Source organism: Agelaius phoeniceus, chromosome 17, assembly GCF_051311805.1.
Source record: "Agelaius phoeniceus isolate bAgePho1 chromosome 17, bAgePho1.hap1, whole genome shotgun sequence".
In the NCBI taxonomy this organism is placed as follows: domain Eukaryota; kingdom Metazoa; phylum Chordata; class Aves; order Passeriformes; family Icteridae; genus Agelaius; species Agelaius phoeniceus.
In genome coordinates, this window is record NC_135281.1 from 12,958,684 (window position 1) to 13,083,462 (window position 124,779).

The 124,779-nt window shown below is 44.4% G+C and overlaps 2 protein-coding genes and 1 long non-coding RNA gene across 3 annotated transcripts; 1 reads left to right on the forward strand and 2 right to left on the reverse strand.

Annotated features, from left to right (window-relative positions):
• Positions 1-60,070: 60,070 nt before the first annotated feature.
• On the reverse strand, positions 60,071-66,012 carry LOC143695395 (uncharacterized). Its single transcript, XR_013184534.1, has 3 exons — positions 65,887-66,012; positions 65,313-65,428; positions 60,071-60,474 (listed from the first exon to the last, which is right to left on the reverse strand). It is a non-coding gene; the product is annotated as an uncharacterized LOC143695395 (long non-coding RNA).
• A 108-nt stretch (positions 66,013-66,120) lies between these two features.
• On the forward strand, positions 66,121-82,780 carry APCDD1L (APC down-regulated 1 like). Its single transcript, XM_077187282.1, has 4 exons — positions 66,121-66,473; positions 76,931-77,042; positions 77,775-78,333; positions 80,653-82,780. Exons 1-4 carry the CDS (start codon positions 66,437-66,439, stop codon positions 81,415-81,417), a joined length of 1,473 nt encoding a protein of 490 aa, XP_077043397.1. The 5' UTR covers positions 66,121-66,436; the 3' UTR covers positions 81,418-82,780.
• Positions 82,781-88,079: 5,299 nt separating this feature from the next.
• VAPB (VAMP associated protein B and C) lies at positions 88,080-121,229 on the reverse strand. Its single transcript, XM_054644458.2, has 6 exons — positions 120,837-121,229; positions 105,149-105,301; positions 97,718-97,821; positions 95,425-95,505; positions 94,057-94,233; positions 88,080-91,938 (listed from the first exon to the last, which is right to left on the reverse strand). The coding sequence occupies exons 1-6, from the start codon at positions 120,892-120,894 to the stop codon at positions 91,780-91,782; spliced, it is 732 nt and encodes a 243-aa protein (XP_054500433.1). The 5' UTR covers positions 120,895-121,229; the 3' UTR covers positions 88,080-91,779.
• Between the last annotated feature and the right edge of the window lie 3,550 nt (positions 121,230-124,779).

The window sequence follows — 124,779 nt, forward strand, 5'->3', positions numbered from 1 at the left end:
ACACTCATCCAGAAGGGTTTCTGGCTTTTAATGTAATACAAGTGTCTTGAAACAGATCTGTTTGCTCAGAAGAGCAAAGGATTAATGAATAATGTGCAATTAAAGCCTGTGCAGGAGGTAGCAAGTAAGAACAGCTCCAGCTTTGCTCCCTTCCCGGGATTTGTGTCATGTGCACATTGAGGTGTTCTTGTTTAAACTATTACCTCTCTTTCTATTATTTGGAGATTTCTGGTGTTGACTGCAGAGAGGAGCTAACCCCAGGATGTTTGGAGCCTGTTTTGCCAGTTTGGGTCATTACCCAAATGGTGAGCACATGGATATGGACTTTATTTCTATTTTGCTGTTGGCAAACCTGCTAACAGGTTTTCCATGGCACAGAGCAATGGCGAAGCAAACCTTTGGCTGAGAGTGACACAAATGACACTTGAGTCTGAGCCCTCACCAGCAGATCAAGACCTCCATATCACTAGAAAAATGTGCTGAAGTATTCACCGCACATACTGTTCTCCCTCAAAGGAACAGAAGTGTGCACATCATTAAAAGGAAATATTTTATGCTGATCATTCCCACATGCCTGCTCTGTATCTATCTGGGTTCTTAAGCAGCACCCATTCTGCACATAATGTCATGCATTTACATCTCACAAAGAAGATCAGACCACCTCAGGCTAAGGAATTGTGTTCTGGGTCCTGATAAAACCATTTTATGGAGATGAATAACTTGTGTGGTTTCATGCTTCCTTTCCCTGAAATGCCATTAGATGAACATCAAGTGCCTTTGTATTTATTTGAGGGAATTTCCTTTTAGACTGCAGGCAGAGAAAAAAAATGGGCATTGGAAGGGAGCTGGGCCTGAGTTATGCCTCTGAGTGGCAGTGCCTCAGCGAGAGCCCAGGAGCTCGGCTTGCTGCCTCATTTATATCCATCAGAGGTGCCATGAGCTGCAGACTGGGATAAGTTGCCTCGTCTGAAGGACTGAAATACCACATCAAAGCTCCATGTGGATCAAAGGTGAAAGCAACAGGCATTCCCATCTGGCTCATCTTTCAGACCTTCCTCTCTCTTTGGTTTCCACTTTGGATCTGATAATGCGGCTGAGCGCAGCCTTTCATGCGCCTCCGTTCCTCAGGGCACGGCTGGGATGGAGCGTGGATTTCCTTGTCAGCAGGCTCTGTGGGGTTTGGGGTTTGCAGGGCTTAGCTCTCAGGCATCACTGATGGGAAAGATCTATCATTTTCAACAAGGCAGAGAAGACTGATGGAGTCAGAGCAGCAGAGCAGAGCTCTCCTGCCCCAGGTGCACAGTGGGGTGCAGATCCACAGAGAGCAGCTCAACAGTGAAGCACCAAAATTCATCTGCAGCACGTGCCCTCCCAGGGAATTAACCCTGTCATTCAAGACTTTATATGAAGAGACACTAAAGAATCCTTGAGCCTTGGAGGGGACACACTCAAACACATGGGGTAAAACTGAGAAGGCCACATCCACTGACACGCAGGTCCCAGTAGCACTTGGAAGCACCATGAAAATTTTTATGCTAAATGAAGTAAATGTAGAAGTAAATAGCTTCAGAATCTCTGAAAGCAGCCTTTTACCCCACTGCTGTGTGATTTCTGCCACAGGAGGCAGATGAAGCTGTGCTGCTCAGTCCCTATGAAAATCTGGATGTTAATTCTTCCATACTGTAGGTTTATCCTGCAGTGTTTCTTGTCAGTGGGAATCAGAGTCAGCACAGCATGAAGGAAAGGCCTCATGACCTGAAAAAAGTCTTGATTCTGACATTTTTCATCATTCAGACCCTTTCACTCATGTCACCAAGCTCTTACTGAGTCCCTAGTGGCTGTCTCTGGGTGGAAGTCTCTCTTTGATAGATGTTCTCAGCTGTGGATTCCTGCTGCACTTTGGTGTCAGAATCAATAGATGTGCTTAAGTGGGATTTGTGGAGATGCCTCCTGGATTCAGAGCTCAGTGCTACTGTGTAGGGCTTGAGCAAGTAGCTTTTGAATTCTAGACCCTCCTATATCTGTGGGTTCATGTGAAATGAAATATCACATTATGTTAAAGCTGAGCTGGATTCCTACATGTCAGGCTTGATCCCCAAGGTTTATAAAGCTGTTCAGACTGGCAGCAAGATGAACAAAGCAATTGTATGGTTCTTTCCCCTGCTCCAATCTGCAAAAGGAAAACATTGTGACTCACCAGCCAGAGAAGTTGTACTTTCTTCAGCAGGAAGCTTTGCAGATTCTCTGCTTCCAGATCTCGTTACACTCTTCCATCCCACCACTCTGGAAAAACTCCCACGGAAAGACAGGCAGATATTTTAATCAAGAAATGGCCTTTATTTCCATTAGCAACAGCTGTTTTCCTTTTAATTCAATTCTCCATTCTGCAGTCTGTTTATGAAAGCTGCCATTAATTACGTTTTTCATCAGTCAATGTTCAGAGATGGCTAATGGCCCAGCACACCTAATTAGTCCTTCATGTATGATAATGTTTCATCAAGTCTATAGTTAGTGTGCAGGGCAGATATCCGCTGTGCAGTGGGGCTGGGACTGGGGCTGCCCGGGCTCTCCGGGCTGGGACGGATCCAGTTACAGCCGTTCCTGCTGCTGCCAGCGTGGGGAGCTGGGGCTGTGATAGCAGCGACTGCCAGCAGTGGCTTCCAATGTCACTCCGAGCATGCCAGCATCAGGGTGAAGAATTCAAGCTGCCTTTGGAAGCTCTTTGAAAACAGGGAGTGCAGAGACTGGAATTACAGCTACCTTTGGGGTTTTTTTCCTAGTGATGCACTTGATAAGTGTTAGTGATGGCTAAATTCACTGTGTTAGAGTGCTTTCCTTTAGCTTTTTCTGTGCAGAAGCCTTCTGGTCACCCTTGCCTAGGTATTCCCAGTTAATCCATCTGTCTCAAGCCATAAAGCTGGCTCCTTGTGATGCCTTTTTTAATGTCACTGTGGCATGACTTACCACAGTGATGCATCTGGGTTTAGGCAGGTCTTTGGTTAAGTATAGCCAAAGGTTTGTCCAGAAACTATGGGCGTGAAAACAACTCATCTTTGTTCAACGAGATGCAGGAGTAGGTTGAATGAATTCTTCACATACCTTAACGCTGGAGCTGGAGTCTGAACATCACACTCAGCTGGAACTTTGCCTTTATTTTGAAGGTGTTTGCAGCTGCAAAGAATAGCAGTAGTTATTGGCAGGTAGCCTCAGGTAAGAAACATTTCAAATCCTCTGGTACAGAGACAGTTTTTGAAACCTATCCCCACCTGTCACAATCGTGTATTGCAATCCCATCAGCGCCTGTGCAGAGCTGTCTCTGTTCCCTCGCCCAGGCTGTCACCTGCAGAGTTCAGGGCACAAACTGAGTAGGGACACGTTTTGTTTATCTTGGTAGGAAAGTGGCAAACGACCAGAGCAGGATTTGCAGTCCTGTGTTGCATTAGGCAGTCACTCACCTTCAGCCCTTCCTGTGCCTGAGGCAGTCCGGACCCACGATCCCTCTTTGCTCCCTTCATTTGCCTTTGCTGTGAGCCCCACGGGAGGCTGCGGGAAAGTCAAACTGATGCAGCAGCATTTGCTGTTTGTAATAATAACAGTGCTCAGCAGTGAGACCACCTCACTGTGTCTGAGTAATGAGAGATGCTCTAGTATTCTACCTGATGCTGCAGGTACTTCTCTGTCCTGTAGAATCACATCAGGCTGAAGCAGAGGTTCTCTGGTGAGTGCTCAATTGGCCAATTTCTGGCTGTGTGACCTCACTAAATTAAAGCCTTTTGACTGTTGGAGGAATGAATCTGCCATGCTGCTAAACAGACAGAAGCTTTTTCACAAGACATCTGCTCCCAAAGCAAATGAAATCTGCTTTGATTTTCATGGCCTGTTGAGGGATGAGAGCAGCACTGCAAGGAAGCATACAGGATTGGCTCAGAAGCAGTTTAAAGGAGGGTACAAGAGCAGCCCAGGTGCTGGCATTTGAGATGAGAAAGAGAAGATGCAAATGACCTCTTAAAGAATATGTCCTACTCACAAAGCCTCCAGGTCTCATGCTGCAAAGGGGTATAATTGCAGACAGAATGGGTTTAGAAACACAATAACATTTAGCATTACTCTGACCTAACAGGTTTTTTTGGCAGGGGAAGGAAGGCAAGTGTCCTACTGCTGTTCATTGTTCGGTCACCTCTTTGCTGGCTGTTTGATCACCTCAACTTTGAGCTCTCCTCTGAAATGCCTCAGCTGGAAAGTGCTGGATTTATGGAGCTCTTGCAATGTGATATAAGAAATGTTCTTGCAGGGTGTTATGGTCCTGCTGTCAAGTCCTTCACTGGAATCCCAGAGTAACTCCAGTGCAGCTGATGGGTTACTGTCATGTAAGTGAAGGCAGCATTCATCTCCTGGACATCACCTTTTGGCCTCTTCTGTTGGCAAACGAACCTGATGTAATATTGCAAAAACACATCCTTTGAGTGAAAGTGATAAGAAAGACAAATGTTTGACTTTAGCCAGGGAATTTAAAACTCAGAGTCCTTTGAAGATTGCTGAGTTCTGCGCTGTGTTAGTCGTCCGTATCTATCTAAGAAAACACTCATTTCATCACAACTGGTGACATAAATTCAGACTTGTGAGCAAATGGCTAGGTTGAGTTAAATCACCTCTCTATCTGCTAATGGCATTTTTGCTTTTGCTTCATGATGAAGGTTATCTCCCTGTTTGGAAATTATAACCTACAACTGTTAGACAGCATTATCTGCAGACTTGGGTGAGATAATTTGTATGAAAAATCCAGGGAATCTGGAGCTTATTGGCTTCCATTCACATGAAACTGAAACTCTTCAGGTCTCTGGTCGCCCTCACATATTCCTGCTGCTATAGAGTGGGGAAGGAATAGCAGCTGGCAGATGATGGATAGCAAGGCTGCAGCCCAAACTAAGGTTAGCAGTGACATCACTGATAGAAAGGGAAGCAGCTTGAGCTGTTTATAAAACTCCAGTTGGGAAGTTTGCCCCAGACTGCATTAGCCTCTGTTCGCTGCCTACCCTGCTTTTCCCCACTCAAATTCCAAGCTCCTTCAAGGGAAACAAACATCTGCAGAGACACAATGTTAATTGTTCTGCTTAGGGCTGCTGTTTACATTTTTGGTGCAAGCAAGTCAAAGCATGTCAAGGCTATCCTGATGGCTAAAACAAGCCAGAAATCTTGTTCCGGCTGAAATAACACGGGGCTGGATTCTGATCTCTCCTACCAAACCTTTTGGGATTGGCCATGGAAGGTGGAAATCAGAACCTGTACAAATCAGAGGGTGCAAAAAAAAAGTAGCAGAGAGGTAAGAGGGGGAACGTGCTGGAGCCACCAGGGAAACATCACAAGGTTAATGCAGTTTTCCATTATCTGAAAAGAGGGGGATTACTCTACATTTGTAAGCTTAAAATTGCCAGCTTCCCCAGGTTCTGCTCCCATCACAGTCCAGCCTAATGGCTCCTTATCAGGGATGATGAATCGCTCTTGAGCCTACACTTCGGTCCCTAATTTCCACTTTCCTTGCATCTGCTTTAAGTCCTTTTTAATTTTAACACATACAGCAGCTGCTGAGCCAAGCGTGGCCCTGGTGCTCACAGTCATCCTGGTAATTACCGTGCTCACCAGGTCCCTTTAGGATGCAATTTCAATGGGGTGTGACTTTCACAATATTTTTTTTCTTGTTGTTACTCGAGCCACTCCAGGAAGGAACTGTTAAACACGAGTCTCAGCAGGATCCATCATGACTGAGGACAGAACAGAATGTAATGAAACAGGGTGAATACGTGTCTCACTAAGCAGGATATGTTCTCTTATTTATATGGTTGATAAAGCTTTGGCTGAGGTTCAAAAAGGTGTTCAGCTTTCATCTCTCTGTCTTTCTTCCTCCACTCCCCTAATATTAATGCTGTACTCATACCTCCTGTAGTAGTGGCTACTTTAATTGTTTACAGGTTTTTTTAATAAAGGCTCTGACCTTTAGCCTGTACAGTTGCACAAGCCCCTCTCTGTGCTCATGCCCGTGCTCCCTCCATCGCAGCTGTCCTTGCCTTCCCCACGGCCCGGCGGGCTCGCTCCGAGGCGCTGCAGGGAGCAGACCCCGAAATCACCGCAGCTCTGGGAGCAGGGTCCTTGCTGGGGACACGAAGGGACCGCGGTGGCACTGCAGGAGCTCTGGGAGCAGGGTCCTTGCTGGGCACAGGGAGGCACCGCGGTGGTGCTGCAGGAGCTCTGGGAGCAGGGTCCTTGCTGGGGACACGAAGGGACCGCGGTGGCACTGCAGGAGCTCTGGGAGCAGGGTCCTTGCTGGGGACAGGGAGGGACCGCGGTGGCACTGCAGGAGCTCTGGGAGCAGGGTCCTTGCTGGGGACAGGGAGGCACCGCGGTGGCACTGCAGGAGCTCTGGGAGCAGGGTCCTTGCTGGGCACAGGGAGGCACCGCGGTGGCACTGCAGGAGCTCTGGGAGCAGGGTCCTTGCTGGGGACAGGGAGGCACCGCGGTGGCACTGCAGGAGCTCTGGGAGCAGGGTCCTTGCTGGGCACAGGGAGGGACAGTGGTGTCACTGCAGGAGCTCTGGGAGCAGGGTCCTTGCTGGGGACAGGGAGGGACCGCGGTGGCACTGCAGGAGCTCTGGGAGCAGGGTCCTTGCTGGGGACAGGGAGGCACCGCGGTGGCACTGCAGGAGCTCTGGGAGCAGGGTCCTTGCTGGGCACAGGGAGCACCGCGGTGTCTCCGCTCAGGCTGTGACCCCGCTGCTGGCACTGGGCAGTGGCATGTTGGTGTCCCCTGTGCCAGGGGCTTTGGCACCCTGGCCTTGTTTGAAATCATGCTGTGATCCTCTCCTTTGGGCTTGGGGAATGTGACGAGGCTGTGTGAGAAGCCGAGGTTGGGCAGGAAGTGTGTGCCAGCGCTGGGAACTGAAGTCCCATCTCCTGAGTCCCACCTGGTCCATTAACCATAAACCATTTCCCTCAGTAACTGAGTACAAGAACAGCCTCTTTTACATTATTTACGTGCTGGCAGAGCAGGGGCAGCTCTGTGAGGATGTAATATGGCAAAGAATGGGCAGCAGGACTGTGAAGTGCCGCAGTGGGAGGAAGGTTCTGTGGGGTCGGGGTGTGCCTGTTGAACCCCGAGCTCCTCAGTAAGCACCGTTTGACAGCTGGGTTCCCAGGTCAGGAGGAGGTGACAGGGCATCCAGTGATTGTCTGTCCACAGGGATTTCTATGCCAGGAGCAATGGAAGGACACAGCTACTGCAGTGCTGACTGTTTCTTCCTGGCACCAATTTCTCCCTTCATGGGATCCCATGTCTTGAGACACATTTCACAAAAATTGCAGCAGCTGGGAGTAAATCAATCACACTGCTCTGCTTTGATCCTGTGCTCTGCTGTTTCTGTAGCAGCCAACATACAGATCGTGAAATTCTCCTTTATCACCTTTTTGGCTATGTTTGCAGTGTAAAATTATGGTACTTGAATTAGGGCCTGTGTTTATGAAAAGAGACAAGAATGATTGATATTTATGTGAGCATGAATTAAACCAGTATTTTTAATTCTATGGCAATTAATTAAATCAGGGCAGTGACAAATAAGAGCATAGACATCCAATTAGGGGCTGTTGCACAGGCCTATGGAGAAAATAAAGACATTTTTCTGATGTAATGTGATTTGGATCAGGCCCTGAAGAAGGAATAGACTTTCTGCTCCAAATAATTATTCATTCAATTGCTATCAGAACAGGAATTTACTACAGTGTCTGTGGCCAGCTTGTCCTCTCTATCTCAAGAGGCTTGGGTTCCTGTCCTCCCAGAAAAGACTGAGTATATACAACACACTAACAAAAAGCTGTGAATGAAAAACTGTTACAACATCACTAATAGTTGGTAGCTGGGAAGGAGTTTGTAAGTGATGCAATTTAATGTTTATTTTCCCTCAGAGTTAAGTACTTTTAGGGACATCCCCAATGTGCAGGGAGATGAGCTGGCTGGTGATCTGACCCTGCTCTGCAAGGGACCAGGCAGCACACAGAGCCTGTGAGCAGCCCCTGCTCCTGGTCCCACCGCTCAGCTCAGGAGGCACTGGGATTATTCTGCTTTCCCTTCACTCATCTCACACCACGCAGAGGATGATCGGTTCCAGCAGCCGCTGCAGGGCAGGAGGGCAGCGACGCTGCTGGGGCTGGGCAGAGGGGGCTGAGCGGGGCCGGGCTGGGCAGAGGGGGCTGAGCGGGGCCGGGCAGCAGCGGGACGGGGCTGGGCAGAGGGGGCTGAGCGGGGCCGGGCTGGGCAGAGGGGGCTGAGCGGGGCCGGGCAGGGCAGAGGGGGCTGAGCGGGGCCGGGCAGCAGCGGGACGGGGCTGGAGCTCGGCGGGGAACGGAGCGCAGGGGCCCCGCGGGGGGACGGAGCGCGGCTGCCAGCGAGCCCTGGCACAGCCCCGGCTGCGGGCAGAGCTCCGCATCCCCGCCTGCCCCGGGCAGCCCATCAGCGCTGACTGTACCCGCAAAGTATTCAGGAAAATAAAAGGAAACCATGCTTACGTTTGGGTTTTCATGGCTGGCTTTTTATGGATGGTTTTTTACATCTCTCTTTCTTTTTCTTGGTCATGAAAGCAGTCGGGCTGCCCAGCAATCCAGATCTGAATTCCTTAACCTGGGAGGCATTTTGTGCAGTCTAACGTCTACCAGCCTAAGACCAAGTCAAGCATCATGCAGCAGCGATCTTCATTTTCCAGGCTTGTAATTCTGGCTTTACTGGAATGAAGGACTGGAATGAAGACACTGAATAAGTAAAAGAAATAGGGGGGGGAAAAATCCATATGGAATGGACACATTGGTTGAAACATCCCATTTCCTGAAAAATTGATTTTGAGGTGTCTGTCAAAGCAATCCCTGTATTTCTTATGATTATTATATCACATGGCCTTGGCGTGGATTTTGGGTATTTTGGGAGGACCACCCAGAAGTGGGCCAGGTTTGGTTATTGGATTTACTAAACAGAACAAGAAGCACAGAGCTCCTGCCTGCTGTTCAAAAATAATATCGCAAGGGAAGCAAACCACAGGGAGACCACAGGGAGGTGAAGCCCATTTTCCACTTGCTGAGGGAACAGCCTTTGCTTGCTGCAGAATGCAGTCTCCATATGCTGGGAATGATTCCCAAAAGTACTCCATCCTTGCCGACTCCGCTTCCTTTCAGAAGCTGCATCCACTGGGATGTAGGGCGAGGAAGTGGCTCTGAACAGGATACTCTGGGGTGTTTTCTCTGTGCAGTGAGGTGGAGAGAACAGCCTGTATGAGAAAACACCAAATGGTGTTGGAGTAGAACAGAGAAAGCCTGTTTCTCCCTGTCAGTGGTTCTCAAGTTATGGATCCTGGACCACCCTATGACCAGAGAGAGCTTTCTGGGCACAGCACACAGCAGAAAGGGCTGCTGCCGTGCCAGACATGCCTCAGGGCTCACTTGGCTCTTGCTCCCTTCTTGCCTCAGCCAGTGGGAAGGGGAAGAGGAAGACAATGTGCTGATGGAGAGAAGGGTGAGAATTTTCCTCTCCCTAAGAAGCCATTGAAATGGAATAGTAGTGACTAAGCTGTGGCACACAGGTGGATGAACTGCGTTGGTGGAACAAACCCCAAGGGATCTGGAGGATCTGCTGACTGTGTCATGTGTGGGCAAGGTTTCACCATTACTCAAGGCATCAGCTGAATGAAATCACACATGGACTGATAGAGGTGCAATGCTGCCACAGCTCTGTGGCATAGTATGGCCCAGGGGCAGGAGCCAAAACTGTGACCAACAGGCCAGAATATGCCAGAATCTGTGGGCACAAGTGCAGTGATCCTTGCCTACACCAAGTCACAACACGTTTTGCAGGATCAGCATTGTTAGGTGCTGGTATGGATGGGAGGGAAAGAGGCAATGCAGATCTTTAGTTCTCTGTGCATTGACTAATGGACTGCTCTTTTCAGCTTCTCAGGAGTTAAAGGGTTAATGAGAAAAGCTCCCTCCCCTGACCTCTCTCCCCCAATGCTCTTGTTGATTTCTCCTCCTCCTAGGCATGATTTTTGTTTGGGAATGAAATGTGCTTACTCATTCATATGCATTTATTACATGTTCACAGTGTTTGGGTGCATCATCCATCAGTGCAAATGTCACACTGTGCAAAAGCCCTGGGTCCAGAGTGACAGCTGAGTTAGTGCCTGTGCTCTGGAGCAGCCCCCTTGCCAAGATTCTGCAGCTGGATGGTTTTAAACAGAACTCAGTTATGAAAAGATCCACCAGAAAAAGAATCGATGGTCACAAGTTGCTCTTGGGGAAGCTGCCAGATCCTGTGGGCCACTGGCCTCCTTGTGGGGACACTGAGGTGGCTGCAGAGGGGGCTGTGATCACAAGTGTTCCCAGATGATCGGTTTTTGACTTCTCTGCAAAATGACTCATCACTGTCCTTCTGCTGAATTGGTTTGAAAGGTGCTGGTGCTAACTCTGCTGCTGGGCTCAGGGCTCAGGATTAAATGGCACAGCAACCTCATCACTGTCACTTCTCCTGTTGGCTGGAGCCCAGTTTGGAGGAGCAGCCTTTGGTGCACGGCAGTGATGGCACACTTGCTTAGGCAGATTCATTTCTCAGTGTGCTGCTTCTGCCTTTATTCTGCTGCACAGGCATCTGTTTTTTGGGTTTTTTTACAACGATTTGGGGTTTTCATGGCAACAGCTGTGAAAGCCAATGGCACTCATACAAGTCAAACTTCAAGCAACACTCTGCAGAATACACAGAATACTCTATTTTTGTGCACCACATCATTAATTAGGAGAGACAGACTGGGCAGGTTTGGAAAATATGATCTCTAGTGTTCAATTTTTAAATAGGATTTTGAAGTGGCCATTGAGATTCTCTGCAGTTTCTGCACATAGAGGAAAATACAGCTAGAAAAAATTAGGTCATATATTGATTATTCTCAGAACTGAAATAAATTATTTGTATTAGTTACCAGCTGACTCTGTTTGTGATAGTTCTCCTGGCTATGGTCTTATTAACTTAATGTGGTAATGTGGTAATAACTGGAGGAAAGAGAGGGATTGATGGCGTAGGAACCCTGAAAATCTGAAGAGCTGCTAAATTTATCCCAGTAATTTTGTGCTTAGAGCAATCAGGATTTTCAATTTTCATCCATGTAATTTATAAAATGCAGGTATTGTGCATGACAGGAATAATTTCCTTAACTGGTGCTGTGAGACTTTCCCACTTGAGAACCCCAGTGTGTCACCAGACAGTGTCACCAGTGATGGAGCTACAGTGGCACAGGTGACAACATGATGGGCTCCCACATTTAAAGGCTGATGCCTATTTAAAACCTGTGCTTTATAAATAAAAGGTGATCCTATAATTATTGATTTAGAAGCTTATTTTTCTCCAATCATGCTCCTTTTTTCCTTTTTTTTTTTTTTTTTTAGGCTGTGTTCTTTTCCTTCTAAAATTTTTAACTGAACCTTTTCTGCTTACATTTTTTTCACTTGAAATGTTGGGTGGGTGATTTCTAAAGGTAACCAAATGTCAACATTATCTCTGCTTCAAGTGAAAATGCAATTAATACAAAAATCTGCAGATTTCTAATATCTTTTTTCAATATTAGAAACCCAGCATTTTCCCAAAATTGAATTGGATCCAACTCCCACTTTGGTTTTGGAAATGCTTTCAGTGAAAAGATTCTAACCAGCCTGATTTATTTTTAAAGCAGCAATGATGTTTGCAGTAGGCTGTAATTATCTTTAGTTCCAAGATCTTTGATCACAGTGTGTTCACATCTAAATCTGAGTTGGGATCTAGATCTCTCTTTTTTATGCCTCAGGCTATAATTTGTGGGGCTTCTTTGGCAAAAGAATTTCTTTTATGAGATACACACACACCACAGCAGCGGCACGTTTGCCCTGGCTGTGTGGGAGTGTACAAACTTATAAAAAATGGATTGTGATGCCCTTTAGTGGGAAGGGAGAATGGAGAGGGGAGAATTCCAGCCCTGGGATTTTGATAATGTTGGAAGCAGCATCAGGTGAGCAGCAGATATTTGGGGTTAATGACTGCCTTGTGGAAATCAGTGTGCTATGGAATTTGATTCTTGCATAAAAGAATAATATAGACATAGACCTGGGAATTTAGAGATAGGATGGTCTGAGAGCAGTGCTCAGGTGGGATGGATGCCTCATGTATTTGTTTAACCACACTGTAAAACCACTGAGGCTCTACAAGATCTGGCTGAAAAATACACAGAAATAATTGCAGAAATGGTCCAGTTGTTCAGCCGCTCTTTTGCAAGAGATTTCTGTGTCTGTAGGAGTATTCTCTCCTGTTTAGCTTTAATTTGGGTCCCTAAAATAGACAGCTCATCTTGCCAGACTCCCACGGAGGGAGGCTGGGGCTCCTGCACAGGCTGAGTCAGGAGGACAGAGCAGTGCCTGCCTGTTGGATCCACAGCACCCACAGCGTGTTCTGAACAACCCCCATCCCTTCTGTACAGCCCTCAAAAATGGAAATAAACCTTATCTCATTTCCACTGGCAAAGCCATAAGACTCCCAGTGGAAACTGTTTATTTGAGTGCAGCTGGGACTGGGATTGCTGGTCTCAATAAAAATCCCAGATTTCTCTGAACTGATGGGTCCATCTGTATTGCCACACATCAGCTACAGAGTGTAACATGAAAACCTTTATTTATGTCTTCCCAAATTTGATTATAGGACTTCCATATGAAAACATACTTTTCCAAATAAATGATTTAAGCATGGCTAATATGTCTTTTCCTGATCACCATTATTGTGATAATGGATCATGAGAACAACTGTGTTCCTGAATTGCTAAATCTTGGGAGAATAAGGAAACAAATGTGTATTTTCATGTTAAATCTGTATAATCAAGATTGCACAGCCTCAGAGCTTACCATCCTCTACCAGGCAAAATGATTTAATTTCTGCTGAAATCTTAAATCATTGTCTGTTTATAGAAAAATGCCAGATGACAGGAGCAGCGAGAGGTAAATGGGAGGATGCTGGGTGCTATCAGTTTTGACTGAGAAGGCACAATAAATCTATTTCTAGCAAGAAGAGAACTGTGCTGCTGGTGAAATGCCATTATCCTGCCTCTTCCAATATGTTTTCACCTGATGGATCAGAGGAGAAAATATCGGTATTAGCACACAACAGATTTCCCCTCTGAGTGAAAGTGACTTTATATCAGAAACACGTGCTAAAGATGTCTTTTGCATTCCTGCTAATTTCTCAGATCCAGCCTTGGGCATATGCTCCTTATCTAATCTTGACTGCTGCATTAAACCAATGTCTGCTATTCTACTTTATCCTTTGTGTCATTGCAGACATGGTTTCTATTTTCTTAGCACTTCACCAAGGTAACATGTAACTGCTTGGAAAATGTTAACATCTGCAAAGGAAAAAAAGAATCAAAGGAAAGGAATTAATCAAAGCCTTGAGATTTATGGGCTAAATCCTTGGACTTTGGGCCAGGTAGTAGGTTTGTTTCTCTGCTGAGGCAGCTTATATGCAGATGCCTGAGCTAAACCTGATTTGAAACCTTGAAGGCAGGGATTTCTATCAAGGGTACAGTGGATGGGTTACTTGGTGGGAAGGCAGCAAATGGTAACACAGAAAGAAGTGGGAAAACCTCTGGGACATTCAAGAGCTAAAATCAAAATTGCTTTTTGATGTCATCCATGGTTTAGTCATCAAATCTTTGGTAATTTTAGACAGGAGGAGTTGCTGTGCCACGCACAGAAATGTAGTTGGGCACTGCTGCATTACTGCAAGACACTGCACAGTTACTCTGCCACTGACCATTACTGTTACTATAATTATGATTGTTGTTATTATTGTGTACTTTGGAGGAATAACAAGAAATTAAGATTTGGAATGGAAAAGTCAAAGTTCCTGGAAATGTTTCACTATTCACAGATTACCTGCATAGCTGTGGTTTCACAAGTACCACTGGTGCTTTGACAGTCGTGCTGTTAAATCTGCTGGAGACATACATTCAGACTGGATTCCCATTACTGGGAATGATAGTGGGTGTCTGGAATGGAAATTGTATGTTCTTTTGAAAGTTTCAGTTGTCACTATACATTACTTGCAGCATTAATATTGCAAATTGCAATCCAATGTAGAAACATAAAGGGATTTACTACTACAGAGCTGGATGTGTTATGTGATGTAGTGCTGTGATATTAGACAATGTGACATTTCATGAATAAAACAAAAGATCTTACAGCACTCCTTATTAAGGGGAAAAAGTGCTTGAAGACAGTCACATTTACAGGGCAACTCTCTGAGGACTATTTCAAATGCTAGAAATTTTATGATGGCTCTTAAAAATCTAATTATATACTGATAGAAATTAATAAAATCCACAGGAGCAAAGATAAGAATTAATGAAATAAGATCAGTGAAGTTATAATGCTAATCAACAGGATTTATATTAACATCTAAAAATCATAATAAAACACCATCTAAAGGCACACAAAATCTGGTGAATGGAAGTTGAAAGAAAAATGTTGCCACAAACTAATAAAGATATTTCTCTTCCTAAGGTTAAGCATATTCTATCAGCCCAAACACTTGCTCAGCACAGTGCAGAGAGGGGAGGGAGCAGTAAATAGCTACTCTTGATTTTTCAGGATGACTGTTTGTGGGACTGAGCACTCTCAGGGATGGTGGCCAGAGGTGAAGCATGGCCAGCAGAGCCTCTCTTGGCCGCCCTTCTCCTTCCACGTGTCCCAGCCAAGCTGCCTGGGTGGTGCTTGGGAATGGTGATGTGCAAACCTTTGTGTTAACAGCCTGTTCCTTGTGCTGCTGGAGGGCAGGAGCTGGCCAGAGTGGCCACCATGAGCCATCCTACAGATCTAGTCAGGAGTGGTGCCTGTGGCCACCTCAGAATTTACCTGTGTGGTCTGGGATATCCCCTAAATCCCAGCATGGCCCCAAATTCAGTGCAGCTGTGGTTCAAAGTGTGCCCCTGGAGCTGCTGGGGGGCTCCTCCCAGAGATGGCTCACGGTGTCAGCCAGCAGTGCACCAGGGTAAAAAGGATAAGCTACCACCACACTGACATGTGGAATGCACGGAGAAAAAGCAAGATGTACTGATAAAAGTGCATCAGATGTGGGTGCACAGGGGGGAATGAATTAAAATTACAAAAAAAGAGATATTCTGGAATCTTCACATTTCAATTCTTCATGCTGCAATAAAATGTTTCTTAGAAAATGCTTGTGCTTGCTTGCAGATGCAGGTGAGCAGCAGAGCTGGCCTGGAGCCCAGCCTGGAGTTTGTTTTTCTGTAGATGCAACCACTGTCCTCATTTTCCACTCCCCATGCAGCCCTGGGCACTATCCTCCCTATTATTTCATTACCAGAGAACTGTGGCTCTCCATGGAGGGAATATTCTCATGGCTGAGCTCAGACTCAAGAAGATTTTGGCTTTTAAAATTTGCAGTAGTGTTGACATAGAATAATTTTCCCCTTATTAATCTCTGCACTTTGGGATACTGCATGTGGAAGACATTAAACAAGGCAGCACACCTGTGCTTTCTTTTATTTATTTTTTGTTTAGGAAAGTATTTACCAACATTCCTCTGAAGGCACCTGTTCAGCTGTGGCCACAGAAATTGCACATTAAAATTCGTATGGGCTGTCCTGAGGCACACAAGACTAGACACACATGGCTTTGCACAACTAGTAGCTCATGGTTGATATTTGATTGATATCATCATCATCATCATCATCATCATCATCATCATCATCATTATTATTATTCACTAGGAAATTAATTATTAATAAGTAACATCATAAATATGACCAGCTTTCAGCATTATCAGCATTGAAGCCCAATATCATGCCAATGCTATTCATCTTAAAGCTTTCACTCATTTCAGCATTTCTTTACTAATTACCTGAAGACTTTCTACACTCAGAATATTTGGCATTACCACAGAGATCATGTCCAATGCAGGCTCTAGCCCCAAATCACGAGCTGTGCTGAGGAGGATGCATTCAAGGACACGTGTACCAGACCAACTCCTATGCACACCAATTGCCTGTGCTCAATTAAAAGTTGACATAACTTCATTTTCAAAGACAAAACACTTTCTGTTTTCACTTCCCTGCTTTTATTATCAGCTCATAATCCAAGATACTTCAGTTCACTGCACTGTGGTGCTTTGAGAGCATTTGTTGGGACCTGCAAATGTTCCTCATGCGCACCTAAACCCCCATGGTAATGAGTGCTTTCCTTCCCAGTGTAAGTGCTGCGAGCACTGGCACTGAGAATATGATTAATGTGGCACATGTTTGCAAAACTGGGATTCCTCCAGCCCCCTCTGCTCTTAGTGAGCTGTGGAGATGGAATGTGTGGAGAGTGAGCAAAGCAGCAAGAGCAGAGCTGGAGAAGCCCTCAGGCTTTGGCATCAGAAAGGCTCCGTATGGCCCCGGGTTCCACTTTGGAAGCTTGCTGCACATTGAAATATAATTAATGGGACATCTACTCAGTCTTGAAGTTCATTTTAACCGTGTTCAGCATTTAAGAGTTGAGACAATGAACACTTGATGTTGCAGTACGGTGCCAAAAATGTAAGTCTGGAGCATTCCTACTCTTGATTTGTTTTGACAGACATTTCATTTTGTGAAGCTGCAGTTAGAGCAATAAAAACAAAATTCACCACAGAAAAACAAACACCAGCTCCCCTTCCAGCAAAACTGATACATTTTTCAAATCCTGGAAAATTGTGCAGCTAGAGCCCATTGAGTTTCCACAGGAGGTAAAGCTCATTAGCAAACACATGAAAGACAACAAGCAGATGATTGTAAAAAAGATATTTTTACAGTTATTTCAGCAAGAAATTTAAAGTTTCTGGTTGCTGGCACTTAGACTGTGTGTGACCTTGGCTAGGGAATGCTTCTTGCTGAAAAACAGACACTCCAAGCACCCTTAGAGACAGCAGGAGAGCTGGAGCAATGGAATTCACTGAAAGGGAGGTAAAGCTGACATTTCTCTTTTTATTCCACCAACAGATCATCTGTTCAAGGAGGTGTACGGAAGAGGAAAAGCATCCCTGGAGTGGGCAAAGGGGGATGGGATGGGGCATGGCCAGGATTGTGTGCTGCTGAGGGAGGATCTCTGCTTTGCCCCCAATCAAAGGGGATTTGTGCTAAGCCGAGGGACGCCGGGCGCCGTGAGCCTCTGGAGCACAGAGGAGCTTTCTGTTCGAGCTTCCTGTGCTTTGTTCCACCAAATACATTCACAGGAGGAAGAGAGCTCTCACTACAACCCTGATTACTATTTCCTTTAATTCCATCAAAATGACTTCTTCCCAGCACAGCCTCCCCAGCCAGATGCTCTCCTGGACTGCAGAGGGTTCGGGACCTTCATCTGCACTGCTGGAAATGTTTTGCAGATTTCAGCAGGACTCCTGGGCTGGGTGTATGAAAGCACAGCTTAAGCAGTGACAAATAGAAAGCACATGCTTAGTAAAGCTGCATTACTCAACTCCATCCCACTTCAATGTCATCCATCCCTAAAACAACAAACCTGTGGGGACTTGTGCCTCCGTGTGTGTCTTGGAAAAGGGAGCTAGGGCTGAGGTTATGGTGACTTGTGAGGACAAGCTGGTGGGGAGATTTGGGTCCACACAGGACCACCATTAATTAGCTCGAGGACCCTGGGGGCTTGATCACCACCTGATTAACACACACTGAGTAGTTCTTTCATGTGACAGGACAGCCCCTGGCTTGTCTAAACACACAACAACGCCCTCAGCATGAAAACTGAGGCAGAAGCATAGTCAGAGAATCAATAGCTTGGAAAACACCTCTAAGAGCACTGAGTCCAACTGCTAAGCCAGCAGCATCGTGTTCACCACTAAACCACAGTCCCAAGTGCCACATCCAACACTTCCAGGGATGGTGAGTGCACCACTGCCCTGGGCAGCAGGTCCCAGTGCCTGACCTCCCTTCCAGTGAAGATATTTTTCCTAATAACTTATCTAAATCTGCCTTTGCTCAGCCTGGGGCCACATGCTCTGGTGCAGCCCTCCAGGTCTGGCAGGGGGTGCCTGAGTGGCTCCTCATGCTGGAGCTCAGGGTGAGGCTGGTTCAGATCTGCCCCCAGGCCCTGCAGTCAGGTTCACCCTTAATCAACATCTGCCTCCACAGTGAGCTGTGTCCTGCTGGCTGGAGGGTCCTTCCAGGATCCGCTTCCAGGACAGAGCAGGCAGCAAGAATTACCCCAGGGTAGAAGATCCTCCTCTGCTTTCATCCCTGACACCATCCTCCTCACTCTGCTTCTTCCCCCAGGTTTCTCAGTGGGTGCTGAGCAGTCCTTGAATCTTTTCATCCATCTAATTTTGTTTTACTCAGTCTGAGCAGCCTTCACAGGACAAAATTGTAATCTTCCAATTTCAGCCCCTGTGTGCTCAGCAGCCCCAGCAGAGCACTGGTAGCATTTGACTAAGACCAATGTTCTCTATGTGAACTCAGAGTCTGTGTCTTATTTAATTTTGTCCTTTACAATTCAGTTTTTCCTGCCCTTCCATTACTGTTTTGAGCACTGTTTGGCCCTAACGTTGGATAAACACGCATTTCTAATGTTTTATTTATTTCAGCTGCATATCTCACACATTCTTTCAAAGACAAAAATAACATTTGGTTTCATGGTTTTGATTTTTTCTGTAACTTTTGTTGCTACAGAAATGTTGATGGTTTGGTTCAATTATCACCATATCAGTATTTTCATATATTTGGAATGGGAAGGGAGTAGGACAGAAAAACAGGCAGTGAAGGCACTGAACACTGCTACAAGTAAAGCTAACAGAAGGAAAGTGAAATAACATGGGATATTATCACAATTTTTTTCAAAAATGCTTTCTGAAGTTATCTGTATATTTTAAGTTTCCCACAGTGATACACTTCAAGTTTTTAAAACAACATAAACATTTGCCTTGGCTAACAGCCTAGTGTAAAGAATAAAAATTATCAACACAACTAAATGGCTTAAAAAGACAAGGTATTGTCCCTGAGGAGAAGCAGAGAATGTAAAAGTAATCTGTACAGGCACAATGCTATTCTCGTGTGGCCAGCAAAAACAAATGGGCTGAGTCAGTTGTCTCCTTTAAATGAAGATATTTTGTTCTTTACTTGTCCATCATCTCTCTAGGATGCACATGTACCATCTGACTGGACTACTCTGAGTACAATTAATATTTGTTCTGTGCCTCATACGTGCTTTTTTGGTAATGACAGGACATTTATTTATTGCTCTTCATCAAGAATTAATAAAGAAGCCAGAGGGACTATAGATCTCATGATTCCCTGGCAGAGAATTGTGAGCAGGTTGTCTGAACTCTACAACCCTGAAAAGGTCATTTTTTTTCATGGTTTGGGCCTTACTGCATTCACAAAGGTCACTGAAGTCCATTTTTTCCATCTTTATTGTTTGTTCTTCAGACTTTTTTTTTTTTTTTGGTGGAAAACAGAAATTAAGTTCAAACCTCTGCTGCACTGAATTCTTTGGCAGCTTTTTAAAGCTGCCCGGAAACCATTGTGAAAACTTCTCTAATCAGATAGTGACTGATATACAGTGAGTGTCGATAGAAGTGTTTGAAAATAAAATGCAGGGTGCTATAAAACAGCTTTACTAGATAGTAAATAACATTTCAAATATGCAAGGAAATCACATTCCAGCCCTGCTTTGTCTCTGCTGCCCTTCTTTCCCTCCAGGATCTGTTCTTGCTGTGGGAAGTCCTTTCCACATGAGATGGAATTTAGGCTTTCAGAGGAGATGGGAAGAGAGAGGCTGACTTGGGTTTCCCATCAGCCTCATCAGCCACTGAGCCCTGAAAAGCACCCAGGGAGCAGCAGTGTCCTGGGTAGGGCAGGGAGCATCCAGTCCCTCGTGCTGCTGCTGTCCTCTGTGCTCTCACAGAAAATGGGACAGAGAGCCTGGAGTTGGTGCCCAGCCCCTGTGATCCTGCTCTACCTCCTCAGCCCTTGGCCTGACAAACACCAAGTGATCTGAGAGAGCTTGGTCCTAATGAAAGCTGAGTGTGTGAACTCACTGTCAAAGGTCTTGAGAGAGGCTGCCAAAAGGGAAAAACCCAAACCAGTATCCACAATAAAAAATCAATGTCTGACCAAAATGAAGCTGTGAGAGTGACCCTGCTAATGAAAAGAAATTGTTTGCATGGAGTTATAGATGAGTGAATGACCAGTCAGGGGAAAATATTATTTTCCTGGGAAAGCTTAACATTTGAATAAGGAAAAAAGACTGCTGCTTATCTGTGGCAGATTACTGTGCCCTATTGAAAACACTGCCCTGAATTTTTCTCTCCCTCTTTCTGAAGCTGTTCTTTTTCAGATCAGGCAAAAGGGAAACAAATGTGTAATTGTCTCATACATAATCTCTAATCTCAGTTTCGGCACAAATGTGTAGCAGCCCTTAACAGAGGAAGAGAAAAATGTGCTTGTTTGGAATGAATGTTTGGTTGTCTCTGAGCACAGACTCTGTGACATACTGTTCACATCTTGGGCAATGGATCCTTGTGACTTTTAACTTGCTCACAACACTGCCTTTAAATGGGTTTTAGCCAGAAATGAAAATGTATGGGGTCATAGAGACTGGAGCATTAGACAAAGAGAACAAATGCTGTGGGATTTTTTCAAGGAGATGCAGGGGGTGACTGTAAAGTGCTGGTGTAGGTATGAGTTCATCAAGGTACGAGTGCTCATTTCTGTCTATGCCACATGAAAAAATCAATTTAATTTAATGAGAATACTCTAAGCTTCAAAATGGAAACATGCTGAAGTACCTTCCTGGGGCATTAAACAGCCACCCCAATGTCGCCTGTGTCACCAGTGTCAAAGTCAGCCTGTTTGATGAGTTTTGCCCTCTTAGTGTGAAATCACATGTGGTTTGCAGCAGAATTTTGTGAGTGCCTTTGAATGCAAAATCCGGGCTGGAGATGTGTGGATGAAAGGCTCTGTATAAATGTCAGCCTTTATTATTGTTACAAATTTCCGGCTTCTGTTATTAAGACATTTTATATGGATCCTTGCGTGTCTCTCCGTCTGTGAGTTTGGATTAAATGCCTGCCACAAATCTCCCTGGCATCCCGTGGAGGGGATTGCTTTAACTTGGTGCTCTTCTAACCTTTCCTTCTGTTCAGGGAATAAACCTGCTTTAAAAAAAATGACCTCATAAAAATGGAGTAAACTCTGAGCTCTTTGTTTTCCTCAGGTCTAACCTCCAGGAAGACTATAAATTCATTTATTCCATAAAACATAAAGAAGTAAATCTTCAGCATAATGTGTGGGGAATTAGCCACTTAACTCCCATTAACATTAATGGGAACTGAATATTTATTTGCCCCACAGCACATAAATCGTTGCCTTGTAACTTCTACAGTTTCTAACTAAAATGTTTCCATTGTTCTAAGGATCATGGTTATCCTGCTGGAGTGTTTACTGGGTTGTCAGGCTGTGGGAGATATATTGGATGTTTCAGTCCTTTTCCTTCAAGTAAGCTGTAAAATGCATTGGGGCTCTGTAATGTGAACTTTGTGAAACCTCTGTGTGATAAGCTCAGATGATTCAAACCTCCTCTGCTTGGTGCTGGTCCCGTGGTTCCTGCTGGGAGCAGGAATCATCTGACAGGAATAAACTGCTGTGACTGATGGGCTTTTGGTCTGTGCCTGGGCTGAAGGATGGATGGGGCTGAGGCTTTTGGTGCTCTGCCATGAGTCTTCACCTCTTCTACAATCTGTATTTCTTCATTTCTTCCTCCAAGCCTGTGCTCTCATTGTAAGAGAGTTACACTCTCAGCTCTTTCTTCTCCATTTAAGATCAGGCAAATCAATCAAGCCCCAAATAAACCTGCTTTGAGGAGATCTCTTGTCTCTGCCCTGGAGGGAGGTGAAGGGGCCACAGCTCACTGAGACCTATTAGAGGCTCCACAGCTTTTATGTGTATTTACCTGGAAGACACTGAGTCTCTCTCAGGATGGATGAGCCAGTGGAGCCTCACAAATACATGAATATGAAATCTGCCCCTCATTGGCTGGAATCCAGGCTCTGTTTTACTCCATGGCAAAACTTCCCATGACTTCAGCACACCAGGTTTAAGTAGTGCATGAAACTACTTTTCCCTGAAGCATTCCATAGAAACCTATTGCTCTTCTGTGTGGTTTATTTGAATCACTCTGGGAAGTTAATAAATCCTCCAAATTTCTGGTTAAAAGTAAATAAGTAACAATGGAAGCAGAAAAACTCCATCTTACCTCCTATCGATTTATGAAGTATTTTACAAATAAAGCCTTCCTCTGCACCCAAGTGCATTGGAAAAAGCAAGAGGCTTAAACTAAAGCTGGAGAGTTTTAGGCAAAGCATCAGAAAAGGCTTCCCAGGGGTGAGGGTTGGGAAGCACAGCTGCAGACTGTGCAGGCTGCTGTCTCCAGGAGCAGGCTAGACAGATTGTGGAGAGGGACCTAGGTGGTCTTGTTGAAGAGGAAAAGAAGGGTTATTGCTTTATACACTCCCTTTCAGCTCTGCCACTCTGCTGGAGCAAGAGGGGATGCATGGATTTCTAAGGTTGTTGGATCTAGTCTGTTTAGTTCTGTCAGACTTTTCAATGAATTAATAATATCATCTTCTGATCCCACTTGCCCCTGTGATCTTGGGGAGTCCCAGGGGTGGAGAACCTGCCTTCCTTCCCTGTTCTCCACCTTGTGCAGGGAGCTGAGCACACGTGAGCCCTGCACACTCCAGCAGTGCAGGACTCTGCTCTCATGGCAGTGAGACACAGCCAGCCCTCAGCTGAGCTCAGTGTGCAGAAAGCCTTTTTAGCAGGGCCTGAACCTCTGGGTTTATTATCCAGACCAGCTCTGTCTCTGCACCTGTCAGGTTCCTCCCGAGACTGAAACGAGAGCAGTCTCCACGTCTGTTTTCACAGCTCCAAAGTAGAGACAGGCATTTGTGAGGAAACCATTAAGCAATGCTACACCATTTGTTGTGGATCCATTTTCTTTCCTGAAGCCAAAGTATTTGTTTTCAAGGTTTAGGGAACAAGGTTCTGGCATGACTTAGGCCAATATAAATGCACAGGACCCCTCCAGGCAATGGGTTCAAACACTTTTGATTCTCACACTTTGCTGCACTCGAGGCACAGGGATGAGAACCACAGGGATGAGAACCACATCTGCCTCTGGAGCTCTCAAGCCTCAGAGATTGACTCAAGGATGGGGCATCTGTGAAATATTAAAACATCAAGTTGTTGCTATTATTAGGTTTTCAGAGCACCATAATCATAAACAATGGGCAAACAGGAAGTCTCACCTGCAACATGCTACTGGCATGTGGAGTACATCCCTGGAGCCAGCTTTGATTTCAGGTTTAGTTCCTGTGTAAGATGTTTAATCAGGAAATCTTTACTCAAGCTTTATTTAGTTTTGTTTTCTCAAATGTGGCACTATTCATCAAAATCTTTGAAAATATCAAATCGATTTTAGCTGTGAAAGCATAAGATTAATATAAGCCTCACTGTACCTCACACTTAGCATATTCCTTCCTGAATGAGCCATTTGCAGACTCTGCACTGGGCATCAGTTACTGAATGTAAATATCTGAAACAAAAGCTGCTTAGCAGCATTCAGAATCTCCTCTCAAGAAAGGAGGATAGGAAATGATCAAAGAGAGCAGAAAACTAGAGAGGAAATTGCAATTACACAATCTGAAGTTAAGTGTTTCCTACGGAAAAGAACGTGGTGCCTTTAATCATGAGAGATGAAATTCCCATTAACTGTTTTCTGTCACCCACATTACAGTGCCACAAAGGTCCCATCCAGCACAGCCATCCCAGGAGACACTTCCAGCTGCATTGATCAGGATCAGTTGGCACCATCCATGTCCTTGAGGAAAGGATTCTCCAGCTGGACTGAGCCCCCAGAGCATCTCCCTGGAGCAGCCAGGCTCACATGGACACCTGATTGTACGAGCTGGTTCTGTCCTGGCTGAGGGTGGCACAGCCACAGCAGCTCTGTGACACTGTAGGGCACACATACAGTGTTGGGCAATGCCATGGACCAGTCAGGATGATTTATGCTCAGCCATGTTTGGAGAAGCAAATCCATGTATCAGATAAAACCATATTTATCTCTTTTCCCCCCTTCTTTTTGTTCTAAAGTGCTGGAGGGGTTTCCAGCAATAGATAAAATCATTTTCACAAAACTGAAATGCAAAATTTGTTCCAGAGCTTGTTAGGTCCTGAAATCTGTAGGTGGGGTTGGGAAAATGGCATTTCCAGCTCTTCCCCAACAACAAAGCTATTAGAGCCTTGATAAATGTTATCCAGTGCTGCTGTTTGTGCCATATTCCCAACAGCAAATGCAAGCATCTTCAGGATCCAACAGGCTCCCAAGGATAAGCCTAGCAATTCAACTAAAAATAAATATAATTAACCCATAAAAAGAAAAATGTCTGTAAGATTATCATCCTTGCAGCTGGTTGGAATGTGCTTGGGAAATATTTTTGTAGCTAGTTGCAAATCAAATATGTTTTACATAGAGACAGTGTTGCCAAAATAACACAAAACAGATTTATTAAATAAAAGATGTAAATGGAAAAAAGATAAAATTAAAAAATGGAAAAAATATTTTCACATGTTTGGACAAGTTGCTCGTAAATATTCTTTCCTTCTTTTGGAATCAAGGAGTTGGTTTCTGGCCTAAGGTTGTGTTTTGTAACCTGTCAGACTGCAACCTGCAAGAGTGAATAGCAAAGATCAGATGAGTGATCCAAGGGATTTACTCCTTTTTAATGGCTAATCCTTCATTCTTATGATGTTTTAATAATTCATGACCTTTATAATAATCCATCCCCTCCTAAAATTTCCATTGCTGGGAATTTGTTCAGATTAACTACCAGATACATTGAATAAAGTGCCTAAATCATGTTGTCTTGTCTCTGTTACGTGTCTGGCTAAGTGAGGCTTCCCAATCAGGACAGCAATGAGCATCACACAGAGAATATTGTATCACCTCCCCCAGGTTCTTAAACAACTGATCTTGGAGAATCAGTACTAATGGGTTTACAGCATTTCTGAAAAGTGAAAAAGTCTTCATGAATAGATCATCTAACATTGTCTGAAGAGTGATAAATTAATAATTTCATGTAACACCCCCAAATAACTTCAAAAGAAAATGAGTCAGTGCTCAGATTCTGAAGGATAGAGCCTTGTGGCAGAGCCTCTAATCTTCTTAAAGATTCCTTTCTCAGACTGCCACGAGATGCTGTCTGGACACAGTCTCACTGATGTGCCCGACAGATCAGTTCCTGTCTCTTCAGAACTAATTAATTCTCTTGACTTCCAGCAAAGGGAATGGTGGCACTAAACACCTCTTAGGAGCTATCAAACCCCTCACAGGTCTGGGCTCATTAGCAGGGCCTGTAATTAGTGCTCCCATTGATGCATTTGTTACACTATCACCTCGAAAGCTTCCAGATACATTTCCCAGTGTCCAATATTTTCCAAGTATATTGAATTATTTGCTTGCTGAGAGTGCAGGGTTGTGGGCAAGTGAACACATCAGGCAAGGTTTGATTGCACAAAACTGCCAAAGAAAAAACAAACTATTGTCAAGTTTTCTGGGCAGCTGAATGGGAATCTGAGAGGGAATTCATTAAAAATCATGTCACATACACCTAGTGCAGAGCCACGACTGGCAATTGGCTTTGCTGGAACTAAAAGGCTGAGCCCAAACTTTTCTGGAAAACTCCCTAAGGCCATTTCATTTACAAAAAGACCAAGCTTTTGAGAGCATATAATTATCCTTCATCCCTGCCATCTTATCCTGCATTAAATTTAATTGCTCACAAAACTTGGCAACATTCTCAAATCCATTTAAAGAAATTAAGTGGTTCTGTCATTTTTTAGTACTCTTGATATGAAAGTGTTTCAACTTTCACTCTTGTGAAAGTGACAAGAACCTCTGCCTCCTCCCCTTCCCCCAAAATATACATTCTTCCTGAGAGCACTGAGCTCAGAGGGAACAGATGGGCTAAAAATAGTTGATTTTGGCCAAGACTATCAAAAGTCATCAGTGATTTTCAGTGCCTCTATTTTTAGAGGTGAGTGCTGACCACTTACTGGAAATCACATTCCTTCAAGCTTGCAGAGCTGGGCACCCAAGTCTTGCTCTGTTATTTCCAAAGTAACAGGTCATCAGCATCAGGGCTGTGATGGAGTCACCCTCCTGTGCCCTGTTCTGTTATCCCAGCACAGGAGAAGCTCCCCAATGCTGCTGTGCCCAGGGCTGACCCACTGAGCCCCTGACCCACTGTGAATGGGGTCAATGCCATTTGAAATTCCTCTCCACCCTTCACTGGCAGTTGGCAGAGTCAAACCTGTCACCTGCAATGAGACTCCTAAAAAGAGGAACCAAAGGGTGTCCCCAAGGCACTTCCTATCCTTATCCAGTCTTTGCTGCTGGCACCTGTACTAGTTCTTTCAATCTTACATGAAAAACTGTTTTGATATTTACCTGCCTAGTATATAAAGGTGCTTTTTTTTACAGGTCATGAAGAGGACAAGGCATTTAAATATATTTCAAAGATAAAAGATGAACGCTCCTTACTCCTTTCCATAAATGCAGTGTGCAAAAACAATGTCAGCATAATTAGAGATGGGGTGGAAATTTTGAGCTCACTGAGTGAATATCTGTTAACATTGGCCTTTTGTCTACAGGTCTCTTTTCAACTGTGAAATGCTGTTAATCCATCATGAAGTCTTGTCATGTGCCTGCTAATTATATGTTTTGTTGTTCTTCAAATGAAAACAAATGAATTTGGGTTTGGGGTGGTAGGGGAAATTCCTGATGATCAAGTAAAAACATACTAGCAGCACATGTGACAATTAAAACCCCTAATTAGGTTTGTAAGAGGAATATTTTCAAACATTCTGAGCACCTACAGCTTCTACTTGCAGTGTTATGTGGTGAACTCCACCGGACCCAGCACAGCACTACATTAAATAAATGTCACATTTTATGTACAGTGTGAAAGACAATTATCTGTGAAGCAAAGGTCAATGAAGTCAGATTTTCTGCTGTGTTTATTGGTGATAAACATCTCGAGAGAGAATGTGAGCATCTCCAAGCACGGGGTTCCAATGTTAATACAGTCCCTTATCGCTTTATAAACGATCTGTGTCCTGACACGGGAAGTGAGCTCCAGTCCCCAGTGAATTACGAATGAGTGACTCCCTAATATAAATAAAAGCAGGAGGATGGGCCCTGTTGAGCAGTCTGAGCACAAGAGCAGGAAATAGGAGCCAGGGATTTATCTCAGCTTTGGAGAGGGAGCTGCTTTGGAGTCTGGTCCAAAGCTCTGGTAATTAAGTGGGAGTCATTCCAGCCCTATCAGAGGACTTTATCACTCTTTATTAGGGCTACCATATGTCCACTTTTTTCCCTTACATTTGTCTTCTTTTTCTGCCCCCAAGATATTTTCCACTGGGTTTCTGAAAGGTGCAGCTCATACTCAGGTGTCTCCAAACCCTGGGGTGTGTAGGTGTGGATTTGGCTTGTCCCAGTGGGCAGATGTTGGATGTCAGTGGATGGGGAGATGATGGAGGGTCAGGGTAGCCTGGGCTGGCAGAAGGACCTGATGGGGAATAAAGGGGATTTTGGAGTGAGGGAATGAGGAAGGAAAAAGGCAGTCAAGGAGGGATAAATAAGAAAATATTTCTTTGGAATAGGAGGCTCTGTGATGCAAAGAAGGATACAGGGTGGGCTCATTGCCTTGCCATTTAACCCTTAATTGGGACTTTGAGGGTGGATTCCCACAGACTTGTCCAAGCTGTCATGTCAGCTTCTCTGCCCTTGTGTGCTGCCAGTGCCTGCCTGGGCTGGGGAAGAGGGTGGCTCTACCTGTGGCCTTGGAAATGTCACAAACTTCCCTGCTTCAATGCCCCTCCTGCATGGCAGGGGAGTGCCAAAGTCACCTTCCAACAACAAAATAAATGTCTGAAGTCTTAAATTTGAGGGGAAAGTTGTGGGAAATAAATAGCTTAATGAAATTATATTTGGAAGTGAAGGTCTTTCTTTTCATAGCAGTGCAGGTGGCTGAGGCAGTGATGGTTCATGTCCAGCCCCTCCTGCTCCTCAGGATGTCTGGCTGGGTGGAACACATCCACTGCACAGTGAGACACGTCCAGGTGAGCCTTAGGTGGCTTCACCTGGCTCTGAATTCACCCCAGCTGGCTCACAGCCACTTCTCCCACTCTCTGCCACCAGATGTGTCTCTCCTCTCCTGCACTTTGAGTCTCAGACAAGACATCCTGTGACTTCATCCCTCCTCAAGGATTTCCAGTGTCCTGGTTGCAGCTGAACTCCAAATGCACACATGTCTGGAGCTGGGGCTATTCTTTCCTCTGACAAATTTTTCAGACCTCACACCTCTACAGCTAAACAAATGTAATCCAAGCATCAGATCATAAAATTTTGGAAAAAAATTATTTGAACTGCTGGCATGGCTTCTAGCAGTGCACTGGGGGCAGCTCTCCTTTCACGTGTCCCCTGAGGCAAGTAAAGCATTTCACTCCTGGTAACTGAGCTATAACTGTAGGTCTCAAGCAGCCCATGTTCCATGTTACAATGTGAGAAACCTGAGGGCTTTTGCTTTTTGTGCAGGAGATTATCAAAGCACCTTTAAAAGGAGCCAGATTTCCTGCCTCACCTTTCCTCTCCCCTTGCTCCCACATTCACTCCTGGAGAAACAAAAAGGTGTCAAACTTTCTTCCACACGTCCAAATGAGCCACACTGCCCGGGCAAGTGGGGAGCAAAGACTTTGGCCTCCTGAAGGCTCTTTGCTGGCAGCTCACAGGCAGGAGCAGCTCTCTGGTGCAGTTACAGCAGTTACAGCTGATGACCACGGGCACACAGGTTTATTTCCCTAACCTACTTCCACTCTGTCTCTACCAGGCCCAATGTGCTGCAGCAAACAAGTCCCTTCATTTTTTAGGGAAAAGAATGTGATTTTGCAATTCACTGCTCTGCTTTTTCCTCTGTGGTCTTCCACACTTGGCTTTGAAGGAGTAAAAGCTCAGGGAAGTCAGGATAAGACATATGGGGCTGATCCTCACTCCTCACCCAGGTGTCCCAATTACCTGAACTGGTACTAATTAACTATGAGAAACTGTTTATTAAAAGGGAAATTTTGCCTTGTCTTTACAGATGACCTTGGGAGTTTCAGATGTGCCAGGACTGGTGGAGTGCTGGTGTCAGGGGCCTGCAGAAGGTGGTGGGTACGAATGTGGGTCACCAAAGGGTCACCACACCACTCAAATGCCAGGGATAACAGAAACACCCACAGTTATCTTTTCTGAAACAGACAGGTGTCAACATTTGCTTTGTTTTGCAAAGGAATGAAATTGAAAACTTCTGATGTTGTTTTTTTTTTTCCCCCAGAAAAAAATAAGGTAATTGTTTCATTCTGGATGAATGCCTGAGGCACCAGGGTAGAGCATCCATCTCTCCGTGCAGAAACCAGCGATTTCTCTGCTCCCTCACCCATTGTTTGGTGCACCAGGTGAAAGATTTTGCACCCTTGCATAAAAAAGACTTGAAAATAACTTTCCACAGTGCAGGTGAGGGGCCTGGACACCAAATACTCTCCTGGATGATGAAGGCAGGAGAGACAGAAAGGGGTACACTCCTGCCCTGCCTCCTTGCTCGGCAGTTTCACACCTTGCCTGGAGTTAAATTTAGCAGAACAAATACATTTGCACAGAAAACCTTGGTTCTAATTAACTGCCATTTTCCAACAACACAAACCCCAATTCACTGAAAACTTCCTGGTGACTTGGATAGAACTGCCACTGGTTTGATGGTGCTCCTGATACAAGGCAGGATCAGCCTCAGCACTGGAAGGATAAATAATCAATTTTCACATGCTGGAGGAGCAAAACTGAAAGCTTTTGATGTGAAAAAGCACCTGAACAATCAAATGCTGACATTCATAGCTCTGGAAAATTTGACTCTGAGAGTGGGCACTGAGCTTGAAAGAGCAAAGAGAGGTCACATGTATTTTTTTGTGGGAAGACAGTGGCTGCACCTGCCATCTCATCCTAAGAACTCTGCTGAGGCAGGAGGAAGGACCTTAAGAATGTGCCAGTTCTTTTCTGTGAGGTGGCTCTGTGCCACTGCAATTATGGAGGGAGGAAAACAGCAGTTTTGTGAATAAAGCTGGCAGCTGCCCAACACAGCCCCAAGAAATAACCGTGCTTGGAGAACCCTTCCTTTTTCTCTCTGGCCTGGCCCAAGCTCTTTAAAGGAGTTTAGCACTCATGTAAGCATCTTCACTTCAAGATGCTCATTACTGATAAAACCTATCCTGGTCCCTGAGCAGTCTCCAGCCTGTGCTGGTATGAAATGCCTTCGATGCTGGTGTGGGAGGTTTGCCTGCTTTAGACACTTCTTAATCTGTAATGAGTGAAAGTTGGTTTCAGCTCAGGAGCATTAGGTTTAAAAATACTTCTAGGGTTTAACAGTAACCATTATAGCTCTGGACAAGTTTATTATCCTATATGGTGCTGAACAAGCTCAATTCTCAACCACAAAGGCTTCCTCTGGTACTTTTAATCAGGTTTCACATGGGAAAAAACCATCCTTGGATCAGTTCTGACCGCACTCCATTTTTGCTGTGGTTGGATGTAGTGGGACATTGTTTTCCCAATATGAGACATCACACACAGAGCTCCTCAGCTCTGTGGCTCATGTTGGTTTAAAAGCACTGATTCTTAGCCTGCCTGTGTCCTTATAATCCTCCTCAGGCCTCCCCTGGATTGCAGAGCTGTGCTCAAGTCTCTGCAGCCATCCTTGGGGTTACAAACTAAGCCCATACACTTTGAGCTCCTCTCCATCATGTATTTCAGCAAGTTATTCTGCAGAGTGATGAGGCCATTTCCCACATCCCACACATCTCCTTACACTGGGGAAGTGAAGGAAAACACTGTAAAGGAGTAATAATCCCTCTTCATGCTGAGGCTGGAGGGAGAGGAACAGCCCTGCAGTTATTACTGAGTATTGGCAGCCTCCTGGTAACAGCAAAGCCTCCTCCAATGGGTGTACCAATAAATCAAATGCATGAACATTAACACCATGTGGTTCTTTAAAGTGGATCTTTGTTCATATGGTGAGAAGCTGTATTACCAAAGTTTTACAAACAGAAAAGACACAAATTTAGTCTTCTGGACTATGAGCTTCGGCTCATACTGAGCAAAAGCCAACATTACTTTGCTAATCTGTCCTAGTGGTTTTATCTATGGAAAAATAACAGGAAAAAGGATTCAACAAGGGCAGAGGAGTCATCAAGAAAAGAAGACGAAATGAGAAATAATGTGGAAAATTAGAAAGAGTCTGCTAGAAACAAAAGTTGCATCAAGGTTAAAGCAGAACTGCACTCAATGAAATGTGAGTTCTTGCAAACCCTTTTCTGGAATTATGGCAGAAAGGCTAACATGAAGAAGAATATTATGCAAAGAAAATAAATACCATAGAGAAAAAGAAAGGTGAATCCAGGTTAAGGCAATGTAAATAGCCTTCTGATTTACACACAGCCTCCATGTCCTTCATTCCTTCTGAAGAAAAGTATTACATTTTAAAGTCAATAGATGTGTTTATCCAAGTCACTCCTAACTCACTTCACAAGGAAGGCTTTGGGGTTTTTACTTTTTGGTTCCAGACAAAGTAATTTTTCTTTGTCTTTTTTTGTTCCTTTTAGAAAAATGCAATACATTTTTCATATTAACAAAACAAGGGATTGAAAGATTGGTTTTGGCAATTCCATTCCATGACCCATTTGCTGCTTATGCGAGGGGAAAAAAGGCAGAAGATGGTTCTTGCTGGGACTGCAGCCCCTGCAAATACCAGGTTTTTTCCTTTGGAATATCCTTCCCCATATAATTTTAAAACCAAACTGCATCACATTGATTACAGAATTGCTGATGTGTCCAGATGAGGGGAGCAGTTATCTCCTTGGCTTGGGAACCCCAGCTCTCACCATCCCCAGCCCTGGCCGACTGCTTTGCAGCTACTGCTGCCAGCAGGACTGTTTCCCCTTTGGTTTCCTCATGAACATTTCCATCCAAAATATAGTTTGCATTTTTATTGGTCGTCCCCAGACATGTGGCCTTTCATCTCTTGGCATTGAATCCATATGTGAATCTCAGCGGGGCGTGCAGGCTGCGGCCGCTTCCCATGCCACGCCTTCCACGCATCGCTGCCGCGTTCCAGGTCACATCCCATCCCCATCCCATGTTTCACAACTTCAGCATCCTCTCCAGGCTCTGTCCTGCACACTGTGCAGCTGGCCCAGACCCTCCCTTCCACACTCCCGCTGCCACAGCACTGCAATGAGCCTCTCTGTGCTTTCCTTCCAGAAGATACCTCTCATTTACCTGGTGACCCAAAATGTGAGTGGCCCCACTGGCACCCAGAGTGGGGAGGAAGCACCCTGGGGATGTTCAGTCACTGGGGTATGGTTGCAACCCCACCAAACTCCACAGAGCTTTTGTTAAACTCTGTGGTTGGTGCTCTCCATCAGCTTCTCCACTTGGCAGCTGTGGGAAGGGGATCACAAAGGGCTAGAGGCAATGCCCAAGAGGCCCAACTTTTTCCACAGTGTGAACGAACTCTCCCAGGCTTTTCATTGGCCCTGAGCCAGCTCTGATGATCTATTCTGGCCAAGATTTTGGTTGAACAGTCAAACAAAGTGAGGAGTGCTGGAGAGATGGCAGAGGTGTGGGAAGAGCTCAGCCTTGACGCCGTGCCTTGGACGTACCTGAGCCATGACGGAGTCTGGAAACACATGGGCCTGGTCCTGGGTTAGCATTGGCTCCTCCTGCCTGGCATCAGCTCCAGCTGATGTTGACAGGAGTCCCATGTGTGTCTGGACACAAGAGCTGCAGAGCCTGAAGCAGAGCCACGGTGCTCTCACCATCTCACACCTGGTTCTTCCTCATGCACTACAAAGCAGAAAAATCCCTCCTGCTTGTTCTGGTTTGATCTTTTTCACAGATCCTGACACAGCAGGCAGCCTCAGAGCTGCCCCCAGAAAGGGTTTCTGCTCTGTTTGGATCGTGAACGAGTTGTCAAAGAAAATTATGCTGTAATCCTGGGAGATCCAATAAAACTGTCCCACAGGTTAGGGCCTTGCCAGTTGGAGGCAGTTCTTAACGCAGATTTCACTCTGCGTGTGTCACATTTGCTAATTTTCCATGAATGATTCCTGATTTTCAATCGACCTTGGTCTTTAGGTTCATAAAACTTTGTTCTGCATTGAAGTCTTTTGGCAATGTGAAGTTTTGCCTGAAATAAAGCAGGAAAGAGACATCCTGAAATATAAATTCAGTCCAGTTTTGCACAGGGAGCAGCATTACTGTCAAATGGTACATTTTGTGCTGCTTCTACTGAATGAGGAGAAGTTCCTGTAGAGAAGGTGATAGGATTTAAGGAATACAGATTCAGCCTGTACTTCTGAAAGACTTTAGACTGAGTTTGTAAATGCTTTGGCACTCAACTTTTCCCCTGGAAATACAGTCTCTGTTTTTCCTGTTGTGTTTCCTGTAGTTTTCAAAGGGGCCCAGTGGAATTGCTCTACAAGTCCCATGGAATAATCCATCTGTTCCAGTTTCATTAAATGCCTCAGTGATGCCCTTTCCTGGGAGAGTAGATCATTCTCCCTGATCTCCAGTCTGGCCCTATTTACATGAGCTGACAGACTACCTGATGGAGCCATTATTCTCTTTTCACATATAGTCTAAACTATTTCCTCTTGCTGGGCACAGAGCAGTTTTAAATCAAGACGTCTTAGTTCATGGAGGTTAGGAACAGTCCTATAAAATGCCTTATTTCTTCCTTGCTTCTATGTTAATCTATTTTATTGGACAATTGGAAAACATAACACTTTGCTTGTGTGGATAACCCCCTATGTGCTTCCAAATACAATATAGAGTGGTTTTTTTCAGAATAAGCTTTTCATGAAAGCCTGTTTTTCCCTGCATCCAGGCTTTTGGAGAGTAACCTGCCCTCCTGCCTGAAATAACACCCAAACCCAGCCCTTGGCTGGGAACTCTGCACAAAAAGACATTTCAGGGCTGACATTCAGGTAATTTTGAAGTGGTTTGTGTGTGATTTAAGCCTGAGAATACAGCTTGGAGCAGTGCTGGAATCAATGGAAAAACCTCCAAGGGGTTTTAACAAATCTCTACCACCTGGTCTGCCTGGTAGAAAAAGGTGCCCGAGCAGAAATTAACCCATGAATCCCCTTTGCCCGTTGCTCTGCCAGGCAGCCTCTCATCCCTGCCATCCCTCCCAAATGTGTTCTGGCAGGCAGAGTTTGTTCTGGCGGGGAATTGGGTTTACAGAGATTAAAGAGACGCTGTGTGGTGGGCAGCGAGCCTCGGCAAGCCGGCAGATAAAGGCGGCATTGGAGGCGGAATGGCACCGTGTGCACGGGGGCGCTGGGGGAATGGGCCAGCCAGGGACATGGGGGGAGGCTCCACATCCAGAATACACATGGATTAGTGATAAATACTCAGCCTCCACACTTGGAGCAAGAAGTGCTGGCCTGCTGGAACCCCTGTCCCTCCTATCGCAGGGCCTGGCTCCCTCTCGGCTCTGGGCTGATACAGTGCAGCCGTTATGCTCTGCAGGACTCCTTGTCAGCTGCCCAGCACTGTACAAACAAGGCAGAAAAACACCAGCTGAATATTTAAAATCATCAACAGGCTCCTTCAATGCCTCTGCTTGACATTTAATGCTCTGCATTGAGGAAGAAATAGTTAACTGGAACACCAACTCACGTTGCAGTCAGGCAATATCTTGCGCTTATTGTCACCGTCAAAAAATGCTTTCCCTTAAACCATGCTACTGCAGCACAGGGCACAAAAAAAGGAGAGGATTTACTGCTGAATGCTAAGTCATACTTCATTTTGCTATTTAAGGAGCTAATACAGGAATGGAATAGAGCACAGGCCCAAATAAAAGTTCATATGTTACTGCCAACTCCAAGCAATTTAATTTTGTGACTCAGGCAGCATAATTGTGAAATTGGCTTAGAGCTCATCACGATGTTTTATTTTTATCTATTTGTATGTTTAAATGCATGCTTGAGGTTCATTATGACCCAAAGGTTCATCTCAGTTACACATTGAGGATTTTCAGTGTAATTGTATGGGTTATGAGGCTGTTTTTTATGGCCAAGAGCAGAGATCCTCTCACAATTGTCTGCAAGATTTGGACTGTAAGTGAAATACTAAATGCACCAAAACACAATAAAACAAAGAGGACATGGGAAGCCTTAGCACAGACACACTGTGGTTCTGTGCCATCTGGCCACCCACCTACCCTGCTCACCCACAGGGTGCAGGGATACAGGGAGAAAGGGATGAGCAAAATACCTCAATGCATTTCCTGAAAGGGCACCGAGTATGGGTTTAACTCCAAAGCCAGAGTTTAAAAAAAAAGTGAAATTCTAAAACACTAAGTATAAAGAGAGGGTGACAGCTTTGTTTCATGTCAGGGTGCTTTTCATAAGGCAGTCTAAGGCTGTGTGCGGGTGCTGAGTGTTTTCAAACGTAAATCTGATGGCAGGCTGCAGCCTGGGGTAGATAAACAAGCTGTATTTTTAAACACAGTGTGAAATGTGGGGGCTGACGTGACCATTATCAGAGCCTCCCACATGACTTATGAGGCATCATAAAATACTTTCATATTGCAACAATGAAAGCTGAAGCTGCTCTGTGGTAGGCTTGTTTCATCTGATAGTTCACCTGGCTCCCCTCACCGGGGTCTAGGAGGAGGCAGAAATGTTTTCCAAGAGCTGAACTTCTGAATGCCAAGCTGTTCTCTCAGAGATTTTTTACAAAGAAAAAAAATTCTTGTTGAATGACTGATGAGGAGCTGACTATTAATACAATGCAGGTAGCTTTTGCAGGGACTTAAGGACTTTCCAGCCTGCCCATGAATCAGCTTAACTAATTACCTGAATCAGGGTTGTGATACAAATGTAAAGAATTAGCTTGCCTCCTTTTATTAAATAGTTCATTCATGTATTTTATCTGAAAATTAGCATTCTTAAGGGTTTTTCAGGCCAGTGAAAAACCCTTAAGAATGGACATAAATGCAGTAACTTCATCTTTTTACAAATAAACAGTCTGCAGAAAACTTGGAGACCGATCCCTTAAAATCTTAATGCCACAAATTTCCTTTTCCTTTGATAGCTTCTTTCATCTTAATTTATTATATTGCATTGATTATGTAAGTGATTATTCTTAGCCTTATTTGCAAAGCTGGATGATATTTTACGGAATACCTGCCAGCTGTATATTGTTTCTTTATGTTAGTGTTAAAGTTTAGCTGTAGAGGTCTCAGGTGCTGCATTTTATTCCTCCCAGCGATGTTGGTTTCCTGCGTGATCTTGAATGAATCATCTGATTTCGCTGTTTCACCGCTGCTGCTGCTGCTGCAGTTAATCTGCAAATGCAGGAGACACAGCTGTCTCTGAATTTTGTGAGAATCCTCCTGTGAAAATGCTAGGCCGGTCACTCCTCCCAGCAGATGTAAATGCTTCCTTTCATCAAGTGACAAGTGGGAGACAGTCCAGCGGTGCCCCAGCTGCTGGGAGCGGCGGGGCTGAGATGCCCTGACAGCCACAAGAGAAGGAGGGATCGTGTCCCAGCGAGTGTCCCGGGGGCAGTTCCCGCTCCGGCCAGCCCCGGGCAGGCAGTGCCGAGCGGGCTTGGCTGGGATCCGAGCGCTGGGAGCCACGGCAGCGCTGGCGGCTGTGCAAGGGCCGCGGGGGCAGCCGTGCCCTCCGAGCAGCGAGTCCAGCTCTGCGGTTTCTGGCACCGCAGCAGTGACTTCAGTGGCGCGACCCCACGGGAAGAGCTGGACCTTGGAGAGTATTGCAGGGAGTCTAATTTGTCTTCCTGTCATGGGCATGAGGTTCAATTACCTCTTCCCCTCTCGTTCTATTTATTGAAGAATATGATGAAAATGTATGTAAGCGGTCAAATATTCAGAACTGTTTCAGCTTGGCAGAATACCCTTCTCTTCTTGTTTTCACACCATTCTACTTTGGGGACATGCAGGCACACTGAATTCATGTCTGTGGTGCTTTTGCACTGAGCTGATTCCAGTCAGCCTAATCACAAAGCTGGGCAAAGGAAAAACTGAATTTTCAAACCGATGACACATTTATACCAGAATTGTAACTTTATGATATTAATGTATCATTTAACTTACATGTATACTTTGGAATGTTTATAACTACTGTAAATCACAGGCGAGAGGGGCCAAGAGAGTGCCACACAGCATTCCTAGTGCAACTCATAAAATAAATACAATTGCAGGAGAACAACATTCCTGTTTCAAAAGAGAAAACGTAGCTGCTCTGCTGCAGAGGGGAGATGTGCCAGATCTTCATCAGGAACAAGCAGAGGCTGTGCTGCGGCCTTTTCTCCGTGACCACACTGGCATTGGGCAGGGATTTCTAAGGATGAAGTGCCATGGAGCCAGCACTGACCAGGAGCTGTGTCCCTGCAAAAGGACAGCAGGCAGCTGCTGCTGGCATCATTGTTCTCTTCAGTATGACAGCCCACATTTTGGAATGTGATCTTCCTCCCTTTGCTGCAAGGTGACTGCCCAAGAGCCATCCCCATGTTTCAGAGTGTGAAACACTCTGACCTCCATCCTCCTTGTCTTGCAGAGCACCTTGAAAAGAATAAAACCTGCTGTTCTCTGACCTGTAAAATTCTGTGGCTGATTTCTGACCTAGTAACCTTCAGTTTGTCCTTTAAGATTTAATTGTAATTTTATGACTTGACCGGTGGACTGTAAAATACACATTTAAATGCATTCAACTCAGATAAGGATCTCATCATTAGACCAACCTAACTTCTTTGTTTCAAGTTAATCACTCTCAGATTCTTCTGGATTCATCAGCACAATTACCAATACCTGGTTTTTCTCCCTGTAGTTGGAAATGCAACTGGATGCAAAGGCCTTCATTTCTTAAAAGACAGTAAAAAATATGGCAAATCTTATTGAAAATCCCCCTCAACTTAAGACACAAATCTACAGAAAACTCAAATGCCAGTCTGAATTCAGGACAGCTTTAAATATTAAAAAATTATTAGTTTCTGCAACTTAGGTGAAAGGATGACTTTTTTCCTTGCTTTATTATGCTAAAAACACCGTTGAGCAGCAAGCACAATGTGGTAACATTGCACAGGCAGCAAAATACCAAAATAACACCAAGGACAGGAGACTGTTTTAATGTACTTTCTGGTAAGTTATTTAACATGCTTTTGTTGGCAGGGCAGATGGTTTGGGGCTTTGGATCAGGCCTGGATTACTTAGAACAGGCAGTAGGCAGTGCCTCTCACGTAATGGTTGTTCCCAAATACAGCTGAAAGCCGGTGTAATGGGACACTCAGTTCTGTTTCTCTTCCCCAACACTGACACCACAAGTATCCCAGCATGTCCTTAGGTTTGAAAGGAAAAAACTTCTCCATTTCACTGTGTCTGCAGATGCTGAACTGGGGTCCTCATCTTACCAAGAAGTCCCAACTGCCCCTTCCTGGCAGGAAGGACAGGACCCAGAGCTCTCCCCTGGGCTGCACAAGTCAAGTGAGTTATGTGGAGAGCAAAGCTGATGTCAGAAATGGGTTGGCAGAGCCCAGGGCAGGTTTTTGGCACTGCTGTCTGCCAAGGGCAGGTGGAGAAGAAGAGCTGTGTACAGCAGAGTCAGCCCCTCTCTCTGTTTGATGTTTCTGCACAGTAACTTCATCCTGGAAACATTCTGACAGGTTAACGATCCAAAAAAAGTGTTTCCTTTTCTCCCCTATTGGATAGTTTCTTGTTACAGTCAACAATTAAAAGTTTTATTTTAATACATTGCCTAATTTATAATGGGTCCTGTCCATCATACACAGAAATGCCCATTATTTCAGTCAAATATAACTCTGCCTGTGTTCATCCACTTTCTCCATGCAATCCTTGGCCTCTGCATTTCAGAAATGTGACCCTGTGAGGTGTTTATAGAAGGCTAAATATAGGTTTATCTGTTCTAGTCTTTCCATGAAAGATCTTTTTCCTTCAACACATGGAGATTAAACACATGGAGCAATATTAGTTAACACTTAAGTAATGCCATGCTGCAAAAAACACCAGGAAATTCCATTTTGAAGTTGACGTTCCAGCCTGAACTTCTGTTGATTTTATATTTCTTTTCTCCCAGAGGCAGGAACTGAGGATAGGGTGTTGCTGGAAGCTGAGTGACACTGCTGCAGACGGGTGTTTGGAGACACACCTCACATTAAGCTCTCTAGGTGCACTCTGAGGGTTCATTAGGGCAGTGGTGGGAAGCAAGAGCAAAAATCCCACTGTTCTCAGCAGCCCAGAACCTATTGAAAGCAATATCTGGAAGTCCAGTGTATTAACCCTGAGTTAAATAAAAGAAAACGACCCAAACTTGAGGGAATTTGTGTCAGGGCAGCTGTTTGCGTGCATCTTCTGCTGGTCTTAACCCTCACACGTTGGGCTTTCCTGTTAGCGTTTACAATAACATCATTGCATCACAGTCCTAGTGTTTAATATTCCCTCTTTCAAAATATGAAGTTGCAGCTGACTCCTTGTATCCTTTTGGGATAAATGGAGAAAAAGCTTTCCTTAACAGCTGCTATATATTATTATTATTACCTATTACATCATATCTTATTACAGCTCTATTACAAGTTTCCCTTAAAATCTAATCACATTCTGAAATTGTTTACAGCAAAGCTAGAAAAGGGCTCGAGACAGAAAGTTCACATCCCAGCATGGGCCTGAACTTTCTTGCAGTTCATATTTGCTCAGACACAGCATTTAACTCTCTTGTTCCTGAATATGGGAGCAACTGCAGAGTTTGGAAGGGCAGAACCATGGCCCTGAATGTATGTTGGTACACCTGGGAAGTGTCTGGAGTGGTGGCAGCTGAGACAGGGTTTTACCTTCTGGTGTGTCAGGCTGAAAAGCAGAGAGATGAGGAGTGAAACTGTGCTCCCATATGTGTGAATAGCAAAACATCCATTGACTTCAGCAGAGCCAGAATTTCACTCCAGCTGAAGAGATGGGTGACAGACAGAGACACAGATATTAATTAATTAGCTCATTTGAGCTGAGCTAGGCTTATTTCTCTGCCAGTAAGTGACAGAAGTGTGTCATTGTCCCCATCCTGAGCTCCTTATGGCACATGTCTGGGAGTCCAGCAAGGGGAAGGATAGAGGATTGGGAGTGGCTTGAGGCTCCCAGGATGTAGAGAAAAGCTGTTCTGCACTCAGGTCTCCCTGGTGAAAAGAATCCAGACCCCACCTGATTCTCCAGGGACCTGGTCTTGCCCCTCAGGAGCTTCACCATGATGCCCAAACCTCTCTTGCCTCTGTCTCTCACCCTCTAGCCTCATGCAGAGTGTGAAGCATCCCTTGGCAAGGCAGCAATGGTGCTGCTGCAGGGAACCACCTCCAGCCTCTCCTGCAGGAGTAACTCCTGCTACCGTGGGCAAAGCTTCCCAGGATGGTCCCTCAGCAGAAGTGCAGGCTCATAACAGTGGAATGAAGCCAGGTCACCAGTCTCATCCACACTCTGACATTTCCATAGGTCTTTGCTTTACAGCTCTGATATTAAGTAGTTTGGCTAACTTTGTAGAAATGTTACTATTTTCTCGACAAAATGTCAAGTAAGTTTTCAGGGGGGAATACTTCATAACTGAAGTATGTTTTCCTAAGGGCAATAAACCACTAAGAAATGTACTTTTTTCCCACCCAGCCTTTGAGCCAAAAGTTTCATATGTTTTTCAAAGAAATAAAATTATAGGTGTTTTTCTGTAGTAAGGTGAAGTACCACCTGGGTGGCAGTGGTAGAAAGCTGGGCAAACTTTATAAATCTAGAAGGGGAAGACTGTTTTGGCATGACTTAGGGTTACAGCCTGGGTTTCCTATGCATAATTTTAAAAGGAATTGCTCAAAGCATCAGGAAACTATGCCCAGTGTACAATTCCTACCTCTTCAGACTCATGGAAGATTGCCATGGCCAAAGAGGACTTTTTCAGTGGATTGAACTGTGGAGTCAAGAGGGAGATGTTTATTTCTTTATCTGAAAAGCCCACACCCCTGTACATGCTGGTTTAAGAACTGTAGAGCCAGTTGAAAATAGAGTTGGTCAACAGGGTTTAATTTGGTTCCTCTTTTGGGATCACATGGGTTCCCATCATCTGCTGGCCATGAGGACAGCACTGAACTGGTGTCTGGGACACCCCCAGTCTAATCTCAGCTCCACAAGAGTGTGGGGGAGTTCAGAGTTAGTGGTAAAGAGCTAAGAGGCCAGAAATGCACTTTGGGTTTGCTCACTTTAATCTCTGACATCACAGAGCTCAGAATGTGATGAATGTACCAAGAATGTAGCTCTTCTGATTTGAATAACAGAGAAAATGAGCATCAGTTCATCCATGGTCACTTTATATTAATTGGGAAGGTGAGGAAAGATGAAGGACAAAGAAACTTTTGCTAAACTCTCTGACAGTGGTGCAGGAGCTTTAAGGGTTAAGAAATGTCTTGCAGGGCTGTCGGGCACCCTGAGTAATTTTTTTAAATTCAGGCAATATAAAATCCCTCTCCTGGAAATCAAACAGAAGGAAAAGTAAAGTAAAGCTACAAAGGAGTTCTCGTTCTCTGGCCTGCTCTGCATGCTGGCTTCCTACGTGCTGGGCTGAGGAAACTCTGAATCCTGGGGAAGAAATCCATGGAGAGGAAGCAACAGCCATCACACAGTATAAAAGATGTGGCTGGTTTTAATCAGGGCTGAGTCCTCACAAATAACAAATGGGAAGGAGAGGTTAAAATGGGGCATAAGGCTAAGCCAAGAAAGCCTTTTCTGAGACAAAATAAGAAGGGTGTATTTCAATATGCCACCGAGGGGAGAGCTGAACAAAGTAACGTGTCCAGGAGGTACAAACACTGTCTGACTGCAGGCTCAGGCTGCTGCCCAGCTCATGGCCAGCAGAAGGCTCCTAATTTAGGAATTCTGAGTAACCCCCATTGGAAGGCGAGTCTTTTTGACTGTGCAACCAGGCCAGACCTTAATGAATTAGACATCTAAAATTAGACAGTGTGAACATCCACACTCCCCCATCCCCTCCCCAACCCCTCAACATGCACATGAATTGCTTGCCTGGGAGCGTCCTGGCATTTTTCAAACTTTATTGCGGGAAAAAATATCATTTTTGGAACACCAGGTTAGTGAGAAATGTGTGAACAAGAGCAGCGTTTGGCTCTGCCTGCATCCGGGATGCAGAGAGCTTTCCTGCCCCGTGGGAGCTGGGGTGTCCTGCTGGGATGGAGTGGGGAAAGGGTAACTGGTGCTGCTGGTGAACACACTGAACATTTCCAGTGGGATATGCAGCCAGTGCACAGTTTGAAAAGTTCTCCTGCAGCCCACATCTAACAAGAGCCCTTAAACTGTCATGATCCTCTTCCTGAAATTCAGTGAGACTGGATAACTCAGCTGGAACCAGGAGAGTGCTGGCAGCAGAAGGCAGCATTTCAAAAGATCTTGGTCTGGTGGCCATGGGGGGGGTTGGCACCAAATCAATTGGTGCTGCAGCACTGAGGCTAAATAACAATTCCATCCTTGAGTACCAGCTGATGCGAGGGCTGAGGGAAAAAGCTTTCTGGATTTCTGGAACAGGTATTGGCAACACCCTGGAGCAGAATCTTCCAAGACCACAACAAAATTTTCAGTGCTTACTGGATTTTTTTCAGCATAAAGCTGTGGTTTGTGTGGGTTGCTCCTTAGTGTCTTTCAAGTAACCAGCCTGCTGCTATGCAAACATTTGGGGTATGCAGTGGCTTGTGTGGATGCTGTCTTGATTTATAGTAAACCTTGGGAAGAACTCCTACAGCACCTGAAAGCAATCTTTCAGCAGCTCAAGGAAGCAGAGTTGACTTTTAATTCCCCAGTGTTCAGTAAGAAAGCAGGAAACCATTTATAAATATATGTATAAATATAAATATATATATATATATATATCTTCTATCTCATACATAAATAAATATATATATGAGATATAGAAGGGAAGGGAAGTTATGAAACCAGAGGTACATAAAATGTAAGCTATTCAAATGCACCTATTACTGACTGCTAAATTGCAGGTGAGATCTTTTCTGGATATTGCAGTGTAGTATTGGAAATTTATTCCACATTTTGCAACACTGGCTGCTCCATCAACTGATCTCACTAGGAAAAAATCATCTCATAAAATAAATATGACCCCATGGCGTGTGCTTGCCTTTCAAGGATTGAAATCAGTTCCTAGAGATCAAATGGTTTTCATGAGCCTGGAATTTTAAGGTCTGTAGAGGGCAAATCTCAATGTTAATAATCTTAAATCAGGGTCAAAATTAGCACAAAATTTAAAAGGAGGATAAAAAAAATCCACATTTGCTTGATAAATTATCTGAAAGAAGATGAATTCCCTAGGTATGCAGAAATTTTAATGAAGTGGATCACTGCATTTCCTTGCAATGAATTACATGCCACACTAAGGCATAGGTGGTTAAACAATAGGAAATTCATAAAGCCAAGCATAAACTTAGTGATCACACAAGTTTATTATGATCAGTTTAGTAACTTCCATTTGTGTTGGACCAAATCTACCAAAAAACGTATTTCTCCCAGAGGGACTGAGAATAGAGGGATCAGTTTCTCATAATGGAATTGCTCTTTGCTGAGGTGATTTGGAACAGGTCTTCCCAAGTATAAATGTTTTATTGAAAAAAAGAAATCACTAAAAAATGATCAAATACAAACTAAGATCCTTGCAGTAAGGTGGTGTTGCCCGTGATTCCCAGGACATCAGAGATCACCCTGGTCTCCTTCTCTCCAGATTGCCTGACTCAGAGAGCAATAAATGGGATGCAAGCAAATATTCATGCAGAAAACTCACTGGTGTAAGACTGTTTCCTTCAAAGAAAATAACTTTTCTGGGTCTGGGTTTCATGATTCTTCACTCCTGGAGCAAACAATATTCAGCAATAAAGGAAGGGAAAACCCAGTGGGTCTGGAATATAATTTTTATTCCTAGGAGTGAAGGATGGTTTTGGCCAAAAGAAAAAAGACTAAATCTGTCCTGAAGGTGGGAGGAAAGTGTGCAAGTGACACAAGCCAGTGCCTCACCTGCTCTCTGGCAGCGTGTGCATTTGCTGTGGAGAGAGAAACTGCAGACACACTGAGAGCCCACCCTGCTCACGGTGGCTCCCAGAGCCCTCCAGGACACCTCTGAGCCTGTGCTTCAGTGCAGCTGACCCAAGCCATGTCCTCAGTCTGAGAAACTGCACTCTATCCATTCCTCTCATTAATCTTTCTCTACATCTCAGGTCTTAAGTGCTTTCTGAGGAGGTTTGAGTTGTTTTCCTTTTCCCAAAGAATACAGCTTTGCACAGCATGAAGGGAAACATCCATCCAGCAACACCAGTAATTGCAATAGTGCCTCATACAACTCCAGTCCTTCCAGCCCTGCTGCTACACAGAGGGAAGTGATATTTCCCTGAAGGTAGTGGCTCTCCACAGTGTTACAGGTGCTCCTCTTCACCTGGCTGAGAAACCTGCAGCACAGTCACTGAGACATGGGTATTAAATTATTTTTGTCTTTGAGCTCGGGTGTTCAGCTCACATCTGAGCCCAGGTTCTCTCCATGGAGAGCTGACTGGGGTCTGCAAGAGGGAGAGGAAGGAGATGGAAGTGCGGGGGACTGAGCCCATGCTTTGCCCATTTATTCACCAAGTAACACTCCCTGCAGCTCTGAGGACTCCCTGCAGTGCAGCAGTGGTTCAGACAAGGTGTTGTTGAAGAAGGGACACTATTTGCTTTTACCCTTTGGGTATTTGCACTTAAAGGATTATTTAGAAACACCATGGAAAACAGCTAATCTCTACCCCCTGAATAAAAGATCCTCACACTGCCTCCCTCTGTGAAACACGACATGTGCCCTGGTCATTTTATTTTCCATCCAAAAACCCTGACCTCGAGTTATATTTTCTTAGGCAGGCTTACATGTAATTAAAAGGAAACTATCAAGAGTAAAAGTCCCTCTTAGATATGCTGCATCCAGTCCCAGGTTAGGCCTGCTCAGGGCTTCTCCATGTACAATTTCCTCCAGGATTCCAACCTATCCCAGGACCCAGTGTGATGCAACAGCGGTTTCAGCACAGCAGATAGGGTAATGCTGGCCTGACAAGCAAAATTCATTATTGCATTCCATTAATTTTGAGTCATGCACCCAGCCCATGGAAGTTGGGAGAACCTTGTGAAAAACAAACTTACTACATTGTGCTCTGATGTTATTCTTGGCTGGAGTTTGAGGCAGCCTGCTGGGGTCCTCCAGAGCGGCTGAGCATCCGTAGAGCAGCTGCTGTCTTCAGAGAGAGGAATAGAGGCTCATTCTTCATCTGGGACTACAATAGGGACAGCAAGGGCCTCCCTGGGATCTTTAAATGCAGGCATGACTTGGGAGGGTGGTGATGTTGGCTCCTGACACTTTGGAGTGTTGAGCTCCTATTACATATTTACTTGCAATTGCTAAGTGACTGCTTTGAGCGTTTCCTGTGCAAAGCTGAGCCCCTGGAGCATGCTGTAGGAATGGCTGGGGCAGGCAAGGGACTTTGATACTCCTGAGAACAATGTGACCTCCATAAAGGCCCCGTGACAACTGCATGAAATCCTGTGCACCACAGCTCAGGGCTGGGACCCTACAGTAGCATCCTCCCAGTCACACAGAACGGCTCAGTGTGACTCAGAGCACAAACACTGCCCATCCCAAATGTTGTATGAAAATTCTGAGCGTGAGTCAGCCCAGTCCCCTCTGGGGATCACAATTACTGTCAGCAAATGTCTGCTAAGCAAGGCCCTGCTCAGGGATCGCATCCAGGGGTTTCTCCCATGGGAATCTGTGCTGGAGACACCTGGGCACGGCGCTGGGCTGGCACCGCATCAGGCAGCCCGTGACTCATGGCAGTGTGTGTGCCTTGCAATACTGACTCCATCAAACCTGGAGTGCTGATGGGCAAAACCAACTGCAGGAAAATGGGATAAAGCAGCACTTCCCAGGCTTCTCCATGGGTTGACCTGGTCCCACAATGAAAAGACAGTCTAACCCCTTCTTCTTTAGTAAGAACAGTGGCTAAGGCCTGAGGAGACAAAACTAATGGACAAGCCTTTTTCATCATCACAGCAGGGAGCAGACACCATGTCCACAGCCTGCAAACCAGAGCAACAGTCCCTGTCCCAATCCCAGCTCTTTTCTCTTTTTTCCTGGCAGACTGAACTGGGCTGGGTCTCTGTATTAGATGACTTCTTTCACTTTGGTAAACAAAGCAAACCTTCTGCCCTGGCTGCACGACAGCTTGTGCTCAGCAGTGCTCTGGGTCACTTCTGTACGTGCTGCTGGGCTGAGGAGGCATAAGCCTTGCCACTCTCAGAGAGCCTGGATCTGCCTCCACGGCTTCCCCAAGGCCACCCAGGAGCCTCTGCACTCATTTCTTCCCTACCAATGCCAACAGAGCGCTTCCCACCACACCTCTTTTCCTTATCACCCCTTTTCCATCTCTGTCTGACAGATCATGGAGTGTATAAGTGCTGTCTTGTCTCAGGTATCTGTCTGGGGCATCAAAAGATGTGCCCTGCAGTGAGTGGAGGTGCTGTGACCCAGTTCAGGCTGTTTGCACGCACCGCTGCTCCTGATGAGCTGCTGCTGCCAGGCTGCTCGTTTGGCGCGCCAAGAGAAGAGAGGAGCTAAAATTACCTGTGCAGGCAACCTGAAACGCCTTTAGCTGAGCACAAGGACAAAGTGAGGGTGTATCAAATGGAAGGCAGGAAGTCAGGACAGACAGCAGAGTGACAGAGCATCTCCTTATGCCCCAGAACAGCCTCGGAGTTTTTGGGATGAGAGGAGGGCGTGAGGAGGAGCTCCATCTCCCCAGCAAGGCCTGGTCTTGTCACCACTGTGCCTTCTTCACTCCAGGGGCTCCTCAAGCCAGGAAAAGGGAGGTACTGACCCAGGATGTGGGTGATTTGGAAAGGATCCTGTTGGCATTAGTTTTCAGTGGAGAAATTTTCAGTTAGTAGAATAATATTAAAGAGAAAAGCTCTTTTCTCAACAGAGTCCCACCTTTTTGAGGGCTGAAAGATCCTGAGTTGCACTTCTTCATTTTTTTGAAGTATGAAAATTCTCTGCAAAAATATTACTTGGAAATCATTGTTTTTTGTCACTTTGTCTGCTCCCATCAGCTTGTCCTTGGAGGAAGAATGAGCAGAAGGACAACTACCAGAAAAAGAATTGCCCTTCAGGAGAGCACAGGAGGTTCTATTTGCTTTCAGTGTCCTAACAGTTTTGTCTGCAGAAGATGCTCTGTTTTCATGCTGGCTCTCACCCTGCTGCTCAGAAACAGCTGGAGAACCATGGTAAAGACAATTAAGTGCACCCAGATGTCAATGCCACACCAGCAGGATGCACAGCCAAGCAGACTCTATCCTTTGCAGACAAACCTCTTGTTGTACCAGGGCAATTGTACCAAAGTCATCCTAATTTCTTGACTTTTCATCTAAGCATCTCAAAGGAAATTGCCCTTGTGGATAAGTAAAATGGCAAACATTGGCTCCCACTTCACAGACAAGATTCTGAAGATGATGAACCCAAACCATGTGGAAGACTAAAGCCTGGCTATTCCCCTTCCTGTGCTAACCATGATAGGAAATTCAAAGTTATAGTAGCTTGCTAACAGTAGGGAGCAACTTACTCCTCCAGGTGTGAAAATGTGGGTAATAAATATTAATAGAGCAAGGCTCTGAAAATAGCCAGGGAAAACAAGTCAGAAACACTTTGCAGAATCTCACTGATTAAAGTGAAATCTCATTTAAAATTGTCAAAAGCAGCAGTTCTGCCTTTACCATTTATTTTTTGTCACATCCAAGCGTTTCAGCTTGGTAAGAAAAAGCAGCTTTGTTTTAACAGTCTCAGTTGGATTACTTCTGATTTATGTTGCACATTAATCTTAGAATAGGTGGTTTGTTGGTTTTATTTTAGGAAGAATTGCAGTTTTCAATCTGATGTGAAAAATGTCATTTTTGACCCAGGATTTTGCAAGCTCCTGCTTTGTCCAGGGAGGAGCCAGGACCACATTGGTAATTACAGCCCCACGACCGTCCTGGCTGGGGCTGGAGTGGGGTTTTGCAGAATGTGCTGATAGATTTGGGAGACATTTCCCCACATTCTGTGCAAACCACTGCAGAAAACAAACCCGGGGACCAACTGTGATGGAGTGACTGCCTGTCCTTTGAGCACTCCATATAAATCTCTGCAGCCCCAGTAACCACTGACCCAGATGGTGCCCAGATCTAATTTAGGCCTTGGAAACCTTCTTGGGGTGTACAGTGGGATGTCCCTTAATGGTTCCTGCAGCAAAACCCCAGCTCTGTTTTGCCAACCTCCCTCAGCTGCCCACTGGAGTCAGCAGGAATTTAGAATGCAGAGGTCTTTTAAGGTCAAGCCTTCTATGGACTTCGATCCATCCTGGTCCCAGTTTCAGGATGGAGGAGTCCAGCAATAATTCACTGTCTGGACTGTTGAACACACAGGTATGAGACACCACTTACCCCAAAAGGTTTATACATGCACCCACAGTGATTTGCTGCAGATTCTTTTATGGAATATAATCACATTACCCTGTAGTGCAGCTGCAACTGGTGGCAATAAAACTTGATGTATGGGGAGGACAAACAATTTTGCAACAGGCCATGAAAAATCAGTTTTAGAATGGCACAGATTTTACCAAAAGACTCATTCTTGCTAAATAATGCAGAGCTAAATGAGTGGTTATAAAGGCTCTGAAATGGATGGTGCATCCTGTTTAATTTTATAAAGGAAGACAATAATAAAGGATATTTTTAAACTTATCACTTCACCATCATCCTCGGTGCCAAATGCCATGTTCTATTCATTAGCAGGTAGTTCCTGGATCACTCACACATAGACTGGGTATTTGATGCAGTTCTTTGGCTGTAACAGACTGTCTCTCAGACTCCTTCCTTATGTATAGCAAGCTTGAAACAGAGCTAATGAAGGCCAGATGGCTGCAGGCTCCTTCTCACACCCATAATATTGATGGGAACATTCTGGAGGGAGGGGATTCTGCCCCAGTCTTTTCCTTGTGCCTGACATGATGATAACCACATTGCAGCCTCTGTACTGTTTGGTCCTAACTTGATTCAAATGTTTCCTGGATTTCCAGCAAATGAATGAAATGCAGCTCAAAAGGAAATATATGCAGGCCTTATTAGAAAAGGTTGTACTCATCACGAATCAGCTAAATACCTCATTTCTGACAGCGGGGAAATCCTTTTATAACTGAGTTTGTTTGGAAAGATTTTGAATAGTTCATTATAGAAATGCATTCATCTCTGCCAGAATATAGAGAAGCAGCCAAAGTACAAAATCTGGCCCCACTCAAGTCCATGGGATTTGGCATAAACTGGCAGAACTACTGGGCAGAATACTTTGTTCTGGATTACAGCAGTACATCTCCTGTGCTAATGGAACCCACTGAGGTGTGCTTGCCAACCCGAGAAGGGCTTGCAGGAAGGCTCTGTCTGACTACGCTAATTAAGAAGAATAATTAATGCCCAAATATAATTCTCTGGAATGCTGCAGATATCCCAGATATTTCACGATTGCACAGGATATTGCACAGGATTAGATACTGTCTCTGTTGGTAAATTCCTCGTGGTTAGTAATCTCATCTTTTATATTTTGTTTTTAATAAGGAGCTGCCTTCATGCTGAAGCCAGCTCTGTTTAAAGCTGCAAGAAAAAAGTAATTAAATCTGACAGGACTTGCTTTCATGACATATATTGCAGGCTATCTCATGACACACAGACCTGGTCATATTTTTGTTATAAGGAGTTGATTTATTTTCAACAAGTATCTCTTTTAGAATCAGAGTTTTCCTGAATTCTGTATTTCTTTGGCTAAACAAGCCCTGCTGCCTGTCTGTGGCTCTGTGCTCTGCAGCAGTGCTGGCTGCACACCCTGGCTATGTTGACATGTAATGGTTTGAACATTTGACATTTATATGTGGCTGGCATTCGTTTTGTTGCCTTGCAACCATCTGGTTCCAGAAGAAACTCATAAACTGCTCCTGAATCATGCAACCACCAGACAGCAAACAGATAGAGCTGTAGGACTCTGACAGCACATTTATCACCCTCCTGTGATAGCTGACACAAACTGCACTGCACTGTCTTCTCCTCTCTCTGTCATACAGAGCAGCCAGGGCAGCACTGGAAGAAGAGGATTTGATTCTTCCCAGCAGTGGGAGTTCATTGTTCACCCTGCCTGTGGCCCTTCCTGTGTGCAGCTCTCTCTGTGTGCCCCCCAATCTCTGCATGCACCAGCATGTGCCACTGGGTCTCTGCATCCAACACATGGGAACCAACCGCCCCGAGCTGGAGGCAACCACTCCAAAGCGCAGATTTTGGGCTGAATTTTTCCAAACTACAGAAATACCAGGGGACACATTTCAAGTCAGAGCCTTTCATGCTTGTGCATGAAAAGAAAATTCCAAATGTATAGGCTCTGCTGCTCCTGGTGGTGTTGGCACAGCTGAGGACAGGGCACTGGCAGTGAAGGGCTGTCCTTTTCTGGCTCCATCACCCAGGCCAGCAGCAGCAGGGAACGAGCCAGCCTGCTCTAACAGAGAGAATTTTGTCCCACATATTTTTGCTGCAAAATCTATATTCTTTATTGTCAAGTGTTTTTCTCAGTAGATTAACTGATACAGGAATGAAAAGATTCTAGGAAGAAAGTGCATGCTTTAAAATAGAGCAAGGGGAGTGCAGTTGCATTTTTCTTGGCTGTGGTTAATTTAGGAGGACAGCAGCTCCCCTGTCATTTCATTTGATTGTCCTCTCCTTTTTACTTTCAGTTTCTAAATTTTTGACACCAGTCCCATGTCCATGAAGCAAAGAGATCAGTTTTCTCAATAGGAAAACTGAAAAATGCAGGAAGACCAGGTTATTAAACCCAAAGAACTCTCACACATTATGTAATACCAATTTAACAAGAATTTTTCTCTGTAATCAAATCCACATAACTCATTCTATAACTGGAACCATCTCTCTCCAAATTAAACAGTGTTTTTTTTTTTTAAATAATTGGATAATGTGAAAATACTACAGCAATTTGGGTTAAGATTTCATTATTGGAATCCATTTTTATTTTCAGCTTCCATAGATGTGTACACAAACACACACTACACTAATCCAGAAGAATGACTTTTACATTACAAAATTCAGCAAATAATAGTAGCAGACACTGGAGGGCACCTGCCTCAAATTCTCACCTACTTAAGTATGCCAGAAAGGAAAAGTAAGTACTTATGGTGACTGGAATGGCTTCCTTTTCAATTTCAATTCAAAGGGCCTGTAAAAATGTTTTATTAGGTTCACACTGAATCTTTAAGGTATATGTGTGTGTATCAGAGATGGAACCAGACAGGGAGTCTGAGTGTGCAGCTGGGAAACCAGGTACAGACCTGACCAAAGTCAGCCAGGTCAGCAGCAACGTTAGTATTTGCTCTGTTCATAATTCTTACCTTACAAAAAACCCCAAATATGGGCCATATCAATGCCATTCCTGTGCCAGGGATCCTTATATGTCTATGGACAAGACAGCAAAGGCAGGGAGGGAGGCACAGGCAGTTATGGATGCAAAGCAGGAGCAGAACTTTGTTATCAAGACTGGTCTGAACTTGACAGAGGCAGGGATTCCCAGTGCCCTTTAATGGCATTGGCTCTTCGGGGAAGGCTTAAAATCTTATTCATGAAAACTGCATCTCCGTAAGTGGCAGATAAAAGGAGAGGCTTTGCAAAGAGCCAGAGAGCTGCATCCAAATCCTTTGCACTATTTTCAACAGCCCACAGGAATTTCTTTGCACTCCTTCAGGGCATCTGCCTCCTGCTCGGGCCAGCAGATTGATCTGATTTTAGTGCTTTTACTCTTTTACATTCTATGTTAAAGCAGCACAGCATCACTTACTGATGTTCAGATTGCAAAGGTGTGGAATACTGATCTGTGTAAATGTTTGGTGGGTGTTGGACACAGAAACTCTCCCAAGCCCAAATCTTGTCTGATACACCCTGTCTCTCCATAAACCTGAGTTCATTGCAGCAAGCATCAATACACTTCAATAAACAGATAAAAAAAGTCAAAAGGATTCCATGGAAAATAATTTTGCAGGAAAAGGAAGACTACTTCAACTGAAAGAAAGATTACTTCAATTCAGTTAAAATTGAGTTATTTGAATTTTATTTAAAACTATTGATTGATTATTCAAATTCTTCTAGCACAGCAAAAAGTGCACTTTGTTCTGTGCACATACATTGGACAGAAACCTTATTAAAAGTCAGTGGAGGTTTCCAATAAGCAGGGCTATTTGATAGACTAAGCTATCTTTAGAGAAAACCAGGTTTGCTGTAAGATTAGAAGTCCTGCATTAGTGTCTGGGATATTGTGCAGAAGGCATTGCTTGTGTTTCCACACAACATAAAGTGCTCTTCAGGCAGAGGAGTTCTGCCTGAACTGAGACTGGACTTTGCATTAGTTTAAGAAAGAAAAGCATTGAGAAACAGAGTGGGCAAGTGAATTAGGATAATATCTGAGTGTCTGCTTCCACGTGAGCATAGCTGCTGCTGTCTTTGTTGGAGCTATGCACACTAAAGCAACAGGAGACTGGAGCCTGGCTTTTCCCAACACCAAACCAAAGCCTGGATTCCTCTTGCACCACAGTTAGGCGCTCCTGTCTTTTTCCTCTTCAGGTGATGTTGTACAACATGATTGTACAAGTTCAGTTTTTCCATGTACCAGAGCACACAGCTGAAACCCCCTCCACTGCCTCAGTTGTTTTCCCACTTAGGCTGCACTGAATATCCTGACACCAGGTGTATTGTAACTTTTTTTCCTGGCCTCTCAATTTACAGAAAAGCACGAAGAAATGCAATGACAATCCTCACCACAGAGAAATTCTCCCTCTTTATAAAACAAACTGAAAGGAAGAAGCTTTGTCAAATGAAGCCCTGGGAACGAGTCACAGGCTACAGCTGTCCTAGGGCTGGTGTGTTGAAATATCTGTGAGTGATATGACAGGTAAGAGCAACCAGGAGAGAGGAGCATTACCCTGGCCCATTTTCCTCTGATTGCTGAAACTCAGTTGCTCACTAGGAGGAAACCACAGAAATGGCCACGTTTTAGAGCGCTGTGTATTGGAAACCTACACAAACGGGCACGTTGTGTAAGCTTTGCTCTCAGAGCCATTATTGTCACTACCAATATGTCTTAGAAGCCGGGACAAGCCTGGAATGAGGGCAGATGATGATTTAAGGCATGGCAGGAGGGAGCTGCTTCTGAGAGCCGATGGCAGGAGCCGGCTCAGAACCGCGCGGCAGGCTGCAATAACAGCGAGTCCCGAGGGCAGGCGGGGCAGGGAGAGCAAGGGGCGATGGCTGCGAGCCCCGGCACAGCGGCTCTGGCAGCGATGCCCATTGCTCAGGAGCTCTCGGTCGCTGATGGATTTCAGTGATTCCCCTGGGAATCGCCCCGGGCTTTTCCAGCGCAGCCTGGCACCGCATCTTTCGGCAGCAGTGCAGCGTGGCTGGCATTTAGAGGCACAAATGGTGCGAGAGGATTCCTTGCTGTTCGCCCCCACGATATGGCACAAACCCCGAAGTCCTTTTCCAAACAGGATGGAGCATTTCCAAGCTATTTCAATCTAGAGAAAAACCTCTCTGCCCGGACTCTCCTGCTGCAAATGCCTCTCTGAGGGTACACAGTCAACAAACCACAACCGGAGGGGAGCACTGGGGGCGAGGAGAGAAAAATGAAATGTTTTGCAGGCTGTGGCGCAGGGAGGCTCTGCCAGAAGTGCCTGTGCTGGGTGCCTGTCCCCCGGCCAGGACGGGGCACCTCCTGCAGGGCCACGCTCCAAGGTGGGCTCCTGGGGCGGCACCTGGAGAGGATTTCCCGGCTCGCAGTGTGCGTGCGTGGGCTCTGTGCCTGCCGGGACACGGCGGTGTGCGAGTGCTGAAGCTCGATGTGCCCGCCAGAGCACGCCTGTCACACGGTCCCCGAGTCCCCAGAGCACGGGTCCTGTGACACCTGAGCAGCAGAGCAAGGAACAGCCTGCCCCAGTTGCAGCCAGTTCAAAAGAAAAGTGGGATAGGGATACCAGCAGCCAGCTGGGACAGAACTCTTATGTATGCATCTTTATATGGGCCTCGTCCCTCACCCTTCATGCAAGAAGCTTTAAAAATATTTATGGGCAATTTGTGTTGACCCTTCCAACACAGCTATGTACTGCTGAGGCCTTGCTATGGCGATGTACTTTTTGTACTTTTATTCTATTATTATCTCTGAGCAACTTCTCTGTCTTATCAGTTTTCTCTCCTGCATTTTTGTTCATTTTCTTAATTTTTTTTCAGGTTTTATACTGAAAATGGGAAGCTGAATGCCTGTTTAATCTCCAGTACCAGAATAAAATACCTATCAATGCAAACAAAGGAGAAGTAAGTTCCAGATTTTTTTTCACCATCCTTGCAAAAGGCAAGACTGCAGTAACTTACAGAAAGGTTTTTTTTGCTGGATTTCTGAGATTTTTTTCCATTTGAACCAGACAGCACAAAAGTCATTCTTAGGCAATATTTAGGAAGATATTTCACTCAAGTTCTGAACACTTCTGGAATGTTTTCAAAGGAGAAAATGAAGGAAAGTCCACTATTAACAGGCAGTTAGAGAAATTTTCAGATTACTTTCAGTTTCTTACTTATCTTGGCATTCCATTAAAATAATTGCACTTGCTGTAGTACCAGAGAGATTGATTAGACTGGAAACTTTATTGTTAGCCTGTTTAACATTATATTTACCCCTTTTAGCAGCTCTTGATTCAGAGGGAGACACTAAGAATAAAAAATGGAAAGCAATGTCTCTGAAGAAGCTTCCACTTTAGTAGTTTTAGTTTAATCACTATAAAGGGGAGCTCTGGTTTAATCTAGTTTTCTTGGGATTAGAAGACTTTTAATTATTGCTTGCAATCAAGCCTTCTAGCCTTGCATGAAGCAACACATTAAAGCTGGGGATTTTAAAAGAGCCTAAGGAACACACTCATCATTAAAATTCAATGACACTGGCAGCTTAGCTCTCTGCCTCCTTTGAACATCTTGGGGTTTCCTTTTAATAAAGTAACATCTGTGAAATTTAGAAAATAATATTAATTTTGACCCTCTCTGGATTTTTAATGGGTCTATTAACCCAGTGTAGGCAGCCCTCCCCTCCTGCAAGCCTTTCCTGGGAGCAGGTTTTAGTCCAAGCATCTTTTTATAAGAATATGATGTTTCTTTAAAGTAGGGAGCCTTCAGGACCATAATGAGTGGATTCTCTAAGCTTTTCCTGAGGCAAAGAGCATCAGCTCTGGTTGTCATGGGCTAGAGGAGGGAGTGGCTGCAGAGCATCCCTGAAATGTCTGGGCTAGAATGTGGCCAAGGTGGTGTCTGTGCATGTGTGTGTGAGAGTGAGTGAGCCTGGAGGGCCTCACCTGTATTTTCACTAAAGTCTTAACTGGTAATGATAATTTTGCACTCTAGAAAGTCACCCTGGTACCCTGGCACAGGCTCCCAAAAGCAAACCAGCATACTCTACTCTAGACCTGAGACCAGTCCCTAAGTCTGTGCTCTGCCAGCCTGACCAAATATACTTAGACAAAGTTCCTGCCCTGAAAGTGGCATTTATCTTTAATTCTTTCTCCTTCCTGAGTTTCCACTGGATTCCCATTACAGACAGAAAATTGGCAACTATTCAGATTAAACACCAGAGTGAATTTGCTTGGCTCCAAGGAAGACATTTCTGTGTCGAAAGGTAAATTATGTTGCTGTTTTTCCACCTGTTAATGTGCAGATTATATAATAGAGACATTTTTCAATTTATATTTTTCTTCTTATGATTGCAATGACGTAGAAGATTCGACCTTCACAGCTTCTTCTTTGCTTCATAGAATAATGCCAATGCTTTTGTGAAAAAGATCAAAAAGTAGGATTTGAAACCATAAGAATTTTGTTTGCTGCTTACAGAAATGATTTTAGTGGTAAATCTTACAAAAACTTTAGTCCAAAGCCATTTTTTAGGTTTAAATCTTTGGCAATGCAAGAGCTCAGTCCTAAAATTGAGATGGTTGTGGGTAACACTGTTGGAAAGGCAGAGGTGTGGGTCCCCATTTGTGGCTGTTTTGGGATGTCTTGATTTCAGGGCAGCCAGGCTGTAACATCTTTTGAAACTCCCAACTTCCTGGGATGGTGTAGTCAGGAGATTTGAAGAGCAGTCCCAAGAGATAATGAAAGGGCAAGGTACAAGTGGTGAGAGCCCCAAATCAACGGCCTTGACTTGGAAGCTGAACACAGGCTGAGCTCTAAGCAGTGATGATTTCCCCCAGAGGAATCAAGCTCCACACACAGCAGCAGCAGGGATGTCACACATGAGCCCACTAAAGCAGCTGGGCCTTATAGTTTCTGATTGCTGTTGAATATGCAATGGCAATTTCTCTCTACTTTTTAATCTCTCCTTAAACAAAGTCATAGTTCTTCCACAGTCACCTCGGAGACAGGGAGAGAAATATTTTCCTAACAATTACTGCAGTCAGCTTAGCTGGGCATTTGAAAGTAACAGACATTTAAAAATATACAATAACAGTAATCTTTTAAAATACTTTATTTTAGAAATATTATTTGGGGAAAAAAGTCCTTGCTCCCTTTATTCAGCAGGAAATGCCTCACAATTATCTTTATTTTCTTACTGTTTGTGGGATGAATTGAAAATCAGAGTTCTAGATAAATTTACCTAGCAGCAATTAACATTTAATTTCCTTTAAAAATATGGAAACAAGATTAAAATGCCCATTGGGGGTGATTTATCCTTGATTAAAGTTTAGAAGAGACTGAGAAAAGTTGATGCTCAATGCATTAATCAAGAAATAAGAGAATGAAAACTTATGTTTGATATTCCAGAAGCAAACTTGGAAGTGGCTTGGAAATTGGCTAAGTTTATTTTTATTATCAGGGAAATAAGTACCTTGCAGGCTCCCAGGGTGACCACAGCCCAGTGAAGCAGAAGAGCAGGTTTTTCACTGAACCCAGTGATTTGGCATGCTCTGGAAGATGGGCTAATATTTGCAGAGCTGGTATTTTCTATTTCCTTAGATGTTAAAGGACAGAAGGAATTCAAAAGTGATAACCTGTGACAGCTTACAATGATCTGTATTAATATATTATTTATTACTATGATTATCTCATGGAGAGTGAGTGGATCCATGATTTAGACCTGCCCAGCTCTACAGAAAGCCAGAGATGTGCAGCTCCTCTGTCTCCCCTTTGTAGGAACCTTGTCCAGCTCCCTGCATGAAGCACTGGGACCTCTGTGTCCACAGTGGTTGTGGAGTGGACACATAAAAATGGAGACAGAATCATGACGTTTTTATGGCATTTTGACTCCTTGCAGAATGTCTGAATAATTTGGAATCTGGTCCATAAAAAATAATATTCCAAATTGTTCAAAATGCATATGTGGTTGAATAATCAGTTTATATGTCCAATTATTTGACTTGTGAGTAGATTGGGTAAAACTTGGCATATTTTTTCCACCATATGGTTGCACTAACTTATTTGAAAGAAAAAATGACCCAAAATTCATATAAATAACTGTCCCATAGTTTTTCCTGTCTGCCTAATTTTGTCCATTTTCCCCACTAGCAACCAGAGATCCAATAAACTATTGAAGGCTAAAGGCTGATGTAAGTCCTTTTTTAGGGCAGTGATTTCAACAAGAGTGTATGAAGAGCTTTTTTTTTAAACCAGAGAAGAAGAGCAAACAGCTAGAAAAACAAAAAATGTAAAGTGCTTATGCAAAAATCTGTCATGGACATCTGGACCACCCTTGTCCAGCTCAGGAAATGTAACACCAGTCATGCTTCTAAGTGAAGAGAATCAATTGCACTTTCTGTTTGCAGAGGATCAAAGGTCCCCTGGCAGCTCTGCTTGCAGGCTGGGCAGGCACTGGGGGCTGGTGCTGCCTCCCCTCAGTCCTGCAGCACATTCAGGGCAGCCCGAGGTGGTTCCAGCTATGGTGGAGCTGTGACCCCTCAGCATCCCTGAAATCAGGCAGCTGTGCTCTGGGATGCTGCACTGCTGATGCAGAAAAAGGGACAGGCTGGTCTGAGAGGCACAGAAGTCACCTCTTTCTGTGAACACTTTACTCATGGGCCTAACTCAAGATCATCACTGTTGCCGTAGCACACATGGTGTGCTACTCTCAGCAACTCACTGAGATTCTGAGGTTTAAATCTTGCTTCTGTAAATGCAGAAGTATCTCTGCTTTATCCCTAAGATTTTGGGACACAGGAATTCAGAGCACAGATTTATAATGATCTTATTTTTGGAATACCTAAACTGCTGCTGATGTGATAGACTGTATTGGCTCAAAAGGACTGGTATAACCAAACAGCCACAGTTTGATTTAAGATTAGATATTTTTGCAAAAACAAAGCTTTACAAAATATAAGATGAGGGGAAATTTGCCATATTTATAGTTCAAATACCAAAGAAATCTCTCTTCCCAACACTAATGGGTCTAGACATCTGTTTTTCATGTCTAAAATACAAATGCCCTAACAGCAAACCGGTTCACAGCTTCAGGAATTGAAGCTGTCTAGAAATGAGAATAAAAACGACTGGTCCTCCACAGCAAACAAAAAGCAGGAGGAAAAAACCTCTTGCAATAATAGTGGAAAATAAAATTAGGTTTTCAAAATTATTGCAGCCATATGTAAGACTCCCTCACCACTGAAACCACGGGCAAAGCACAGTTTGGAGCTCTCTTTATCCATGATCCCTAAATAGCTGGGAGTGATTGGGACGTTTTGGGTCCAAGCTATCCCATGCAACCACATCAGAAAATACCAGAAAATATTTTCTCCACGTGCTCCCCCTCACCCCCCCAGTCCTCATTCCCACAGCAAAAGGTTGTACATCCAGTCAAAAAGCAGTCCCAATCCATCACCAGCTATGCAAGGTTACATCCATCTTCTCTCATGTCTTTTCTTTTAATAATGAGCTCTGCTCTCTGCTGACTTAATCCTCATGAGAGCCATTGATTCACAGTTTCAAACAGAACATGGATAACATGAAAAGAATCATCTATAAAAAAAATACAGATGGCCAAATTCACTGGCTAACCTGGACAATGTTCCTTTAAGTCCAAAGCCTGTGTTGTGCTAAATACCCAGCTGTTAACAATCTCTTCCAGAGGCTATTGAGCGCAGGAAGGACATGTTTTTAGCAATTAGAAAAATAATAGTACACTTACACATGGCAATATTTAGCAGAGTTTGTTTGGTTAATAGGTCAGCAGTTTGGGACAGTTGGTGGTTTTTAGGGGGCAGCAAGGAGGGTTTGTGCAATAAGACAACCTGGCAAGAATGCTGAAGCCCCAGGTACCCATGGGGCACCCTCACATGAATGTGTGCCATACAATCCAAAACACTCAAAAGACACCCTCATTCCACAGCTTCCTTGTATATTTAAAAAAAGCATTGAGAACATTTTTGATAGGCTTGCACAGTGTCAGGGAAAATGCACATACATAAACCAGAAAAAATGCACACGGTGGAATGATGTTTTGGGCATATAAGGGTATTACACATGCAAGGCTTGAACTGAAGTTCATATCCTTAAATACTTTTTAGATAGAGCAAGAATTTAATAAGTGATTACGTGCTTTCCTCATGCCTTGCAGGAATATGCCATGCAAGGGGCTGGCCTGAGGCGTGAGCAGGTGCATGTCTGCTGCAGCAATTTATGGTGCAGTCCTCACAGCAGCCTGAGTTTGGCTGCTGGCCTTTGTGATTTATCTCTGCTGATATCATTGTGTGCCTTGAGAACATTTATCTTCCTCAAAGTAAAGAGTAAATGATTGTTTTAACAAGGAGAAAACAAGACTTATTACAACAGCCCTGGACTGGGGACCATTGGGTTTTTAACATGTTCCAAAATCTGTTTTAACAACTGCTTATGGTTACTATAGTGACTGAACAAAGATATGGTTATTTTACCTTTCTTCACTGATGGCCCAAGTTCCCTCTTATTTCCTCTGTCTTTGCAGAATGGCAGGAGCCATGCTTGGAGTGCTGGAGTCAGAGAGGTCTGTGTAGTTTTCTGCCTGCTGTGGTGCAACTGGCACGCTGAAATCTCACCCTGAAAATTGCATTAAATAAAAGGATGTGAAAAAAGGGGCCATATCCAATCTAAATAATCCATCCATTGACCTTGGTGGTGGTTTCCAGACTTTTTGGAATCATGGACCCCCATGGAGTCTCTGACAATAGACCTGCTTTTCTTGGTTATGTATTTTGCAGAACCTTAGAATTAGTTCAGAGTCGCCACAAGGTCCATGGAAAACCTACATAAAATCACAAGTCTAAGGTATTTATAAGACACTAGCACCTAAATTCCTCCTAATGGGTGAGCATTAAAAAACCTGGAGGAGATTTTATTCCTTGCCCAACAATCAGAGTAGGTATATGATTATGCTTCCTTGTTGTTTCTAAGCCACATGTTGCCCTAAAAAACCAGTTTCAGCACAGACTGTGTCTGTATCTATAGTAGATTCTCCTCTAACCAGAGAGCTAGTGGTGATTTTGCAATTCATCAGAATAAAAGCAATTTCTTTCCAGATTTGTTATTCTTCTCCCTTCCTGGGTATGGGCAGAAACATTAAAGAACAGGACCTCCCACTAATCTGAAAAAACTAAATGCTAGACAGAAGTAAAATGAGATTTTCATAAGGAATCAGAGGTTTGGAGGTGTCAAGTGTTGGAATATGACTGTCCCAGCCCTCATGCCACTAGAAGGGAAAATGAAAATTAATGCTGGACTGCTGGGGTTGTGAAGGAAGCAGCATAACCACAGAATCAGCACCAAGTTTTTTGAATACAGGCCCAGTTTTTACTTTGGAACAAGAACTTGGACTCACATGAATTGCTTGAGGGCCTGGCCTTGGATAATCAGTGGATGCTCAGTATCTGGCAGGATCAAGTCCATGGTGAACAAGAATCTTGGCCCAGATTTGAAACACCACTTCTTCTGCTTTCCAAGCCCATGGTGTAACCACCAGACCACAAACGTCTTTCCTACTTTTTGCTGTTAAGAAGGAAGCGTCAGTTTTCAGGCTTGGAGAAATGTGGTGGACTGAGGGCAGGAAGGATCTGTCATTCATAAGAAAACCTGGCCTAGAATTTCAAGATTTATTTAAATTTTAAATTTCCTTAATGCTGATAGAGTCAGGGGGCAGAAGAAGGTTCCCTGCCCATGGCTCTCACTGCAGCATGAAGTGAGCTCTCTCCTCTAGCTGCCTTTTAACGTGTCTGCAAACATTAATGACACATTTAATTCCTTCACACTTTGGAAAACAGTGGCACCTTGCACAAAATAGAAATCTGGCTCATTTTTGATTCTTCCTTCTTCCCAAGGCCCCAAAAGGGACCTTGAATTAATGTGTTTTCCTGATTAGCATGATGATATAAATCACAGCAAGCTGCTTTCATGTGGAGATGTGAAGCCAGGCTCCAGAGTGCCCTGCAGTGCACACACTCTCAGCAAATATTGTGCAGTGCAGTGACACCAAACAGAGCTGCTGCTGCTGCTGCTTCACGTGCTACACAAACTGTTGCAATTATCTCCAAGGATGTGGGAACTTTATCTGTTTCAACCTTTTGCTCTCAGACATTATAAAGTTAATTATAAAATGTGCCAAGGGGGAGGCAAGGAGAAACCTTGTTAACCTTTTCTTTCTGCGGTTTTCCCCCCTCATTGCATTTACATTGGCCTTGAAGAGCTGGGACATTTTGCAGATGGTTTAGGGTCTATAAATTCTTATTTAAATCATCGTGAGCCAAGTATAACAGGTAGCAGCCCAGACTTCTCTAGAAAGGACAAACTCCAGCTAAGCATGTAAATAATACTCCAGTGCTTTTTCATATATAAATACATACACTGAGCCAGGTGCTCTGCAAGGTTTATTCACATTTTCCTATTGTTCCTCTGTAAAATGCACTGGGTATGCATTGCATGACTCTGCAATATTTTTTTTAAATACTATTTCTTAGTGAATAGTGCAAAGTAACAGGCTAAAGGAAGGTGCTACTTCCTTCACTGCTCATCTCAGGTGGCTGGTAAAGACAACCAAAACTCTGTCTTTATCCACCAAACCTCAAATGGCCAAGTCCAGACAGGCTGCTGCCAATCGTGCAGAAGTGAGAGGGAATTACCTGCTCAAGATCAGGCAGGTGTAAGAAATGATGGGTGATCAAGGAGGACAATGCTATGATTCTTTTACTAATGGTGAGGAGTGTGGCAGTAATACAGCATGGAAGGATTGCTCTGTGCTGAGCTGAGAGAAGCAGGGTACTCATTTCTACTCATTATTGCCCATTCCAGCTGGAAACTGCCCTGAGACAGGTCCTGATGGCACCTTTCACATGTCTGAGCAGGACACATCCTCCATGGCTCCAGTGTCCCTTGGGGAAGATGCTGCTGTCTTCCTCTAAATGTTTTGAGTTATTTAATAAAGGCTCTGCACATTGTATTTCTCCTGAAGAATCCTCTGCACATATTAACTGGTTTTACTTAGAAGTGAAATGAATAGCATAACCACCTTATTTTTTTTCCCCTGTGAAATTCAAGAATTTTTTCCTGGTTTGTTTATTTTTATACCTTTCTTTATAACTTTTTGTTTCAGTCCCCATCTTCCAACTGTGCATCATGGTCCATCTGTTGGTGAGCCCAAGAGTGTTAAATGTATATAGCTCCCTCCAGAGTTTCCCAATGAGATTCAATGAAGTTCCATGAGGGACACGTAGCTCTTCTCCACAAGTGCCCCAAAAGAGGGATATATTATTCAATTTCCACCCCCCAAAATATACACCCCTGAAACTGAAATAGAACACAAGTGGTTCTAGAGGTATATATTAGTTGGAAATGCACATACTCAGCACTTCCAGGTGGCCCAGTGCATCCCTTGGCATCCCCTCTTAGAGACAGGACTCCAGAAGCAGCACTGCTATGATTTATGGACAGGGCTTTTTGGGGACCCAAGTCCCACTCAGAGGATCCCTCTTTTCAGCCAACAGTATTTTCAGAGCAGTTGGCTGATCAGTCTTTGGTTTTCTGGCCTGCTGCCTTCACGTGTGGTTGCCTATCCTTGCTGTTCTGGCAAGGGGAAGAGAAAATATTTGGCCTTTGGGAACAGGACAACTCAATGCCCTGTGTAGCTAACAAGAGTGCATGAGCCTGAGTTCAAATATTCTGTACCTGTTTTGCACAGGAATGAATATTACACAAGGTGCCAGGCAAGTGAAGCATAGCTAATGTAAAAACACCTTGGGCTGGTTCCCAGTTACCCTGCAGCTGTGTTAGTATTTACAGCACTGCGAGTAAAGTGCCCCTGAATCAGAATAGGAACAGCTTTTATTCTCTTCGAATGCATAAATCAGGCCACATAGTTCTGCTGGAATTACAGGCTATTTGTACTCATTTGTCTCCCTCCACGTGCTTTGCCCAGCAGGTAGCCTGTAATTATTTGATAATAAAAATTATAGGCATTTTTACATTGCTGGTCCTCTGCAGGAGCTGAAGATTACCCAGCCATTTTTACACGAGCTGAGAATGCATGCCTGATGTCCTGGCAGACTTCCAGGTTGGAAGACTCCATCGCCTGTCTTAATCCTCCTGGTATTTCTAACAGGCTGTGGCACTCTTCTCACCCTCCTGGGGCAGAGCACGGCCCAGCAGCTGCATCGCCGCGCTCGGGGCTCCGCAGCACCAGGGTGGAGGGAGGAATTCTTCCCAAAAGGAAGAGAGGGAAAGGCTCATGGCTCGGTTACTTTGATAAGGTCCCTTGGGAGCCACAGGGATGAAAGAGGCCAGATGAATGAAATCTATCACTGTGCCCTGTGGGGCTGGTATGTGATAAAAGCTCGCCATGGTTTACGTATGATTATTAAAATTTTCAGACACCTGTGTGAAAATTACTCTGCTTTGGTTTTATTACTTCCCCCAAAAAAATGCTTTTAGAATACTCTGAAAGAAATCAAGGAGATTAGTGTTAGAGGCTGAAAGTGTCATATGACAGGTGTGTAGCCAAAACAAAAGTTTGTTAGTGGTAAAAGCCTACCTGTTCCATTATTTTTCTCATTTAAGTTGGGTATGCCTGAAAAGAGTAAGTGCTGGTTTATAAAGAAAACTTCTTGCAGAACTATTTTTTTCTCTCTATTATCATTATAAAGGACAACTTTTTTTTGCCTATGCATTTGAGAATTTATATATTTGTAAATATAATAAAACCGCAGTGGTTTGGACATTTACCGAGAATGACTGGTTTGGGGAATTTGAGAAACAAAAAGAGATAAAAACATCAGCTAGAAAAAGGAGTGCCTGCATTACAAATGGACTTTGTTATTTTTTATCTTGGCAAGTATCATTAAACTTTAATTCTTTATGCACTCAGGACAGATAAGTTTGTCCCACTTCACATTAAAGATGTTATGCATTATTTTTGACAAAGTCATTAAACCCATTGCAGTGAGACCTCACCCCAGCATGCTGAAGGTCCTGCTTAGCAAATATGGGACTGTGGAATCAGGCCTCAGCTTCTCCCCACTGCAATCAGCAGGAATACTGCTGTGAACTTGGAGACAAGCTTCCTTATTTTCCCCTAAAGTTTCCTTTTATTTGGTGAAACAGCCAGTTTCACCAGGAAAAGTGAGTGTGCAGGGTCCTGGGGTTCTGCCGGGGGCATACATGTGTTTTGATTTCTTTGCCTCATTTGCAAATACTGAAACTAGTTTTTCAGTCTGGAAAAATGCATTAAACTTCAGCCTTTAATGCCAGCACCATAAGTGTTGACCTGGCAGAGCCATGGCAGCTCAGCCTCTTCCCTCACTGCTTCCAAAGGCGGCCGGGCCCTCACACTACGGGACACACGCGTTGTTTTATGTGCTCAAATGGAGAGAACAAGAGGGTTCATCGATACTCACCGAAACAAAGAAAAGTGTTGTTCTGTCCCAGACACATCTAAGTTCAGATTTGTGCTTTGCTTTGTGCCAAGAGCTGATTCTGAGTCCTTTGTCAGTTGCAGCTCTGCCCCACAGGCCTGGTTTGAGGAATGGAGAGGGAATGGATGGCATGAGCAAGCACCACCTGAGATGGGCATTCTGACTTGCCCTCAAAGAGTCCCATATTTTTTCTGTGTAGAGTTTTGAGAGGATTTTTAAGGGATTTACCCCATTCTTTTGATGGCCCTGGTCATAATGAAGGGTCTGAGGGTGCCAGGGACACAGAGGGCAGGAGGACCAGGCTGTGGGTATGTGGGGACAATTCCCTCATGGCCTGGGGATAGAGGGATGATCCCCTCATGGAATGGGGACGATCCCCTCATGGCACGGGGCTGACGAGATGATCCTCTCATGGCTTGGGGATGGAGGAATGATCCCCTCATGGCGTGGGGCTGACGAGACGATCCCCTCATGGCACGGGAATAAAAGGACGATCCCCTCATGGCGCGGGGATAGAGGGACGATCCCCTCATGGCGTCCCACAGCGCAGACCTACCCCCCAACGGCCTCCGAGACCTCGGGGGCCAGGGCAGCCCCACGGCCGCAGGTCGATTGAGGTGGGGCCGGTCCGTGAGGGAGAAGCGCCAGTCCCGAGGCGGGCGTCCATCTCGATCTGTGGTGCCGGGCCGGGACTGCCCTTCTCCTTCTCCTCCTCCTTCTCCTCCTCCTCCTCCCCAGCGTGTGCGGTGCGCGGCCGCATGTGGGGCGCAGGCGGCGGAGTCTCCACCTCTTCTGGCAGCGGGAACCTGTGGCTGCCAAGCTCCATTAAAGCCATCAGCAGCCGGGGGGACGCGCTCCGCGGCGAAGGCGGGGTGGGCTGCGGTGCTTTATTTTAAAATATATACTTTTCTTTCTTCGCCCCCCCTTTATCCCTTCGCAAGGCTCGGGCTGAGCAGGACGCCTGCGGGCTGAAGCCGGGGTGCCTCCGCCGCGGGCACCGGAGCGCCGGAGGCGGCCCATGGCTGCACCGCCGGGCGCCGCGCCCCGCTGAGCTCCGCGGGCACCGGCGGCGATCGCGCCTCTGGCCGGGACACACAGCGGGCACCATGGTCCGGTGCTGGTGGCTCGCAGGGCTGCTCGTAGGTAGGTGCCACCGGCGGCCGGTGCCGTCCCGCGGCGAGAGGACGGGAGGGCGAGCGGGTGGCGGAGTCGGGTTCGTACCCTCATGAGGTTCCCCGTCGCCTCCCTCACCCATCCGGCACAGTGAAGGGGCAGGAGCGGGCAGGAGGGTGCAAGGGGTCGGAATGCAACGGGACCGACTTTATGGGGAGTGCAGAGGGACAGCGAGGAGTGTGCAAGAAGTGTGCGAGGAGAGCGCAGCGGACTGGGGAGGAGGATGCAGGAAAATGCAAGGGGAGTGCGAAGAGGGTGCAAAGAAGCGGCGAGGAGGGGGCGAGGGGACCAGGAGGAAGTCGCACGGCGGGTCTCGGTGGGGCCGGCGCCGGGACAGGGATCCCGGGGTGCCCCCGCCCGGACAGAGGCATCTGGCGCCCGGAGCTCCTCGCTCGCCGCTCCCTGCCCGGGTCACCCTCGGTGCCCGCCGGCCCGGGCAGGGTTTCCCTCAGCCTCGGTGCCCGCCCGGCCCGGGCAGGTTTCCCTCAACCTCAGTGCCCGGACGGGGGCACTTCCCTCAGTCCGGGCCGGGCGGGTTTCCCTCACCCTCGGTGCCCGCTGGCCCGGGCAGGTTTCCCTCACCCTCGGTTCCCGCCGGCCTGGGCAGGGTTTCCCCGCCGTGCGCCCGCGGAGTGCCGGGAGAGCCGCAGCCCCAGCGCCGCTCGCCGGGGCAGGGACGGGCGGGGAGCGCCCCGGAGCCCCGGGTTGCTGCCCCCGAACTGTGCGATTGGGAGCGGAGACAGAACCCCTGAAGCCTTTTCCGAAGAAGTGAGCGCCGTGCAGGGATGCCAGAAGGGCTGGCGGTCCGGTGCTGAGCTGCCCAGCGAGGTGCTGGCACAGGCAGTCGGGCATCCCCTTTGTCACCGCAACTCGTTCCTGTCCCGTGTGTGGTGCACGGAGAGCACCGAGCAGAGTTTCGCGGCAGGAAGGGCTTAGAAGTGATTTTCACTGGAGCTGGGAATTCTCCTTGGGAGGCTCCAGCACCTGCTCTGGCAAGGGACAACCTCACAAGTAGCCTCCTGCTCCAGGGACCTGATTCTGAGCCCCAGCTGTGCAGACAGACTCGCGGGGCAGCACAAGCTGCATCTTTGCAGCTCTCCTTCAGAAAGGTATCTTTCAACCCCACGGTTCTTGGAGCAGTTTCAGAAGAAAAGGTTCTGGCTTAAGAGACCAAATGGGAAAACAAAGGCAACTGTGCTATGAAAAATACACAAAATTATTTCTTTGTTTATTTTTCTTTCTTTATTTATTTGTTTATGACAAAGAGCAGAGTCAGAGGGAGACTCCTCTATCCTCAGACAGTATTTTCCTAGGAAATGCAGAGAAGACCCTTGGTTGAGACTCCTGAACAGAAGGGACAGGTGAAAGGAAGGGTGGGAGGATGTCCCTGAGGGCCTTGTGCAGTCTGGACACTGAAAATCCAGGCACCTGGTTTCTACTGCTCTTTCTACCACTTATTTCACTCATCTGAGGTTTTGGGCAGCAAATACCACACTGGCTTGCCTCTCCAGCTCAGGGCTTAGTGATCAAGGCAAAAGAACTGTGTAGAGAGAGCTATTGGACATTACTTGCATTAAGTGTAAAGGACCAGACTATAGAAAGAAATCTCTGAGCAGGGCACTTCTGTACAGTTACTTTCCCTGTTCTTACGTGTGATCTTTGTCATGTGTTTGCAAAATAAAGCTGAGAAATATGAATCCTCCAAGTATCTTACTAGCTCAAGTTGCTCTGCTCAGGAATCTGTTATACTGCATTATGTAAGTTTACTCACTGAAGTCTAATTAGAATAATTCTTTCTTAAATCCTTATGCAGTTTCTCTTAGTTCAGTCTAAACTCTCTGCTTCTTGCATCTGATGTCAGTGAGAGAATTTCCATTGATTTCAGTAAGAACAGAAACTGAACCTCAAAGTAACTGTTTAAACACCTAAGGCAGACCCAGAACTCATTAAAATCAAAGCAAGCTTTGCTCACTGTGAGCAAGACTGGCATTCTGCATTTTGCATAAGGCTGAACATTAGCATGAGCATGACACCAGTGCATAATTAGTTGAAAAACCACTTCAGTTAGGTAACTGGATCTGACTTTGGAGTCTCCTCCAGAAAAGAATCACTCATTCCTGGAAATGTCCCCAGAGACCTGCTGAGTTTTACCTAAGCTTTCATGAAAGTCTGTACATTCCAATAACACTGCACTGATATTTTTCATGCGTAGCTTCTCCTACATGGTTTTAACATAAAAGATCTGTTCTTGCTTTCAATGTTTATTTTTAAGTTTGAAAGTGACAATGTTGAGGTAAAATAAGATCAGTTGCATTCAGTTAAGAGATTAGCAAGAGAATCCCATAAGTGATAGAACAACACTCAGCCCAGAGATGTGTGTCTGTTTACACAATAATATATCTGTTCTTACTGCTAAACCACCATCACTGTCTTTGGTTCAAATATTTATTTGGTTAATGTTTACTTAGCTAATTATTTTTACCAAGTTGGTGGTTTTTATTCTTCATTTCTCAGGCCAAAAAAAATCAACAACTAATGTGCTATACTGGATTGTGTGATATGACTCAATTTGTTCTTTCAATAATTATAGGGTTAGCCACGTTTCAGAGTATATGGATATAGATAAAAACAGGGCTGAGAGGTAAAAAAAGCACAAGGGAAAAAAATATTGTGTGGTTTCTATATTTTCCCCACAAGCACAAATTGTTGAGTAAGGAGATTTTCAAAAGCCAGAAATTGCTGTGAAGAAAACCAAAGCTGGAATCCAATGCTAGGGGAGGCTGCATCTGGCAGAACAAAGTTTGGAAAGAGGTTTTGCTTTCAGTGGGATCCTGTGTTTCCCCACAACAAAGCATATGTCATCTATAAAGACAGAGCTTTCATGGGTGAGATACAATCACTGCTAAAATCAACCTCAAAATTAGGAAGCACCTATACAATGCTCGTACACAAGTGCTTTGGTTTTCTTACTCATTTGCTGAGGAAGATAAAGGTATGAAAGAAGAGAAACTTCCTGATTTTAAGATGGTGTATCTCAGATATAATAATCCCAAGAAACTGACAGTGAGAACGTGAGAATTTCAATGTGTAACCCTTCTTCTGTAGGCTAAGAGTGCTGCCAGAAACTGAAAATATGATTCATAGAACAGCTCCTTCTCTTCCCATTTTAATTTGTGTAAGATCCGAGGGGTTAGTAAGCTGCAATTTGTGGGTTTTATTTTCTGTAAGGAGTTAAAAAGTCTCATGGTTTAAAATGCAAAATTAGAGAAGTTCTGTTTCTAAGAAGCTCTGATATCTATTTGAAATGCCAGAGCTTCAGGGTGTTAAGTGATAAGAGGGTTGAAATCCATCATTATTTTTGAGTTTTAGCAGGGTGATGGTGTGATAATTGTGGCTTTCATAGTGGTGTTTTCTCATTTTCATTGAATCATCACGGTTTGAATTCAGCTGAAACTGAATGCTGTAAGGAAGCTCAGCTCCTGTGGCACTGTTAGACAGATATTTGGATTGGTGCAACCCCTACTTACAGCTGGTGTGAGGGGACATAAATCAACAGGAGACGTCTCACCAAAGAGTGCTTGAAGAGATTTGCTTGAGTTTAGATTTTAAAATAATGCTTTAAACTTGAGTGTATGTCAAGCACTGAAAAAGTCCCCCATGGTTTCCCCTGGGTTAATAAGAAACATTGACAAATGTGTGACATTTTGGCCTTGTCTAACTCCAAGACTGTGGTCTTTGGAAGCAGCTTTCTCCTGGCAGTCTGGGATCAATGTATACACCAAGCTCCCCACTGAGACAATTGGATTCACCTTGTTCACACTCTCACTAAATCCACAAGTGCTGGACAAGCAAATTACGGCTTGGCTCTCCCCTGTTGGTACAAAAACACAATGACATGTTGTTTTTAAAGCTTTTCAGAGAAAAAAAAAACAACATATTTCCCAGTTAGGCTGCCTGGAAAAGACAGATGAGAATATAAATGACAACAAGGTTTTGCTGCAGAAAAGCTCCCAGAATTTGTTAGTTTTGAGTAGCACAAGTCCTGTTATTAGATTATGCAGCACGTAGGTTGAATGTCAGCTCTGATTTTAGCATCTGTCGGCAGGGTTTAGGAGAACTGGAACACATCAAAACTTGGCTGATGTGGACAGGCAAAACAGTAGACTGAAATTTCAGGCTATCTAGAAACCACACCCAGACCCCAAAACACATGTTAGAAGTAACTTTAATTCTGTGCTCCAGCTGAACAAGTAACCTTTTTCTGTGGTCACTTGTGGCTCTAAGTTAAACGTGTGTGTATTGCTGGTGTGGGCTCTGGATCAGTTTCCCTCCTTTCTGCAGAGCTTTTTTCCCGAGGATGCCTTCTGCTATGACTGCTTTTGAATGCCCTTCTCATCCCTTGGCCAATGCCCTTGGCTTTGCAGGAGCCAAGTAGCCTCAGAATATTAGATCCTATTAGATCCTATTTTTATTACTATAAACAGTATCCTTGCAGCAGCGCCAAGAGTCCTGTTGTGTTAGGTGCTAAATAAAGAGAGAACAAAAGGATTGTTCTTGCTTTAGTGGGTTTATAACCTAATTTCCTGGACTTAGATTTTCAGCAGTGAGTACTTAACATGGCAGGGACCTGCTGGGATTCCCAGCTGTGTCCAGCAGTTTAGTACCTATTGCAGTCCCTTAGGTCTGTACATCCCTAAATGCCTTTGTGCATCCAGCCCTCATTTCTCGTCCCATGGAGGCCAGGCAGGGATTCTGAAGAGCAGGACAGTGAACAATGTGCTTACACAAGAGAGCAGCTGTCCCCCGTGGGAGCAGGGAACTGGGACAGCTCCATAGCAGTGGGAGACTGAAAGGCCACTCAGATTATCCCGCCAACTCCCTGCCAAGAGCGGGCTGTTCCCTGCTGAACTAATGCTCTGCTCAATCCCTCAAATCCTGCCAAGCAAGTGGACTTAGGTTGCCTACTACACTGTGCCTTGAGAAGTTCACTCTGCCATACAAGCCACATGTTTTTCCTCTCCTCATTCACTCCCAACAGAATCCTTTTATTCACTGCAAGGAATTCCTTCCTTTCCTTGGTGTTTGTGCTTTGTGAATATTTATAGGCTGTTATCGTATCCATCTTGCTCAGCCAGGCTATATGTACTCTGCTCTTTTAATCTTCTTTTGTAACTCAATCTCTCCCACCCCCTCATCATTTTTTGTTGTTCTACTCTCAACTCCCGCCAGTTCCAGTTGCTCATTTTGCTTTGGGTAAATGCTCTGTTTATGTTAATATTATGTGGTGGGTGGTCCTCTCTGCACTCTTGGTCCATGTGAGTGATTTAGACGTTTGAAATGAGGTTGACATTTTATAGCCAAGCCATGGCTGATTACTGGTTCTGCTCTTCAAAGCACTCCAGGAAAAAATATGCTTAGCCATCACTATTACAAATGGCCATGATAGCCACTAATAAAGTGTCTGTGCAGGGGTTCAGGGGTGCTGCCAAAACCTGCATGGGTGCTCTATACATTCATAACAACAGTGTGGCATTAATTTCACATCCATGGGCTGTTTTTTCTGTTGAGTTTCTGACTCATCTGAATTAAAGAATATAGATGAAATATTTGCCATTTACAGACTTCAGTAAAACTGGGATCAAGCCCTTGAATCCCCTTTATAGTGTTAGGCTTGGTTGTCTTTGGGGTAAACAGCCATAGAGACAGTTTTAAGAAGCCATTTTATTTAAATATAGTTTATACTGATGAAGATCTTTGGGGTGCTTCTCCTTCCTTCCCTTCCCTACCACAAATCCCATCTGTCTTGTCATCTGTTGCTGGACCTAGCACTTAACGAGAAAAAGACATGATTCCATTATTCCAAGAGCAAAATATTTACTTCTCTAGTGCCTTTAAAACCCCCAGGCAACTCACCACAAGCCCTTCACTATTTTAATTTTGGATATGAGACAGATCAGGCAGTGCTCACAGCCTTAGAACAAAGCCAGGCTAAAACCATAGAATGGGATGTCTGAACTCATGTGCCATTGTGCTAAATGTATGTGGGGAAAGTATGTTTTGAAAGCTTCTCTAAAATCCCAAACTACTTGGGACTTTTGAGTCGGCTGAACTTCCTCTTAGGATCTGCAGGATTTCATGTGTGATTATGCTCAGCTGTGCAGAGGAAACTCAGGATGATGCTCTGCAATGATAGCTCATGGGTAATACAGTTACTGTGCCAGCCCTGAGGGCATAACTGAGAAACATTTCGTGAATTCAAAGCATTTTATGAATATCATGAACTGAGCACCAGAATGGTGAAACAGCTAAATGTGAAAATACCTGTTTTACAGACAAATAAGAGAATGGATGAATAATAGAAATACTTTTCCAGAAACCAAACAGTGCTCCAGTGAAAGCACTGGCATCCTCCCTCAACCACTTGACCACATTCTGGCTTCAGTTCAGGGAGGCATTACTAATCAGGAAAAATGCTCATGCACTGGCTTAATTTCAAGCACATGCTTAAGTTTCACTGCAACCAATTAGACTTAAGCGTGTGCTTAAGTCCTGTCCTGAACTGTGTTCAGTTTGCATATAGGCAAAATGCAAGGTTCTGCTGTGATACACTTCTCCATCCGCAGTGGGTTATATTTAAATTTTATAACTTTATAATATTATAATATAAAATTTATCTCTTCCCACAGAGCTATTCTCTTGAGAATGCCTTTTTCTGAGTGAATTAAAGGCACTACTAACTTAATCTCCACACAAATGCAAGAAAAATTGATTTGCTAAATACAACCATTTTGTTTGCTTCTAAAAGAATGCTTATTCCTTCAGTGGCTAACCCAAAATCTGTTCTGTGTGCTCTCAGGAGAGAAAAATGCTAAAGAAACACTGTTTTGCTGTGTTAATGAAGTCTGTGTGGAAAAACATAATTCACTTATGCAAAATACATTGATACATTTCTTATCGCCTATTTCTTTCCAGTCTGAACATTCCTCAGAAAATATCAAAGGTTTTATGTCATCTCTAAATGAAGAAATGGGTAATGCTCCGTGACTTCAGGCCCTGATCTTATCCCTGTGAATGGGTGACTAACTGAAACATTAGAATTATAAATGGGAATGATAAATTCTGGCCATAGGAGGCAATAACATGTAACAGATTAAACAATCTAGCTCTGGAGAAGAGCTGATCCACAATAACTAATTTGTTGCAAACTGTAATATATGCATTTTCTCCTCCATTTATGAAGAAACAGATGTGTGACTCAACTTTGCTTTTTTCCAGAGTCAATCTGCTTGGGGGAGCACAAACAAGATTTGTTTCCAAGGAGGAATACGACAGCATTTCTCTCTTGGTTGATGGTTTTTTCCTTTAGAAGTGAGAAGTGGCTCTGCATCTGGAGCACACAGTTCTTGTGTAGCACAAGGCTCTCATTTCCAGGCTTGGCTGTTGCCTCGAAATCTTCCACCTTAATTTTACCAACAATTTACTGTGAGGAGAATTTGAGAATTTCCAGTTCTGCCCTTCTTGTCAATTTGATGCCATGGATCTGATTTTCCTGAAAGTGGCTTACACAAGTGAGGGTTGGAATGGTTGGTCAGCAGCTGCTGCTGGTGCTGTTTGCTCCAGGCGTGGTTGGGTTTGCGCTGATGGTGGTGATGAGCAGTTCCCAGCTCTGCCACTCCCTGCCTGGGTGCTTGTGCAGCTCCTTGCTCCAAGGCTTTGGGCTGCTCCTTGGGATGCAGCACACACTGGAAAGCTGGGAAAAGCCCCTGTTTTGTCTGAGGGCTGTGCTGGGGAGCTCTCTGGAAACGCTTGTGGTTCATCGATACAGACGGACGGCAGAGCGAGCGAGGGGGAGAGATCACAGTCAGGCATTTTTTCAGATTTTCCTATGAATGAGGATTTTTGTCTTGAAGATGAATTGTGAATAATTCCTTCCTCCTGCCTGAGAACTCTATAGAGCAGTTAATTTGTGTCTCTCTTAAGAAAGAGGAGCTGCTCTGATGCGCCTTACCAGGGGCTGGGTAACAGAGTGACATATGAGCGACAGCCACTTTATGCTGCTCTTGGAATAGAGAGGTGCTCTAACTACAGATTTTAGGTCTGGGACTAAACTTTTCTAGCTTGAAAGGAAGTTCGGATCTGGTGGGGCTGGAGTATTTGAGAGAGAAAAAAGCAGCCACAAATTTTGGACACAAGCCAATAGCTTTTGGTTTGAGGATGCATCCAGCTTGGAGTCTTGTGCACAATTAAGTAAGACAAAATCCCTAGGAATTCCCATCATGTCAAATATTTACATTCTGGAGGCTTTTTTTTTTCTTTCCCCATGAAGTTTGATCCCAATTATAAAAATTCCCTTTTGTATTGAATGTGTCAAAATTCATTGCTTGCATTGCCAAAGTGTCTTTGCTCCCAAACAATGTAGACCATTAGTGTTTCTGCCAAGAGTAGCACGAAGGGTTCAGCGAGATATTGGGGCTTCTGCTGCAATAAACACACGCAGAGCTCAGTTTGTGACTTGACTGGGTTATATCCTGTATATTTTATAGCTGCATTCTATGTATCTATAGACTGCACTGATACCTCTGGAGTCTTTCTGTGGTTATGGGCAAGAGCAAATTTGACCCTTATGTCCATTATTACCTCTAATACAAATACAGTTATTTTTTAGTTTACTGTATTCTCTAGGATAATAATTTTGTGTTTGTTTGAAGTGTGGTTCAGTTTGGACTGCCCTTGTTCTGATGACTCTCCAGTGTTTAGGCCTCTTAGGGCAGTCAAATGAATCTTGGCATATTCTGAGTGTGAGTTTAAAAAAAAGCTCTGGGAGTAGGGAGCGCACAGGACCACAGAGTAAAGTCATGGCAGAGCTGGGATGAGGACACAGATCCCCAGCTCCTAATGGCTCTCCTAAATAGGCACCCATGGGGCAGCCTCACACATGCTGCAGCTGCCAAATTAGAGCTTTAACTAATAGCAGTGGGTTTTGTCATCCCATATTTTTCCATTTTCACATGAAGAATCACAGGAACTGCATTTTAGGAAGCACGAGTGCAAGCAATTGTGAAGGAGTTGGCTGTGCCTGCTCACCTCGTCCAGCCCTTAAGGATGGTGAGAGCAGTGCAGTTGTGAGCCTGCTCCCCAAAGAGCCCTGAACTCTAATAATGTGTCTTTCCAGCTGTTTCATGCACTCCAGTGCAGGGTGAGGTACCAGAAAACGCAAGGCTGCTTTCCCTGGCCTTTGGGTACTGCTCTCCTGCTTCACTGGGGGCTTCCCTCTCCAAGTGTTTATTCCTTTTGTGGTAGTTCAGGCTTTGCGTGTTCAAGTCTACATAAATACATTTCAAGTGACCTATAAAACCTTCACAAATGGCAGCATCATAGTGAAGCGGCTGAATTTGTCCATCAGATAAAAGTCTGAAGTTATTGAGTGGGATTCCCTCTCCTCTTAGAGGGGTTTTAGTGGGGCTCCCTCTCCAGGAGCCTTTGACTTGCACAGCAGGTATTTAATTACTGAATTCCTACCTGACTTGGTCCAGAGCTTGTATATTGTGACTCTGTGTGTTCATCTCCTGGATTGAGGCACGGGGTGTGCAAACCTTTCACATCCTCATTCTGTGGGAAGGCGACACAGAGATGTTGGATCTTTTGTTCCAGCTGATAAGCAGGCTGGAAAGCAACCTGTGTCCTAACACTGGTATGGAGTGAATAAAAGTTGGCTTCAAAATGTCCAGCACACTCCTGGGTAAAATGCAAAGTACAGCTGGAGCCAATGGACCCCCTCTGGGCTCATAAAGCCCTGGCTGGGCTGAGCTCCACTGGAACCAGGGTCAGTTGTACCACAGAGAATCAGTGGGGTTTCGGGAGGAGCTTCACCAACAGCTCATTCCATGGTGCCATGAAGAGGGAAATCCCAAGTTTCTTAGAGAAGCAGGCCTGCAATGAGTGCCATGGAGAGCTTAAGCAAAGAGTGAATAATGTATAGGAATAGATGTACATATGTGTGCGTACATGCAAAGGTCTTCAGGATTTAGCTGAGTGTTCACACATTCCCTAAGCCAATAACATCCGTTGTTATGGGAAATGAGGTAAGTGACAGAATTACTGTCCTTATGGCGGGCGACAGGCAAGGCCAGCGTTCCCATGCTGTAATTCCCCGTTCCAGCCACTGCCTCAACAATAGCATCAGAGGGGAAGAACACGAACAAAGAGCGCTCCGTGTTATTTGAAGATTTCATCTAAAAACCAGCTGGATTCAGACGAAACTCAAGTCGGAAAACTTGAGCGAACTAAAACCCCGCTAAGGGTCCTTAGCTAAGGCTTTGGTGCTGAGCGGGCTCCGTTCGCTGTGCGCGCGGGGCTCGGCGGTCGGGGGGCTCCGCTCGGCGCTGCCCCGGCCGCGCTGACCCCGCTCCCTCCCCCGTGTCCCGCAGCCTGCGCGGCCGCGGAGCCGCCCTGCCGCCAGCAGCTGCGCCACCTGCAGGACAGCGCCGGGACCGCCGCGCGGCTGCCGCCCCGCCTGGAGGGGCGCTGGGTCTCCACCGGGTAAGGCACCCCCAGAGCCCGGGTAAGGCACCCCCACCCTCCAGAAACGCGCCCCAAACCCCGAGAAGGCACTCCCAGACCCCGGGAGCCCGCCCCTCTCCCCTGACAATGCGCCCCTAAAACCACGGGAAGACACCCCATACCTGGGAAGGAACATCATCTCAAAGGGCCCCAGATACCCGGGAACTCTCCCTTAACACCCCGGGTAAGCCACCTCGTTCTCCTGGGAAGGCATCCCCATCCACTGGGAATGCATCCCCAGACCGTGGAGAAGAACCTCAGAATGGACCCCCAGAGGCCCCAACTCCTCAGCGCAGCTTCTGCCCATCCCCACAGAGCAAACTGTTCGGCAATAAGAAGAGAGAGATTCCTTTTCCCCGTCCCAAGCCCTCATTACCATCTGGAGGAGGGCTGGGACCCCCGGGTGTCCCTAGAGCCACCTGCTATTTCCCCGTCGGGGTGCAGCTCAAACAGGCAGAGCAGCCTTAATTCCTGCTGCCCTCTGCACTCCTCCTGTGGACATGCCTGAAGTGTAAGGCCTCTGTCCATCACCTTTAGATTTTAGCAGCGGATGCCCAGACTGTAAAGCCACCCGCAGGTGGCCACCATGCGTTCCCACATGCTTTTGCCCAGGAAGCTGCTCCCAGCTCTGCTCACCCCGCTCCCGCACCCCAGCTGCCCTGGGAGGGATTTCTCCCCATTCCCCATGGCTCAGCGCTGCCTTCCCCACAGGTGTGAGGTGCGGCCGGGACCCGAGTTCCTGACCCGATCCTACCTCTTCTACACCAACCGGCTCTTCAAGGCCCTGCAGTTCTACTACTGGGACCCGTCCTGCCGCGACCCCTCCTACTCGCTGGTCATCAAGGGCAAGCTCCGGCTGCGCCAGGCCTCCTGGATCACCCGCGGCGCCACCGAGGCCGACTACCACCTCCACAAAGTGGGCATCGTGTTCCACAGCCCGAAGGCCATGCGGGAGGCGGCCTCCCGGATCAACCAGACCTCTGGCGAGGGCTGCCGCGGGTTCCTGCCCCCGGGGCGCTCCTGGGCTCCCGGAGCCCTGTACGAGGTGCTGAGCGCCAAGACCGAGCGCGACTGCACCGCGGCCCTGGGCTTCGCCATGCACGAGCTGAGCCTGGTGCGAGTGGAGAGGCACTTCCAGCCGCTGCTGCAGCCGCAGCAGAGCGGGAGCCGGCTGGTGGAGGAGCTCTACCTGGGGGACATCCACACGGACTGGGGGGAGAGGCTGCACTACCGCCCCACCGGCTACCAGCGCCCCTTGCAGAGCGCCCTGGTAAGGATGAGGCCTTTGCACGGTCCCCTCCTCGCTGCGCCAGGGCTTTGCCGGCAATTCCCTGGCTGTTCCAGTCACTCCTGGCAGTGCTTGGTCCCCGCAGTCCTAAGGACACGCGCGTGAGGCGGGGTGGGAACCTGGGGCATGCGGGGTTCACCCTCTGCCTTCCTGAGAGGACAGGACCAGGGTGGGTGAAAGCTCAGCAAAGCCAACATGGAAACAAGGCTGCACTGACATGGGCCTGGAGCTACCAGCTTTTGTTGGGCTGTGTTTTCCTAGGAAATGCATTTTCCTTGTCTCCACCACCAAAGTCAGTGAAGGCTTCAGGCTGCACATTGTTAGAGCCCATCTGCTCTGCCCTTCATCTGCTCTGCCCTCTCCTTGCTCCTTGGGGTGTGCTCCAGGCTGAGGGGAACAAGGCATCTGCCGTTAACTTTCCGGCCCTTGCTGCAATGCCAGTAGCACAGGAACTTGCCCCCAATACATTAATGTTATTACATAGGAAGCAGACTTCCATTTTGATATACATAAAACTGAGCAGCAGATTTTGGTTGCCTTTTATTCTATTCTATTTTGTTTTATAGCACCTTAGTTTATTCCCATGAAAGCAGCTTTCCATCCAAATCGAAGCTGATCAAATCAGAAATATGGTGGAGCAGCGAGATGGGGTGAAAAAACCTCTCTGAACTTTGTCAGATAGAAGGGAAATAAATTTAAAAAAAAATTATTTTGGGGCAGCATTTCCCCACACCTTGAACCACACCAACCGAACTTCAAAAAACACAGAGCAACACTCCTCTCCCTCTCAAAAGTAACATTCTCAAATTGGTTAAACTTGTATTATCTTGGGCCAAAACCATATATATGAGCAAAACCAGATGGTAAACATAAATACTTTTAAAAGTTAATTTAAAACCAAACCTAAAGATACTGAAATTCACTCTCTGAATGCAGCCCTGTAATTAATCAGCCAACAGCTCTCCAATGGACCCGCACATGATGTCACCACTTGGCCATAATTAGAAGCTGCCATACATTAGAAATAACTTCACACGACTGGTTTAAGCAAGTAAGGGTTTTGGCTCCATGTCCATAATGATAATTTTATTGGGCACAGGATTTTTCTTTCTTTCTTTTTTTATTTTTTTATTTTCTGTGAACTGACATCCATTTGCCTGTGCTGGTGAGTTACACAGCTATGTCAGGAATTATTTTTTAACTCTCTTTTTGAAAATATCACTCTTTTCCCCTTAAATTTATATCTGTTTTAAAGAAACCCATTCTCCCCAAATTACCTTTCATTATCAAAGAATTTCCTGCCTAAGGAGAGCATATATATTTGCCAACTTCTGGGATTATTTAGCCATAATGTACTGTGTACTGTCAGCACTCATTACTGTGACAGTAGCAGTAAAGCAAGCTGAAAATGACTAAATTACAGTAGACTCCAATCAACTTGCATGTAAATTACCCACCCTACAGTTAACTACTGAGTTATTTAACCTTCTTGCCTATGACAGTTCAGTAAAGATTAGCTCGTGTTCTAGAAAATTATATAATGTTCCAACCCTGCTTATTTAAAAATAAATCAGTTGTGATATATGAAGTACAAGAAAAATTTCCAAGCTACACAAAACCCCTGCTGGCAGCGGATCAGGGAAGGGCTGCTTTGACTCAGAGCTCTGCCCCGGCGGGGAAGCGAAGGTCAGGGCCTCCTTCTGCACAGGGTCCCCGAGTTTCCTTCCCCCGTTCCGGCTGCTGGCAAAACCCCGCGTCCCCCTCCCGGCTTATCCCGGTCCTGCCCCGCATCCCTGGCTGTGGGAACGGGGGCAGGAACGGGGCGAGGGGAGGCAGAACACCTTGGGCTGTCCCGGAGGTGACAGAGCTCTCCCCGGCCGGTGTCACAGCCTCCCCTTCACTGCCGAAAGCTGCGGCGTGGTTCTGTTCTGGCACCGCCCAGCGCCCTCATTCTCACGCAGCTCTCCATGGAAACCGGATGGGAGCCCCCTGGATGTCCCCAGGGAGCGCTCCCCGTCCTGGCTGCGGCTCTGCCCTTGCCCCGGGCTGTCCTCAGGGCTGTCCTCAGGGCTGTCCTCAGGGCACAGCGCGGTGTCCTTCGGCTACCAGAATAGCAAAGAGCAGGGCAGCGCTTTATCCCCTTAATCTGCTCGGCAGCCCTGCCAAGCTCCCCGCAGCTCCGCACCCTGCTGCGGCCGAGGGGAGTCGCAGCTTTTGAAATATTCTGGAAGGGTTTTTTTATTATTATTATTAGTTTTTTGCTTCCCAGTTGGCAGAACTGTTATTTTCTGTCTCCTGCAGCACCACGTGCAGCCTTGCCCGGCGTGCGGGATTATCTCCAGGGCCGATGAGCATCATCCCCCGATCCTGCCCGCCCGAGCCGCGCTGCCCATGCAGCTCAGCGGCAGCTGGGTCAGCACCCACTGCGAGGTGCGCCCGGCCGTGCTCTTCCTCACCAGGTACTTCACATTCCACGGCAACAACCACACCTGGGAAGGGCACTACTATCACTACTCCGACCCGCTCTGCAGGCAGCCCACGTTCACCATCTACGCCTCCGGGCACTACAGCCAGGGCATCCCCTCCTCCAAGGTGCGCGGCGGCACCGAGCTGGCTTTTAAAGTCACCCAGGCTCGGGTGACGCCGATGGACCAGGTGACGGTGCTGATGCTCAACTCCTCGGAACCCGGGAGCTGCGGGCTGGAGGGCTCCTGGAGCGCCGGCGTGGAGCAGGATATCACAGCCACGAACGGGTGCTTGGCTCTGGGCATCAAGCTGCCCCACACCGAGTACGAGCTGTTCAAAACGGAGCAGGACACGCAGCAGCGCAGCCTCCTCTACATCGGGGAGCGGCCCACGGACGGCTCCAGCCCCGACAGCCCCGACAAGCGACCCACCTCCTACCAGGCCCCTCTGATCCAGTGTGCTGCGGCCTCGGAGGAATTCTCCAACTACATCAGTCTGAAATACGTGGGAAGAAAGGATGCTAATGGGATTGAAGCACTAAAACCTTTGCCTGTGGCCTTTTTATTGTTTATAGCACTTCTGTTTCTAAGATGGGACTAGTTATCTCTTCAGGTACAATGCAGAATTCAGATAAATCTTGGTGCTAGCGTGATTTTTATGTCCTTCAAATGAGCACATCTGGAATCAGTTTTACTCAGATTTGGAAACACTTTTTAAAAACACCCAATAGTGAATGAAGCCAAGGAGATATGCCTGACTCCACACTGTTTGTCCTGTGGCTTTATTGCCTAATCTCCCCTCTTTGCGTGCAAATTTAATGTACTGACACGGATGCACTGCACATTGCAACAGATAATTTAGCAACACGAGGGGGGAAAAAAGTGACATCAATTAAAATTGCTGCTTTGAGCTTTTGACATTGCTAAGATTTAATCAAGAGCTTGATTCAGATGTAATTCAAACATCCAAAGTGTTGGCTGCTGAGTTTCTTTGAGGTTAAGTTCCCTCCCATCACACTCCTTTTTGCTGTTCATGCAAATTTAATCTGCAGAGTCAGTCAGCAATAAACAGTCAGCAAGTGTTCTTGAGAAGGGCACGGTTCACATGCCTCTTGCAGTTTACAGATATTTTCTGCACTTTGCCTGTGTATGTCACACACAGGGACCCACAAACAGTCTTTGCACTTGGAGATGCCCAGAACAGCTCTCATAGAGGGCTTGACTTTTCCACCTGACCCTGGGCATAGATTACAGTAGATGGAAAACACTTCTATGCACAGCTCCAAGCCTCAGCATTCCCTGGCTGCAGCACTGCATCCCTGCTGTGTTACCCAGCTCTCCAGTGCAGAGCTGGCCTGGCTGTGAGCCCTCAGCAGTGTCCCCGTGTCACTGCTGCCATGCCCAGCACAGGCACTGTCACCATGAGCCCTGGGAAGGGAAAGATCCCTCACAGCCCTCTCAGGCCATGCATTCCCACTGCCTCCTTTGCAGTTACTGGCACAGCAGTTGTTGATCCAGCTCTCCTCTCAAAGTGTCACTTCCAGCCTTATTCCTGTACAGATGTTTTATAAATCTGCCTCTGGTGAACAATGAGCTGAAGAGATGCTCAGATCAGACAGCACAGTCAGGTCAAACTGATTCCTACTGACAAGCAGGACAAACTATGAAATTATATTCCCTGTCTGCTGCAGCTAAGCATCATATTACTTCCTCGAGAAGCCCTTCTCCAGCAGCTAAATCCTCTCCAAATAAGCCTATATATCTTACCCACAAAAGATATTTTGTTAAAGCAGCTATGCAATAGCCACCTTCTTAATGCTGTATGTACGAACTTGCAGCTTGTACTTAGATAAATTATGGGGTTTATAACACAAAAATACTTTGGGGGGATCTGTACATTAATAATTCAAATGAGAAGCTTATTAAATGCATTACAGTTGTGACATAAATGTTGTCAGCATGTTCACATGTTCCAGGCATGACCCAGTATTAGTCATGCACATAAACAGTTCTACTTGAAGGTGATACACAAAAGGGCCAGGCTTGGCTGCCTTGCCTTGGGTTCCCTCCCTAATCCCTGGAGACTTCAGCAGGCAAATCTTATTTCCAATGCTGTTGGCTGTGCTTTGTTCCCTGCTGCTGCACGGAGATGCAGGGGCCACTGAAGTGATCTCAGAGCAGGTGGTGTCTCCTTGGGGATGTTCCCATCAGGATGCTGTGAACTGGGCAAGTCCTGGGCAGCTCAGCTGCACCTCCTGTAAGCCACACTCTGGCAGAACTTTTCCACCAGGAGTTTCCCATCACTGTGCTCACCACGGCCCAGAGAAAGGCTCCTGTGGCTCCCATCAGCACAGGCACCTGTTCTGCAGGACATTTGCCCATGGCAGGAACAGGAACAGCCTTGTGCTGCCTTTGGAGCGTGGCTGGAAGAGGGACAAGGCAATTCTTGCCCTACATTTACCCCCATGAATCACAGTTGTGTGCAGATTTTTTTTTTCATTTACATGGCACCAAAATGGATTAAACTTAACAAGCATCCAGGCCCTGCACGGTGTAAAAGCTCTTACAAGGCCACAGATCCTTACAGGTGGGGATGGGATTAAGGTGCTGTGAAACACCATCACCCTCTTATGCAATGTCAGCCACAAGCCCTTGGGAAGGCTCTGCCCTGCAGCAGCTCAGGCTCCAGCAGCACCAGTGCCCCACGGCTCTGCTGGCTGCACTGCCCTGGGAAACCTCATCAGGAGCCTCCTTGTCCTCTCCCCCCCTCTAAGGACACCTCTGAGAGGAAAAAAACCCACAGAAGAGCTATTTGCATAAATATCATAACTTTTATTGTTCTGTTCACAGTTTTTGAAGACACATTCCTAAATTACACAGTTATTCTCTCTTAAGAATTTGTGCCTTTTTCCAATTTGAATTTGCCTGGCTTTGACTGCCAGTTGGTGATTCTTGTGTTGCTTTTTAAGATCAGAGAGCTGCAGTGTGCAGTATTTTCTGCCTGTGAAGGTACTAGTGCACTGTAATCAAGACAGTCTCAATTCTGGTAGAAAAACTCAGCCAATTGAGTTTTCTCTCACCCTCTCTAAGGCATTTTCACACTCCACCAGTAATTTCTGAATCATATTTTTTGCATCCATTCCAATTACTCAGCTTCTCTTGTAGAATGTAAATATCCAAATTGCATCCAAAATTCCCAACTCTCCCAGCTGAGACATACAGAAGGATAATCACTTACAGCTAACAGTAATTAAAAACAAGAACACATTCGTATTCATTAGGCTTTTACCCTGGGACTGCGCTGGGAATGTGCATGGAGCTGTTTTCATTCTGGTCCTGGCTATGGATATTTCTGTAATGTTTTATCAGTAGTGACTTTGTGCCTGTGTTCCTCAGTGATCTGGAACCACAGAATCTGCCAGGTCCCTGCAGAACCCTTCTCTGGGCACCCCCATTTCATGGTGGCTGTCTCTGAACTGCAGCAGTGGCTGCCAGGGAGCACCCAGCTCTGCAGGGCCCTGACAAACCCAGCTCTCTCTGATCCCAAAGAGAACTGCAACCCAAAAGACAGAATGAGAGGCCTTACACCAAGCTCCTTCAGGAACATCCATCTCCTTTTCCATCCCTTCCCAGGCTGTCCCAGTGTCCTGAGGCACTGACCACCCCCAGCAGTGGCTCAGACACGGCCCCAGGCTCCTCCCTTGCAAACACTGATCAAGGCTTTTGGGCCTCCTGAATTAAAAACTGTTAATTTTTAATCATGACCATTGCTAAGGAATGACATCACCTTCCCAGTTCTCTTACATCATCCCTAGGTTTTATCTCCTGCATTTATTTCTTAACAGTTCTTACCCTATTGCAGATTTCCTCTGAACTTCAGCTCCTCATCACCCTCTCCAAGCCCTCCAACCCACATTTTTCTTTTCCTTTGGGTTGTGCTTTCCTTATTTTCTTCATTTCCTAACTCCCATTTTGAATGGATTGCTGGCTGCTTCCCTTTTTCTTATTTGTTTTATATTACTTTCCATCTAATTTTCCCCCTTATTTCATCACTGAAGTAGGATGGGCAGTTAGCCAAAGTTGTCCCCCTTCTCAATTGCAAAATTATTGTTTTTTTGGCTATTTAATACCTTTCACTTAGAAAACTGTCAATTCTACTTCAGTTTTTCATCTAATTTCCTCCCCACTCCCAGATCTGATATGAAATTTGCTCAGCTATGCCCTTTTGAAGCACCAATTAAATTTATTAGCAGCTCACATGGCTGTTTGCTGAGCTCCACTGCAATCAGGATCCCAACCTCATTTCTGACATTCATTTATCTTTATCTGGCATAAACAAGACCAAATAATTTCATCCTTCATGTCTAACACTGCTTCAGAAAAACAGGTCTGGGACACAGACCAGGAGCTTTAATCCTGACTACTGGATTCCTTTCCACCACAAAACAAATAAATACATTTTTACTGTCCCTGTGAAGAAAACCCAAGCCAGTGTGTGCTGGAAGTTGATGGTAACAGGCACATGTGTCTTAGTAAACTCTTCTACATTCACTTCTCTTAGAATAATTTTTTAAAAGATTTATTATTATTTTTTAATCACTCCAAAAAGCAAAAATAAAATAATCTCCCAAGTCTCAAACAATTTTCTGGCTTCCTGCACTGAGACTGAGCCTTCAGTACCTTCTTTAATAACACAATCTCCTCAGACAAGCTGCCTTTCTAATTTTCTGCTTCTTTAGCAGGTGCAGAAGTTTAAAGTGTGAGCCAAGTCTGCCAGACAAACAGTCCTGGGTCTGACACACAGCTCAATTAACAGTAACTTATTTCTCCAATTAACCACCTTCATGCCCCCCTGTTTAAAATACCTCAGAATGCATTTTTGCATTCTAGATTTCTCAGATAAGATGGAACCAAAAAAATCTGAAGCACTTTTGGATATGTTAACAGCATTGTGCTACTGCTTTGTTTGAGAGACAATCCACATGGAATATCAAAGTCTGTCCCACACTGTAAATAAATCCACTGCACTGGAATAGCAGGGGGAAGCTGGAGACAGAAAGGAGATGGGTGACAAGGCTTGGTGCTCCAAACTCCCCAGAGTGAAGAGGAAAACACAGAGGAAGCAGGAGGTGAGTGGCTGTGTGGGATGGGGAAGGCACCAGGAGCAGCCAGGGCTGTGCCAGGCAGAGCCCAGCCAGGGCTCCCTGGGCCAGGCAGGCAGGGAAGGGCAGCCCTGGAAGGGTGAAGGGAAGAGAGACCCAGATGGAAAACAGGCAGCAGGGAGGAAAAGCCATTAAAGATGCTGGGCTGGACAAGGGTTCTTTGCCAAGGAGCAGGGAGGGAACAAGGATGACTTGGCCTGGAGCAAGCGCTGAGGGAGGGGATGGAGCGAGATTTGACAGCTCAGGCAGAACAGAGCAGGAGGCAGCCTGGGCAGCAGAGCCCCCAGCCCCACAGAAATGCTCCTCTGGGCTCAGCACTGAGGCACAGACTCCTGGCTCCAGCCACACTTGTGTGTGGCCTCCCAGGGAAATGTGCAAACAGAAATTGCTGCTTCAGCTCCCAGCTCCTCCCCACCAGGAGCTCAGGTCAAGAATGGGGATCCACACACAGAACACAAAGAACTCCCCCAGCACACACATGGGTTACACCCAACACCACAGTGCCACAATGGAAGTTCAACTTTTAAAAACCTATTTATATGTAACTTCAGAGAAATTTGGGTTCTCCAAGTCCAGGCACACAAAGCTGGGCAGTTTTGGACAATTTCTGAGCAGTGTCAGCTCAGTTTTTGATCACTGAAATGATCAGACACTGCAATGTGCTCCCCAAACTCAGAGCACAAACCTGGTTCTGCCATTTCCTACCTCCTGAGTGCTTGACTTTGTACAGCCTTAATAAGGGTCTTTTAAAAGTAGCTCTCTGTGGGTAATTGTGTGTGGGACACTTGCCAAACTAAACATGAGGGAGTTCAAGAGGCTTTTCTAATCTTGTGAGTTTATCCACTAAAGAAAAAGATTTGATTAAAAAAATGAAGTACAGCTAAACTGGGAACAATACTTTACTACAGGCTGTTCTTCATAGGCACTTCAGAATCTTGAAAAAAACTCCCACAAAATTAGGAACTTATTAAATCAGAATGAAATGTAGCAATGCAGAAACATAAACAGAAAAGCCAGATGTATAATGTCAACTTGTAATACACAGCTTCAATTATTTCTTCTTAATTCATTTGTTTTCTTAACTTCTTTTGTTTTGCTCTGTGGAAAAGGCCATTTTCTAATGACAGATCACAGGAGGAAAGATCCAAAGTTCAAGTTTACTCCAAGGAAAAGCAGCCTCGTTTCTGTGTCCCTTTTGTACTTTTCACTCTGTGGAGGCTTCAGGACAAGCTCAGGCCTGGACTGTAGCAAAGAGAGCTACGTGGAAGTTTAGTAAAGGTTTTCAAGTTTTACTCCTCAAGTACAAATGTGAAATTAGCTCTTGAACAGGAACTGAAGCCACAGGAAATGGCAGAGTGAGTGACAGGCACAGAGTCACTCAGCAAGTGTGCAGGTGTGTGCTCACTGGAGTACCACGTGCAAGATTCCTAGCTGGCTCTCACTTGTGTTATTTTAAAAATAATCTTCATTTATCCCATAAAAAAACCCAACCCATTAATCAACCAACTTTTATAGTTAAGCAGATTTGAGCAGTGGAAACACAATTACTTTGTTCTGTGAAGCTGATCTTCTCCAAATCCCAAACACATAAACTGAATTTCACTCACCACCTGTCACTTCTCAATTGCTCACTCCAGGACTTGGGCCAGGGATGCTTCCCCATTCCCAAACCATGGCACAGTGGCTCTCCAGGCTCTGGGCAGCACCAGTGCAGCACCAGTGCAGCTGTGACCCAGCCACAACAAACAGGAGCCTCAGAGTGTTTTTTTAAAGGGGCTTTAATTTCAAACAGAGGGATTTTTGGTGGTGCTTTTTATCTCACTTATTTCATATAGAAAACAGAACTCAGGATGGGGAATTTCAGGATATCACACAGGGCAAGAGGAATGTAGTTTCAAATTAAGAGCACTACAGTGAAGCCACTATTGTGCCTGAAAATTAAGGACATTCCACTGAAGAGACAGAAGTGCCATTTTGTGAAGAAAAGGGATGACAGCTTCTTCCACTGGCAATGCAACATCAAGTAAGCCAAGACACAAATGATCCATTCCTTGTGCACACCACGATGTAAAATTGCTGACAAGAATTGCAAGTTCACATGTGCAGCAGATACAAACCCTTCATAGTTTATTGATGAAAAGAAATTCTAGTGAATTGCAAAGTGAAGTTCCAACTTTATCCCACTAACAGCATTTCAGGAGGAAAAAGTAACACCACCATTGAGCTTTACAATCCTGTATTTTTAGAAAATGACATTATGGTACATCAATCCCCCTCAACATAACAACATAACATGATCTTGCTCTTCAGCCCCCAGGCTACTCCCCAGTAACCTGAGCTGCTCCTGGCTTGCAGGTGCAGCTGTTCCAGCTGTGCACTCCCAGCTGACAACTGCCAGTGCCCAGCAATAGTTATGATCATCCATGCATGGAGTATTTGCTTTAAGATGTGGAGAACGACATAAAAATAGAAGAAACCATTTTCCATTTGTTTCCCAGCTCTAGGCTTCAAGCTATTTCAGATATCTGTTTATCCCAAATTTGCCCAGAGTGCACCAAGCAGCCTCTACTGGGTGTTACAAAAATCAACAATAAATGTGCAAGTGGTCACCTTAAAGTAACAGCAAGGACAATAATTAGATTAGTAATAACTTGATTTCTACTACCATGAATCAATCACAGGTTTCTAACATCTGATGTTGTGTGAGGAACCCAGACAATTATCTTATTTAGAAACTCTACATTTTGTGCACAACTTCCTAAGATACACAATGTCCTTCAGAATAATTCACTTTCTGTGAATACTTCATGAGAACATTTGCTCTTGTGTTGCCATGAAAGGAACAACTTACAAAAAGAGCCAGGTGGCTTAGGAATATCCATCCAATCTATATTTGCACTCTATCTACAAACTGGCCTTTTAGGAACCTTGGAAGAAAAAAAAAATATCCTTAAGATTTCTCTCTACTGCCTATGAAAGAAGGGTTTGGTCAAACAGGAGCTGAGAATTCCCCTGATCAGTGACTTTATATCAAGCTCAGCAAAGCAAAGCATTACCCAGACAATTCAGGGCTACTGTGTTCAGGCTCTTGTGAAAAATGGTGAGGGAAAAACTCAGGATTTTGGTAAACTCCAAAAATACAAGCAGTTAATTTAAGAGTCTTGTTTAGGACTGATGGTGTGGGTCAGCCCAGCTGCAGGTTACAGATGTTACCAACACTGAAATCCTCTCCTGGTCTCCTTGCTCAGTGTTTGAAGGGTCTGGAAAAGCATGAGAAGGTTTTCTGGGACCTCTTTATGATCCTGGAGTGCAAACAGCAGGAGCAGCTTTGCTCATGCACAGTTCCAGGCTGGCACAGATCACCAAGAGGTCACTGCTGAGCACTGGGGGAGGACAGAGCTGCTCTTGGCTTTGCCCTGGGCCAGCAGAGGCAGCTTACACTGGCTGTAAAACCTGCCTGAACATCACTCCAGATATCCTCACAGGAGACCAGTTTAAATCTAAAATCCTCCCCCTTTATCCTGCAAAGATAGTGATATTTTTTTTTTAAACCAACCACTGTTAGGCTGTTTTAAAGCAGAACAAAGGACTCTCAAAAATTATTTTTTTCAAAGTGAATCAGAAATTCTGATAAGAGAACAAGATATTTACAGCCACTTAAAAAAATCTACTTCACATCTCCATCTCCCTTCAGCAAAGGTTTTCTCAAATATATTCTTCAAAGCCATGAAAATTAATTTTGCAGTGTCACTCACAACCTTGCCTTTCTGAAAAGAATGCTTCATTAGAAAGTTTTCTTCAGCTTCCACTGCCCAGGCAGTATCTTCTTTATCAATTCTGCCCAATTTGTCCCATAAACTCCCTGGTTTTTCCTTTCCAGCTCCTCTCCCTCCTGCCCTGCCCTTTGCAGCCAGGCTGCAGTGGCTCTGTCCCTTCCCTGTGAGCAGACAAGGCACCAGCACTTTAAAATGCCAAAAATACACCTCTCCTTTCTATTGAATCTCCTAGAAATACTTCCAGACTCATGTTCAGAAGTTGAACACACCAATTACAAGGTTTTTTTCCCACCTATTTTTCTTATTAAGCTTTACATAAAAATTCACTTATTTGCACTTGCAGAGGAGGAAGCCCTTGAGACACAAGTGGGACAAACATAAAGGTCAAGGAGGGCAGCAGAGAGGCTGCACCCATCCCCACAGCTCTCACAGAATCCCAGGAACAGGGAAGGAATGACAGAAGTCATCTGTAAAAGACTCAGCTTCATCTCATAATATGCTACAACAAATTTTGCCCCTGAATGTTTTTGGATCTACCATTTGAGAATAGATGTGAATTTATCTGCTCAAAAACTGCTTAATCTACTGAATCCATCATGTTAAAACACATTGAGCCTGCTTATACATCTTGTGGTAAAAGGAAGCTTAGAAACAAAATCTCCTTGTTCTAAAGGTGCTGTCAAGTGTCTGAACTCCTGAAGCCAACTAACCTGGAAGGTGGGATGTTACCTTGTACCTCAGCATGGTGACTCTGAACAACCTTTGTGTGTCAGGCTCACGATGGGATGGTTTGCTTTGATATTAAAATTAGTCTGGAAAAAAAAGAAATTCACCCTGAAATCAGACTGCAAGTTTCCTTATGCCATGAACAAAACTGACAAGAGAACACTGTTTCCTCCCCACCTCTAAAACTGTGAGAACAGCACAAAAGTAACAAAGGAAACATTAATTTGGGGGCTTTATTTAATTTTTCTTTTCTTTCTTTTTTTCTTTTTTTTTTTTTTTTTAAGATGCTACATAGTCAAACAAGATTGGTCTTTTTACGGCATAGGACTAATTTACTACTGATATTTTTGTTTCTCCCCTAAATAGACTTATTTACATACAAAAACAGTTTCCTGACCACTGTTTCCCCAATGCTCAGATGACCAAAGCTCCCAACAATGGTGTAGTGCCCAAAACACCAGGAGGCAGAAGAATCTTGCACCACTACAGCAGCAAATTTTTAGTTCTCGTCACTGGCTTTGAACAGGTGCCTTTTCATACCACAGAGAATTAGTCAATTTTGTGATAATAAGGAAACATGAGATGAAATACATTAAATAAGTCAAATATGCATTAAACATCTCTGAATAACATTTTAATTCAACTAAATGAACCAACAGCAATGTAGCTTGGTCCCTTGGTGAGAACAAGGCATTGACCTTTATTCTGAACGAGCCCCTCGGTGCTGCCCAGCTCCCTCAGTGCTGCCACACCCAAGGCTTTGCAGCTTCTCACTACTCATTTAAGTGCCAAGAAATTGGTAACTTGCACAGAGTTGAAGACACTGACAGAAACTGTTAAATTCAAGAGCAGAATGGTGGATTAACGTATTTTACAGAAGTTATCAACACCTCCTGCCTAACCCAGCTCCAAACATCCCTAGGGCCAGCTCCAGCAGTGGAGGAAGAGGTTTTTCTAGTTTTCCTTTTTTTTTTCTTTTTTTTTTTTAAAAAGAGGTAATCCAGCAACATGTACCAGGGCCTAAGAATGTTTAAAATGACATATACAATATTCCATTGTAGTGTTAATTCAGGATTTTCTCCCCCCTTCATCATTGAAGCATATTCTCTTTCATTCATTCCCTCACCGTACATTTTGAACTTTCTAGATTATGTTACATAGTATTTGTGCAGGGGTAATTTAAAGGCAAGACCTGTGAGATGTCATACATTAATTTTTTTTAAACATTGTTATGAATAAATTTAATCCAATGATATGGCAGAATCATCAAACCAATTTACAATTTCCAGCATGCTGCCTCTACAAGGCTATTTTTCCTATAATTACACCAAAGACAAAGAACAAAACCACCAAAGCAAGTAGTCTGGAGCTGAGCCCTTCGTCCTTGACAGCAGCTGCAGAAGGAGATATTGGGTTGTTTGTCTGGGGTACCTTCCTCATCCGCAGTCCATCTTCTTCCTAAAGGAAGAGAGATTGATTATCTCTACAAAAAAAAGCCTTAAATATTCACCCTCCTCATATTTATTTGGGTGGGTGTTATAGAATAGGTGAAAGCAATTTTACAGCTAAGTTAGAGCTCTGTGTACTGAATGATCCTGATACTGAATGAGAAGGAAGGGTGGTGAGGCAGGAGGGGAAAGCCAAGGGAGTGGGGAAGCACTGAGGAGCCCTGCAGGAACTCCTGCCCAAAGCCTGGAGATGGCTCCAGAACTTCAGCAAAACGATGGAGGAAATGCCATGAAGGTGCTTTGCTTGCTCCATAACAGGAAAGGTGTTGTTGAGGAAAATGTTTCTCAGCAGAACTCAGATGAAGCTGCATGTTTTTCACAAGCCAAGGCAATTACACTCCTCATTTTCCATGTCAGATGGCACAAGCAGATCTTCCAGCCCTTGAAGTGAAATCAGCTTCCCCATCATATTAATGCTGACATTTTGACATGAATCTAATGGCAATAATTAGGATATTTTCTTGATAGGAATTTGGCAGCTCACCTGATTTAAAGATGAGACAACAGATAAAACAAAGCAACACCAGCAGAAATTCTCATTCCAGGTGGGAATGATGCTCCCCTCAGCTGTCCCTGAGCTGCTGTGCAGCACAGCTGTGTGTTAGCACACTCCACTCACACACACACACACTCTGAGCACTTCAGGAGAGGGGAAATGAGACTTTTGTGACTTAATTTGTGTCCAGCTGAAGCAACAGTGTTAGACTTTTTAACGTGATACAGTATTATAGTGCAAAAGTAAAAGGTATCAAAGCAAAAGTCTCCAGTCTCTACTTAAATACTCAAGAAACAAAATTGTAATGAAAGTTACTGCAGTCTTCAAAATTGTCAGGTAACTGGAGCTCAAAGGGCTTGGGGTATATCAGTCTTTCTCACTTTTGAATTTAAAGGGGCACCTACATGATCTGAAGGTGAAGTTATTTTTCTATTAATTAATTAATTTATTTACTAATTGAAAGCCACAGGGTATCCAATACCTCACTGCTGCTCTAATTCTGAATGGGGACAACTGACTTTGGTAAACAATAAAATGCTGTTTACATACAACACACTTTATATAGAAACAACAAATGTTCATTTAAAATATTTTAATTTCCTTCTGACAGTGACTCCAGCCTGACATTGACAGCACCTGGTAGCAGGCAATTTAGCATTACTTTCTGATATTTTACAGGTGTTTTTAACACTCCACAAAGGGGCAAAGAGCTCCCCTATCTGGGATGTTACTGTAAGAAATCACCTCAATTCCAGATAGCTCTTGTAGAGTGCTTAGTCAAGACCAATTTGCAAAAAAATTAAATAAAATCATATAGAACTTAAGAGTCCTGAGTTGCTGGCAAAACAGGAACACAAGGAGAAGTTAGGGCCATGTCTGTTATGTACACATATTATTTCTGTGCAAAACAAAACTGTTTTCAAGAATTCCTTCATGCATCAGGCAGCCAAGCAGCATCAGAGCTGGGAGAACAGAGCTCCTTTCACTGGGCTGCAGGAGTTACAGCATCCACACTTTCCTTGGTGCTGATATCCATGGAAGTACACACTTACAGCAAGTCAAGCTACTGTAAGAAGAATTTTTCAGCAGAGTGATAAAGGCTTCTCAATTACTGGATTTCCCAGCCATGTACTGGATATGACAGGAAGCCCATTTCCCATTCATCTGTCTTAATTTGGCCATTTCAGCAGCACATTACAGGTGCAATTACTGAAACACTCAGTATTTGCACAACACTGCCCTCAAGCTCCCATGGTTTGGGAGAAGGGGCCAAGTCCAACATTGAATGCTTAATTCAGACTGAGAAATTAGGTGGGAAAAGAAAAAAGAGGGGGAATTCACTCCTCTGGGTTGCTACCCAATCTCCTTCTGTGACTGCATGACTTGTGCCTCCTTTCAAAGGAACCATTGATTTCAGCACCTTCTCGGAGTTTACAGAGAAACCTGAATTATCTTTTACTTTATAGACAGTAGTAAAATATTGTGCTAAGGTCAGGTAACCAAACCTTTAAGATGGAAGCTTCTTTTTCAGGAAAGGGGTAAATCTGAAAAGAAAACAACAGCAATCTTTACCTTAAACTGTTTATTCTCCTCCCGTAACCTCTGAACTTCTACTTGAAGCCTCTTATAGTCTTCCATTACTTTCTTAACTTCAGTGTCATCCAAAGAAGAACTTATTGATTTAGACATTACAGAGGAATCTGTCTTTGTTGCAGTTGTGGATACAATTTTATTTATTTCTATGTCATGCTGTTAAAAAAGGATAGAGTGATTTTTGGTTAGTTATTAACACCACACCACACACCTGATACATAGGAGGAGAATCAGGTAAAATTGTCTGTGCACACCTGACACGTGCCTGTATCAAAAGAAACAAACAGCATTTTGCTTTCTGTAACTCTACTGCTATCCCAGAAAACATCAGGTCAGCAGCAGTAAGTGAAGAGAGAATGACCTTGACTTTTCAGACCCTGCACATACAGAAATGTCCCTAAGCCAGGTCCACACCCAAGGGTCTCCTTCCCCTTCCCTCCCCAGGCACAGCACAAGCAGCCACTGCAGGACCAGGACAGTCTGCAGCTCCCTCCCCTTCACTCCCACTCCTGGCTGTCCCCTCTCCCTATTTCTGTGTTTCTGTGGGGATGCAGGAATTTGCAACCCAAGCTGGAAACAAAGCTCAGATCTCCCAACCCTGCTCCCTCTCCTGCCTTTGGATCTCCTCCATGCTCTGCACTTTGGAAAGGGTCTCTCATAAAATCAAACCTCTCCCCAGCCAATTACATAATCCTAATTACAGCCTGTTCAGTGCAAGGCAGAACAAGTGTGCCTTTAGTACCTGCACACTAGGAAGAATTTTTCAGTTTATTCAATCCATTACCAGTTTTATACTGGACAATACATATTTGCATTACAAATTATCATGTCTATTACCCTAACAAGAAAGGATCCTACAATATTATAGATGATTATTTCAATATAAATCCTAACTGCATTTGTGTCTTCCTCATCAGGTTTCTATCAATTCACCTGACAAAATCAGAGTTGTACTAAGGAAGTGTTGGACAGGCAGTGAAATTTATATTGCTGATGATTATAACTGCTTCACTATAAACTCTGAGCTTCACAACCAGCAATCAGCACCTTTAATTTTTTTTTTAAGTATTCTTTATCCTGTGACCTTTCACTAAATGACAACAGATCAACTCAAAAATTGCTTTGTGCTACTGTTGCATTTATGAAGTTTAAACTGCTGTTAGTTACACCAAGGATTCCCAAGATTTTAAATAGTTTACATTGTGTTTTTAAAGGGTGATGCCATCCAGGCAGTGAAACAGAGGGTTCTGTCTTGTGCTTATACAGCTGTCTGTACAAACATGCCATTTTACAGGGTTTACTGTGGTATTAAGTCAAATCACTCAATATGCATCTGAAAATACTCACAGGCTTATCATTCTCTGCTGGTAGCTCAAACACACACCTAAGTTTCGAATCCATGAGTTCTTCTGGTTTTGCTTCTTTCCACTGGAATAAGTTAATATTAATTTCATATTAAACATATTAGTACAATCAGGCAGATTGGAAATGCAGTGCATTATGTAAACAAATCACATCATTTCACTCAGAAAGAACCCACAGGTGTTTATCACACTACCATTAACCACAGACAGGATGAAAAATGAGATCAAAACCAAAACTGAGTGGTATCATAAAGACAGACCAGATACTATGAAGCAAATCATCCTAAATAGTCTGAAACTTCCACAGGTAATTTATGAGAGAACTGGGAGCTGTATCAGAGTAATTAGCAGAGATGGGGGGAGTAATGAACCTGCTTAAAGAAAAAAAAAGTAAAAAAAGTAAAAGGAGGGGTGAATTCAAGGGAAGGGAAAGATAACAAGCCCCCAAATCAATCACAGAGTGAGTTCTCAGCTCTCTGGCCAGTGGAGTTCCTGTTCAAACTTTTCAAATTTCACATGAGCTTTTCTTCCTGACTAGAATGAATACAGGACTGTTCTTCCCCCTCCTTGCTTTCCACATCCTTGTTTTTCAGCATCAATGTCTGAACAGCACCAGATGTGCTACATACTGAGGGATAACTTCCCCTCACTCCTTCTCCTCCCTTCAGCTGGGGAGTCTGCCATAAACAAGATTCCTTACAACCTTTTTAATAGGGATCAGCAGTGATAGACCTTTGCTCAGTATCAGCTGTAACCCTGAAGTGAAAAGATTTATTCTCAGTGATAATAAACAGCAAGAGGTGTCCACACTTCTACCCTGGAGTTCTCACGTGCTCCTCTTCACTTTGACCATCCTCCTGGTAGCCTGGTATTCCTCAGCATATCTCAAGTAGGTGACAAATTATGGCTAAGCCCATGCAAGCTGGAGTAGTATTTAACTCATCCTAAACAGCTGAATCGAGGTTCAGCTCTTCTGGGGCTGAAGTCAGATCTATTTCGAGCTCCTTGGCTGCCTGTGAAGTGTTGAAAGCTTTATAGTACTCCCATAACGGGTCTCACCTGTTCATCCAGGATAGGAAGAGATCTGGAGAGTGGTAACAAAACTGAGAACTGATCAAAGTGTTACAGGAAAAGGAATCCAATCGGTCTGGAGAGCTTTGGAAAATTGAAAGGCCCATCTAGGTACTAAAAAACATTCTTTGCCAGCAGAGTAACATTTGTCATGGTATAAAGTAACTCATAAAAATTAAAGAGCTCAAAAGAAAGGCAGACTGACTTATCTTTCTAGTGATGCAGACATTTTATTACTATTGCTGTTTCTCCCACTGGATCTTATTTTGAGCCCATTAAACAAATATAGTTCCATAAATCAGTTTCAGAAGGGAAATTATTAACCTGCAGAATGCCCCAGCTTTAAGAAGCTATTCAGAAGAAGACACATATTGTAAAGACTACTGCAGAGTATTTTTGGGTTGGCTTTTTTGTTTTTAAGTAGCACACACAAGCCACACACTTTTAGAATAATGGTATTTTTACATTGTGTCCCTAATAGCCCCTGGATGTTCTCTCAAGCTAACAAAAGCCAGGTTACAGAGAGCTTCCTTGTGCCTTCTTCTGGGGGCAAATCTTGCTGATAAAGGAAAGCCAGCAGTTGACACAGTGGTTTACTCCTCTGCAGGTTGTCTTACTGTAGCCTGACATCTTATTTTTATGTCTTTTGTCCTTCTCTGCTCCAGCTCCTACATATTTCTCCTGCTCTCATTTGTAATCCACAGGACAGAATCTATGAGGGCCTTTCATTTACAAAGCCACAGCAGACACAGGTAGGGATAAAGAAAAGTACAATACTGGTAAATCATCCTCCTGCATCTTGCAGAAGGAGCTGCTCAAGAGAAGACTCAAGACTGAGAGCAGATGCATAAAAATGATGCCACAGACTTAGAATATATTCTGTATATCCTTAGAATATATGATTCAAGCTGCCCTTTCTAAAGAAGGATATATTGCAAAAAACTACAACTACTTATTTCATGATGTGGCATCCCATTACTGACAGCAGCTTCCTAAAGAAGCAACCACAGACAACAACTCTCAGTGCAAGATTCCTGGGGCTCAAAATAACAGAAAACTCCTTGCCATGCAGAGATGGAAATCTGGAAAAGCTTCCAAGGACCATTCCAGTGTGGTTTGCCAACACCCCTTCAACAACGCAGTCAAAGGACTTACAACATTCTACAGTTAGAAAGAAATCCATTTAAAATCATTTCAATACTTACTACTGCTTCCATATCTGAAGTATCAGCTGGAGCAAACATAGACTGAACCATAAACTTGTGTTTACTTTTCTCATTAGGGTCATAGTCAAAAGGCTGTAGCATCACTGGAAGAAAAAAAACCCAGAACACATTGCATTAACATTGCTCTGCTGCAGAGTCATGCACTGATGACACAGCCACCAGATTCCAGAAAAACAAACATCAAAATGGTTTCAAGTTGTCTGTTGTTAAGACCAAAGCAGCAGCTGAGATCAGGAACCTCACTTTAAACCAGAATTTTGAAAGGAGGCAAGAGAAACAGATTTCCTCAGTCTGTATAAACTTTGGTCTGAAAATTCTGGAAATGCTGATCACTCTACATAATTCTGTACACAGCTATAGCAAGATACCAATAGTCACTTATAGGAAATAGGATCATTTACATATCTTCTGGGACAGAGGGAAAAATTTTCCAAGACAGCATCTTTTTGTCTTGCTCCATCCTTGGGGCAGAAGTAAGGAGCATTTTGATGAGCTGTACACACAATATTGCTGATGGTGCCCGAGAACAGCTACAGAGGCAAAGTCAAACATTGTAAACCTTGAGGTTCAAGTCTCAGGATGGAAATTTCCTCTAAAAAGTTTAAGAGTCTCATGGCATTTGATTTATCAAGTACAAGTATTTTGCTTCCCCAAATAAGTTACTGAAAGTTTGTTACCAATTTATAGCCAGAAGTTTATAGTTAAATGTGATGCAAACTTTGCCTATGAAAGGCATGCAAGGAATGTATTTCTCTTCACTCAAAAAATAAAAAGCGTCCCAAAATTTACTTATGCAGAAAATGACTCTCTTTAGGGGCCAGAGAAGAAGGAACAGCAGGTTTAGGGAGTGTGTGTGCTTTAATTAAATTTTTTAAGCAATATTGGGAATTTCCATGACTTTGCTTTTGGGTTAAAGCAACCTGAAGAGGGACAATTGGGTATTCCATTTACACAGAATAATCTTTAATCACAGTGGTCACTTGGAACTCCCACATTTGCAAATGACACCTGGATATTCAGCTACTGGGGCATTAAAAACCATGAGCTTGGCTTCACCATGAGACAGGACATGTGGAAATAAGCAACCCAATTTACACAAACATGTTATTAGGCACTGCAAAAAGCCTCCACCCCCTCAAATTGCAAACGAAGCTTGTAAATACTGCCATTACTGCTAACAAAAAAAATGGTCTAAGGTTTAAAACTTCACATTTTATGACCTCTCTTACTTCAGCCCCTCAATCACTAAGAAGAGAAGCAGGTCAAGAATTAGGAGCATTTTCAAGTACTGGTGCTATCAACATTATGTGCCCAAATTCATATGCCCTAATTGTAGGGGTTTGTTGTATAAAAGCAATATCCAAAGATCCCATTTATTGCAAATGAAGGCAAGTCAAACCAATTTGCCTCCCTTAATGAGCAGGATATGTTATGGCTGCGCCATCTTTACTGTGCACACAATCTGTGGCCATCAACAACCACATGCCTTTTAAAGCCCAGAGAGAAGGCAGGCAATAAATTCTCTCAGATGAGGTGCTTTAAAAATTATTAGACATTTTAAACTCACCTTGCAGTAGTTGGATATTATCTAAAAAAATGTTTGCAAATTAACTGGCTAGCTTTAAAATTATTTTCCACACAGGAGTGACTGCACTGTGAAAGCACAACTATTTCAACACTGCTGGACACATCACTGAAAAGCAGCAGCATTGTTTTTTCTCCTCTGGAGCAGACAAATAATTTCAATTGTAAGATCCAACTGGATACCAGAAGTACTCAGCATTTATGGAACTTCTACGATTGTGGCTTTTTCAGCTCGCTTTGCTGAGTGCAGCTATCAGCTCATTTGAAAATCCTCATTTCCCAAGGGACAGTGCTGAATCCATCCTGGAATGCCAAATGATCACTGCTCCCAGCTCCATTCACTGAACCACAAGAGCCAGAGAGGGCTTGACAGCACAGACGTTGTTAGCACTTGTATTTTTAGATCAATACATGAAAGCCACATTGACACAAATTATTCAGCAAATGTCTTGTAAGCCAGATGGAAAGCTCAAAAAGATGTACTTTTTTCAAGAGGAAACCAAACCATTTTAATATTTATCCACATACTATTGGGGTTTCTGTGAAAGATTAGTTCCATAAAATTGCTCTAATTGCTGGAGAAATTGCTAGTGAGAATGTGGCTCCTTTGCTCTGAATGGAAATCACAAACCTTATGCAAAAATTATGTGAGAAGTATGTTCCTACAGAATGCCTTATCACATCAGAGGTCCCATCTGGTCAGAAGTTTCAATTTTCACCAGCAATCAGAGTTTTAAGAAACAAAATTATTAATGTGATCTTCAGGTTTACAGTCAGCAGCATCCATCAGGCAGAGATGTACCTCAGCCACTTCCCAGGCTGCTCACCCCAGAGCTCCAGCACCAGCACTGCTCTACCACAAGCAAAAACTGCAGAGTCACTCAGAGATCAATGGCCATGGGTTTTCTCACACATTCCTGCAATATCCCCACATTTTATGCTCAGTAGAGAGCTAAGGAGAGGCACTGACCACCCAACATGCTCCTTCTTTTCCATAGAACAGTTCACTGGCAAAGTTAGTTACAATTAGTTAGAAGCATTAAACTCCTCTGGTTTTCCTAGAATAAACCAGCTTTTCCAAAGAACAGTGGAAATCTGAAGCAGGGAACACCTTTAACACCTGCTAGGATCTAGCTGTCCTTTCCAAGAGCAGAAGGAACAGAAAAGTCTCCCAGCTCAGATAGTCAGCAACCTTCCTCTAATTTCCATCTAAATTTATTAATGGCCTGTTTACTTGGTCCTGGACCAGCACTGCCCTAAAGCTGAAATACCAGAGAAGGAGAAGAGTCATTTACTTCTGGTGCCCTCCAGGCCATCAATCACAGTAACTCCTGGCCTACTGGTAAGCTTGAGCCAGACTTGGTGGGCTCTGTCCAGGCCAGGCTCCCCATTCATCCTCTGCACCTGTTTTGGTTTGAGCTCCTCTAATTACACATGCAGGAAACTTTACTAGAGCCTTGAACCACAGCATTTATGCCCTCTCACCTCTTCCCTTATCCAGATGTATGATGCTACATCTGCCTTCCTCACAGCCACATTGTGTACTATTATTATTATTATTATTAGTATTAGTATTATTATGTTTATTATCTTGCTAACCCCAATCAGGCCCCTTCATTCAACAAGCCTGCAATTGTAGCCAGAGTATTTTATTCTCCAAATATGTGATTTTGCAGTTTTTCTAATCAAACTCATCCCATTTCTTTTACTGTAGCCTTCAAGGACACCTAATTCTGCTGTCTATCTTCAATCTCTCAACTTTACAACATCATCAGAGTTTTTAGTGTACTCTTTGTTCCAGAATTGCTGGCAAAAGCATTAAAGAAGATTGGGACCAAGAATCACTCTCAAGGAACATCACTAGTAGCTCCCTGCTTTCACATTTCCATCCACATCACTGCTCATTCTTAGGCAGCTCATTCAACAGACTGTCAATTTATTTGTTCTTTTCTACCTTTATCAATCATTTTCCCAAATGGCACTGCAAGGAATTCTTCATGGTCTGGATGGATCAAATCTACCACACTTATGTCATATAAAATACCCCAACCAGAAACAAGGGCAAGCCTCAAGATCCTTGTGGAATTCCATCACCTCAGGCAGAGGTGAGCAAAGGACACACATCTACAGAAAGGAGCAGAATCCATTGCACCATCCCACCTTTGTTTCATGTTTACATAAATAAACATAGTATTATTGAAATATTTACAGAAATTTTAAGTGTTGAATTTGTGAAGATCAAGATAGAATTTTAGAGCAGGCAGGCAAGAACAACCCAAAACTTGGTAGTTTCTGCTTGGGAGATCTGTGGGAACAGGGCACGGGAGTGACACTGCCAAGGAAAGTTTGGGAATGCAGCAGTGGATGGGATACAATCAGTGCCTGAGGGAATGGGGCAGAGCCACTGTGACTACAGAGCACAGGGCTGCAGCTCCATTCCTGCCTTTTCAAAGCCAGGAAAGCTCAGAAAATACTAAAAATCCTCCCCGGATATTCGAGAGCAAGCTCAGCTCCTCCTCCCTGCTAGGAGGCGTGTTCAGACCGCTCTCCTCAGTGGGACACTGGGCAGGGACGGTGCCATCTGCAATTCCATCCACTGCAGACTCACCAGCATCTGCTGGCATTCCTTCACTTCTCCTTTGTAATCCATTCACGGCTTTTACTGAGGTTTCAAAGCCACAAAATCAGCTATCCGTGCTGAAATCAGAGGTGCTTAGCAGCAGTGCAATGTGTGCAAATGGGCCTTTCCCAGCACTGCAGCCCCAGTGCCATGGAATCAGATGACAGCGCTCACACAGCTTCCCGACAGTTACATAAACTCAGCTGTTAAAATTACATGCCATTATATAACAGGTGAAAACACAGGCTCCAAACCTGACATCCCAGCAGGCAGCACATGCTGACAGGGCCTCAAATGCTGGTATTTAGCAGAAGCTGTGATATGGCATAAGAAGGCAGCATTTGAGACTCCACTAGATTAAAGTGAGCTTTATTTTTCTAGCATTTTGTTAAGTCTTTAAATGAGCCATCATATTAATGTGAAATAAAGTGGAACTGCTGCCTCTTAGAGCAAAATATCTTCTCATATACTCACAGGAAAATAGTACAGACACAGTTTCACAGGAGTGTAACAAAGGCATCTGGTTACTACAGAGCAAGAGGCTGTCCCAAATTCAGCTCCAGGCAATAATATTCTCTGAGACTAACAAATGCTGAGGCACTGATTTTTTTGGAGACAAGGTGCAGCACCAATGCAGTGCTATCAGTGCCTGTGGTAAAGCCAGTCAGCAATTGCAAAGGGAACAGATTGCATATAGTAAACACAACCCAATTAGCTTAAGTGTCCAGAAGTTACTGTATTAACTACATTTTAATATTTCTCATCAGTAGTATTTTCACTAGGTTTGAAGGAATTCAAGCCCTATTTTTATGCCCTGTGCAAGACTTGAATTAAATGACTGAAAAGATAACTGATTTAGAGGCAAAGAAACAAATTCTATTTATTTTTCACTTCATTAACTCCAAAATCAGTCTTTTGTTCTCAAGCAATATTACTCCATAGTAAAGGTTAAACACATCTTCCCCCTTTTCTATGAATCTGAAAACAATTGTATTTTTCAAGTTATAACAGTGCTCTCTTTGATGCTTCCCATCCAAAGGATCCCATCTGCTGATCAAAACCAAAGACACTGCCATCCTCAAGTCCAAAATCAGGTCCCATGCATGGTTTGAATGAGTTATCTAAGGAACAATGAAAGTGTGCTACTTGCATTTTAAAATATAATGTTAATATAAGGATTGGCAATTTAAGATTGTTATTTATTACTACTCTTAATAGCAGCATGGAATTATTAGAACACACATGTGAGAATGTGATTAAATATACCACAGCCATTTTCCACACTAACCAAATCATAAATCACTATAAATAAGGTTATCAGAAATTCTTAAAGCTGTGTAAGCAAGAGCAGAGCACAGCTCAGGGTTAGCACAGCGGTCTCATAACTCAGCTTTACTCCTAAGATCCACGCTCTACCTGGGGTGCCACAGGGAAGGAAAAGAAGCTCCTGGCACCATAACAAGAGATGCTTCCTACAACACCTGCCTGCACTGTATTTGCTCAAGGTGGAGCTAAGGGGCACTTGTGAGCAAAACTCAACACTGAGATCAAGACAACATTTCAAAAGGTCTGGTAAGAGCCTGCAAAGGAAGGAGGCTTTTAATTTTCAAAGTTCATCTGCAAGATGAAAAGCATCCACATCTTTATAGCACAAAGATAATTTGTAGCTAGAAACCATGCTAATTTTCATTATCATTTCATTGATTTCAGTGCATTTGATATGCTTGCCTGCAGCTAGTATAGATGACAGACAGCTTTACTTGGGAATTGTTCCGACTTTTAAAAATCTCCATTTCTCTCCAGAGAGCTTTTTCTTTTACATATTAGTCATTTCAGAGCTCACTGGGTACGTGCTGGCCCTCTCCTGAAGCAGAAGAGCTTTGCCTGCCCCACCTGGAGCTCCCACCACTCCCTGGTCACCTCCTCCCTGCCATTCCCCTGGGATTAACTGCAAGGGAGGCACAATCCTGCAGCCCTTTGCACACCCAATTTGACACCACAGAAATCCCAAAGACAACAAATCAATGAGTGTGCAAATATGGGCATGTATAAGAAGACTCATAGGATTAGAGTTGCTTAATTTTACAGTCCAAAGTGGTTTGGGGATCAGTTTTTATTTTGTTGAAGCAAGTTCTCTCCAAGGGTGAGGTGTTTAAATATTTTACATTTTATTAAGTAAGAAACTGAACTCAATTTTTACATGTTCATTTTTTTCAAGTAAAAAGCAGTAGTTTTAGCTTCCCAAAATTTTATCCCAGGCGAAAAGAGGTTGGTAGGAGCAAACTGTATAACCTATCAACAATATTTCTTATTCATGCCAATATTAATTTTTTTAGGAATAGCAAAGCAAATCTGAATCTGCAGGTTTAAAGGGATAATTTTCTTAACTCAAGCCTGACCTCATTCATCCAATATGCCACAACTACATCCTTTGATAGAATTCTTTATTAAGAACATGCATCAGAGAAGTTATTGAGAGAATATATTATCAGCAAGTTAACACACAGATACTGTTTGTAAGAATACTCAGCTCTTTATGCTTTCAGAGTAAGCCACTCCTTTGCTTTTCCATTACCAAACTTAGGCAAGTCAAGAGCTACTGACTCATTAGAGAAAATCATTAACTTTTCCTATGCAACAGCAAAGATTTAGTCATTTGACATTTTTAACACCAAAGGATACCGAATCTTCAAGGCACACAAAACAAGCATGGTTTGAAAGTAAATGTTTTCACTGTTGGTTAAATCAAAGGCAGATTGCCATCTGCCCACACTGGTCTAAACCAGTGGCTACAATCCACCCAGTTTTATTCCTCCCTCAATGTGCTCATCCAAGCACTTGTTTGACCCCGTGGTGAGCTGGTTCAGGAAGTTAAGCTGGCAAAAAACTAACTGTACAAAAATAATCCCAGAGGGAGGGCAGGGCTGCAGCAGAACTGGTTTGGATACGCTGGCTGAGGCTGTTAATGAACCATATCAATCATTTGTGTATTTCTGCCTTTTTCTTCTCCAAAACAAGATGTAAGACCAAACCTGTTACTTCTAGACCAGGAGTAAGGGAAGCAAGGATACATGAAATGGCTGCTTCTCCATGAAAACACAACCTCTTGGAAAAACCAAAATACTTTCAGGCTGCAAGGCATTCCAAGAAATAACTGATCACAAGAAGCTATTTTCAATCAGCAAAGAACTGCTTCAATGGCTTACCAGAAACATTAATTGATGTTCCTGCATCAATAATTCCACTGTTGGGCCTTACACAGTATCTACGTGGTGCTGTGGTCTTAACTTTGAAGCAGACATTTCTGTCCGTGGGGTTGCCGAGCTTCAGGTTTGTAGTGACCACATCTGTGAAAGGACCTGAGGAGGAGAGCAAAAGCAGACTTGAAATCACACAGAAAGCACTTTTCAAGCAGAGGCTAAGCAGGCTCTAAATCTCTGTTCACAAATCTTATAAAGTAATTAGATGTTCAATTTCCACCTGCAGCATGTACAGATAATCGTGCACGCAAAGCTGAGGCTGCAGGCAGGCCCCAGCCCAAGAGCTCATCATTAACAGCAAAACAAAAGGGGGAAATCATTCATACATTGTGCCAACACCACAACATGGCATTCAAAGGATGCCAAATTCCCTGCTGTGTCACAGTTGCTCCATTCTAGTCTCAGAAGCCCAGGCTAGCAGAGATACCACATATACCCATGCTGTAGGTGTAAGTAGTGAGTACATTAGTTTGTTAACCAAGGAATGGGGACCAAGGACTACCACAGACCCATCTGCACATGAAGCTGGACCTCCACAGAACCAGGATTCCTCCAGGCATTCAGGAATGCCACATCAAAAACAGCAAGACAAGCATACAGAGTGCATCTCCTTTTGCCTACCAAGTTTTAATTTTTTTTAATAAACTGTCTTGGCAACGAGAAATTATAGACTAGAAGAAATAAAGTAGCCTACCTCACCCAGGACAGGAAATAACCATGTGGAAATAGGAAAATTTTTAGACACTGAGAGCACTGGTGAAAATTTCCGTATTAGCAAATCCAAAATCAAACCATTGTCAAGTGCTGCAAAACCAAGTGCAGGCAGATCCTTTTCTCTCAGGCTCACTACCTAATTGAAACTCCCAAACCCCTCAGGCAGAAGAAAGGCTGGTTTCCTACAAGACACTGATAAATCAGACAGGTAGCACACAACTACAGTGCCTCACAGATGGCAAAGAAGTAAAATTAAAAGAAATATAACCACACTTTGATCAACTGTCTTCTCCATAGAAGTGATTAATTTGAGGCCTGAATAAAATACCTTCATTTGTCCTCAGGAGTAAAAGCAAATTAGTCCAAAAAAAGCATCAAACTTTTCCTTGCAGAAATGGCAACCCTAAAATTGAAAAAGGGTGAATGATGATGATAATAAAAATACTGGCAGGCAGCATTCCACCACCCTGCTTTGCCAGCATGGATGCCTTGATGTAATTTAAGTTTGCTTCTTATTCTACATAAATTTGTCTCCTAAAACAATATTTAATCCAGCTGTAACAGTACTACAGTCCTGCAACCTCTATCCTTGATCCAATTTGTTTAAAGTAATTAGAAGGGGAAAAGCCTCAAAACAATCACACACAGAATAACCCCAACCAGACAACAAGGCAGCACCACTTCTGTCTGCACCCTGAGCAAACCAGCTTGGCAATGCAATGGGAGCTAAAAAAAATTTGAAGGAGTAAAATTTTCAGATCCCATGGCAAAGATTTCACTAGACCTGTGCCTAGTGAAACACTGAGATGTGAAAGAGAATGAAGCACAGCTGTAAAGTTTTCTCTGTGTTCTGCATGCAGAGAGAGACTTTAAGCTAATGGAAAATAACTGGCCAGAAGCAGCCATGAGTTGTTAAAGAAGTTCAAATAAGCCAAATCATCAGAAAAATCCAGCAAACATTTAGGTGTGTAAGGGCAGAGGGCAGTAGCAGATCTTCAAAACAGCCCTAACGGAGAAATCCAACGTTTCAGAAGAAATTACAGGATGCCTATGCAATAAGGATGTGTCTTTACTAAAAAATTACAGCTTGATCTGTTCCAGCACAGGGGGAGGGTTGCCTGTACAGAGCCCTTCATGTGCAGCTGCATCCTCAGTAGTGCTTTACTGGTCTGCATGCTGGGATAGATTTCCTGGGGGAAATACCATGTTTTTACTTGGCTGATCCATGAATGTGCACAGGATTTGTGTGCCCCAGCAAAGAGCTGCTGTTTGAAATAGTAATACGACAACAATTCTGTGTGGAAAATAATTTCCAAATGGAATTACTTATTGCTAACATAGATCACACCAAAATATTTGGCAGCAAAACCTTTCAGCAGACGGAACTCATTTCTTCTTGTCTGCTTGGTGTTTCCTCTTCTGTTCTGTCCACTAAACCCTAAACAGTTTCTTTAGCTACATTTCCCCCAAATTACAGGTTTTACAGCCACCACAACTGTACTAGAAGGTTGACATCTGCTTCCAGCAAACCTGTGGGCAAGCACACTCATTCTGATGGCCCTGCTGCTCAAAGTCTGCAGCAAAGCAAAACACAGCAGACAAATGCAGGATTAACGTGCCAATTAAGGTCTCCTGAAGTAAAAAAATAAACAGACCACAGGGTATTACTCAGGGGTAACTGGGGCATGGCAGTGAAATATTATCACTTGGCTGGCCTGCCTTTCAAGAGCAAGGCCCATGGACTGCCAACTGGGGCTGAAATGAAACCTTGGTCGCCTGTTGTTGGATTACTACAGCCGAGGTTACAGGTTTTTGGGGAGGTTGGTGTATGTGGGAGAACTTATCCCAGGAGAGACACAAGGTAATTCTGCACTGGTGATACACCCTTGCTTTCCAGCATCTGGATTTGAGCACTGCAGATAAAGCTGGTGTGGGTATTAACAGTCAAGTGAGATGCACATCAACCCTGCAGCCTCATTCTCCAATGCAAGGCATTGGGACTTTGGGAATCGTACCCAAATACAGTAAGAGAAAACACCCTACAATCTTTCTGGTAACTTTGTCCTTGTCACGAGTGGATGGAATATTTACACAAGTTTATGCAACACCTGGACAATGCTTGTACTCCCAAGGTGGGTTGAAAGCACAGTGGAGCCAGACTGGTGCATCTGGATGGTCCTTGGGTGAAAGCAGCAAGTGAAGACTGACTTCTAAGACCCACAACCCTTACTTAATCACATTATTTTGTTTTGAATGTCTTTTTGATTGCTCATAATAATATTTCTAGATAAGTGGAGCTCATACTAAGGCAGGGTGCTTTCCAAATGACAATTTGCTCTTTAAAATCATCCCAACTGTTTTTCTCACATGGTTTTTAAAGATCATGAGAAGAATGCCACTGGTGTCATCTCAAGGACAAAGTTACGGGAAACAGGGTCTGTACATGCATCATCTGACATGGAGGTGTCACGGGAGCATGGAAGAATGTAGTAAATTGAATTTAGTGCTGAAAGTCTGCAATACTCCACAAGGGCTTGGTGACTTTCTCCTGCCAAAATAAAGTCAGCCCATGTTAATGCAAAGTGGGCATCCAGTGATACACAAGCTAGCAGTATTACTGAAAGGAAAAGAAACATCACCTCCTATACTCATAAAACAACAAATAGTAAGAGGTATCCTGGTTTTTCATAGGACTACTTTTGAGCAGGGTTGTTACTGAACTGTGACTTTTCACCCAGAAATCCACCCCTTCACCTCTGAAGATCACAATGTTACCTCAGAATTTTCCAGTCCATTTCCTATTCAAACACCAGTGCTGTATCAACCTTTCCTTAGAGAGCCATGCTGCAGTGTATGGATGGCATTGTAATATCTCACACCATTTTAGTAATGATAAAAAAGTCTGGGAATTAGGTCAAAAGAACATGATGTCAACTCTATTTAAATTTTAAATAACCCTCACTGCAATTGAAATTGCCCATAATTGTTTCAGCAAATTCAGGCTGATAACTTTTGGATGAGCACAGTACTCACTGTGAGTTCCCTGCCACTCGCTCCTCAAAGAAATCACATTACACAGCCACATCATTTGTACTACATCTTAACACAACCATCCCCCCTTAACCAAAATTCCATGCTTTGGCATGGCAAATAATCAGTGCTCATGCTGTTTGGCACATGAAGGAATTCAGCATAAGTGCCAGCAGAGGGAAAGCTTTGATGGCACAGGCTTGGGCAGGAACATTCAAACCCAGCAGGGACAGTCCTCTGCAGATCTGTACCTGCAATTATCACCACATCTTCATCATTAACTACACACATCAGCTGGGCCACAGGGTTGCTTAATTCCTGCATGAGCCCATCTCACTGCTGAGAGGGGAAGTGGTCTGGCCTCTCATCTCCACCAGCTGCCTGTGCAAGTTGCACTGTGTTCCTCTGCATGGGCCAAGAGCAGAGCCAGGGAGCTGCTGGGGCTGGAAATTAATCCACTTACCAGGGAGAGGGAGGGGGCAGTGGGGAAGAGAAAAAGGAGAAGCAGTTTTCAGCCAGAGTGAGCAGCACTCAGAGCTGGCATCAGGGAAACTGCATCTTCCTGCACAGCATTCTGCCAATTTAAGGTCTCACAGTTGCAGGTTAAAGCTTGCAAGCACATCTGGGCATACGTGCTGCAGTCACACTTGTAGTGTTGGCATAGCTGCTGAAAGTAATTAAGGCACATTCATCATTTTGTCTGTACTTAAATTTAATGCAAATTCTCAGCTGCTAAAAGCTAGGCATTCCTAAACATGTAGTGAACTCTTCAAAGAACAGCACTGCAGGAATACTGGATACAACTGGCAACCACTGATCCACAAGACTAAGAATAAATTCTTATCAAGTTGCCCATGTTATTCCCAGAGTGTTTTAGATGCACTTTCAGCATCTTCCCCTAAACTTTTGCAACTCCAGCTCACCACAGACATGTATCCAACAGCAAGGTAATTGGAAACAGCCAGCAATACAGGCAGAGCTCCTCATGAGATAACCTCTCTTGTACTTCCTTTGTGGAAAGCAGTGGAATGCAATAATAGGAGGGGAAGGATGTATTTCACCATGGTTTAATCCCACTGATGTGTCAGATGAAAGTCATTAATCACCTGACACATTAATCAGCCATAGAAAGGTAACTGAAGAATCTTTAATAAGGGAGATGGTGGAAAGCAATAGAGGGGAAACCTAAATTGTTTTGTGACTATTCTCAAGAGCCCAAATCCTACATGTGACTGGTAAATGTCCACATGGAGCAGTAATTAATCCAGTGAAAGAGTCACACTGGCCCTGTGTGAGGGGAAAGGATGGGGGCTGAACGTGATACTCATCCCTTCCCCATCCCACACCTACACTGGCCTCTCTCCCATAGCATTAAGTGCCTCCCCCAGCTCTGCCAGCCCCTCAAACTGGGATGCCCCTTGCCCTGCTTGAGAAAGAGGTGGCAGCACCATCAAACAGCCACCATACCCCTGTCTCCATCTGATCAGTTCAATCTTTCTACCTGCACCTTTTCTCATCTTCACATCCGAGTGGTTTCTCAGTTCCTTTACTGCCCCTGACAACACCAAGTGATTTCATTTTATTTCCATGGGCTCTCCCATTTTATTTCTGTGGGTGTCTATCAGAATAAGAGAGACAGGCAAAATAAAACCAGCAGTGATGTGCAAGAGGGCTCAATAACAGGTGAGGACCCTGACTTACTGCACGCTTCTTTTAAAGTCATATATAAAGCTGATGACCTTTGAAGATAAACACTAAAATGAAAAGAGCTGAAATGTCAAGCAAGACATCTTGAGCTATCAGCCAGGTGCCTGAGAATCAACAACACCCAAGATCCAATCAAACTCTCCACCACCTTCCTTGTCTTTAGACAAATCACTTAAGGGCTTGATCTTCTGCTATTAAGAGCCTTAAGAGTTGACAGCAACTCCAAAACAGAAGCAGGTTTGGACCCTTATAGTTTCCCTCTCAGTCAAGTAAGGAGAATACTTACCTAATTACACAGAATCTTGTGAAGATTAGTGTTTTAAAGAGTACTGTGTGCCAAGGTTTAATCATCATCATCATCTGGCTCTGGAGACTCTCATAATTAAGTGAGCATCCGCAACTTTTGAAATCAAAGAAGCCAAAAAATCAGAAGCAAGAAGATCCTGTGTTGCATAAATATCTGATTTCACAAGTAACTCACTGAGACAACCCAAACCCCCCAAATTTGGTAATTATTTTCAAAAAATCCTTGTGTAAACCACATGCCAACCTTTTGACCTCAACTCAGATTTTAAAAGGAATTAACTACAAACCCCCAGTCCTGTGGAATCAGTATCTTTACTCCCAGCACCCACCTCCCCACCCAAAAGAGCCCTTGAAACAAAGTGACAGGAGGGGAGTGGTCCCTTCCACTTCTGCTGTGTCAAACAGTGGATACCTGGATGAAAATATATTACAAAAATAGAAGCAACATCTACATCACTCCCTATGCAATAGCTGATGCAGTGGAGCAATTTTTTTAAGAAGTATGCAATCAATAAATTGACCTAAGAGGGAAAAAAAAAAAAAAAGGGTGCAGAAACCCAACAAAATTACATGATTCAGATGCCAAAGTTGGAGCAAGGTTGGCACGAAGTTACTCCATTTAGATGGATTAATCAGTGTCCTTCCCTGGCCTATTCTAGCATAAACTATTTTTCTCAGAGCATGCCTCATGCTTAATTGGGAAAAAGCCCAAACCCCAAACAAATATGAGACTGAAGGCTATTTTCAGGGTATTTGTTAGTCTGTAATTTTTGTCACCTTTTATCCCTCAGAGAATCATTAACAGTCTGACTTCACAGCTGTAAGAACTGAGAGGCCACACATAAGCTTGCCAAGAGAAATAGAAGAACATGTCCTTCATGTAACTTTGGTACCACTGCCATTTGTTTTTTCCCAATTGATCTCTTCAGAGTTTTTCTACACCCAAACATTACCTACAGCAAACTTCAGCAACAAAATCACACAGCACAAAATACCTTCTCTGCATCATGAAGCCAAACCAGATTTCTGCACACACTGGCATGAACAAGAGACTGAGAGCAGCCCTGGTGAGCTCTCAGAGGTGTATCCCTGTTTCAGCTGTGCTTTCAGACCCTTTCAGGACCGAGTGCCAAACAGATTGTATTACCTTGCTCATTCTGCACACAAATATTCCATGAGCCAACTCTGTCCAGGTATGAAAACAGCTCAGGAAGCACTGGGACAGCAGCTGCATCTCTTTCAATAATCATGATGCAGCCAGATTCACTTAGGTAAGATATCTCCCTTTTTGTACATAGCCTGGAGCTCCATCCACGGGCTGTGGGAAGGACAGAAACAAAGCCCAGGCTCCCAGGAGAGGTGGGGATGCAGCAACAGAGCAATGAAGCCTTGATGTGCAAACCTCCCTGATAAAAACACCGCTGAAGACTGAAACCAGTGTAAAATGTTTCCCTGGAAGAACCATCCTGATTTTAATCACCAATCCAAGCTACACTTTTTCTTCTAAAGTGATTTTTTCCTGGTCTAATTTCATCACTAATCTCCATTTCAAATGCACATCAAAATGTTAGGGAAGGAGCAACTTAACTGCTCTAATTTTACGCTCACATATACTCCTCAAATAGAGAAATTTGATGTGCAACTTAAATAGCAAATGAGCAAATATTTTAAAGTGCAGAACTGTGCATAAGTCGAAAATACCAGAAGAAACAAACACAGTTAGATATTCTGGGGATGCACAAAGAATAGCTGCTTTTCTAATAAGTTAAAAAACCCAAGCCACATAAAATAGGCAGTGGGATACTATTTATGGCTACAAAAAAGGAAGGAATCCTGAGCTTAGCAAGATACATTTCAGGGGAGCTACTTGAAAACCAGCCTGTACTTTCAGACCAAAGGGGGAAAAAAACCAAAACAAAACAAAACCAGAAATTTAGCCAGCAGCAGACAGAAAACATAATCAGAAAAAAAAAAAAAATCTGACAGTTTATATGTGTGGCATAGAACAAGAAACAAATGTCAACTTGTGTTCTTCAAGCCTAAACTTCTGTCTTTTCCAACCTAAACAATTCCATGATTCTGTGATCATCTGCACCACTGTATGACACCACTAAGCACAGTGTAAAAGCAGCCATACAAAAATTAAGGGGAAAAAAATGTTACTGCCTTTCTATCTCTGCTCCTAGTCTGGTAAAAATATAGAAAGGCCAGAAGACAAGAAATGACAATCCAGAGGAAATGCAAATGTTTTGAGAAAAAAACAAAATATATTGTTAATTCACATATCACAAGAAGCACTAACTGCAAATATCAACAGACAACAAACATGGAACTGCACAAGGGGGAGGGTGAACAGCTGTGAGAAACACCAGAAGCACCAGCAAGGATGAAGCTAACTAGCTGTGATGAAAAAAGTAGCAGTCTTGGGAAAAACAAGAAAGTGCAATTTTTTTTTTTCTTAAAAGAATTACATAGTCATTTGACATGCCTTCTACAAGCACAACTAATTTGTCTTTTCAATTGCTTGCAAAAACATAGATTTGGCTCCATAGTGATCCCCACACCTACATGATTTTATAATCTGCATCCTAAATAACTGGATCACCAGGCAAACCTCCTCCTTCTCTATTTTTCCACCCTTCATGGAAACCAACCAAGAAAACAGGATTAAATTTAGAATGATAAAATCTTTAATCCATGCACCATGGTATGAGGGACTTCGTACACAGCTCAGAGAACTAGACACTAAAGTAGTTTAGCAAAGAGATTATTTTCATAAAGTATTTATAAAAACGTGGGGTAAGTACTGCAGGCAGCAGCAGTACCCAATCTGTACAAACGTGTTTGAGGCCAGGAGAATTCCAGCTGAATTGAGCAATTTTCAGAACAGCTCCAAGAGAGAAAGAGCAGAGCATCCTCAGTGTGGTTGGTGCTGCTGCTGTGAACACAGAGCCACCATCAGGGCAGGTGAGCAGCCCTGAACCACTCAGGGCAATGGGGATTTGCTCTGCACTCGCTGCCAGTGACAGCAAGGACTGGGACAGCTGCTCCACACCCACGGCACAAAGCCCTCCTTACCAAGGTTGCCTAGCAGGCCAAATTTTCAACTCAACAACATCCCAGGCATCTCAGAAAGTATCTTATATGGCTCTACAGACATCTTGGCCTGCAGAGCACTGAAAGAGTTCATATATTGAAAAAATCCTGGGTCAAATGCCGGAGGAAGAGACTTAGCATGAGTCTAACCCCTAGCTTGGACAAACTGGTAGTTAAATATTCATATATGTATGCAAAATAAGCTTCCTTTCTGTCTCTGGTCATCACACAGGAAGACAAAGGACCTTCAGTGTTGTTTGTGGCAGGAGCTGTCACACCAGTGCCAGTCCCTCACCTAGAGGGGAGAGGGCTTTATCTAACTGGGAAGAGTTCCTGACCTAAGCAGTGAGGATTTACTTGCAGAAAAAACCCAACAAAAGAACAATTGCAGCAGCAAGATGATAATGTTAAAGATCACGTTTCTTACAAATACAAAGATGAAATTTAAGTCTGAAACAACAGCTGTCACCACAAACAGAACTGTTGCAAACACCATCAATAAGGCTTTCAAAGCCAAGCAGTCACACTGACAGGGAAAGTAAAGAGGCTGTTATTGTCCCAACTATGAAATGCATTCAGTAGTTATTAGCTGTACCCAGCAGGCAGCAAACATAAGACCAATATGGTAACAAGATAGTAGAAAATGAGTGTGACTGCAAGATGTGGGCAGAATTAGCAAGGGTCATTTGATTCCTGCACTGCCTCAGCTGGGCAGAAAGCTGTGCTCAGAGGCACTCAGAAACAGGACAAACCCTCCCTCGCCCAGCTTCCTACAAAAATTGCATTATAACATACGTAGAAGTTGCTCATTTGATCCAAAACTCATTTGATGCAATCAGTACCTTCCAGAGCTGGCTGCATAGAACAAATTAAGCTGCTTTTAAAATTGGGTATTTGTTCATAGGTGTAAGCTGACCTGAGCTCATGAAGTTGGATCATTTGCTATGGTGATGATGCCTTTTTTCCAGTTGAGTTTCAAAACAGATCTGACAATCTATTTAAAGGTTTGCACTTGAATTTTTACAATCCTAATTCTGAATTAGAGAAACATTAAACAGAATTCACTCTTGTATTTAATGGCAGCTAACCTGTTTTAAAAGAAATAAGGCATTACACGATTACTGGTAAGTTTTTAATTTATGAATCTTGCACCGTGAGGAAAAATAGGTAATAATTTATTTTCCAATGAGGAGGCACTATCAGGAGCTGCTGTATAAATTTCCACTCTATATTCTTTCACGGGTGACAGGACACTGCACATGGCATGCAGGGCAGCAGCTGGTAAATACAATTTACTGCTAAGTACCAGTGTGAACCTGCATCCACTCTGACACATTAACTGTGCCTTCATTTTGCCATGATAGCCATGCTCCCAGGACTTGAGAGAGCCACCCCTTCCATCTGTATTTTCAATACAATCTCTTATCAGATATATCTTCTGAAGTGATGAATAGAGGTCACATCGCAGCAACTAAATCAGACTGGCAGGCTGCCATCCTGATGAGCTTTAAATAACAAACTTGAAAAACTTTTTCATGTATCATTACAATAGCTCCATAGCTCAAAGTGAGCTGAAAATCCATGGGCAAACACAGGATTCCCAAGGAACAGGAAGTTGTGAATGTATGTGGCCCATTCTGTACAGTAAAGGCAATGAGTTGACCACATTTAAAACACAAAATCCCACAAAACTAAGAGAAGCAATGGCCAAGTAACAAATTTTATTACTGCATTAGGTCTTTCCCTGAAATAGTAATACTTTGATCCTATTAATGCTCAGAACTTCAACTGGAATTCTTAAAACCTGTGCAGTACAAAATTATTCAAAAGTCCTTAACCCGTAAATCACATTGACCAAAGCCTTCAAGGAGATTGTGGTATTTTTGGAAATAGTCTTGGGAGACCTAAATACATTAATTAAATTTAACAGAAAATGCACTGCTTCACACATCTCAATTGTTCTTTGGTGCTCCAATCATCCTACTCAAAGTTTCAAATTTCTGTTAGTCCCACATGTACAATTCCTTTCTCCTTTCCCAGTGGAGCTGTTGAGTGTTGTGTCTCTAATGTACAGGACAGCAGCAGGTTAAGAAAGCTCAAGACAAGCACAATCTTCAACTTATTCCACCTTTCAAAAAAGAGATGTGTTGTAAGAAATGCACAATGCATCACTATCCTCTCTTACCTCCCGTTTTTCTCTCCTAACACCTCTCTCCTGAAGTGAAGAGACTATGCAAAGTGATGAATTAATTATAAAACCAATGGAGCATGTGAAATCAGAGTAATTCAGTGAGATGCAGCAGGTCTGTGCAACTAAACAAATGTTTAATAGAATAAGTTATTGATTTTATCTAAGCTGCAAGAAAAGTGAGTGCATCATTAACTGCATCAGAAAAAGACTGATTTCTTTGATAACTGGGATATACTTTAGGATAAATTTGTGTAGATTTAGGAATCCTGCCCGTTATTTAAATACTATGTCCCCTTTTCAAGACTATGATTTGATAATTAAATTCAAACATGTAGAGAGATGCAAAGGTTTACTCGTATTTAATGCGGTAACAATGACTTGACTTGGAATCAGGCCAGACAAAGGGAAGCAAGGGCTGGTACATTTTTCAGCAGGAAAGCAGACAGCCATTGGCACAGCAGCCTTCAAAGAGTAAAGAAATCCTAGTACTGGCTGCCATTCTGCTGTGAATACCAGGAGGGCTCTAAGAGTTTAAAGAAAACAGCATATAAATGTTCAGCTTCAAAGATGCATATTAATTATCCTAAACAGCCAACTACTCACAATAATGTCACTATTTTACATTCTTAAACATGGCCTGTGACTAGAAATTCCTATTTATCCAATACAGGAGACAATGAGCACGAAGTCAAATTCCTCCCAATACCTTCAGGGCAGGAGTGATTCAACCATTCCCAATGGATCAGGACAGGGACAGAGACATAAGTGAATAATCCACATGCCCTGACCCTCTCTTCTGAGACTTGGCAACAGCAGCTTCAGCAAACACTAATCTCACATCCCAAATGTTACTGGCCTGTTGGACTGAAGAGCCTCAGCCTGGTATCTGGTAGAAGGGGATATTCCTGTCACACACAGGAGGCTTTGCACACCCCCACTGCAATGAGCAGATCTGGCTGCAGTTTACTCAGGCTGACCTGGAGGAGCTCAGAGTGTCTCAGCAGGGAGTGGCAGCCACCCCACCACGGAAACACAAACTGCACAGGACTGGGGTAAACACTAAATTCTGAACATTTCAATGCTGCAGATGCACTGCTGGACTGAGTACACCAATACAGGCCGAGGCCACACCTTTGGGCTGCAGCTCTGAGGTAGCCAGGGCTTGTCCCTGAGCCAGTGACAGGTGACAGCCCCAGGTCAGGGGCTCTGTCAGCAGCAGAGAGGATCGGTGGCTCTGGTCCATTGTTGTGCCCTTAGCAGAAAGCAAAGCTACACAGTGGCATATTGCATAGGTCCAGGATCACACACTGGGGACAGGAACCTGCATTTCCAACTGGCACGACTGGCAGAGTTTAGCAAGGCACTAATCCCTGCTTGGCAGTACTGCCGGGAGCCACTTGGGGAGCACGGACAGAGTGCTGAGTCATAAGTCCAGCCTAACCTGGAGCAAACCTCCAGAAACGCTACCAAAATGTCCCTCAGCCTCCACCACCGCCCATCTGTGCCACCCCTCCTGAGCAACACTGCCCCAGCAGCATCTCAAACACTACAAACCCAGGGCAGTCCTAAAATACGCTATATTTTAACAAAATTTTACTGGCTGGTGTTAAACAGCCGATCTCTAGTCCTGGTGGGCACATATGGTGAAAAGACAGATCAGCCTCGGTGGGCAGCCATCCTGTGAGGTGCAGGAGGCATCCTGCAGCACAATTCCACATCCTTGTTCAGCTTTAAATCTAGCAAATCTTACCCCCGAATGTTCTAACAAATTCTTGGCAGATTAATGTCATCTCTTAGATTGAAAAAAAGAAGAAAGAAAGGGAAACATAAATGTAAATGTCACGTATACCAACAACGTTCTTTTTCACCATTTGTTACCAGTAAATGCTGAGCTGTAAACCTTTAGCTGGATAATTTTTTTGCAAGTCTACAATGAGCAAGAAGTGAAGGAAGTCCCTGGCAAGCCAGTGAAGCTCCTATTTCACATGGCATCAGAGAGCAGGGCAAGAAGTGGGCACCTTCAGCCACCTAATGGTGTTCTGCCTCCCACGACTCACAGCTGCATTTCAGCACAGCACACGCTGATGCTATTTTGGAGCATGTGTGCTCTGCTGTAGGAGATGCGAGGCGGGAGGAAAGACAACCCCTGCTCATGTTCACATGCTGTGAAAAAAAATTCCAGCATGAAAAACTCCTTTGATATTTTTTTCAAACGAGACACAAGCACAGTATTTTGAAACAGAGCACCAAATGAATTTATGACATTCACTGCAAAACCAAGGGGCTACAAAAGCTTCTATAAAATGGGTTTCAACCCTTTAGAAGCGAAAGTGCAGGCCATGGATGCAACCCCAAAGTGACTGGGACACATTATAGAAGACATCTTCATTCACTATATTATTCCTGACATGCTACCTCCCTCTAAATTTTATACTGAAGAGCTACACAGAGCCTTTCAACAGCATCAGAGCAAACAATTTTCTGCTTTTTCTACCTGTCTGCATTTGGACTCAGCCCTTCACCATTTCCAGTATTAGGTTTACAGCCCAATCTCAGTCTCATACATTGAGTACCATGTCTTTCAGCACACACCATAAGGATGCCTGCACCAGTCAGCAGCTCCACGACCTCTGTCAGCCTGGATTACTTGTACGGGGCCAAGGAACACTCTGGAAATAAATGCAACTATTTACAAAGGTAACAATACCATTTCAGCCCTATCACCAGGCAGTATGTCATCACAAAATTAGTAGGGCAAGAAATGCTTAGAGCAGAGTTTACTTCATGAATACTTCAACCTGGTGTTTCCTGAATGAAGGACAGCGGTCAGCACTGCTTGCTAGAAAGGACTGTAAGGCACAGGTATTGCCAAAGCATATGAATGCTGCCCACAGCATTAAGTCTGTTTGAACATTAATATTTAAGTGTACTTTGAAACTAAGCCATTTAATAGCTGCAGTTAGTCAAGTGGCATTTTATGCCATAAGGAGTACGCGTTGCTGGCTAAAGATCTGGCAACCAAAAGCGCTATGGTTAGTTGATTTAACTTCAATGGCTACTGGTTATTTAGCTCAGAACCTCATCTGAAAGAAAGACACCTTGACAAGTTATCATTACTTCAAGAAAAAACAGAGTCTGGCGAGGTTTATATCTACCTGTGATGAAGAAAGGAATGAAAAACAAACCCTGAACCACAATTATGTCTCATTAGCAAGTCTGCGCCAATTAAGGGCCCACTTTTGCCCACCTGAGCTAGGATTTGCTTGTTTGCTGAAAGCAATTTTATCCAGAACAAGAGGTGATTTTAATCTAATCACACTTAACACAAAGAACGTCAAAACAACAATAGTTTCCTTCTTAAGCATGTTTGATACTGCTGCCATAACAACTTCAGCTTACAACAAAGATAGATTCATTCCCCCCAGTGTTTGTTAACAGGCTGTTTGATAAAACCCACTTCGTATTAATAGTTCAAACATATTAGCTAATAAAAACTGGTAAAGACCTCCTCTATATTTAAAAATGTACATGAAAGCTTTTTTTAAAGGAGTACTATTTTTGCCAGAGGCCAATAAACAGATCCCCATTTTTTAAAAAAGCTTATTTGCCAGATAATCAAGCAAAGCTATAAAACACCTCTGACTCTAGTCGCATAAATAAACTTGCTGATTGCTTATTTGTAATCCCAGAATATTGTATTACAGCTGTGCTGTCAGGCTGCAAGGCAGGAATTTCAGTGCCAGTGGAAGCCCAAACCCATTCAAGACTTTTATTTGAAGGATGGATTTTTGCACAGGCAGCCTATTCGTGACTTATTTAGCCAAACAGCTTGCTAAATTATAATAATAAGCAGGAAAAGCCAGGAAGTGCTGCCCAGCACCTGGCCAGAGGCCTCGCGTTTTTGGCCAGAGACATGATTGCAACCCCACAGTGCATGGGACACATTACAGAAGAAACAGAATTCGTTATCTTATTCCTAACATCCTTCCTCCGTCTAGATTTTATACAGAAGACCCACGCAGAACACTTAAACGGCTCCATTGCTAGCAATTTGTCTTTTGATTAAGCCCTTTATCCGTTCCTAGGGTTTGTGGCACCTGGGCTCCCGGTCCCACCTCACGGACATCGCTGTCCTACATTACAGCACCAGATCTTTCGGCCGGGGCCGCGCACACACCCCCGGCGGGGCCTGGGGAACGCAGCCCGGCTCCCGCCGCTGCCCCGCGGGGTCCCCCCTGTCCGCGGCCGCCGCCCCCGGGAAGGTCAGCCGGGCACAGCCCGGTGTTCCCGCGGCCGCCCGGGGAAGGCGGCGGCCGGGACCCCCCCGCGCAGTCCCCGCGGGCCGCCCCCACCCGCGCCGCGGCTGCGGCAGCGCTGAGGGCGGCGCGGGGCGACCCCCGCGGGCCGGGGGCGGCTCCGCGGCGGGCGGGGGGCCCCGGCGGGGCGGCGGGCGCGGCGCTGAAGGACATTTTAGCTGCCGGCGGTGCCCGGCCCCCGGAAAATGGCTGCCGGGAGCGGGCCCCGAGCGCGGCCGCGCCGCCCGCCCGGCGCGGGGAGCGGCGGCAAGGGATGGCGGCGGCCGCCTCGTACCTTTGAATTTGAGCTCGTGCTGCGGTTCGAGGCTGAGGACCTGCTCCGCTTTCGCCATGTTCCTCCTCCTCCTCCTCGGCGGTGGCGGCACCAGGCGGAGAGAGGAAGGGACGGGGAGGGAGGGGAAGGAAGAGGGGAGGGAGGGAGGAAGGGAGGGAGGAGGGAAGGCGGGCGGGGGGCGCGCCCGGTGCCGGGTTCACTCCTCGCCCGGGTGCCGGTTCACCCTCTCCCGGCTGCTCGTTCGCTCGTCGCTCGGGCGCTGTTTCACCCTCCCCTGGGTGGTCATTCACACTGCCCCGGCGGCCCCGGAGCAGGGACAGGCGCGGCCGGCGGTCGGGCGGCGGCTGGCGGCGCACACGCTGCCGGGCAGGGCGGGCGGGAGGCGGGATGATGCAGCACGGAGGGGCCCGCGGAGAGGCTGCGGCGGCGGCTGACGTGAGCCCGGCCCCGCCGTGAGGGGCCGCGGGGGGAGGCTCCGCGCCGCCGCTCCTCGGGCGCTCCCGTGGCCGGAGGTGCCTCCCCGGAACGTTTCAGGAACAAAGAGGTCTAATAAACAACGTTTAATCGTCACTGGAAAGCGTGGTTTGTAATAAAGCGTGGTTTGCCTTTTATCCAGAAGCAGCGTGGTTTTTTAGGCCTCTACTCCGTGTGGCCTCAGGGCTGCAGGGGAAGCCCTCGGGCCCCTCGCCGCCTGCCCGGCTCCCAGCGGAGCTCGGCCGGGCTCGGGGAAGGGCAGGGAAGCGCTCCCGGGAACCCGAGGAGCTCCCGGGGCCGCACAGCGCCAGGGCAGCCCTGGGAACCGGCACCGAGCTGCAGGCAATATTCGCTTTTTAATGAATAAAACCAGAACTTCAGGTCACCTCAGATTTTAAGCCATCCCTCCCCCTCTTTCTTAAAGTTTTGGACTACTCGTTGGGGTTTTTATGTTTGTTTTGAGGTGGTTTGTGGTGGTTGTGTTTTGGGAAATTTTGTTTGTGTTTAGCTTTGGTTGGTTAGTTTTTACTCCAGTGTTTAAAAACATTTCTTTGAAATTTACAGCATGGTTTAATATAGAGTGCAGCTTTATTGATAGCCCTAGGCCAGTGTAATTACAGCAACACTACGATTTTCGCTCCCCTCTCTCCTCGGGTTGTTTTAAACATTTGAAAAGTTCCTAAGAATTTATAAAGCATTCCTGTTACCTGTCAGACACATGAGTTTGGGATGCCCTTCTTAACAGCAGAAATATGCCGGTCTTAAAAACTGGTAATTAATGTACACTAAAAAGTATTCATTGGACTTCATGCATTCTGGACTTTATACATACGTGACTTCAGGAGGAGATGCCATTTGCAGAAATAAAAAGCTTCCAAAGAAAATTCATTTCTCATACCAGTATAATCTACATGATGCAGGACACCTTTCCCTCACACAAATTCTTTGCATCGTGCTATTTTACTTAATAAATGCCAAAAATGCGTAAGGTAGCTAAAAAGACCTAGAATTACAACAAGAGTGTTGTTCTCTTTCTGGCACTAAAAGCAATGTCAAATGAGTGATGTGTATGTTAAAATTAACACTTCTGAGCAGGACAGTGGCATTCACTGCTCTGAGCACATCTGCAGTGTTTATGCCACACCTTCAGCTGCTCCTGTCCACCACAATCCCTGCTCTTCTGCTCATGTGCTTTACCACCTCCCATCCTATTTCATCTTTTTTGTTCTCTGTCATCTTTCATTCCATGCCAAAACAACCCAAACCCATAGCTGTGTTTAGTACAAAACTGTTACTTTTGCTTGATACAAGTGAAACCTGCCAACTCCTTCCAGCCAGGATATTGGGACTGATTTTTTAAAGCTTCAGCACTGCAGGGCAATACCCTCAAATACTGCTCTTGATCCTTAAATTCCTTCTCTTTTGGGGAAAGAATGGTCAAATAACATCATAGAGGCGTTTTATTTTCCAGGAAACTAGATTTGGATGCTCTTATTATTTTTACTCCTTGGTGTGAGAGGGTAATTTTTAGCCTAATCTACAGGCTATGTCATAACATTTTAGATCTCCAGTCAGGAGAGAATTGAGTTCATACTTTGCAGCTTTCTTGGCTGGTACTGTGGGAAGGTTACCTTCTTTTACCTCATCTCTTATGTTTTATTTTATAAACAGATTCTCTCTGTAAACCAGGCAGGCTTGGAGCAGTAATTAGTAGAAAAGACAAGCTTTATACATATCAGTAAGTTATTTGCAAACTAACGGGGAGGAGTAAGAGAGAAAGCTTTACACAGCATATAGTCATGCATAATAAAAGCCCTAAAGTAAACAACCATTAAGGGTTGCTGCCCAGACCTTTCCGAGTTCTACTTTTCCTCAAAGAAGTACAAAGAAGCCCCTGGAGCGTTATGATCCACCTCTTGAAGGAGTTGCCAAGATGTATCACCTTGCCCTAATTGGCAGCTCTGAACGTAACTGTTTGTATTTGAAGGACTCGCCCACGTTTTCATCCAGGCTGAAGGTTTTCTAAAGCACAGCATTGTTTAAATTGAAAATTTCTGAAGGCTAATAAACGTAGGTTGTCAGGTTTTTGTTGCATGTAAATAATGTGTGAACATTTAATGTTGTACTGGGTGTGCATGGAGGGCACCTGCAATACCTCATCCCTGTTCCACAGACGGCTCTCACTGGGGACAATTCAGCCACAAGACTAAAAGGCAACTTCGTGCCCACAAGGATTTTTGATTAACAGGAGAAAACTGGGATGAACACTGCAGGGAAATGCTGGACAGCACCTGAAAGCTTTGTAATGAAATAATTTTAAAGAACAAGTTCATTGGTTGCAAAACTTCTACCGAGGAAGCTATGAAAATGAAACATTCTCATTGTGTGTGTGCAAACCAGGTGGTTTGCATTTAGTTCTCAGATTCCCTATGCAAACACATGCAAATGTTTTTTTCTCTCTATTCCAGGCATATTCCTGGAATATTCTATCTATTCCAGGCATATTCTACCTTTCTTATGCTCTCCCTGATGCACATTCGTGCCATCTTAGACAAACCCATCTGACACTATTCAAAAGCAGTTTGTTCCCATCTAAGAGCATAACTTCAAAATTGCAAGTAACAAGAAATGTAAATTATTCCAGGTCTCTGTTAAACAAAAGATGACATGGTATGTGTTTCCTACATAGGATCTGCAGCCATTTGCTTAGTAAAAACTTGTACCCAACCTTTTCATGTGAAACAGCAGTTCAGAAACAGGACTTGATGTTTATTTAGCTTTTGAAGGCTGCCATTAACTCAACAGGTTAGATATACATCCCAGATTAAAGCAACCAAACCACATCTTTTAAGCATCATGTAAGACAAGTGAGTTAACTGCAGCCAAATCCATATTTTTGAGAACTACATAAGCACCAGAGCAGTGGTTTAACAAAAGCAAGCTACCAACCAGCTGGCTGTATTAACCAACAAGAGAAGATCCCTTCCCAGCACAACAGGCCCATGACACTGTGCAGATATTAAAAGCACTTGACAGTTTTGATTGACAGAAACCTGGCCTAAGCAGTTGAGAACTGTGCATTTCATGCAGAGCAAGTTAAAAACAATGTATTAAATAACTTGGCCCTGATAGAATTTGTCAGGCCTTGCCCTGCTAGACAAGCCCGTGTGTGGCCTGCAGTTTCTCAGGCATGGTGCAGCAAAGAAAGGAAGTGTTACACAAAAGCTGCATTCTCTCTGCTGTTTGCCCCCATCCCTTCTTTGCACAGGATCTTCTGCCTTTGTCAGTGTGTACACAGACCAGGGAAAAGCTCCAGTTTCTGCACACCAGTTTCAGGACTTCTGGAAAACAGCTATTCCAGTCATTTGTACATGTAAGCTATTGCTTACATTCCTCTTCTAGAATTATATTGCTATAGAGACTGTTTTTTAAGATGTGGAGAATTTTGGAAGCATTTATAAACAAGCCA

What these genes read in the sequence shown, in the direction of transcription:
- APCDD1L (XM_077187282.1), top strand. Translation starts at nt 66,437, where the DNA reads ATGGTCCGGTGCTGGTGGCTCGCAGGGCTGCTCGTAG. An exon ending in GGGCGCTGGGTCTCCACCGG is followed by an intron (nt 77,043 to 77,774) that starts GTAAGGCACCCC and finishes CCTTCCCCACAG; the next exon opens with GTGTGAGGTGCGGCCGGGAC. An exon ending in GCCCCTTGCAGAGCGCCCTG is followed by an intron (nt 78,334 to 80,652) that starts GTAAGGATGAGG and finishes TGTCTCCTGCAG; the next exon opens with CACCACGTGCAGCCTTGCCC.
- VAPB (XM_054644458.2), bottom strand. Translation starts at nt 120,894, where the DNA reads ATGGCGAAAGCGGAGCAGGTCCTCAGCCTCGAACCGCAGCACGAGCTC. An exon ending in GCACGAGCTCAAATTCAAAG is followed by an intron (nt 105,302 to 120,836) that starts GTACGAGGCGGC and finishes TCTCCTCCTCAG; the next exon opens with GTCCTTTCACAGATGTGGTC. An exon ending in CTTCAGATATGGAAGCAGTA is followed by an intron (nt 95,506 to 97,717) that starts GTAAGTATTGAA and finishes AACTTATTCCAG; the next exon opens with TGGAAAGAAGCAAAACCAGA.